General features: G+C 42.7%; 3 protein-coding genes across 4 annotated transcripts in view; 1 reads left to right on the top strand and 2 right to left on the bottom strand.

Annotated features, from left to right (window-relative positions):
• Window positions 1-51291: 51291 nt before the first annotated feature.
• BEND4 (BEN domain containing 4) lies at window positions 51292-76856 on the top strand. Its single transcript, XM_088131195.1, has 5 exons — window positions 51292-51832; window positions 64811-65374; window positions 67862-67953; window positions 72572-72812; window positions 76639-76856. Exons 1-5 carry the CDS (start codon window positions 51292-51294, stop codon window positions 76854-76856), a joined length of 1656 nt encoding a protein of 551 aa, XP_087987321.1.
• Window positions 76857-91104: 14248 nt separating this feature from the next.
• SLC30A9 (solute carrier family 30 member 9) lies at window positions 91105-117263 on the bottom strand. The gene is made up of 18 exons (XM_088131102.1): window positions 117013-117263; window positions 115200-115373; window positions 113557-113610; window positions 112268-112367; window positions 110450-110542; window positions 109474-109556; window positions 106777-106835; window positions 105578-105645; window positions 104580-104682; window positions 103637-103692; window positions 102563-102698; window positions 101059-101098; window positions 99320-99391; window positions 98898-99005; window positions 96966-97131; window positions 96373-96502; window positions 94253-94366; window positions 91105-92687 (listed from the first exon to the last, which is right to left on the bottom strand). The coding sequence occupies exons 1-18, from the start codon at window positions 117107-117109 to the stop codon at window positions 92643-92645; spliced, it is 1698 nt and encodes a 565-aa protein (XP_087987228.1). The 5' UTR covers window positions 117110-117263; the 3' UTR covers window positions 91105-92642.
• An 8253-nt stretch (window positions 117264-125516) lies between these two features.
• Window positions 125517-132880, bottom strand: part of TMEM33 (transmembrane protein 33) — a 10087-nt gene continuing 2723 nt past the window's right edge. The window contains exons 4-8 of one of the 2 annotated variants that reach the window (XM_025169495.2): window positions 132274-132341; window positions 131481-131614; window positions 130045-130128; window positions 127940-128087; window positions 125517-126536 (exon numbers count right to left, since the gene is read on the bottom strand). In XM_025169495.2, coding sequence (XP_025025263.1) covers window positions 127958-128087; window positions 130045-130128; window positions 131481-131614; window positions 132274-132341 — 416 coding nt within the window. In that variant the 3' untranslated portion in view covers window positions 125517-126536; window positions 127940-127957. Of the gene's footprint in view, window positions 128088-130044; window positions 130129-131480; window positions 131615-132273; window positions 132342-132880 lie in introns of both variants that reach the window. The other variant, XM_007432773.4, reaches the window with a different exon arrangement.

Genomic DNA, 132880 nt, shown 5'->3' with positions numbered 1-132880 from the left:
GGAGCTGGCCTCTGTTCCTAAGTCGTTCTCTGTTTGGCTGTCAGAGCGATTATTACCTACAGCCGTCATACAAAGAGCAGCGTTGTTAACTGGACAGACTCCCAGTCACTTTCTATTTGCAATGCTCTGGTGCTTGTATTGCCCTGGACTCCCATCATGGAGTCCACAGATAAGCCTTTTGTAACAGTGACTTAAGGGCTGCCTGTGTTCTTCCAGGGCTCATGATCCTGTTAAAGAACCGAGAAGAGACTTGCAACGCTAACGAAGTGATTTATGATATATTTGGATCAGTCACATCCCCGCTCTCCATCCATCTTTTCAACAAGACATCTTTCCTGCTTCTGCTGGGCTCATCTGCGCAACATAGAAACAGAATTCTGGGAGAGTAAAACCAATGACATTTCAGTCGCTGGAAATTCAGTGAAATTTATCAGCCTGTGCTTAGGAGCCTAAGGCTGGGGTGAGGGTAAGGAACGGGGTTTATATATAACATGTTGCTTAACGCTGATTCACCTTCAGGAAATACTTAGATCGCTTGATATACGACCATGGCAGATGTTATTTAAATAAGCTGTGCAGTTTGGGAGGAAGGAAGAACTGGCAGAATGGAAGATTTAGTTATTTAATGGAATTCTCTCTCTCTCTCTTTTTTTTTCAACGTGATTCACGGACTGTTCAGAGTACTTTCAGTGGAAATCATTGGAACTTAACTACCTAGAATGCCCCAATGATTTTACTGCGCCTAAATCTGGAGTCACCCAAAGTGATGTGGACTCTCAAAATAAAATAACCAGCCTTCCTGGCTCTGTTTGCCCCCTTCTTGCCTGTTCCTCCTCACAGGGCAGTTGAAAGCATTTCATCCTGGGAGTGGGGATAAAGCCAGGGTGAATATACAGGAATCAGTCTTCAATATATCCAAAAGTATGTCTTCAGACCTGGCTGTGAAACCCTGTATATGCTGCGGTCTCTTCTCCGCACACCCCCTCTTTGATACCTGTGCAACTCCGTAGAAAACTTGGAGTTGTCTCCTTTGCACCTACGGGAGCTGCCAACGTGGCATTGCAGAAAATATGCCCTGGCCCAAATCAGTCCTGGAAGAAAGAAAAATCGCTTCAGAAATTCAGGATCGCAGCCCCGAATGTCAGTAGCCTGTCGGTGTTTGGGAAACAGGCAAAATTATGCTGTTGGTGTAGCATAAGATGACCCTGCATTAAACAAAGGAAGAGTTCTGGCCCCTTCTCTGAAAAAAGAGCCATGTTTAAAAAGTAGGGAGAAAATCCAAAGAATATTTATTTTTAGAGTCTCTTAAATTTCTTCCCAGCATGTCCTAATGGAAGTGTGAATACAGATATCTCAGTTCGACCATACAGTATGTCAGTTTTTTCACCCATCGGAGCCACCATTGGGGTGAGAGAAACTAAACAGCCTGTGTGCAGTGCACCAGCATTAAACATCAACTGAGTAGCTGGTTCACTTTGATTCTTCTCCACGGAAGTCCCTTATATGTGGGGTCTTCTCCCCCCCCCCCCCGACAAATAAGCAGTTAACTTTTCCCCTCAAATATCTTTGTAGCCGGCCAAAGAGGTGTTACGAGGTCTTTTTGCCATCATTTTACTATGCAAAGATTAGTGGGTGACAATGAATTTCTAAGTCACAAATAGCTTGGACAGAAAAAGGCAATCTTATGATAATTAAAGCTTAATGCATTCCTGAGCCCCTTGGGCATTCATTAAGTTTGATATAGAAATCCCTTGTGGGAAATTTTGCAAGTCTGGTTGGATCTCTGCTTATCTCACTTGACGTTCTCAAGAAACTTTTTTAGGCCAATGGAGGAATATTCAGATTTGTCTTGAAATTTCATTTTGGGTTAACATGGTGGCATTTGTAAAATTGGATTTAAGTTGCTTGAAATCATAAATGATTCAAAAGTATCCTTTGTGGTTGTTAATAAATAATAACAAGAATCACAGAGCAGGAACAAGGTGGTTTATTCCGTTTATTGTTCTGCAAAATCAGCGCAAACCATTTTTGTTAAGCTAAAAACAAATCCCTTTCTCTTCTTCATCTGGTCTTGAAAATTGGGGTACAATGAGCTAAAAATGTGACCTTCAGATTCTTTGGTTCAAATCTCACTTCAGTCAAAAATGCATTTCAGCACACAGAGAGAATTGGATCCTGTTAACCAAGTAACAGCAATAATTGCTGACGTAGAACATGATCCAGATAAAGTTAAGCATCTTTCCATGCCACTGATTTCAGCTGGAAGAGAGGCCTTATATTTAGTGGAACAAAATACTTTTGGCTGAATCAGCCTTGCACAAATCATTTTGAGTGCTGTGGACTGATATACAAGTGGTCCTCATTTAACGACCACTTGTTCAGCAACCATTTTAAGTTACGATGGTGCTGAACAAGTGGTACTTACAACCAGTCCTCAAAGTTTTGGCTGTCACAGTGTCCTCCTGGTCATGTGACTGTGATCCGGGTGCTTGGCACCCAGCTTGCAATTATGACATCACAGTGTCCTGTGGTCATGTGATCACTATTTGCGACCTTTGCTGGCTTCCTACAAGTGAAATCAAGGGGGAAGCTGGTAGGAGTTCACAAATGGCGACTCTGTGACATCTTTGCTTAATGGCCCACAGAGATTCGCTTAATGATGGCAACTGGAAGTGCCAGAATTTCCGTCGCTAAGCGGTGCAGTCATGTGATATCACACTTTACAACCATGTTGCTTAGCGATGGAAATTCCGATCTCAGTTACCATTGTTAAGTGAGGACTACCTGTCAATGTTATGTATTAACAGAGCTTTGACGTGAGAGGAGGTGGGCGCAGTTTGTGTATAAAAAGTTCAAACTCTGGTTTTAAACGGTGCTTTCCTGTCAGAGCTAAAATGGCTCAGATCAGTATTTGGACCATCAGCTCTTACCTGAGTCTTTTGTGAAATTTTCCAAGAGGCTGCTGGCTCATGGGCCGGTTGTAGATTTCAGTCGCAGAGGGTCTCCACTGATCCTACCCATTTGGATGATAAGGAACGGTCCAACGTGTCCTGAAGAAAGTTGGACCATTTCTGCTGGTTTTTGAGCGAGCATGTTTCGGCCTGAGTCAAGAGCAGCATTTCAAATGGGCTCGTAAGTGGCAGACTAGAGTTGCAGATGGGGCGATGAGCTGGGATGCCTTTGCTGCTCCCCCCTGCTATATGAAAAGCTTTTAAGGCCCAAAGGGGTTCTTGTGCCTGCCCTCCTGAACGGCAGGAGTTCAGGATCCAGGCTCTTCTGGGTGCCAGGAAGCAGCTGGGAAAGCTTACGCTCTCAAATGCAGCGGATGGGCCAGCGAAGGCCTTGGGTCAGCCGGACCACACTGCAGGGGACAAAGGAGAGCCCCCTGAAATCCCGGTCACCTTTCCAATACGGAAGGTTGTTCTAGAAACCTTGGAAGATACATAGTTATATAGCAAATAGGTGGATTATCTTTTGCTGAAGCATTTTTGAGTGGGGGGAATATTAGCTGCTTGGAAGTAGCTGGCCCCGTCATTTGTTAACGTCTTGGGGTTGATGGTTCAGCATTTCTGAGAGAACAAGTTGCAATAATAGTCCAAGCATAACCAAAGACCTTAGTTTCCTTCTTCATCAGGGATAGTCAGTCCACAAGCCACGTGCAGTTCCCTGGAGACTTTGGTGTTGCCCCTGAAAGACCCCGGAATTTCACAGAGCGGTGTAGTTTGAAATCCGGTTGGAAGAAATCTCTCCCATGGTTAAGGTGGTGAGTGAAAAAGATCTAGGAGGACATCTAAAAAGTGTGGTTGAACTTTATATAAAATTAAACTTCGAAATGTTTTGGAGTTGACCTGTTTTACATTTTAAATCGCATCTTTTTCTTTCTCTTGTCCCACACAGGAATACGTCAGACCACTTTTAAAGAAAAGCAGAAATAGCAAAGGAAAAAAGAAAAAGGCTATGTGAGACTTTCCTATCTTCTAAAATGTTCGTGCCGATTTCCAGATCTCCTGGAAGCATCTGGCTATTAACTACCAGAAGCAAAATATTTATTGCTTACTTGTATATTAAATTAAATTAATACACTTAATAAATGTGTTGATTTATAGATAACTTGATTATCTTGCTGGAAGTTTGTTCTAGTTTTCCTGGTCCCCCCTACTTTTGGAGCATGACCTGCACCGTACCACGTAGGATGGAATCAGGCAGAACAGATTTGAGCTCACTGCTTTGCCTGCTTCTGGAAGAGACTGGAATCAATGTCTGCACCTGGTTTTAACTCAATCACATCTTTGACACTGCAACTGGAGTGCTTTAAAACCTATGGTCTCCAGACATGTTTGTTTGTAGACATAGTTTATGGTTTGTTCACTAACCACAGGTTAAAAGAGATTGGGGCTGTAAATCTATTCCCTGGCCTTCTGGTGGGCCACACGGGCCATGATCATCTTGCTGGAAGAAGTGGAACTGCTTTCAACCCTCTTTTTTCCATTTTTAAAGGGTAGAAATGAAAGAAACTTGCCACCCAGAGACCTTTCATTTCCATTTCTGTCCTTAATTGGAGTGGAGTAGGAATTTAAAATGTTGCTGCTGAAAATGGGCCATTTTTGCTGCTGAAATTCAATGGCACGATCTCATCCCATAGTTTGCCTATCCCAAGTTTAAATCTGGATTTAAAGGGAAGCTGTACCTATCTAAAGTCAGAAGTTGCTCCTTCCAGCCTTCAGTGCATATAACAGGAGGGAAGCCCTTGAGCTTCAGGAGTCTTTGTAGGAAACCAGTGTACCCTGCCCCATCAAGTTTAGCAAAATAATCTCTAAAGACACCAACACTCATTGATGACATCCCTAGAACAGGACATTAGGCTACAATAATTTTAAAATAAAATATGCCCCAAATCTCATGTGATTATAGCGGTCTTGTGTAACATCTCAAATGAAGCTATCCAAATCTCACCGAATCATGGCATTCTCACATGAGACTAAGTGTCATTTTGGGGCCAGATCACTGAAATGTCTTGAGAGTTACTGACCTCTTAGATTTTGGGTATTTTTAAACTGTGTTACATCCAAATGTTAGATGTTGTATCCATGTTACATAAAAATTATCCCAAAAACTCCCTTGAGTTCTAGGATATCAGAGAGAACTTGGTATAATCTTTAAGTCCCAAGTCTTCATTTGAAGTTTGATCATGTCCTTCGTTGTTAGACCTGTTTGTGCTAACTAAATCATTGCAAAAGAAAGATGACAGCTATTCTGAAATGACTGGATGGAAGTGGGGAGACATATTTGGGCATCATTCTGTGACTCAAATTCAGGAACCATGTGAAGGGGCAAACATAACAGAATTTAACTTGTGCAAATTTCTTCCATTTTGGGAAACGGAAATCAAATGCACAGATTTAGCATACGCTGGTGCCATAATGATTTAAGATGTAATTATTTTAAGATTTAAAATAGACTAGGATCATAATGATACTAGTGAAAAAGACTTGGCAGTAATAGCTGGCTGCAAACTCAGTAGAAGCCAGCTGTTGAATGTGGCTGCAAAAAGAGCAAATGGAGTTTTAGGCTGCATCAACAGAAGTGTAATTTCCAAACCCTGGGAAGGAAGTATATTACCTTACCCGGCTTTTGTCAGGCCCCAGTCTGAGAACTGTACTCAATTCTGGACATTACACATGAAGCCTGATTCAGAAAAATTGGAACAGGTTCAGAGAAGGGCAGTGAAGATGATCAGAGACTTAGACCTAGGAAAAGAAACTAAAGGAACAAGGTCAGTCAGACCTTGAGAAAAACAACCGAGGACGAATGTGAGAGCCGTCTTCAGATACCTCACAGGAAAGGGAGTCAACAGAAAGGTGTTCTGCTCATTCCAGGATAGAACAATGGGTTTAAATTACAGGAAGGTGCAAAAGTGTCCAGCATATGGGGACACCCCTGGAAAGGCAGATTTTGGTGGACTGTTAGGAAAGCCACTCAGCAACAAGAGCGCTTCAACGGTGGAACCAGCTGGTCAGAGAGGTGATAAGCTGGACATGTTCAAGTAGAAGCTGGATGGCCTTTTGCCAGAGATGCTTGGACACTAATGCTTTGCAGGTGGATGGACTTGATGGTTTCGATGGCCCTGCCCGACTCAAGAGTTGTGTGAAAGGCCAAAACTATTCGGTCTGATAGGCCGCAGGATTGCTGGGTCTCCGTTAGTTTCAGGCAACCCAAGACTTATTCATTGCAGGCGGCCAGGCCTGAGAAAGCAATTCTGGGAGTTGATGGCCACGCATCTTAAAGTTGCCAAGGTTGAGAAAAGTGAGAGCCAGTTTGATGTGGTTGTCAAGGCACCAGTCTAGAAACCAAGAGACCCTCTGAGGCATGAAGCCAGCTGGGTGACCTTGGGCCAGTCATTCTCTCTCGGCCCTAGGAAGGAGGCAATGGCAAGCCACTTCCGAAAAGTCTTGCCAAGAAAAGTGAAGTCTAAAAGTAAGCTAGCAAACAAAATGGCCAAATGCTGCCACTGGTGCCTAGTCTGTGACTCAGTGTCACCCGGTGATGGAGGAGCTATTCTTTTATAGCTCTGTGTGCGTGGGTGTCTTTGAGGACAAGTGTGAGACAGAGACAATGGAGGCTTTCTGTTTCTTTTACTATGTACAGGTATATTAACCAGAATTAAATATTTTAAAGGAAATTAAAACTGACCTTGGGAAGGGTATGAAAAGGATATTAAGGGGGGAAGGAAGAAGCTATGAAGGAAGACTTGGACAAAGACTACACAGTCCAGAAATAGAAGAAAGTGTGAGACACTGAAAATAATCTGCCTTGGTTTTGTTTAGTGTAAGATAGGACAGAGAGAAACTTGAATGGGCTTTCAGGATTCCCTGATTATGCATTATACCACAATAAAGTAGCATTCCTGACTTCTTGCGGTATCAGTTTCTTGACCTGGGCACCTCAAAGGGCTGACATCATTCATATCATGGTAGAGATGGGCCTATTGGCGTAATTCTTCATGTTGGCGGGAGGGTCAAGGGAGGTGTGAGAAACACGCTCACAGAATAAACTTGGCGAAGTTTATTAGAGATATCCAAGGTTACGGACAGGCTCAGATCAGACACCACTGCACAATGAAGCAGGAGAACTTCATTTAACATTCTTGCAAGAGCTAACAGTAGGCACACCCATTCACAAAGCATTCAGCCTTTTATTCCCTATTCCCGGCCGCTGGTACCTTCCCTTGCTTCCCCATTGGTTGGGTGCCGCAAGGTTTACAGCCTATCCGAAGTGCCTAAACTACTCACGTGAATCTCCGCCCCTGTTTACCTCTCCCATTACTCTATTTGAAGAGCCCCGGCCCATATTCATTTATTCCCTTTTATGCATCAAATACCAGGGTCTGCGTCTAAGCTTCCATCTAACGCTTCCTGTCTCCCCTGGTTAAGCTATTTGCTTCCTGTTCGCCTTACCGCAAGCCTATTTCCTACAGAAAACCTTATGCTAGGCATTTGTCTATGCAAGAGTTATCGACTTAAGTAGGCCAACAAAGGCTTCTGCTTTGACCGCAAAGTCATCCTGTTTGAATATAATATTTGAGCTAGCTTGACTGCAAAAACAACACCTTATCATTTCTCACAGAGGGTTGAGGTCTGGATTTTAATTGTTAGTGAGAAAACAGTGAAGGCTTATTGATGAAGCTCACTGATCCTGGATCTCCCCCCCCCAACACACGCACACACACACACAACCCCTATCTCTTTTTGTCCATCCATGGATTAGTTGAGAGCATGTTGGTGCTGATCTTTTGGGTGTACAGCAACCCTCTATTATTTGAAAGACAGGATTGCAATTTATGTTTGTGTGTACTCAGCTCATCATTGCAGCCAAGATCCGTGAGTTTGTTGGAGACCAGTCAGGCTCCGGCTGCAATTCAAGAGAAAGTTGATTCCCGAGAACGGGGGCTGAATGAGAAAAGCCCACCGGAGCTCTCCGGAACCAAGTCCTCCTTGAGTTTCAGCTCGAGTCCCATTTCCAGGTCCTTTAAAAAGGCCCCTCTTCACAGGACCTTTATGAAGCCTGGGTCACTGTAGATTTCCACTAACATTGCGCTAGTATTAGGATTTATTTATATTGTTAATGTATCTGTACATATCTTAGATTGATCATTATATATTTGTGGTACTGGTTTGTATCGTATATAATTTTGATTTATTTGTACTGCCGTTAGTTATAGTGCACAGTAAATAACACTATTAATCCCAGTTCAGTATTCTTTCCACTTCATTATGGTCTCAAACTTTGGCCTTTTTCTCTGGTTGGTAAACAAACAATAAACCTAGATTTCATCAGTCTAGTTGAAAAACAAGCTGGCAAAGGTGGCTGAATATTGCCACCTAGTGCTGAGTCAATGGCATAGCTGTGCTTCGTAAAAATGGCCCTGGGAAATTCCCTGCTAAAGGCTTCTTGCACCTGTGAGGCAGCTAACTTGAAGCCCATTGAGATTCTGCACCGCTTTGAATATCGCTAAATGATGTAGGAATGCCTTTTGCCATGCGTAAGATTGTTCCAAAACGCTTACTCGGATCTTAGTCCTGTTCAACAAATGTTCCTTTTGATGTAAGCCAGAAGTTTCTTCCCGGCACATTCAGCCCATTTTATGGCTTCCTGTTAAGTGTGGAGGTTTGGCCTTACTTCTGAGCAGATACAGAAGGACTCATTTTATTCACGTGGGGCTTTTTTTTGCTTGTTTGTTTAGCCACACGTACTCTGCTTTTCCCAGCGGCATGCCTTCGATGAACAATTTACAATATCAAACTGGCACCGGTAAAATTCAGAACAATAGAAATTCATCATAACCACAAGCCTTATGAGAAAGCAGCTTTTTAAAGCAGGAGATCAAGGCTGTGAAATGGAAATTCTTCCAGTGATTTCCAAAACACACGAGGGGCGAGGGAAGATTGAAAATTCTTCCTGGCAAGTGAGTCCCGTAATCGGAAGCCTCTTCTGCCTCTTAGGACCTTTCGCCATGACTGAGCTGAAGGGCTAACTGCCCACAGCCTTTTCTCCAACTCACTGCCAAATGCTGTTGCCCTGATTTGGTGAGCGTGCCAGTCTTTCTGGGCAAGGTTGCTGACTTTACACTCCGTCTTGGCTCCGTCTGTTTCAGCACATCCCCAACCCGCACGGAAAACATCCACCAGTTAGGGCAGGACTCTCCCTGTTCTTGTCCAGGCTGGTTTGTCTGTCCCTCCTCCCACGCCTCATTTGAGTATTCCCACGTTAAATAAAGATGATAGATAGATAGATAGATAGATAGATAGATAGATAGATAGATAGATAGATAGATAGATAGATAGATAGATAGATAGAAGGAAACACTAGGGTAGAAGGAGCCCCAGAGAGGAGAGGGGCAAATTCATCCATGATTGTGCAATCACTAGGTCTTGTAGTACTGCAGAACTGAAAGAGACTACTAACATGAGCAATCATACTGACTTTAAATCTTGAAGACTCTTACTTAAAGTCAGAGGGCAGTGGAGGAATGACTTAAGGTGACTAATTCAAGAAACTGGCAAATAAGCACCGCCATAGCCCCTCTTCTTCCCCAAATGAAATAGTGAAGGTCTGATCTCCTCTACCTTCTTGAAAGCCTAGAATGAGGGCAGTGACAACAACAGAAAGGGTTTTGGGAGAGAATCAAGAAGGAGAGAACAGAGGCTGGGAAAGGCCCGGATGCCACAGAGGCTGTCCCGTGACGAAAGGGAAGGAGCGTGCCTGGGCCTCTCAGCACTTGTGAAACACACTTTGATCAGACCCACAACAGGGCACCTGACTTTGCCTCCGCAGTAATGGGTGGTGAAGTGGAACAGATTGTCTGCCCTTGGATAGTGTTGAAATTGGGGGAAAATATTACTTTCACTCAAGTTCAGCTAAGGATGAGTTCAGCTTGCCTTGCTCATCTCCTGGGAATGAGATGGAGGCCGTGTCAGGAAACAGGGCAGAAGATTGTTGTTGCCTGAGTCGGCTGGGAGTGGGCCTTAGTGCCTGGTAGCCGGGCTTTAGGTAATAAGAAGGATAAGGAATGAGATGCTGGTCTCAGGCCTCAGATCGGTTCACACAGAGGCATCCAAACTCTGAAGAACGGGCAGAACTTGCATGGCAACCCTGTGGACCTCAGTCTGAGCCCACTTCCTCCCCCACCTGCCCCTTGCAGACACCACCGGGCACATGTGGGTGCACATAACTGTTGAGAGAAGAGGAACTTACCTCAATCCCTCGCTTTTCCATGATTGGCCGCTTTCAAGCACTACATTGGAATAAAACTCTTAGTGTGGTGGTGAAGATGCTGGATTGGGATCAAGGAGACCCAGGTTCATCCCAATGGTTCCAGCCTCTGCCATTGCATAACTTTGGGCCAATCGCTCTTTCCCAACCCACCCAGTTTAAAGGGTTATTGTACTGTAATTCACACCGTTTGCTTCAGGGTGTCTTGAAACACAGATGTCATTTTGACGTCACAGTTTCTACGAGATGCCTGTGCAAGAATGCAAATCCTTTTGGCAGCCAAGGAGAAGAGAGACAGATAGACAGATAGTTGATAGACAGATGAGAGAGGGGGGCAGATATTCTGGGGGGAGGGTCATGGCTATGGACCCATAGTGTTTAACACAAAGGTGGCCTAAAAAGGAAAACTTTATTTGAGCTGCCCAGAGTCACTGTTGTTGTTGTTTAGTCGTTAAGTCGTGTCCGACTCTTCGTGACCCCATGAACCATATTGTGCCAGGCCTTCCTGTCCTTCACTGCCTCCCTGAGTTTGCTCAGTTTCATGCTCATTGCTTCAGTGATGCTATCTAACCATCTCATCCTCTGCCGTCCTCTTCTCCTTTTGCCTTCAATCTTTCCCAGCATCAGGGTCTTCTCCAAAGAGATCTCTCTTCGCATTAGGTGGCCAAAATATCTGAGCTTGAGCTTCATTATCGATCCTTCCAATGAGCAATCAGGGTTGATTTCCTTTAAGATTGACTGGTTTGACCTCCTAGCAGTCCAGGGGACTCTCAAGAGTCTTCTCCAGCACCACAGTTCAAAGGCATCAATTCTTCGGCGCTCAGCCTTTTTATGGTCCAGCTCTCACAGCCATACATTACTACTGGAAAAACCATAGCTTTGACTATGCGGATCTTTGTCGGCAAGGTGACGTCTCTGCTTTTAATATGCTATCTAGGCTTGCCATAGCTTTCCTCCCAAGGAGCAAGCGTCTTTTAATTTCATGGCTGCAGTCTCCATCTGCGGTGATCTTGAGGCCCAAATAAATGAAGTCTGTTACTGCTTCCATTTCTACCCCTTCTATTTGCCAGGAATTGATGGGTCCAGATGCCATGATCTTAGTTTTTTTAATGTTGAGTTTCAAGCCAGCTTTTGCACTCTCCTCTTTCACCCTCATCAAAGAGGCTCTTTAGTTCTTCTTCACTTTCTGCCATTAGGGTGGTATCGTCCGCATATCTGAGGTTGTTGATGATTCTCCCTGCAATCTTAATTCCGGCTTGTGATTCTTCCAGCCTGGCATTTCTCATGATGTACTCTGCATATAGGTTAAATAAGCAGGGTGACAGTATACAGCCTTGTCGTACACCTTTCCCTATTTTGAACCAATCAGTTGTTCCATGACCGGTTCTAACTGTTGCTTCTTGGCCCGCATACAGATTTCTCAGGAGACAGGTAAGGTGGTCTGGAATTCCCATCTCTTTAAGAATTTGCCACAGTTTGTTGTGATCCACACAATCAAAGGCTTTTGCATAGTCAATGAAGCAGAAGTAGATATTTTTCTGGAACTCTCGTGCTTTCTCCATGATCCAGCGAATGTTGGCGATTTGATCTCTAGTTCCTCTGCCTCTTCGAAACCCAGCTTGTACATCCGGTAGTTCTCGGTTCATGTATTGCTGAAGCCTAGCTTGTAGGATTTTGAGCATAACCTTGCTAACATGTGAAATGAGTGCAATTGTGCGATAGTTTGAGCATTCTTTGGCGTTGCCCTTCTTTGGAATTGGAACGTAAACTGACCTTTTCCAATCCCGTGGCCACTGTTGCGTTTTCCAAACTTGCTGGCATATTGAGTGCAGCACTTTAACACCATCATCTTTTAGTATTTTAAATAACTCAGCTGGAATACTGTCATCTCCACTAGCTTTGTTGTTAGCAATGCTTCCTAAGGCCCACTTGACTTCACTCTCTAGGATGTCTGGCTCAAGGTCATTGATCACACCAGCGTGGACATCAGGGACATTAAGATCTTTCTTGTATAGTTCTTCTGTGTATTCTTGCCACCTCTTCTTAATCTCTTCTGCTTCTGTTAGGTCCCTGCCTTTTTTGTCCTTTATCATGCCCATCTTTGCACTAAACGTTCCTTTCATATCTCCAATTTTCTTGTAGAGATCTCTAGTCTTCCCCATTCTATTGTTTTCCTCAATTTCTTTGCATTGTTCATTTAAGAAGGCCTTCTTATCTCTCCTGGCTATTCTCTGGAAATCTGCATTCAGTTGCTTATATCTTTCCCTTTCACCCTTGCTTTTTGCATTCCTTCTTTCCACAGCTATTTGTAAAGCCTCATCAGACAGCCATTTTGCTTTCTTGCATTTCTTTTTCTTTGGGATGGTTTTAGTTGCTGCCTCCTGTACAATGTTACGGACCTCCGTCCATAGTTCTTCAGGCACTCTGTCTACCAAATCTAATCCTCTAAATCTATTCATCACCTTCACTGTGTACTCACAAGGAATATGATCTAAGTCATACCTGAGTGGTCTAGTGGTTTTCCCTACATTCTTCAATTTAAGCCTAAATTTTGCAGTAAGAAGCTCATGATCTGAGCCACAGTCAGCTCCTGGTCTTGTTTTTGCTGTCTGTATAGAGCTTCTCCATCTTTGGCTGCAAAGTATATAATCAATCTGGTTTCGGTATTGACCATCTGGTGATGTCCATGTGTAGAGTCGTCTCTTGTGTTGTTGGAAAAGAGTGTTTGCTATGACTAGCTTGTTCTCTTGACAGAACTCTATTAGCCTTTGCCCTGCTTCATTTTGTACTCCAAGGCCAAACTTGCCTGTTATTCCGATTACTCCTTGACTTCCTACTTTAGCATTCCAATCCCCTATGATGAAAAGGACATCTTTTTTTGGTGCCAGTTCTAGAAGGTGTTGTAAGTCTTCATAGAAGTGGTCAACTTCAGCTTCTTCAGCATCAGTGGTTGGGGCATAGACTTGGATGACTGTGATATTGAATGGTTTGCCTTGGATACGCACTGAGATCATTCTGTCGTTTTTGAGGTTGTACCCCATTACTACCTTTCCACTCTCTTATTGACTATGAGTGCAACTCCATTTCTTCTAAGGGTTTCTTGCCCACAGTAGTAGATATAATGGTCACCCGAATTAAATTCACCCATGCCCGTCCATTTCAGTTCGCTGATTCCCAAGATGTCGATGTTCAATCTTGTCATCTCATGTTTGACCACATCCAGCTTGCCTTGGTTCATAGATCTTACATTCCAGGTACCTATACAATATTGTTCTTTACAGCATCGGACCTTCTTTTCGCTTCCAGATACATCCACAGCTGAACGTCCTTTCGGCTTTGGCCCAGCCGCTTCACTCTTTCTGGAGCTACTTGGAATTGCCCTCCGCTCTTCCCCAGTAGCATATTGGACACCTTCCGACCTGAGGGGCTCATCTTCCGGCGTCATATCTTTTAGCCTTTTGACATTGTCCATGGGGTTTTCTTGGCAAGGATACTGGAGTGGGTTGCCATTTCCTTCTCCAGTGGACCACATTTTGTCAGAACTCTCTGTCATGACCTGTCCGTCTTGGGTGGCCCTGCACGGTATAGCTCATGGCTTCACTGAGTTACGCAAGCCCCTTCGCCACGACAAGGCAGTGATCCATGAAGGGGCAGAGTCACTGACCGGTGTATAAATCTGATTTATAAATAAATAAGTAAGTTTGGATTTTCAGCTCAATTCCCCATTTTGTTTCTTTGTAAAGTATGTTGCCCTGAGGTTTATTGATTATTTGCTTCTTTGTTTCTCAGCTGAAAGTGGTTGACTGTGGCTGAATTTCAGCAGTTTGCTCTATGGTGGCTAAAAACAAGTTCAAGGATTCAGTAGCATCCACGGATCCAAAACTATCCAGGTCAGCTGCACACAAGGATGACAAGGTTCAGGAGAGTTATGGCAACAGAAAGGTGGGTGTTCTATTCAAGCTTATTTGCCTGAACCTAAGAGCTGATATTCAGTGTCCCCCAGCTGCAGAGGGGTTTGTATGCACAACAGGACATCGCTTGCATCATTGGCATGAAGACAGCAAGATTTCCAGACCAAGTTCTTAGAGAAGTCCTGGTCAACGTGTCCTAACAGTAGCAACACTAAGCTTTTTATTATTATTATTATTATTATTATTATTATTATTATTATTATTATTTATCCTACCTTTATTATCTTTGTTTATAAATAACTCAAGGTGGTGAACACACCTAATACTCCTTCCTCCACCTATTTTCCCCAGAACAACAGCCCTGTGAGGTGAGATGGGCTGAGAGAGAGAGACTGGCCCAAGGTCACCCAGCCGGCTTTCATGCCTAAGGTGGGACTAGAACTCACCGTCTCCTGCTTTCTAGCCTGGTACCTTCACCACTAGGCTATAGAAAATGGTAGGTGTTGCACGGGGACCTCTCTAAAGTCAATGTAACAATATTGACAAATAGTTAACTCACCATCTAACCATTTCTCCATCCACTAATTGATACACCATAGCTTGCCATGCAGTAAAGTCTTAGGACAATACTACTGGCTGGCTTTGTTATCAAGATAGAGTAGAAACCAGCTAAAAAGCAAATTTAAGCTGGCATTCACCCCTATTAAACCAGTGTGCTTTAAGATTGCTGGCTCAATCTGCTGTTCATAAACATTACAAGGTTTTTTTTTTAAAGCCTCCATATCCACCTCTGTCATATTTTTCTTTGAGTTTATAATTTCTCAGTTCTGCTGTTCCTCACTTTTAATGCCGACCCTTAATATTGGTTATCCTTTTCATCAGATCTTTATGCTGTTGCTGCTGGCCAAATGTAGAGATTTGCGTTAGAATTCATGGCATATAGTCATTCAGTTGGGAACCCCGTGAGAGCTCCATGCTGTTAGTGCAGTGGTCCTCAACCTCAGCAACGTTAAGATGTGTGGACTTCAACTCCCAGAATTACCCAGCCAGCCATGCTGGCTGGGGAATTCTGGGAGTTGAAGTCCACACATCTTAACGTTGCTGAGGTTGAGGACCACTGCATTAGCGACTATGGATGAACATCATGCTTCTATTTAAAAACCAAGAACATCCCCAAACCTGAAATTTGTGCATCACTGCTTTAGCAAACTTATATTATGCTACTGTATACTTTAAAAAAAAAAAAAAGCAGAACTTTCTTTATCCTTCCCATGTTTTTTGGGTGCCACTGATGAAGAGACTGAGAGCTGGCATCTGTTATTAAATGCAGTTTCCCTATCTGTCAACGCTAACAACCCAATTCTTCAGCTGAGCTTCTGTTAATCAGTATTTAGTTCAGCAAACAGTAACCGTTCATTTCCACTGATGTGTTTTGTTTTACCTTGCAATCAAAGCTTCGGTGGTGCTTGCTCTCCAAGCCAATTACAAGCTAACGAGAAGCCCTTGCAAATTATTTTACTGTCAGAAACAATTTGGTTTTATTTTGACACCAAACCTTATTTGAGGTCATCGCCTACATCACTCAAGCTCTCATAATTGGCTGGCAGTAATAGGAAATGTACAGCACAATAGCGTTATCCTGTGCATTATTTATTGATTTGGCTTGTTAGATGCTACTTATCAAAACCTCGCAGCAATTTTATATTACCTTGTAATAAATATTAAATTGATACAAGAGATATGGAAATGGTGGCAGTGTTGAGTATCTTCCGTCTTAATTTTAGCAGAAAAAGGTTGACTTAAATCTGCTTGGTTCATTTTCTTTCTTTCTTTTTTTTAAGGACCGTATGAATACTTCTCCTATTTGGTTGCTCAGATGAAAAATAAACAACTTCTTCAAAAATACCAGTGTTGTTTAAAAGCCCAGCAATAGCCCAATTAAGTGTGTGCATCTCAGTTTCCATCCTATTTATTAATGCTAAACATGTCAGCCCTTCGAGGTACTCCAGACAAGAAGCACCAACCATGAGTCCTAACGCTACCTTTATTGTAAGGTTACAGTCACAGAATCTTGCAAGTCTGAAAGCCCTTCTCTCCTCCTTTACTGCTCCTTCCCAGAAAACTAGGAAGGGTCCCTTCTGAGATGCTTCCCGCACCCCTTTCGCTTCTGTGAGCTGAGATACCTTGTGCACGGCTGTGGTCTAGTCTGCGGCTCTTCCTCCTGTCTCCCAAGGTTGTTCCCACATACTATTACAAATTAATGTGCAATGAAGTTTTGCAGGACGGCCAAACAGCAAATGCTGAAAAAGATGGCTGCTTAAAATGAATATGCTTTCATTAATAGCTTCAATTTAAAAGATGCTGTCAAGTCAAGCACAACTTGTATTGGATTATTTACTTATTTAAATTCATTTACACGGCCACCTGTCTCGCTAATTTGGACACATTGTGCAAAGACCCAGCTCTCTGGAGAAGGCGTATTGCTGGGAAAGGTGGAAGGAAAGAGAAGAAGAGGACGACCAGCAGGAAGGTGGATGCACCATGGGAAGACCTGAAGAACCAAGTTAGGGCAGATCATCATAGAGAAAATCTGTGTGGTCACTAAGAGTCGACAATGACTTGATAGCACGTAATCCATCAATCTCACTAAGGCAGCTAACAAAGATATTTTAAAATACAATGTAAATACAATATTTAAAAAAATATATCAGGAATAAAGAAATACAAAGTGGCTGCTGAAGATACCACAGACCAACAATTTGGGCTCAAGTACTCTCCTGACCTCTGTACCTAGGAAAACAGCCCAGTCCTCAAGGCTTTTCAAAAGGTGAGCAGATCGTTTGCCATCATTGGCGTTTTCTTAATCCCTGGTTTAGCCTTGGAATTCCCTCATAATCTCACATCCAGAAACTAACTAGGCTTGATGCTCCTCAGCTTCTGATAGGTAATGCCACCTGCTGAGATGATTATGGGCCATCAAATTGGTATCAGCTCTTCGTGACCACATTGATGGATTTTCTCCATGACGATCTGTCCCTGACCTGGTCTTTCAGGTCTTCTCATGGTGCACCCTCGCCACTGTAATGTTGAAATGGGGATTTAGCCACAACGCTTCCCCTGAGCCATAACGTTGGCTTACAGAATCCACGAAATAACCATCTGTGCCTAGACCTAGCCCAGTTCCTTAGCTGGAAAAATGTGTCTTAGTGGAGGATTAAATCTGTGGGTCGTCCTGCTCCTTTCAGAAGCCTACAGCATGGACTCTTTTTATATATATATCTCAGACTCTATGATTCTGCAAATCATTCCAATAGTCTTTTTTCCATCTTCATCTCCAAAGTTTCCCCAAATACTTTAGGTTTAAAAATAGAGTTGTATAAAATGCAACGCAGGCGCTTCATAGATTTAACAAACCTGCTGAAGTCCAAACCCTTTTTAGAAAGTGATTTAGTACTTTCTTTTAGAAGAATGTGTCCTGTATCGGTTCAGCTACCGTTCACTATATTGACAGAGTCCTGTGCTTCTTAAACAAGCAGGAAATGTTGGGGGGCATTTCCTCCCCCAAAACGATTTTATCCACTCACCACAGGAAAGAGAACAACAAATTTGAACAATCCAGTTTGGGCTGGGTGGAACAGCCGTACTTACGCTTGTTGCTCGCAAACAGCTTGAAATTCAGTGGGTGACTTTAGCCCATGATAAGGAAGCCCTTCCTTAATCAGACCCTTCGCAAAAATAAATTTATAATTACAATTCAGCCACAGTTAAGCACTCTGAAATTGCCTGAATTCAAATGGGAGAACCGAGCACATTCTAAAGATCTCCCATCAAAATTAATGACATTTAACCGGGTTTAACTTTGGCTTTAATGTGCTGAACTCAGCCATGCTGGTCAGATAGTGTTTGTGTGTGTTGGAGGAAAGAAGAAATCTCACCCTGCCTGGGAAATCAGCTTTCCGGCTAGAAAAACCAAGACTGTCCTCACTTTAAAAAAAAAGAGAGAAAAAAACCCAGTGCCATCTACAAGGTAGCCCCCAAAAAACAATAAAACCTAATCAAAATTTAATTTGATCCATCCAGTTCCCCTCCTTCCAATTCTCCCATTTTAATTTCTCAAAGGACTTTTCCAGTGTAATACCTGTGTATTGTAGATACCTTGTGATCTATTTTTTGTGGGGGGGGGATATCTTTTTAACTGCCCGCATCCTCCTGGCATCTAAGAGCCTTACAGTCTTTTCCATTCAGAGAGAAGTTTAATCACCGCAAGCAGAGACTCATTGATTAAAAATGTCACAAGTGATGAGAATGTAAAAAATTGCTTCCTCGCTTGATGAATTACACATGCAAGTTCGCATACGCTGCAAAATGAATAAAAAATGAAATGAATTAGAATCTTGTGATGAAATGAATGAGCCCATATTTGCATGCAACATTTATTAGGTGGGTGAGATGTGCTTATGTTAAGGAGAAATAGCATCTGCAAATTTTGGAATTTACAAAAACGACCTGCACTTATAGCTCATTAGAGCATACTGTCACTGTATGCAAACAATCCCAACTTGTGTTTTGAGAAAATGAATCTGCTCTGACAAGATTCAAATATACATTACTTCCTTTTCCAAATTAATTTCTATCGTTTTTGATGCAGGCTTCGCAAAAGATTGCTCCATCCGGGAAAAAACTGATGCTGCAGCAAAGTTGCTCAGACATGCCTTTAAACTGTACTTGATAGTTCCAATTGTCTATGTACTTTTACTATTTCTTAAAAAGAATAACCCCTGGAAAACTAGCATGGCCGCTAAGCCGCTGCTGAGCCGCAGCCCGTGTGGTGGTCTGAATGCCAGCCAGTCCCCGAGCATCGGTAGACGAAATAGCCAGCCTTGAAGTGCACCGTCTGATGGGCTGTTTCAAGCACCACCCAGTCACCCATACTGAGACCTCTTCTTTTCCTATTGTGCTTGATTTGGAACTGGGTCTAGGTAGCGTCTTGTCTGCAATACCGCGGCTCTGCTGAGTTTCTGGCAGTCCATTTCCCCAGGTGCACGAAGACTTGGCTCGCTCCTCCTTCCGGCTTCTGGTTTCCCCACCTCCCGCCCACAGAGCCCCCATCTCTTTCATTCCACCCACTGAAGAAACGGGCAACCATGGTTACAGCTGCTGGAAAAAACTCCTGTTTGTGAAGTTGCTGTCTTCTCACCATCACAGCTTTCAAAAGATTTTTAAATGCAGGAAGCAAATGTTGGCTTTGCAGACAGAACGCTTCCTCTCATATCAAGTGCTCAGATGATTATTATTTTATTTTTTGCAAATGATGAGACAGATGCACACAGCCTGAATGAACAATGTGAATGGGCGAGAGGCACTAGCCGTGTATTTCACTGCCTTTTTGTATGCAGTAAGAGGTGAGGGGATTTTTGTTATTCCAAGCTAGGCAGCAGCACTAATTCAGTGACATTCTTTGGACTCATTTATTGAGCAGCTGAAAGGAGCATTGATCGGCTCATGGTCTAAGGTCAACAGAAGTGAAGTGATTGCAAGTCAGTTTTAAACTGCTTAGGAAGGGTTGGGGAATGGAAAGGGTAGCAGTGTAGAAATGCTTTTTTTCCCAGGGGCTAAACAATTTCACTGTTTAAAGCTCTCTCACTCAAGGTTTTGAACTGAATTGCATTAGCGCTGGGGTCTCTATTCATGGTTAGTGGCACTTCCCACATTCACCAACTTCCTACCCCAAATTTTCAGCAGCATTTTCTCACTGTCCCACAAGGGTCCTGCCTGTTGCTATCCTAATAACGCTCACGGGCTGCTGAATGCGCCACCAATGGAGGAGGCACAAAATCAGGATCCAGCCAACATTTCTCCCCCATCCCACCCTTGTTGTTCCTCAACTGCCTTCACTTTCATGGGGTGGAGGGAAGTCACCGTGAAGAGGAACTGCAAAGCCATCCTTGTTAGTAAATATACGGTTATTAATTAAAACAGCAGGATCTACTAGAAAATACCACAACATAGAATGAGCTCCTGTTCAAGGCTCCAGCCAGTCCGCCATGCTGCTGTCGGGTTATTCCACTCCATGCCTCCTTCGCCTTGGCGCCTTGTCCTTGTCCCCAGACTCAAAAGGAAGTTAGTAGCATTCAAGGTTTATTGAATACGTCCCTGTTGGATTATTGGAGGCACAAGGTGTGTCTCCTTGCTTTATTTCTACCCAAGTTTTCCTTGAGCATTACCTGATGATGATGACAATGACGACGACTATGCTGATAATTTTCTCTGCTGTGAGTGCTGGTGTTTTGCTTACATAAGAATGCTAGGCAAATTCTTGGCTTTGCTCTTAGATGATGTTTCTACAGTATTCCTCAAAAAACCAGTTTGCGCTCTTTATATGCATATGTCGTTCTTCGCAGCAGCAGCATGACAAGGCAGTCTTAGAGGTTTAAAAAAAAAATCTGAAAGGAGCTAATTTTCTACTGCCTCCAGTATCTTGGATGCCCAGTGAGCACAGAGTCGCTTCGAAAATCAATCTTTAAGAGCCCAAAAGGAAAGAATGTTTTCTAGCTATTCTTCATGCTGCTTGAAGAGCCTCCTTTTCAGAAAGCCAGAGTCAGATAAATAGCTTGTTTGAAGGGGGTAGGTAGTATTAGATGATCTTCTGCCTCATATTTGCATAAGCCACTTTTCCGAAATCCTGTTTTGATTAAAGCAAATACTGATGAATTGCTGCAGAATATACTCTCAATAGAACAAATAAACCGAGAATCCCTGTTTTGTAATCTCAACCAGCAATGTTTACCCATGTAAAAATATTCTGCAGATCAACTCCATCCCTCACAAGAATCCTCTCTGCCTGGGTTAGTTTAAATTAGTTGAATTTACAATTCAGTAGATAAATTAAAACTTAATTTCAAGCAGATACTAGAAATGCACATCCTCACAAGCATTCACTCTGTATGGAGCCACCTTCTTTTGACCGGGGGAGATGTATTTGATGACCCTCCCTCTCTCCTTTGTTTGATCTGAGATATAAAAAAATACAATGCAGACGTCATAGTCTTCCAGCATGCAATGGCCATTACCTCATCCTATGGACTCCTGGGAATTATGGGGGGGACTGAGAGGTCAAACGCAATTCTTCTAGCATTCCCATCAAATTCCAGGTCATGGAACTCCTTGAAGAGGACAGTATCAGTCAAACTGACACCAGGCTAATATAAGCTTAGAGATTAGGTATTTCCACACAGATAGATCTGAAGGTAGTCAAAGTACCAGTCACCTCCCAGAATTACGTCCAGAGAACGCACTGTGTTACTGACAGTTTTTCAGAAGCAAGCTTAAAAGGGGCCATTTTTTCCCCAAAGAAATTGATTTTGATTTAGAATGGTTTTCCCAATTTGGATCGAAGGTCCTCATCGGTTTCCAGTTGAAAATGAGGCACTTGCTTCATACTGCTTTTTCTGTCCTAGGCTTAACAAATAGATTACAGATAAATATCTAAAGGTAGATATTTCTTATAGATAAACATAATTTTCATCCCATAATTGGAACAGACACCCAGGTCCAGATTGGTACATATAAACAACTATTATCATTTTTTTAAAGCTAAAAGAAGCCATATGCTTTGTACAACAGCATTAAGAAGGTAGCATGTTATTTGCCTCTAAGAAATAGAGATGAGTAATCTATTTCCGGAGAGTTGTAAGGATTTTTGCAGGAGATACGCCAAAGTAGCAATAGCAACGGTAAACCTTAGAAGCAGCATCCGTAATAAGCAGTTCTTCATATGTTCTTAAGCTGCCAATACTTCTGTATCTCTACTAATTGAAGAATATTACTGCATACACATTTGGTATTTTGCATTTTTTATCAGTCTTAGAGATTCTTTGTCAGTGATTTCAAAATAGATAAATAATCAGTTAAGAATCTTTGAAAGAAAATATTACGGCGTGCATCCTTGTTAGTAAAATCACTATCACCCAACGCAAGATGCAGTAAGAAATCAATAAAAACACAAATTGCTCCATCAATACGTGCATTCATTTATACTCTTCAAGGTTATCTTTGCAGCAGCGCTAGTGAAGAGGCGCATTTTCTCTGTCATGCATATTAAATCAAGCAGAGTTACGGAAAGGGAGCTCCATCTATCAGAACAAATCTAGTCAGACTCTAGTAGGCATGGCAGAGAGGTGCTGTGGTTTTATTTTTCCATTCATTTATCCGTGAATACCCTCTATTTGGAGAGAGTTGCATTTTGAAATATGCATAGCTTCTATGACCAATACCTCTAGCCCTCTTTCTTCTGCATACATAAGCAAGATGCCTCAAGGTTGACATAATATTAGCATGGAACAGGTCCATAAAGTAAGAAACTCTTAACCTCTGGTACCATATTTTAAAGGGAGAAATGATGTCAAGGTTTCACCCATTCATAAAAAATTAATGATTGGAGCCTTTCCTATCTGATGTCCTTCAGATGTGTTAGTCTACCATCTTCATGATCTTCAATCAACATGGCAATTTCATGTACCAAGGCCACCAAGCTAATAGTTTTGAGGCAGAAACCTAGAAGTGCTCTTTGGGGGGTGGGGAGCTCCCCTTATTTTAAAACAAATGAAAAACACATGAATATTAAGGCCATGCATTTAATTATTCATTATTAAACACATTGAGATTAACATTTATTTCAAAATGATAGAAATAATCGTAGGAGAGAAGAAGATCTCTACGGGATGTACAGATCTGTGAGTATTTATACTGAGATACATGTATAGCCCTGAAGCATCCATTATCTGAAAAGACGTGTTTGGAAGACAGTACCCATGCATTACAATCAGCTGGGGAAGGCCTCTTCGTGCCTCCCCCAGAGGGTTCAGTTCACAGTTCAGTGGCCAGGAATAGACCTTTTCCATGGCAGCGCTCCAGCTATCCAGCTTTCTTCTGGTAGAGTCTGGCTGACCCCTTTGTTCAGAAAACAATATCCAATGTCTTCTCTTTATTTCCTCTGAACCTCTGGCAAAATATGAAAACGCATTAATTCTGACTTCTGAAAATTAGTGTGTAGATAGACCTGAGACTCGTTCAGCATCTATCAGTTCCTTTTTTAATGCCTCGGCTGCTTTAACATGAGTAAAAGATTGTCAGCCTACACATTTCATAAATATAACTCTTCCCTACCTTTTTCTAGTCTTGTTCTGTTTTAATGGGTGCCATAGCTGCAGTGAACAGAAATGGAAATAGTGGACATGCTTGACTTGGATTATAATGAAGAAAGTGCAACAGAATGTGAATTCAAATTATTATTCCTATTATTACTCTAAATTGCTCATATAACAGATCAGTCTCTCAAGCTGTGTGAGAAATTGATATTTCTTTCAAGTTCCTTTTTAAAAAGTCCAGTCTAGTGAATCAAATGCTTTAAATATAGTCAGTTGGGGACAGCCTTACATTTCCTATTCAATATGATATTAAGTACTTACAAACTGAGAGTGCAAAACTACACTTAGGAACAAAACTGACTTGACCTATATGTACTATAGCCACAGTTTTAACCCTATTTGCAATAAAAGTACTAAATGTCTTAGAATATAATTAAAACATGAAAATGGATAGTAAAAGTAACTATCAAAGTCTTCTTTTGAGAATCAAAAATGATTCTCTCTACATTTTTGAAAAAATACCCCAATATTATTTTGATATGTTTGATACAGTGGGGTTAAGAAAATCTCATTGTAGAATTTATATAATTCTGCATTAAAACCATCTAATTCCTTCATCTCTATTGTGCTATTAAGTCTTATGAAAAAAAAATCAGCTGTATTTTTGCCAGTTCTTTTTTAGACATGTTTATTTTGGAACAGTATATAATAAAAAACTAATGAATTCTACATTTATTTGAGCTGGATCTCTAAGAGTTTCCCCGTGGTAATTTTGGAGGGCCAGTATAATGTTTTCCTAACTCTTAGTTTTAACCTGTGATCCAGCAGTTTTGAATTTTTGTTTGTAAATCCATAATATTTTTTCTTTTAAGTATACTGAAGTCAGTAGATTTACCCATTTCTATTAGTCCTTTTCTTTTTCTGTCCTACTTCAGTCACTGCTACTTTATCAGTTCTTTAGGGTTTTTTAAAAAATATAATACATAAAATTTGGCTGGATCATGAGCAAGTTCACTCAATGCCCTAGGATGCAATTTAAGAGATAAGAGATCTGATAAGCTTATAAAGAAATTGTTGAACTTGTCTCATTTGGAGCTAGACTGAAACACAACCATTTATTCTGCAAAATATAGTTAGCAATGATTAGTTTTCCATCTATAATCAAATCTCTGATCTTGTGAAGTCTTCTGTATCTTCATTCTTTATATTGGCCATATTTATCTTCAGGTTTAAATTTTGGGTGATCAGGGAATGGCAAAGAGGAGAAGAACCTGGTGTCACTTTTTCCAATCCTGTAAGGGTAAGATTTAGATATTGGTATCTAATAATAGATATGAATTTCTTAGTGAAGAACGATATTTCCCTGCATAGACCGAGACTTGAACAAATACAGATGAAAGGAAATTATCACAATCTTGTGGATCGTCCTGAACTGTGGGCATAAGATCACAAAAATGGCATTTGTGTGCAATGCCTGCTCTGACACAAGCGAAGTAGCACTCTCAAAGATTACAAAAGCTGGTGTTTGTAGCCCGCAGCTTACCGGGTATTACAAACCAAGTAAAAAGAGTCAAGCATTTGATTAATGTCAAATTGTCTGTTTGTCTCGTGTAAGTAGATCTCAGTGTTTAAAATATATATACTGAAGCTGAAGGAAAATAGAACTTCATTTTTGAAAAATGAATCCCAGCCCCAGCCTTCGCCTTCTAGTTTAAACCTAATCACCAGTCTATACAAACTAAAGCTACTCATGGACTATTTGAAAATCTTCATATTTGTATCATTACTGGATAGACCGAGAGCTACTTTCTGAGACTGTCCACTGTTTGAACCATGTCTAAATATGGAGGGTACCACCAGTCAGCCTTAGGCTCGTGAGGATAGATGGTCTTTATATTGGGTTGAAATGTGGCCATTGTCAAGAGCTGGATACGTTGCAGAGCAAACCCATATCACTGGGATTTACGGTTGAATGAGTGCCAGTTGGGGCCCTTTAATCATTACAGTCCAGAATCCTTTTCTGGAATCAGATGACAAAATAAGCCAATCCTATTTCTGCCCTGTGAGAAAGGTTCATATTCTTCCTTCCTTCAATCTTATTATTTGGAAAAGTCAGGGTTTTTAAAAATTTATTTAAAATTCCCCCAAACCAGTAACCGAGTTTTGAAAGCTCCAACAAGGCAATGTAAGATCCATCTGGCCCCCTGCTGATCTACCAGTCTTAACTAATGTCAAAATATCTTCCTGTCTTCTCCCAAGTACTTGCTTGATTTGACCAGAAAGCGCTGGTGTTTAGAGATCACGAGCCACGACGTAAATTGGAACTCAAGTGGAAGCCACTAGTATAGTACAATCCTAGAAACACAGAGCCGTGAGATGACTAACCAGCTTTTGGTCTGTCTATGCAAAAAAACACAAAGCTAAGTTGGATGCAAGAACCGTATCACTGTAAGTCACAAGAGTGTTTTCGTAGCTTATTTCTGTACCCTGAACACAGAATTTGGTGATACTTGCCTCGCTGAAAGGGATTTACTAAAACAGTCATTTTGGAGGCATTATGGAAACTGTGGACTTGCAATTTTTGTAATCATGTGTCATCCCCACCACCACCACCACTTGAATTCCAAATTTTAAGCAGACAGGCTCCATAAAGCAGTGTTAACAACTCTGATTGTAAAACTCTTCCATATAACAATGATATAAATTATCGATTGTCTTGACAACTGGAATTGCTTTCAGTAGCAGATCAGAATGTCTCTCTTTCTCTTTTTACCATTTATACACTAATATTCGTCTGGTCTATTATGCCCAACAGTAATGTTATGTTCTTCCTTTTTGACCTTAGAAGTGGGCATTCTTCCACTGCTAGCCTGATTTTACAAGCTTTTATATGCTACTTATCTTGAATCGGTTAATAGATGTTACATCGAGACGTGCAACCAGGGCATTGTTGTTATTCCTGCAAAGACTGAAAACTCCAGTGCTGAAGAGTTAAGTCAGTTTCGAAACCAAAATTGTCTTGCGTCTTTGGAAATAGGGATGGCTACCACAACAACGATCCAATTGCAGTTGCTTTGTAAGGTCGTATTTTAAGCTCTCTCTCTTAAAAAATATCATGAAAAGAGGTACAAATTTGACAAAGTCCTCTCTTTATTTGGATATCCGTCTTTCAATTATCTTCTTCATTTTTATTTATTTATAGAATTGTTGTACCATTTAAGTTATTACCCACTTCCCAAAAATTGTGTTAAAAAAAAAAAAGCAATCTGATGCTATTTTAAAGACATACTGATTGTTTTTAGTGATTCATTATAATGTTTATTTGGGGGGTATAGGGAGTTATTGTGCTTTAATTGTTATGGGGTTGTAGGCTGCTTAGAGTCAACTGAAGTGGCTTATAAACCTGAGAATTAATTAATCCTGTGTTGTCGATTTTATTAAAGTTATCATGGTGAAAGCTTACACTACAATAAATGTATTCATCTTTAAAATGCCACAAAACCTTTTTCTTCTCAGCATTTAAATGCACATCTCAAGTGCAATAATATAATAAAACAATAATTAAAGCAAGAAGAAAGATCACCAATAATAAACAATATAAAAATCTCCAGAGTTTTTTTTTTTTAATCAACTTAGATGTTGTTTCAGAAATCTAGGAGAATGAGATAGATATACCAGAGTTTGGGATATCATCAGTACGGAGAAGCCTTTTAAGAAATTGAGGATAACTCAAGAAAGCTTATTATTATAGTCAAAATAATATAACATAAACTACAATCTTCATTCAGAATAGTAGCAAAATAAAAAGGAGAGGAGATCTTACCTAAGCCCTTAAAATTAAAAATATAGGTCACAACACATGAGAAGTCTAGGCAATGTTCCTCCTTGAAACTTCATAAATATACCACTTCCATAGGACTCACATCACTCCATATGTTACTGTGTTATAATCCAATATATGGAGATTCAGTAAGAGAGGTCAGTAATTATTTATTTTATGAAAGCCCTCTCCTTCGTTTTGCTAAAACGGTATTCAAGGCAGCCAACGTTAACAATGTCTGTGCCTCGAGAGAGAACTCTGTTTTTGTTTGATCATCCATTTTCTTGTTTCCTTGGCTATCCATGATATTCTTAGGAGTCTTTTCCTACCCGAGAGTTCAAAAACATTAATATTTTTTCTATGCTGGATGATCAAAAGCATTATTTTGCTAGCATGTGAAATTAAGAATATGAATTATAGTTTGCACACTCTGTTAAGTCTCCTTTCTCTGGTATTCGTATGTAGGCGGATCTCTTCCAATCTGCATTGTGCTCCAGAGTTGCCGGGATAGTTTAGTTGGGACTTTTGTGGATTCTTCTTCTGTTGCTTTCCATATTTTGATAGATATCCCACCAATTCCTATAGCCTTCTGACCTGGTAATGGTCAGAGTGCTGAACTAACTTTATCTTCTAGTATTAGAGGTTCTTGTAAACAATATCTTCTAAGCTATTTAGATGTTGACATCTCTGCTGTAGAGTATTTCAATATACTCCTTCCATCTTTCTTTGGTCTTCTTGGAATCAGTTACTCTCTATCCACTGGCATTCTTCAGCATACCTTCTAAGTTCAGAAGACCTCTTGGATGTCTTGTGTCTGTTTCTGCCTCACTGATGTCATTGCAATACTGCTTCTGGTCTTTTCTAACAGCTCTGAAATTCTTTCTTAAATTCTATCCTGAGATCTTTGTCTTTCTTGGCTTTGGCTTCTCTTTTTAGCAGTTTCCACCATTTGTTCTGACATCCAGTTTACTGTCTTCTGCTGGATCTTTGGCAATCCCTTTCACATTCATCCAGGTTCTTTAATATCATTCCACAGTTCCTCTGTCTCCTGTCAATGAGGTTTTAGGACTGTGAAGCAGTTCCTGTGTTCTCCTTGAAAATGGTGCGTATATGCTTAAGATCCTACTGGGAAACTGGTAGGATTTCTTTTTATGCTTCAGCCTAATTTGGAACTTTAGTTATTTATTTAAAACCTTGCACCTGAGCAGTTTGTGATCTGTTCCACAATCACTCCATGGCCACGTCTTTGCCGTTATAACTGAGTTCTTCCATCTCCTTGTTCCAACAATACAGTCAATTTGATTTCTGTATACTTCATCTGTATGGAGCAGTATTTCTCAACGTTAGGAACTTTGAGATGTGTAGACCTCGACTCCCAGAATTCCCCAGCCAGCAAGGAAGGTTGCCAAGGTTGAGAAACACTGGTATTAGCAATCTCAAAAATAAAGACCAGGAGAGTGATAGACAAAGAGGGGACATAGAGTAAATCCTTAGCTTTCTGTGCTCCCTTACAGTCAGTAGATCATGAGGTGCTGAAGAGTCAGGGTCATTGAATTTGTGTCTCTACACCTTCAGACACAGAATCTGGGACATCTGATCAGAGGTATAGCATCACCATTGCCCACTGCACCTATATGATTCCAGGTGGACAATGCTGGGAGATATTTACTTCCCCAGTGTCATCCAACCCTACTCTCGTGTTACTAAGGGAAGGACTAAGGCTGCAAGATATTGACTTGGCCCCAAACTCCTAAGCTGAAACTTAAAACTTAATTAAGAGCATGCTGCAATTTGCACAGGGAGACACGCTTGCAAGCAAAAATGCTAAGGAGGAAGCTGATAATTCTTGACACAGGCAAGCTTCAAACGGGGTTGTCGATTTGTATGTCTGTCTCTTATGCAAAAGAGTATACCAGGTCGCTAGATATACCATAAAGTAATAAGCAGCCTTGAGGCCGGAATGAAGTACAATATTAAACAGAAAGGTCAAATTGCAGTGCTCATATTGAATCTTGTACCTCTTACTGAATTCGTATCGCTATCCCTTCGGTGCCCACAATTTAGCATAGTTGTTCTGCTACACTAACCAAGTGATCTGTATCATGCTGCATTTTATCTCAGCACAGAAACTCTTGTCTCCAGTACTCTTTACTTGAATATTATGTTGGATTTGATTTGATGGTTACTGAATTTACTAAGACTAAGGCAGAAGTTAAACGCCCAGGCTGAACCAGGATTCTGCGGCTTGTAGTTACCATGCACTCCTGTGTACATCAATTTAGACATAAGTTGCATTGATTTCAGCTGGATTTACTCTGAAGCGTGCGTAAGATTGAAGCTTCCTGCTCCCCAGCCAAGAGCCCCGTGTGCTCTGCTCACAGGTGCACCGCTCCGTTCAACTCCCCAATGTACTCGTTCGAAGGTGGCCCTGAGGGTCAAAGGGGGGCTTCACATCTCACCCAAGTCGCGCTCAGATTTGCCTTCAGTGTAATAGCTGTGAATGGATTCCCAGGAAGCAGTTATATTACATCTTTATCTTTTGTGTCAGTTCATTTATCATCATTTACATGGATCCATGCAAGTGAAGATGCACAATACCGGGAATTATAATTTGGTGGCAGGCTGGATATTAGAGATCTGTAGCAGAGTAGCTGGAGATTGTTTAATTTATAACCTGTGTACACGGTCCCTGAGTTAACATGAGTGACAGATAAATATATCAGCACTGTGGATTTTGGAAGAGGTAGTAGAAGGATTTGAAAGAGCGACGTGGCTCTTTCTTTGCCTTTCTTCCATAGTATCAAGCTTCTTCCCGATTGACTTTAAAAAAATGACATTTCAGAGGCAGTGAATAACCCAGTCGATCTGTTTCCAAGGACGTTTCCAAAGTATCCATTTCTTTCCCTTGATACTGCACCAGAAATGCCAATGAAATAGGGCTGCTGATGATCAAGGGAGACAGGAGGCATCAATCTCCACACGTGGATTTGCACAACATTTCAGACATTTTCCAACAAGGCTGTCTGGTTGGGATTCTCAGCCAAGCTCAATATGAAGAACAGGATTAAGCAGTTGTATAGAACAGCCTTTCCCGGTGTAAGTTCTTCGTGATGCATTGCATCTCAGTTCACATGGTACTCAGGCAACATGATATAACAACAGTGCTCACTAAGCACATTTCCCACATTCCAAGGACTTTGCACGCATGAGCTGAGTAATCCTCATTGTTGGCTGGCTGGCTGATGGTAAGATGAAAGGAATTTATTTGGACCTCTAATAGTAATTAATGTTTTTAATTACTATGGATCCCTGGTTGTTTTTGTTTTATTACTCGTAGCTGCTCAGAGTCGCTGCTGCAAGATGGACAGCCAAGTAAACTGTTTAAATAAATAAATCCTTCCAGCAGCCCCATAATTTGTCGGCTATCTTTCTCTCAATTCAGTTTGTGCATTTGTGTATGCCTTCTAACAAAAACAGTGTGCAAATCTGCAACACACATCTGGGATGCGCATTTGTCATTTGTGAGATGGTGCTTCACAATCTGAGGCTGCCCAACTATGTGGGACTTCAATTCCCATGATAGATGAGAATTCGGGAAGGGTAGTGACAAGACATCCAGAATTCATGAGGTTGGGGAGAGGCTGGCCTAATACATTCTTGACTGAATTCCTCCTTAACAGCAGTCGCAGACAATACAAATGGGATTCTGGTTGTACTTTTTCATGATGTCAGAAAAGAACCCAACAACAAGACTGGGGGATGAAGATTGGGCAGGATTGGGGGTCCTCTCTTAAAAAGATGTTTTCCAGTTGTTCTAGGTCCTTTACCAGCCTAACAGGATGTCATCATTAGCAAGCTTCTCTGATATACAGCTTAATCTCCAGGACCAACTTTTCTCTTGCAGGGTGAAAACATTAGTTCTCATAGCAATAGTAAGCTCCAAGGGGTTTGGGTAGGGCTTTGTGCTCATGATTCAAATCCTCTTCTTCCTCCTGATGCCCTCCAGATGTCTTGAACTCTAATCATCTAAAAAATATCAGGTCAAAGGGAATCATCTCAGAACAGGAACAGGAAACCTGTGCTCTCAGCATTCCTGACAGTTAGCCATGCTGTCCATGAGGCTGCCATCTGTACTTTAGAACAGGGCTCCTCAACCTTGGCAACTTTAAGACGGGTGGACTTCAACTCCCAGAATTCCCCAGCCAGCCTTGCTGGCTGGGGAATTCTGGGAGTTGAAGTCCACCCGTCTTAAAGTTGCCAAGGTTGAGGAGCCCTGCTTTAGAACATGCACCCATATTCTATGCAAAATGCAGGATGTTCCACAGCAAACAGAGTTTTCTCAGTAGGCAAATGAGCGTGCAACACATTTTTTGGGATATAAACCATATATACATCCAAGTCCTCCTGTATGAACTTCTGTGGTGCATGGAGCCTTCTCCTCTTCTGTTACAGGACCTGATTAAGATCAATCAGGGGATTTCAGTGTTCAGGGGACTCTGTAACCTAAGAAATCAGAATCTTGGGGTATTAATTTTAACATCTACCTGGAAAACTAATAGTAGAGTAATTTTGATAATACTGAGGTAATTATTATACCTTCTTCGAAGTTAGTATACCACTCTTAGTTTTTTAATGAAATTATTCTTACTAATAGTAGTACTTCTTTCCTCTATTACTTTTTCCTGTTATAACCTTATTCCTTTTCTTTCTGTTCTCTCTCTTTAACTACATTTATACTGCAGCATGCTTCCCCAGCAAAATCAACAATTAGTGCTTTCTCCCGGTATCACTTTCTTTTCCATCACAATCAGTTTAGAATTTTTCACTTTTGGGCAGTTCCAACCCAAAGCATCATTTTTATCTTCTCAAGGCCAAACCAATAAAAGGAAAGTCGGAGAACAGGGTCACAGGGATTCCTCAGTACATTGTCAATTCCCAAGAAGCTTGGGTCAGGTTGATGCCTCCCCAGTAATTCCTAATTTTTAACAACTGACTCTGCATTGGGTCCCTCCACCTCCAGTTCTGCACTGGTGAGAGGACCAAGATCCCTCCTAGACCCATTTGTAGAAAGTTCAGGGATCAGTTTACATGGCCCCGATAGCTGCATCATTTAAGACTGCATTTATTAGTTCTGCCCAAGCAGTGCTCAGGAGGGTAGTGAACTCACATCCATTAAAAAAAAAAAAATGTCCTGTGAGATGTTTGTGGTGTGCGAGATGAAATTATGACATCAAATTTCAACCCCTGGTTGGCTTTGCAGTCGTTGGAGAGGGTATTTAAAAGTGCAAAAAAAATGCATGACTTGAAAATAAAGGATTTGCTGCCAGACTTGATCAATATCATCAGGAATGCAAAATGAGGGCTGGAAGCTAGAAAGAGGATGAATTTACAGCTTAAGCCATTCTGCCAGGAAATACGGTAAAAGCAACTGAATTAGTCTCAGCTGCATTTTCAGTTGCTTTAGCTGGAGTGACATTTGGAAGGGTACCGCTGGAAAATCAATGGCGTTCCATTGTGATCTTTTCCCATTTCTTCCTCTTGTGATCTTACCAAGGCAAGCACAAAATATGTTTCCAAACACAGCTATGAATTCATTTACAGCAAGTTATAACAGTCAAGAGATGCAACAAGTGAAACCCCCATTTTTATGCAGCTACATATGTTTGGTCTGAAGCTTCCTGATGATCACCAGGTGAATTCTGTGCATGATGTCAAGACAGGCAAAGCTCGGTGCATAAAGAGCCATTTTCTACAATGAAATCAGGAAGATTTTATTACTATAGAGAAAACTCAAGATTATGAATGCATTTTCTCTATATACGCCGATTTATGTTGAAAATCGCCAATAAAATCAGAATGCAGCTATCAACAAAATGTTTATTTCCAGCTTAATGTTCTCGGAAAGTTGCAAATAAATATTTAGTACATTACACAAACGGAGCATTTTTAAGAGGCTACAACATGATTGCATTTGGCACTGAGGATTCTTGCTGCTTTAATTATTTCACATTTTGCATCTCTGCATAGAGAACCTGCATTTATTTCATTATCATGTACATGTTTTATAATGGCTCTGTTTCCACAATACACACATCTGGAAGAGGGGTGAGTTGACCTGTCATCTAATCCTAAAGGGGTTATATTCATCCCCAAATAGACCCAAATCTTGCACACGTGAAGCTAACTTCACCCAAAACTGGGTTATAGAAACATCAAAATCCAGTCGGTTGTCCCTCACCCTCATCCAGGACAGCCTTCACCATCAACGTCTGCCAGCACAGAAAACACTGCCAGAACGCCGACTGACCCAAGTCAGACCGACTGCCCCGGTTGGCAAATAGATCCAGGGGCTCTGTATCCCCCAAACAGCAGGCTTTGATCCAGTTAGCATGATTGTGTATTGTCAGGACCACATTAACAACATTTGACAAGCTTAAGGATGTTGTGCAAACAAAATCCATGTGCCCTTGTTTGATCATCCTGGCTGGGAAATGCAGCAGGCACTAAGTTGAGGGAAGTTGTCCTCAAAGTTGCGTCAGCTGTTTCTCACCCTTCCTTCTTCTCGTGGAGGTCTGAGGAAACCTGCTCATGGATCTTTTGCATCACAGGCAAAACTTCTTTTCCTTCCTGAAAGTCCTGCCCTACGTTTTAATTTGCTCTGCACCACAGTTGTGTGATTATTTTTAAAAACATGGCAACTACATCTGGGTGCTTTCCAGGTGTAGATTTGTATGCTTAGCAAAGTCTCACACTTCATTTGTTCCTTTATTCCCTCTTCAAGATTGTATCTGGTGACTTGTTTATGAGAAGGAAAGGATGCTTGAACCAGCTTTGCTGGAGGATTCTTGGTATCTATCGCATCATATTTCATAAAGATTTCAAAGAATGTCAGTTTTTTATCTTCCCTTTAAATTACCGTGGGGTTCTCAGTTGTGAAAAGCTGCCACATATTGGTAAATAAATATAATTCATTCCAGGCTTGAACTTGTGTGCAATTTAGCAAAAACGGTAACAAATTGAACCCTTGGAATAGTGTAAACAAAAGTAAGGGAGAATAACAGAAGGAGAAATAGAGGTGTTTGTTTGGAAGGATCAGGTAGGAAGAAAAGAGAAACCAACGTGTTCCCTGGAGAACTGATGAATGGTTGAATGAATTATTTAAAAATACTGTAGTCAAAAGGGTACGCAGGGAGAAATAATGGCTTTGACACCAGATGTGGGGGAAAGTATGAATATTTCAAGGGATCCAATTGTGAACATATGGGAATGCTCATTTTATTTCAGGACAGCAAATAAAATTCACTCTGGAATTCTGCAGGTTCGAGTCCATTAAACTATAACAAGGGTAGCCAGCTGTGCTTTCACACTGGGCTCCTCGCAAGTCACGGATAATTCAGGTTAATGCAGGACCATCAGAGAGGGAAGGAAGGCGCAGACGCTTTCCTGATGGCTTCAGAGGCAGAGGCATCTCTTCTACGAGATGAGTGACACGACCTGCCAACAAATTTGCCTGCACCCATCGTACGGACTTAGGGCCCATAACTCAACAGAAAAGGACAGGCTTTTGTTACAGGACTTGGAAGCTTAAAATGTTGCCCCAGGCAGACCAGCGATCGCATTTGCCAGGATCTGGAATTGCCTGTTCATTCTGATGCTGCTTTATGCAGAAGATCTCGCTAATAGGAGTTGCGCAATATGTCATTCTTCACTGTTTATCTTCTTGATGGCAAAATGATCTCCCTCCTTAGATCTTATTTCAAATCAGACGTATACCAGGAAGACTTCTCTTTGATCACGAACTCATGAGTCATCTTCAAACAAGACATACTGGGGAACCTACTCATACTAATAGTTTCACCCAATTAAAGAAAGGGTATAATTTGACCTTGTGGCTTGAATCCTTTCCATAAGGACAGAGGTATTACGAAAGGTTGTTTGAACTACATTTTCAGGCAAACTGACTTAGGTAGCCCTTGCCAAGCTCTCCTCTGCATTGTATCCTTTTCAGAACATTTACAAGGCAATTCTTGGCTTTAAGAATGCAAGTGTGTATGTGTGTTCGTGTGTATGTGTGTCTATGAACCAAAAACCAAAAGATTGGAGGAAGTGTGTATAAACACATATTATAGGAGAAAATATGTTCGTATGAACTGTAAATATTCATATTCTCAATTCATAGTGGATGGGCAAAAGGGATTGAAAATACAACATCAATTGATTGATTTGATCTGATTTTTATCCCATCTGCCCTGTAGGAACTCAAGGAAGATACACACACACACACACACTTTGTCATCGGCATAGCAGATGAAGGACAATATTATTGAATATCCTACAAAACCAAAGGATGTCTGCATTGTTCTGCATCCTGCCCTCCAGATTTGTTTGGATTGCAGATCGGAGTGTGGCCCCAATAGGTCATGTATCTGAAGATGTAAGACTGGGGAAAGTGATGGCCCTGCTGGAATTGTTGTGTTGATGGAATTGTATTCCAACACAATTGGACATCAAAGAATCAAAGCTGAAACTAGAAACAGATGAGTGGGACCTTCCTTTTAGAAGCTGTCATTCTGTCTCATAAAAATATTGTCCGACCATTCTGCTTACGTGTGATCTCTCTTCTTTATCTAAAACAGTGTTTTTCAAACTTGGCAACTTTAAGATGAGTGGACTTCAACTCCCAGAATTCTTGTTGAAGTCCACCCATCCTAAAGTTGCCCAGTTTGAAAAAACACTGATCTAAAATAATCTGGGATGAAAAGGTGATGAATGATCCCAGGATCATTTCACTCTGCAGCCCAAGGGTTGGACACAATGTGGGCTAGAGAGGGGACTGAAGGTAAAGATGAAATTGGCAGGTATTGCCCATATTCTTATCTGAACAGAAGAGCACGTTAGGATCTAACCCCTTCCCTCAAAGTAAGCACATTACTGAGAATATTTTGGAAGAGTCAACATTTCTAAAAAAAGTTCAACAAATCAAATTACTGAATGAATAATAATGAAAATGTAACAGGTGATGGAAAAAACGGTAGATAAAAATTCCCATTGTTGCTGCAACTGTTTGGTAGTTCAAAACTACATCCAATCATATTACTTAGTCTAAATTTGCCATTATAGTAATACTAGTCTAATTTCTGTTAACGTAGCTGATAAGACATAAGAAGGTCACCATCACAAGAGCGAAGGATTATCTGCAGAGATTACAGGACCCTGCTTATATGTGAACATTTCTGCTTTATAACGCATTGCATTTTCTTTATTATACTGGATTTCTAGTCAATGACCATAATACAGTTTTGATTTGATTTGGCAGTCTGAGGCTACAGTATATCGGATTACATTACTTAGCCTAAGTTTGCCATTTGCGGTACTATTCGTCTAATTTCTATTAGCTCAGCTGGTCAAGCCTTGAAATAGAGAATGAGAGATGATTGCTCGGCGTTTCCGCAAGGAGTGAGGGTTTAACTATTTAGATTTGTTACACAGAGTATTTGGTTCGTCTCAAGGTTCCTGATGGCAGGCATGAACGATGCGTATTAGAAAAAAAAATGTTTACATGTTTTTAGCATTAAAAAAACATTGCAAAAGCAAGGAATAAAATTGAATAATACGTGAAAACTTGTGGCTGATACCAACCACAAGTATACACACCCCTAGCTTAACTTCTTTAATTTTGGGCTAGTTTAGTACAGTGAAATTCAATTCAATTTCAAAACAATAAAATAAATTTTGCATGTATCATGAGTTGGGGGGGTGCGTGTGCCTTTGAGTCGGTGTTCACACCTGCCTGGACAAGTCCCTAAAGCAGGACTAGAACTCATGGTCTCTCCGTTTCTAGCCTGGTGCCTTTAACCACAACACCAAACTGGCTGTCTGAGGCATGAAGCCAGCTGGGTGACCTTGGGCCAGTCCCTCTCTCTCAGCCCTAGGAAGGAGGAGGCAAGGGCAAACCACTTCCGAAATCTGGCCAAGAAAACTGCCGGGACTTGTCCAGGCAGTCGCCAGGAGACAACAAAAACATAAAATGAAAAATCATGATTCTAGAACATGGGACAAGTGGGCTTGGCTCAGATCACACAGTCAATATTCAATGCTTAGGGCCACAGTGAAGGTGGCAGTGTCACTGGAATAGGTCACGCCTGGACAACTGCCCTGGGAGGGTCTCTCTCCCTGACTCCCAAGGAAGTGGCAGTACACAAATATACAGAGGAGCTACAATCCACGCTTCATTCAGTAAGGCGAGTCAAGATAATTAGAGAGCACGGGGAGATTGATTAATGGCCATCAGATACATCAAGTTAATCTGTCGCGCAAAACGGCTACGTTGCATTTAAGCAGCCGTTCTACTTACTGAAATCGCAACTGGAGAAGTGAAGCGTTACAGTTCCTTTTTCAATACTTACCGCATTTCATCCAGGAATGTATAGACTGAGTCACTTCTGAATACCATTATTGGTCACTCAAGTCTGACAAGTATCTACAGTCATCAGCGGTCTAAGAGCACAAATGGTAAACTTGGCACTCCCTTTCCCTCCGGCTTGTCACTCTCCACCCTGGGCACAACCACCAATGAGCAAATATCCATGAATCACAAACGGGGCTGGTCAGACATCCCTGTCCAATTCTGGGACTCTTCATCTTCCCTGGGCTAATTAAATACTATGAAATGAAGAAACGGGTACAGGAAGATACTCCTGTCATAAACGTGGGGTTGTTGCATCTACCCTGACGCTATTTCACAGTTGTGCAAATCTGCCCTTGCTTCTCCTCTACCGGACCCCATCTCCACAATAATGCAGCAAAACACTGTAGATTTTAAGCTTTGGAGCAGTGATGGGACGGATCAGATCATGGGGCGAGAGGGAGGAATGAATTTTCTTCCAGTAGGCAAAGCGATGATGTAAAACTCATTCATTATGGGTTGGAGGGAGGAGATACGAAGCTACCATTATGTAACCAAGGAGGCAGAAAATTGGAGTTGCCAGAGAATTTGGTGCCACTCTGAAAGGGTTTCAGAGGTCTCCATCAGCGATATATCCAGGAAGAGAAGGCAGTTTCAGGACTACTATGCAAGAACCAGGCCTCTGAATTAAGAAAGGGAATGGCCCAGCTTTTTGAATCATTGAATTCCCCTCCTCCCTGCCAAGGCTCCATATTATGCAGGAACTGAAGAGCCATCCTAGAATCTAGATAGGACATACTTTACATCTGAATGTGGATGTCCATGGGCGGAATTTGTGAGTTCTTTTTCTTTTTTTTTGCAATGGACATTCTCTTGGCATCTTGAAGTGTTGCTAGGAACAAGAAAAGGAGAACAGCACAGAAGCCAGTGCCTTCTTGCTTACACATCCCTCCACTGATTAAGGAAATCTATGTACTTCTTCCACTGATAAGATGAAAGAGTCCGAGCGATGCCAAGACACGACTCTGTGTTTGGTTGCTAGTAAGATGGAAGATCCAAATGGAAAGCTATAAGAAGGTCAGTCTAAAACAATGGTGGGGGAAAGTATAACAACCCTGTAGTGTTACTGTTAAGAAAACCCAAGTATCATCTCTTCAGTTCCACTAGGAGGTTCAGAATATCTAAGCAGCGGAGAACATCTTGATCTTTTTTTCCTTTCACGCCAATGGGATATATTGTTATGACCATCTGGAACAGATTTCCAAATCCACTGGACTTCTCATACTTTTATCTAGAACTATCTTAACCATCTTCAATAGTTAATAATCCTGACAGCAGTCCTCTTTGCTTTGGGACAAGGCACCTAGTATACTGGTTGGCTTCTTCAGCATTAAGAGTCAGTCAAGGCTTTGCTTTATCTTCACAGTTTCCGACATGACTATTCAGGTAAAAAAACACCTGTGAACAAGTTTCAGAAGGATCTCTTTAAGCTGGGTGAATGATCAACAAAATAGCAAATGCTATTCAATTACGTTTAAGCAAGAGTAAGTTGTACAGTACAGCAAAAACCCCTAATTTCATATACAGATGGATGGGGTCTGAGCTGTCTGTAGCTATCCAGGAGAAGGATCTAGGATCATACTAGATAGCTCAGAGATCTCTACTCAACATGCAATAGCTGTGAAAAAGGCAAATTCCATGCAGAGGATCATTAGCAATGGGATTGAATATCAAAATGCAAACTTTGTAATGCTCTTATACAAATTCATGCACATCCATGTCTGTAATGGGCTTAGAGGATAACCTCGAGGAACAGGAGGAAGAGCCGCAGCCAAGGCAACAGAAATGTGAGAGAAATCTGAGTCCAAAGCAAGAATCGAATTTGAGAAAGTGTCTCAGACTTGACCCTCCCTGGTTCTCTTTAGGATAAAGGGAAGGGGAGAACATGTTCAGAGTTGCAAGATTCTGTTACTGTAACCCTCTAATAAAAGTAGTTTTAGTATTCATGACTTTGGTGTTCAAGTCTGGTCTACCTCAAAAGGCTGACAACATCTGGAATACCGTGGACTATTCTGGCTGCCACGCTTGAATACAGATATAAAAGAACTCTATTATATAGGATATATACAAAATGCAAAAGACAGCAAAGAGTGAAACACCTTTCCTATGAGAAAGGCTAGATAGTTTGGGACCCTTTAGCGTGGAAAGAAGGCAACTGAGGATGGACATGATTGAGGTGTACAAAATCACGTACATCGTGGAGAAAGCGGACCGTGAGTAGTTCTAAAATATTGGGATGAGAGGCCATCCATTGAAGAGGTTGGAAGGAGAGTTAAAACAGATGAATGGAAACACATCTCCCTACAGCACATAATTAATTTCTCCCTACAGCGTGTAATTCCGAGGGTGAGTTCTTTGATTTTTATCCCACCGCAGTTGATCGCTTGGTGGTTACAATGTCCTAACAACAGAATTACAACAACATACAATTCAAATTGCAAAGCCAAAACTGAAGTAGGGGAGAAAAATAATAGTGAGGGGCTGGTGATGTTAAGGAAAGGCTCTCAGAAAAAGCTCAGTTTTTCATAACTTCCTAAAAGCTACCAGAGATGGAGAGCCCGTTCCATAGCACTGATGCTGCTATGGAGATGCATCTTCTAACTGTGGCTGTCCTGACATCCTGGAAACATGGGACAACAAAGAGCCCCCTTAACAAGCTAGGCTGATTCCAGTCAGAGGAGGTGGCCCTATAGGTCAGTGTTTCTCAACCTCAGCAACTTCAAGATGTGTGGACTTCAACTCCCAGAATTCCCCAGCCAGCATGCTGGCTAGGGAATTCTGGGAGTTCAAGTCCACACATCTTGAAGTTGCTGAGGTTGAGAAACACTGCTATAGGTACCCAGGTGCCAAGCCATAAGGGCCTTGATAAGTTCACACGAACACATTAAATTAAACCCTCCCCAGTTTCTTGGACTGTAAAGACAAGGGGGGACAGATGCACTTTCAGACTTGCAAGATTCTGTTACTGTAACCCTACAATAAAGTCAGAGCTAGTCCTTCAGGGTGTGCTTCTTGTCGGGACTACCTCGCAAGGCTTACAGACTGTAATTTCCTAGTAGACTTTAAAGGCAGCCCCATGTAAAGTGCATTGCGGTAGTCATGCAGGTGGTGATAAGAGCACGGGTCACTATCACTGGGTCCTCCTGCACCAGATAAGGCCTCAATTGGCACACCAGCCAAAGTTGGGCAAAGGTCCCCTCATCATGGCCTCCATTTGCTGTTCAAGCTGGAGCCAGGATTCCTGAAGGACCCCCAAATCCCAAACCTGCTTCTGGAAAGGTTGCCTGTCCAACCTGGCACCAAAGGAGAACCCTGATGTACGAACACCAACTTTGTCTTCCTTGATTTCAACTTCTGCCTGTTCTCTCTCATCTAGACTCTCACTGGGACAGAACATCAACAGCATCTCCTCACAGCCTGGGGTAGCAACGTAGAGTTGGATATCATGATTTTTTCCCCTTTTTCTTTCATTTAAATTCAATTTTGAGGCCACCCAACTCTTCAGCAGCTTACAAAATGATACCGATGACACCATACCTGTCAGCCCCACTATGTAGACCAGACCGAGAAATCAACTCCACAGGAAGGCTAAAACTACTTTTATTAAGTGTGGCTGTAGTAACAAAATCTTGCAAGTCCTACAGATTAGAGACAATATACCTCCAATACTTGCAGGGGAACAACAGCGCAGTTGCTGCTGGTCCTCTTTTACTGAAGCAGGTTATGATAAGAGTTTGCTCTTTTCTTTCTTCTTCTCTAGAAATTAAGAAATTTGTCCCCGTTGCATACCTGTATCCTGCCACTTCCACGCTCCTTCCACTGGCAAATCCTAATTTCCCCTCTGTCTCAGTCTTTGGACTGTTAGAAGAGTAACAAATTTATATGCTAAGAGATGGGTTTATTACTGAAGCAAGATATAACCCCCACCATGCCCCATTTTACAACATGAGCACTTACTTTTGTATCTGTAGATATTAAATATAAGCCTATACTCTTGAACTTAAACTAATATTTGGACTAATTACTTACTGTTTTAAAGTTAGAACTAGCAGGACTCCAATTCAGCGAAGCAAGTAGACAAAAATCTGGGCCATACTGCAGTAAAAGATCCTTATTATAGCTGTCTATATGTACTGCCCACACTTGAGTGTGTGTGTGTGAGAGAGCGAGAGCGAGAGAACAAGTGTGTGCGCGCACAGAGGATGGCCAGCCACCAAAGCACATTATAGCTTTTTAAAAAGGAAAACGTGGAATTGCATTTTCACGTAGCCCATGCCTTTAGCACTGATATTTCTACAGAATACGTGTGTGTACTTGCATCACATTTGATATTTTATCAAAATCTGAGGTTTAAAAGGAGCCTGGACTAGACACTTAATTTTTCGCATTATTTCCTGCCCAGAGTCTGTGCTCCTCATCTTTTATGTGTCCAATCTTCTCAAGAGGTTTCTCGGCAAAGGTTGAGACAGCATCTTCTCACAGCAATCGTCTGGCTGTGGAATCCCATCTCCTCCCCAGGAGAAAGGTGATGCTATGTCCATCATTACAGCATTTAGATGCCTGGTTGGAAAAGAAAAAGAAAAAAAGCAACCGCTATATTTTTTTTTCAACTGGTGGCAGTATCAGGGTGAACTTTTCCGTCCTCAGGAACTAAGCAAGGTTGGTCTCAGCTAGTATCCTGGAGGCCACAGAGTCACAGAAACTGAGGTCAACCTGGAGGATATCGCACCTTATTTTAAAAACGATGCTGTCCTACCAAGCTTAAGCTGTGTTACGTATTTTAGCAGACTGCAGTTACTCTTTCAATTATTGATTGATTAGATTTATATCCCCCCATTATTTTGCACAGCACAAAGCAGCTTACATAATGCTCCCTTCTCCTGTTTTCCCCACAACAATCCTGTGAAGTGAGCCAGACTGAGAGAGAATGACTGGCCCAAAGCCACGTAGCCCGCTCAGAATGGTTTTATCAACTGCTTTGAGCATTTTTTGAATGTTTCAACGTTCTGAGTTGAAGACTGATAAAACAAATTGCAGAAGACGTATCAAACAAGGACACATTCCAAATGACAAAGTAAGAAACAATCTTGAAGAAAAAACAAAGCTTTTCTACTTGTGCCTGCAAATTATGCCAAGAAAACTGTGTTTAATGTTTTGACAACTTCAGAGTGTTTCAAGGCCACACATGGCTTCAGGCCTCCCTCCATCCCACCCTGTTCTTTTTTTCTGAGAGCAGATGAAATTCTAGATTGGGCATGATTAATGATCACAAGAAGATGCTACTCTTCCTCCCTCTAGGTCTTTGTGCCCTACAGTGTATTTGTTCCCAGGCTGTTGTATCTGGGGCAGCTTTCCTCAAACCAAGGATTGTCCTTTGTTCGCAGAATGCCCAACCAGTAGGACTAATGCTATTTGGTCATTGTGGGATTCGTAATCACACTGCCTGTGCAGGACACCAGGCTGTGGAAGCTGATCCCTACTCCATGCCGTTTTATTTTGATAGTATTTTTAATTGAGCATGAAGCATTACCTTATATTGTGGGTTTACACTGTACCACAATTGTAATTGTGTATACTTGTGTGTAATTGCTACTGTATATAGCAAACCCCACACCCACTCACACTGATGTTACTTAGTTGGGTCATGAAACGTCTGCAAGCCAACAGCCAAGCTCAGAGAGCACCAAGACCCCACGGTTCAACCCCGAGCTATAGATATCCTCTTCTATTGGAAGAAGAATAGAGGTTAGCAGCCAAACTTTTAAAGGTCAGCCATTTCCGATCCCAACTCCCTGAACCCCAAAGTCACCCAACTGATCCAGTCTTCGCAAGGTAGCTTCACAGCTAAAATCTCCAGTGGGGTTATGAACAGAAACAAACACAGAGTAATTTGTAATCTTAGGGGACTTGACAAAGAAAACAGCATTGCTGCATCCGTCTCGTTTCTTTCCTAGGCTCATTATCATAATTGAAGGCCTACCTACCATTCAGAAAACCGATCTTGAATACCCCACCCCACCCCTCAATCCATCAAAAGCTGTTGAAATAGTCGAATCCTTTTCATTGGATCCCCTGTTTTGTTTTTTCCCCATTCTTCATCAACAAGGACGGTTTGGTTAGCCATCTAATGTTAAACATTAGAGGAAGAGGAAGATGGCCAATCTGTTAGTTCAAAAAGCAGTTTGCACTGGAGGGGGCAGGAGCTGCTGATTACAGCAGTCATAAGATGGGCCAAACGTAAACCCCTGCGCGCCGGCCGTCTGTTGTTCTGTTGGCAGCGCAAGGGGAGAATTAACCGTTGCTCGCAAGATTGAGATAAATTGCTTTTGTTCTTGGGGTATATTTGCTTTGTTCTTCCCGTACTGCACCTCCAGACACTGACACGTTCCATGATTGATAGCCCATGTCTAGACTGAACATTTTTCGATCTGCTACAATTATGTTCATTACACCACAATGTTTTCTAGAAAGAGGAGAGAATATAAAGTCATGACTTTCTGGATCTTTTTCTTTCCTTTGCTACTCTCTGCCTTTATTTTTATTTGAAAGCATCACTCAACACCTTTCAAAAATGCTCTTCTCATGTTATACAAGCATCCCCTCCATAGAATATCAGATTCTGTTTCATGGTTTCTTCTAGACATGAAAGGGGCGAGTCCCTAATTCCAGTTTGGCTCCTGAAAGAGATATGGACACACACACCCATCGAAATTTCTTGCAAACAGTACAGAAATATTTTGCCATTGTTTTCTTCCAGGATTTTTATGAACTTCTCAGTCTAGTTTAAATCGTTGAGATCTCCTTGTAGTCTCCCATCCAAATACTAACCAGGCCTGACTTTGCTTAGTTTTTTGAGATCACCCAACTCTGGCTAGGTGCTATTCCCTGCTATGACCTCCTAGGTGTGGCTGTTCTTTATACTGTGTTGCAAAATGCAAGTAAGCATTTATTACTGACAATGCATTCCCCAAAGAATAAAATGGGAAATATAAGGGTTAGTGTAATATTAAAGGGAAGAACAAGTTACGGTGCTTTTTGACGTCTTCTTTACTTTTGAAGGTACGTGCTTGATAGCCATGACAGTTTCCCTGAAAACCACCACTCTGCTCTTTGTATTCCTGAGGCGCTCTCTTGCCATCTGGTTTAAATAATTAAAACTTCTTATTCTTCTCTTTGCTATATTCTAACTACTAAAGCAGTTTATTTCATTAGCCCAGTGTTTCTCAACCTTGGCAACTTTAAGATGCGTGGACTTCAACTCTCAGAATTCCCCAGCCAGCCATGCTGGCTGGGGAATTCTGGGGGTTGAAGTCCATGCATCTTAAATGGCCAAGGTTGAGAAACATGCGTTAACCTCCACTCTCTCCACTTTGTAATCCAGTATTAAGAATATATATGAGGTCTTAGCAAGTCACAGCAACTAACCAAACTAGGATGATCTCAAAAAGCTAACCAGAGTCAGACCTGGTTTGTATTTGGAAGGGGGACAACCAGGAAGCCTCAAAGATTTAGAGGGGATTGACAAGTTGAGAAAATCCTGGAAGGCTATATTAGCTGTCCCATTCTGTGTCCTCAGCAAATTTGATAAGCATTCCTTCCACCTCTTAGTCCAAATCATTAAGGAAAACGTTGAAGGGTATGGAGTCCAAGTCTAAGTGCTGTAGCATTCGCTTGAAATCTTCCTGGTTTAATGAGAAGCTGTTATGAGCACTGAATAGAGCTTGCAAGCCAACTGTGGATGCACCACAGGCATGCTATCCAGACCCTATTTTATATTGATGCCTATTTATCAAACTGTTGTGGGACACTTTCTCAAAGGCTTCCCTGAAGAAAAGATATATGACATCCACAGCATTCCCACAATCTATTAAGGAAGCTACCCAATCAAAAAATGAATTAAGGTAAATTTCTACCTTATTAAATTTTGCGACGGGGTTGTTCTTCAGACATTCATCCTGGCTTTGAATACTTACTAAAACCATTAATCATTGCCTTGTTTTCAAGTTGTGTACATATCATCACTTTATCGTCTGGTCTAGAATCTGTCCTGATATCTAAGTCATACTGACTGGTCTGTAGTTCCATGGACTTTCCGTCCATCTGGTCCTGGAGTTTTGAACACAGTAAAGATTATATGGTTGCCGAGAGTCATGTACGGGCAGCCATATGAATTGAATAAATAATGTTCAGCTATTTGCATACAAGCAGATTTGCTGGAAATTGGCACTGGTTTGCGAGTAGGATCAGCACATTTCTGCCCATATGACATCACCCCGACAAGCACTATTTTTGCTAGCAAGTCATGATCCTCCAGCAATAGCAGCTATGATTCAGCTTGCTGGTAAATTGTGAGTCAGGAGCACAAAGGAATAACTGCACTTCTCGTTTTAATCTTACACAGTGTCAGTGGGCCTCCCCAAATCTAGGATCTTCCAGAACCACTGGGGTTGGCTGGAAACTCTGAGAACTGAAATCTTGATGGACTGGGGGAGCATCAGGTGGGAAAAGCTGGTATGGACCGTTCAGTCCTCCTTGGCCACATAATTTTGAATGGCTGGGAGCCGCCCTTCCCACATACTTCACATTTCCAGGACTTAGCCAATGCCTCCGTTCTTCCATTACTTGGGAAAATGAGTGAAGCCACTGCAGATTGTAGTATAGAACTTCTCAATTGCAGCACTGCTGGCTCTTAGACATGATTACCATGGTTAAAGTATGCTAAACCATCGTTTGTTAACCACATTTAATGGAACAAGCCTTAACTGGCCGAGTTCACACGATGCTAAGTTAAAATTAAGCAAGTCCCATTTTGACTTAGCACAATTGTACGGACCCAGACACTGATCTAGGAAGGCCTCACAAAACTTTTGAGCTTCTGCCTCGCTGGTGTAGAGAACACAGACTTTCACTGCCGGTAGATTAGTTTTTCTCAACCTCCCATCCTCCAGGCCTGTTGGGAGTGTACCTCCCAGAATCCCCATCAGCAAAGCCAAAACTGAGAATTCTGGGAGTTGCAGCCTGAGCCTCTTTGGACGTTTGGGTCCAACTATGGGTAGAGCCAGCAAAATAGCTCACCCTTCCAATTCCTTTTGGCCACACCGCTTCATAGGAGCATATCAAATCCTGGGTTTTCTGCTCCACTCCTCCCTTCCTGCTCACCTTGCCTTCTTTCCGCAAGTGTAACTTTCTCAGGACCACAGGAAGCCTTTCAGAGTCCAGCACCAAATCCCTTCCCTGCTCATTTCACTGACAATTCGGAGCTCTCCTGTCACTGTGGAGTTTGTCAATTGTTTTCTATGCCACTGTTAAGTATTTCTAGCTTCCCGTCGTTTGGGGAAGGCTGCTGTTGACATGGCATATTGAAAATGTGCCTTTGTACCAGTGCTTCTCAACCTCAGCAACTTTAAAATGTGTGGACTTCAACTCCCAGAATTCCCCAGCCAGCATGCTGGCTGGGGAATTCTGGGAGTTGAAGGCCACACATCTTAAAAGTTGCCAAGTTTGAAAAGCTAACCGCGTGTTTTCTGTACTGTTTGTCTTCTGTACTTCAAGGGATAACTGTGCTGTAGGACTGCTCCAGCCCTGAGTTTAAATAATTGAAATGAAATAAACAGGAAAGCTTTACCCGTTCATTTCTGCAGGTCAAGCTGTTGTTAACAGCCAAGTGCATGAGATGAACCAGGAGGCAGAGAAGCCAATCCGTATCCCGGGATCTCTTCCGCCGGATGTGCTCCCGAGTGAACAAGTGCAAGACCCCGTCCAACTGTGCTGAATTCAGCAGAACCTCATATGGTGGATCTCGCATGGATCAGAAGAATTGCTCGGGCCTGACTGGTGGACTAGCTGATGAGACTACATTGTTCAGAATGGTAAAAACAATGGTCTCTTCTCATCCTACCCGATCCAGCAGGAGGGGCGTGCTCTAAGGACCGGTGGGGCCCGGGAGGAAAGCCTGTTCTGCCATGGCACCCGCCCCTTGGAATATCATTTTTATTTTTATTTTATTTTACTTATCCAATTTGTCACTGCCCATCTCGTGAAATGACTCTGGGCGGTTTACAAAAGAGTTACAATCAATTAAAATGACCAAATTACAATCATAAACGCAAAATAAAAAGATCCAAAATAATTTCTGGGGGGAGAATGTTCCAAAGGGTGGGGGCAACGGCAGAGAAGGGTCTCCTCCTGGGCTCCGCCAACTGATATTCTCTCGCTGACGGGACCTGCAACATGCCCTCTCTGCCTGACCGGGTGGGACGGGTTGATATGACAGGGGTGAGATGGTCCCTCAGGTCACCTGGACCCATGCCATGTAGGGCTTTAAAGGTGATGACCAACACTTTGAATCGGACCCAGAAGCAGACTGGGACCCAATGCAGCTCGTATAGTAAAGGTGTTATATGCACCGTTCTTGGGGCACTTAAAATTATACGCGCAGCCGGATTTTGGACCAGCTGTAGCTTCCGGATACTCTTCAAAGGTAGCCCCATGTAGACCGCATTGCAATAGTCTAGCCGAGAGATGACCAGGGCGTGAGTGACTGACCGGAGAGCCTCCTGATCCAGGAAGGGGTGTAACTGGCACACCACAAGGAGGTGGGCAAAGGCTCTCCTGGCCACGACTGCCACCTGCTCCTCAAGCAGAAGTCGTGAGTCCAGGAGGAGGCCCAGATTACGCACCGGGTCTGTTCGGGGCAGTGCAACCCTGTCCAGAACCAAAGTCGGTAAATCAGTGTTGTCCAAACTTGGCCACTTTAACTCATGAAGTCCACTCATCTTAAAGTGGCCAAGTTTGGACAACACGGCGGTAAATCCTTGGATACAGACAGGCCTCCAATCCACAGCCACTCTGTCTTACCAGGGTTCAGCTGAAGCCTGTTGCACCCCATCCAGACCCCCACAGCCTCCAGCACCGCAAAAGGGTATCACTCAAATCACCCGGGATGGAGATGTATAACTGGGTGTCATCAGCATACTGACGATACCTCACCCCATGGTGACAGTTGATCTCTCCCAGTGGTTTCATGTAGATGTTACAAAGTAGCGGAGAGAGTACTGAACCCTGGGGCACCCCACATAGGAGGGGCTCCGAGCGGGACCTCTCGCCCCCAATCAACACTGATTGGGATCGACCTTGGAGGAAGGAAGAGAACCAGCGCAAAACGGTGCCGCCCACTCCCAATTCGGCCCAAAAGGATACCATGGTCAATGGTATCGAAAGCCCCTGAGATTAGATTGACCCCACCCCGGCTGGCTTCCATAAGGCCTTGGACTTGGTTTCGTGCCTGAGCCTGGGGAGGGCCTTGGGCGTGGGATAGATCCCATCTCCTGGCTGTGTGGATAATTGGTTACTATATGTTTTCTTTATTTACACTGCCTATTTTATGTATTTTATTTATTTTATTATAAGTCGCCTAGTCATGTAAAAGTGAGACGGGCAGCTATGTAAATCAAATAAATAAATAAGGGTCTGCGGAGCACTCCAAAGGGATCTCTGCACGTTAGGGGAGTGGGCATCAAAATGGCAGATGTCGTGCCACGTGAGCAAGTGCAAAGTGATGCACACGGGTGTCCAAAATCCTAACTACAAACTAAGGGGTTCAGAGCTAGCAGTGACCGATGAGGGAAGAGATCTTGGGGTAATGGTAAACCATTCAATGAACCCAGCATGCATTCACTGTAAAATAGGCCAACCGCATGTTAGGGGTGATAAGACAGTACTGAAAATAGAGATGCCAACATCATAATGCCCTTATAGCAGTCCGTGGTTTGGAGTATTACTGGTTGCCACACCTTAAACGGATATGGTGGAGCTAGAGAAGGTCCAGAGGAGGACAACTCAGATGGTCCAGGGGCTGGAGCAGCTCCCTCAGAGGAAAGGCTGCAACATTTGGGGCTTTTTCGGCTAGAAAGGAGGCGGAGAGGGGACATGGTTGAGATGTGCAAAATCATGCATGGCGTGGATCAAGTGGACAAGGAGAAGCTCTTTTCCCCTTCCCAAAATACTAGAAGCAGAGGTCGCCCAGTGAAATTGAATCGGGACAGACAAAGGGATTTTTTTTTACCCAGCACCGAATTCAACTTTGGAATCTGCTGCCCCGACGGGTGCTGCTGGCTGCCAGCTGGGCTGGCTTCAGAAAGCGTTGGGCCAGCTCCCGGGAGTCCCGGGGACCCGCCGCTGTCAGCCTTGGGGGCAGGTCGGCGGCCTCCGAGTCACCCGCGGGGCTTCCTGGGGCAGGCGCTCGGCCGCGGACGGAGGCCCCCGCCTGCCGGGCCAGGCGTCCGCTCCAGCAGGCCACGGAACAGCCGCCGGGCATCGATTCGGAAGGGGCGGGAGGGCTCCGGCGCATCCGAGGAACGCCCGTCTGCGGAGGCAGGCAGGCAGGGAGCCGCGGGGCGGAGGTTCGCTGGGCTCCCGCGTCTCCTCGGCCCCGTCCCCCCGGCGGAGCCGCGCCGCCTCCCCACTCACCCTCCTTCCCGAGCCGCGCCGCGCCGCCGCCTCCCGGCTGTCCGCGGCCCTCGGCGCCCCTTCCCGGACACCAGCCCCGGCAGCGAGGGGCAGGCCGGCTCGCCCGCCACGTGCCCGGCTCATTAAAGGAGTTTGAGGAGGGACCCTCGCGCCGCCGAGCGCCCCCACCCACTTTTTGCAAATCCCGTCGAAAGGGGCGACGAGTCCCTCGCTTTCCCGGCGATCCGGCGCGCCCAAGTTGCGCGAAGCGGCCCCGCTACTTTGACCGACCGGCGCTCCCGCTTCCAGGGCGAGGGTCTCCGGGGGAGCGGCGGCGCGGCGCGTGCCTGTGGCGGCGAGACCTCCGGCTCCTTGCAGGCGGGAGCGGCGAGGCGGCGAAGCGGGGCGAAGGGGCGCAGGGCAACGAGGGAGGCTGCGAGGGCCGGGCTGGTCCCTGCCCCAAGGCAAGGGGTGCCGCCATCGACTTTCCTCCCCCCCCCGCCCCGCGGCACAGTCGTCGGAAGCGACCGCGAAGGACAAAGCGCTGCCCAACTTAAGCGCGCGACCCTCCGTGAGCTGAGTGCCCAGGAGAGCGCGCAGGATCGCGCCCGTCCGCTCCCCGGGGGCAGAGAAGGGCGCCTCCGAGGGGTCCGCGATTTCGCGCCGCGCCCTGCAGGCACCGGGCTACGTTGGGTGAGGCCCCGGGCTCCGCTTCCGCGTAAAGGCGCCAACCGACGGGAGGCGCGCCCGGGGCTCCGGCTCCCCATCGCTGCGGCGCGACCCTCACCCTCGGGCGGCGAAGACGCCCCGGAGCTCGACGTGCCCGGCGATGCTCCGGGGAGCCGCCGGCCGGCAGCGCGACTGCCCAGGAAGCCGACCCGGCTGCCCCCGCTGCCCGCGCCGGGCGCCTGCCCCGGGCGCCGCGCGGGCAGGGGCGGGGGGGCGTGCTCGGCGGCGCCTCTGGCGCACTCCGCGCCGCCCCCCGCCCGGCGCGCCCGCCGCTCCCCCCCGGCCCGCTCCGATTAGCGGCTGGGGCGGGGGGGCTCCCTCGCCCGCTCCTCACCGCCCTTCTCCCTCCAGGCATTGGCGAGGCCGCCTGTCAATCACGCGCCAGCCTCCCCCAGCGCCGCGCGACGGGACCCGGGCGCGCGGTGCCACCATCCAGCCCAGCCGCGGCGACAGACGGCGCCGGGAGAGCCGCGGGCGCGGCGGGGAGCGAGGCGCGCGAGCGGGATGCTGATGGAGGACGCCATGCAGCAGGCGGCGGAGGAGGGCCCCAGCGGGGCCAAGATCTACCGGCAGCAGCGCAGCCCCTTCAGCGTCCTCAAGACCTTCCCCAGCAGCCGCAGACCGGCGCTGAGCAGGCGCTACGAGCGGCCCACCATGGTGGAGATCCCGCAGGTCCGCGCGGGCGTCGGGCAGCCGCCGCCGCCGCCGCCGCCGCCGCCGCCGCAGCCGCCCCACTTCCAGCCGCAGCCGCTCCCCGCGGTCGCCTCCTCCTCCTCGGCGCTGGGCGAGCCCCCGCCGCCTTACCCGGCGCACGGCTCCTTCGCCGGCGGCCGCGCCTCCCACGGCCCCGCGCCCCGGGGCTCGGCCGCGCAGCTGGGACACCCGGCGCCGGCCGCCGCCGCCGCCGCCGCCTCGTCCTCCTCTTCGTCCTCCTCCTCCTCCTCCTCCTCGGCCAGGTACGGCCACAGCCACCAGGGGGCGGCCAGCAGCAGCAGCGAAGGCGGCGGCGGCGGCGGCGGCGGCGGCGGCCTGGAGCTGAGCGCAGGTATTAACTTTCGCGCGGCGGCGGCGGCGGCGGGCGGGCGCAGCGGGGCCGGAGCGGGGCCTTTCTGCGAACAAAAGCCGAGCCCCCGCTCCCGGGTGCCCCCGGGGCGCCGCGCGGCTCCCGGCCAGGAGAAAGCCGAAGGGCACCTGAGCGTGTGCAGAGGGCGTAGCGGTGATGCAGAACACGCTTGGCATGCTCGCGGCGCCGCGCGGCAGCCCCGCAGGGTTTAACCACCCCCGGACGGGAACGGGGGGGGGGGTTGTTCACGGCTTGGGAGACCCTCCCGGCTTCCCACCGTGGCCAGCTGGGCTCCCGTGCGCGGCGCAGCTGCTTCCCGGCATCTCCAAGAGCCGCTCCGGGGCTGGCAGTGAAACGCCGACAAACCCGGGTTGCGCCGGCCGGAGGAGCGCCCGTTCCCAGGATGTCAGGGTCGAGCTTTGGGCTTTGAGTTCCCCCTCACCTGGCGCGGGGGGCCGTGGTGTGGGCGGCCACGCTGGACCTGTGGCGGAAGTTTCAGAAAACCCGAGTGGGTTAGCGTGAGTATCCCGCAGGAGCCCTTTCTGTAACATCCAAGCAACCTGTGAAGATCTCGCATCTTCTTGTAGGTCTCCAGGCCTGCAGCGGTTGCTGGTATCCCTTCCCAGGTACAGCAGTGTTTCTCAAGCTCAGCGACTTTAAGATGCATGGACTTCAACTCCCAGAATTCCCCAGCCAGCATGCTGGCTGGGGAATTCTGGGAGTTGAAGTCCATGCGTCTTAAAGTCGCTGAGCTTGAGAAACAGTGATGGAGAGGATTCATTCCCAAGGTGGGCTTTGGAGACCAGGACACAACCCAAGGCTGTCTGCTCAACTGGAAGACATTCAACATCTCAGAGGGCTCTAGCAAGCCATGTCTTGAACGGTTGCTGGTTCTAGAAAAAGGGCGGCCGTATAAAATCCTTTGAATCAAACAGTTTGGATGACTGCATAAAACCTCTGCGGTTGAGCTTGGCTCAGGAGACTGAACTTTCTTTCCCAACAGCCTCCCTTTTCTCCATGTTTTTTTCCCTGCCATAAAAATCTTGGTGAGGTAGATTGGGCAAAGAGAAAATGGCAGGCAGAAGATCCTCCAGGGAGTCTTCCTGGCTGAGGGTGCATTTGAACCCGGGCCTGGTCCAGCCCTGTAACAATTATGCTACAGTGGCAAACATAAGCCCGGCGTCTCTTACCTAGCAGTGAAGCAACCAAATCAGGATAGAGGTGTGCTCAGGTAAGTTTGGGTGGCTTCAAGTTCACCATGGAAGGAATCTTATCTAGAGAAACCACCTGAGTGATCACTAGATGGCAGCAGAGTATTCAGGTTTTTGCTATCCTTTTCCTGACATCTGGGGGTCACCTGGATGTTTGCAGCTCAGATAGGGTGTGCCTAATTTTGCCTTTGTTGGAATCTATGCCTGGAGGGCCCAGATCTAGTCTCTAGAGGGTCACCATCTTCAGCCTTGCTTGTAAGGGACAAGGAAGGTTTGTGGAAGGAGTACTGGCTGTAAGAAAAGGACGTTGTGTAGGTCTGGATTAGACCACCCTTTCAGGCTTTCCCACAAACCAGAGTTTTGCTCTTGGCTTTTCATTGTCAGGCAGGCCTGGTCTCGATGTAGGCATTGTGAAAGAACCATCTGAAGGCAGGAGATAGTAAAGAACATGGGATGGGTCAAAGCTGGTCTTTGCCACTTAGCTGTGTCCACTGATGGACGCTCTCCTGTCGCCACAGTACCGATCTGGCCTTACTTTATTCTTGGGCGCTGTCTTGTTGATGTCATTGGCTGTCAAGCAATGACATCGTCTTGGCCTTTGTCTCAGGGCTGTTTCTCCTGAGGAGGTTTGGAAGGTACCCTGCAGCTGTTCTCAAACTTTCTAAACCCAGCCCTTCCTTTTCATCTAAGCCCACCACACCTCTCCAGTGGCAGCCAACTTTTCAGCCTCACCTTCATGTAAGAGGTGGTAGACACACTCATAGTCCTTTTGGAAGACCAAGGATATCTCTGATTCCCAGGAAAGAAAGCCGGCAGAAGAGGAGAACCAGGTGGTGTGGCCAGATGTTCCCACATGTTACTGCCACTGCAACTACTATGCTTAGCCCAGCAGTTTTGGGGATGGCCACCACACTGGACGTCTTTTGAAGGCAAGACGTTATATCTGGAGAAGGACCCTTCCCTTCACGCCATCAAAAGAGCCGATGCCAAGGGAGGCCTTCCCCACATGTTTTGTTGTAGGAGGCATGTAGGCACACATCCCTCTTGCTATTAAAATTCCAACCCCCTCGTAGGAGATGTTGAATTTAAATAAAGCTTCCGCTACCACTCAAGGAAGTGCGCAACTCACCATCTCGGGGACAGAGTGTTCTGGGGACATTAGAACAGCCTGTTCTTCAGCAGTGTGCCAGTCCAGCTGATTCGGGAGGGTTTCTGTACTTTCCCAGAACTAACATTTCTGGAAGCATCTTGCAGCTTCACTTCCCTGTTCCTGGTACCCACTCATATTTGCTTGGATCTGTACCTCGTCTGGACATCTTTTGCTGCTGACCTTCCTCGTAATAACATTTCAGTGTTCCAGCATCTGAAAGGATCTTGTTTGCTATAGCACACGCTTACCAGCATCCTCCCCCTTCCCTCTGTTCAGGAATTTCACTTTTAAGAACTGGACCACCTTTCCTCCCTTCCAGATTTTATGGCTACATCTGTGCTTTTCAAATTTCGGAGGGTCCAGAGTCCAAACCCTGCCATGACTACCCTTCTCACCCGAAAGGGCTTTGAGGTAACCAAATTGGAAAGGTCTTGAGAACGTCTCCTAGGTGGAAATATGTCAAGAGACAACATTGAACTTAAAAAAAAAAAAAAGCAAAAAAAAATGAGTAGTCCATTCTGTGCAAGACATCCTTCCAGGCTGGGCTTTTGGGGGCCCACAGGACATCTGACCCCAAGAGGAACACCTCTTCTCATCCAGCAGCTCTCTTGAGATAGATTGAGAGCCAAACAAAAACCCACCTTTAGTCTTTTTGTTGAGAACAGATAGCAATAGCTAATTTCCCCTCTTCTTCATGCCCTGCCTTCTTGTGATCGAGATTATTGCTTTTCCTCTTTTCTTCTGCAACCCGATCTTTTTTTCGGAAGAGAGCAGGAAGCTGTTTTTCCCGCGAGCTGAGAAAAAAAAGAAAGGAAGGAACTTCAGAACGACAGCCCTCTCCCCAGTGACTTGTTTCCATGACATAGAGAGAACCTCAGTACAGAACAATTGTAGAAAACAGACTTAAAAAAAATAATAAATCCCCAAGCATAGCTGTGCGCATTGATTTGGGTGTCTTTAATACCACAGTAAATGTCTTTGAGGCTTGGGGGAGTTAATTGCGATGTGAGATGTTCAAAACATTTCTCTCTTTTAAGACAGAACCTTCTAGGATGTTAAATGCATCTTTCTTTCTTTCTTTCTTTCTTTCTTTCTTTCTTTCTTTCTTTCTTTCTTTTTCTTTGCTACCAACGGATTGGTGTTAGAGCTCACTTAGTTTTGATATGCAGCCTAAATTTGGCACCAGGAAATTGGAAATTGCATCTTTAAGCAGGCTACAATCAAAAATGAATTACAATAAATCCTATATAATTGCATAGGTCATTCTCTTTAATGAGATTTTATTAACCTGACTGTCAAGCTTTTGAGTCAGGCAGATATTTTATCTTCTTCAACTGATAAAAGTGTCAGCTATAAACCACCATATAAATATTCATAAATCTACACATCTGTGACAGCCTATCAGCATCATTCTTCTGGACATTAAAAGCATTCTAATTACTTTCTGTCTGGCAGAGCTGAAAGGCTGCCTGTTATAATATGCGCTTGGCAGGCATGATTGCTTTTGTTTGCCATCAAAATAACACCAACCCCCTTTGACAAGCCGAGGGTCCAAGAAAGCGGTCCAGCGTTGACTAAACCGGCTGAACACGGGAGGCGACCATCTCAGCCGGGTTGCATCCGGTCGCCCGACTCTTCTTGTCGAGACGTCCCTCGCTTATCTGGTTATTTAGCAGGAGGGGGAAGAGGAGCCGAAAGCAATTTTGTTCGCCTGGAGATCTCCCTTTTCTGTTTGAGCAAATGGGTTTTTCAAATGGCAGTTTTCGTTGAATTCCTGACGCCCCCCTCTGCGTGCACGTGGCATGTGCAGGGAGAAAGGGGTCTCTTTTGATTCCACCCCCACAGGGTTGGGACCTGCAGCGTAGTGAGGCGCTAGTGGAGGGTGAGACCACGGTGTGTGACTTGCCCACCCGGGTGGAGTCATTCGCACATGCAGAATGGCCTCGAGGAAAGGTGTGTCCTCCCTTCTGCTGCAGGTGTACATGGACCCCTGGATGTCTTTGCTTCTGTATCTGATGAAAGGCACATGAAGGGCCAAGACCCCGTCGTTTAAAGCGTCTTGAGCCAACCGCTTCATTCATTCTAGCTCTGTAAGGGGAGGCAACCCACAGGGGGTACCCCACACCTTGTTTGCGGGCACCTGCGGGTCTCATTTGCGGCTTCCCTGCTTCTTCTGGAGATATCACGGCTGCTCTTCTGCAGCCCTTTGGCAGGTCAGAAGACCACCTTGTGCCATAGATCGGTCCCTGCGCGCTCCCTCTCAAGATCTCTCCCACAGCGCTGTAGTCCTGTGGGCAGTTCAAGGCAGGCCCTTCTGCAGCTGGCCAGCAATCCACCAGCGTCAGAAAGCGTGAAATACATCTATTGCATTTCTGAGGGTAGACGGGCATTCAGATTCCGTGCAAGTTTCAACATCTATTTGCATACAGTTTGTTCTTGTTCTCTTTGACAATTTGGAGTTTTTATCAGTGGCTGCTGCTCTAAAAAATAGTTTTCATTTACATAATGGAACATGAGAGTACAAAATGAGCCATTCCAATGTTGATTTCCCCCTCCCAGCCCTATAAATTCTCAGATACCTACTGTCAGTGTTGTTCTTTTGCCCCTATGAATAATATAAGCAAACTTGCAATTATGTGAATTTCACTTTGACATCCTCAAGCAAATTCTGATCATTTAGGCGGAAAGGAGAGATTATGAGATTGTTTCATTATCGAGCAACGGTGCTGTAAAAATAAAGCCCTTCAGAAGACATTTAGCCGCGTAGGATGGATGATTGGATGAAGGTTATCGGGGTGCAGCTGCCTCGGTCTGATGCCCTCTGTGGTACTACAACTCCCATCGCTGGCGTGTTGCACCAGCCAGATGTCGCTGGAGGGCACAGTGCTGAGAAAAGTAGATTTAATATAATGAAAAATGTGTGGCAAGAAATGCGCAGGGGGGGGGTTGGAAGACAGTGGCAAAATAGCACTGCTCCAGCTGAATGTTGAAATTACCATTGTTATTAAAATGCCTTTCGCACTTCTGGGTATGAGAGAGAGCATCGCAGAGGACAGAAATGTTTCTGTATTACAGTGTTCTCCTTCAGGTAAAATCAGATGGATATAGGTGGGATGTAAGAAATAAAATGCAGATGGCTTAGTCCAGTGTTGTCCAAACTTGGCCACTTTAAGATGAGTGGACATGCTGGCTGGGGAATTCTGGGAGTTGAAGTCCACTCATCTTAAAGTGGCCAAGTTTGGACAACACTGGCTTAGGCAGTCTTGGAGGGTAATTGTTTAATCACATGAAATTGTTGGTGGCACCAGAAAATGGGCCTGCGGGGAGAATGTGGTTTGTTTTTCAGACCAAAGGAAAGTGCAGCTATTGGCTATAGCAATGGGCAGAGTTGCACCATGTAGGTGACCCCGCTGGGCCACAGAAAGTCCTTTGGAGTTAAGGCTCAATGTTCATTCCACAAGGTATACCTCCTCTACCTTGTCATAACTACCTGGGAGGAAAGTGAAGTGGTGGCTGGTGTCTGCCGAGCCTGGTTGAACAAAGGATGGACAATAGGTGAAACCAGAAGTAACAAGAGAAAGGATTAGCGGCACATAGGACCAGGGCCAGGGCCTTATGACACAAGCTTCCTCACTGAATTCTTTTTCAGCTCTAGCGGGGTGCCATTTCTTTATAACTCAGAGACAAAGTCATCTGGAGTACAGACCCAATACCCCGAGCTCATTTTTGTGAACCTTCTTTTGCAACCTAGAAGGCCTTTTCAGTTAGTGAAAGAAGCGGTCAAAACTCTTGTTAGTATGCTGTTCAGTCAAAATCCTGCCTTCTGATGGGTTCCACATAGCCAGTCAGAGCAAAACTGGGAGAACAAGGCAGAATGATCCTCCCTTAGTTCCAAGAGTGCAGGCGTAGGAGAGAGTTACACCATGAGTTGGAAGGAAGGTGGGCTTCCAGAAGGAGCATGAAGAACAGAGAAGAGCCAGGAGAATGGGCTTAGCAAGGCCAACTGTGATGGCATGGAATTATGGAGGCCAGGCTCAGGGAGATAAGCGTTTTCTTAGCTCCCCAGAGGACTGTGGGAGGAACAAGAGGATGAGACTGGCACCTCCCTGAGGAATTCACACTGTTGTGGCTGGAGGGCTTTGGGAGCTGGGGTTTCAGTCTGGGAAGATTCTTGCTAGAGGTTGTAGCTAATAAACATAGCTGGACTGAATTGGCATGGTCTCTTGGAGTTCCTTGGGCTAGGCCTGACACCAACTGAAGGAGCAAAAACAGTGCAGTGGCAGTGCAAGTGATGGAGCGAGGATTTGCGGGACCAGCAGATTAACTCCTTACCTGTGTTCTTGTATGGATAGAAAGGTGGGATGGAACCATCTCTCCTGCTTGTGTAACAGCCTCGCATGCACTCCCAGACAGTTCTGTGTTGATATGGAGACACAGGCACAAAACTAGACATGTCGCAAGCACAAGATAGTTGCTAGATACCTACTTCTTTGGGGAGCTTGATTTGTGGCAATTAATTGCAGCCCCTCCCTGGTTGTGCAGCTGAAATTTGGCAAAAAAAGGCTGATTATCAACAGCACATGTTTTGCTACGCTTGCCATATGGAAATGGAAGAGCCAGGTTTCTGAATAGGAAACCCTAACCCTTAAAAACAGCCCAGGATCGTGCCATTGAAATTTGTGATTTTGGAGGGGGTTTAAGGGTAGGAATGGAACCGGTCTGATTCGGATTTCCATCACCTTTACCTCCACCAGGCCCTAACATAATTTGAATCCCACCCCTACATCATAGTCCCCTGCAGCCTTTCGAAGGTTGGGGAATTGAGTTGTGGCTCGAGCCCCTCAAACATCCATCCCAGCAGACTGTGCTATTAAGCTATTAATCTAAAGTCGTAAATTGCATTGTTGATTTAATTATATACACCCTATACAGTTTCCTCATATTCGTTTCCTCTGTCTGTGACCTAAGACAAGAAGCAAGTGTGCAGTATTGATTGTTACATGCGACCAGGGTAGCTATACATTCTAAATATTTCAGTTTAAAAGGATGTTGTATCAATAAAAGAGCCATTCCAGGCAAAGTGTGATCTAGTTGCCCCCTCCTATGGCCTGTAGGATGGAGAAAAGCCAAAAATATATTTTGCCCTGGACGTAAGAATTCTCAATAGATAAGAATAAATGGGGTGACTTTTTTCTTTATTGCTGCATTCACTTTCTGCGTGGAGATACCAGTTTGAAACATTGAATCTTGCATTTCAGTGATAATGCTTAGCATTTTTATCAGTCTTGCAAATCAGACCTTAAAAAAAAACAAAACAGCCCACCTCCTCCAGGATATCAGTAGTGATCTAAGTCACTTGTGACAATTCAAATTTACTGCATTGTCATCTAGGTTGCCTGCCTGGAGACAGGGGAAGGGCTGGAGCGCAAAGAAAAACGCGATCTGCTTAGTGGTTGAGTCACGCTTTGCATGCAAAGCATCCCGTATTCAGATCTGGTGCAAAGAAAAGCCGGTGCAGACAAATGCTGAGAACCAACGGCTTGGCTCTGGGCAAAGCAGTTTACTCTAAGAGCTCAGGGTAGCCTACAACCCCGTGAGGTAGGTTAGGCTGAGAGATCGCGACAGGCCCAAAATCCTCTAGTGAACTTCTGCGGCCGAATTTGGGTTCGTACCTGGGCGTTCCAGTACTTCTCCAACAACCACATCACACTAGCCCTCTTGATTTCAAGTATTCCTTACAATTACTCCAGAAATAGATCAAAATTATTTCTATTCCCTGTCTACAGGGGAGGGAGGAGGCTCTGAAGTTGAGAATTAGCGACTTGCTAAAGAAAACCACATGGCTGGACAACAGAGGAGGAAATGAGTTGAGACAGGATGAGATCTCTGCCTTTGACCTTCACTCTTTGAGGCAGGATGAGGGTCCACTTCAAGGGACTGTTTGTCACAGAGTTTGCCCTTGCATGGTTGACTTTAAATTAACAGAGGAATTGAGACCTTTGGGGAGGGGAGAGAGGAGTTTCAACCCTTACTCTTCCGCCATTGCTCCAAATGTTTGGTGTTCCTACTGTTTGTAGGAGGAGGAAAGCTTCCTTTGACACCAGTGGGAGCTTTTTTCCCACTGTGAATGGTAAATAGGATGAGGACCATGTTGATTGGGACCCCACTGGGTGGGGGGATGTGTTAAACTCCTGCCCTCATACATGCCAGAATAGGAGCTTTTCTTAGAGGCAGTTAGCCTGATACCAGTCTGAAGGCAGCTTTGTGTGTTTAAGAAGCACAAGTGAATCACACTTCCCTTTGTGTTCCTAGGACAAACACATGCATGGAAATGCGTCAAGTCTTCTCTTCAAGTGCTGGGGGGGATATTTGTAAGTTCGCGATTTGCAAAGTGCTCCTAAAAAGCAGAAACAGGAAATGCAACTTCCTCTGAGTTACGGTGCAAAGCCAACTTGGCCAACTGACCTTACGGCCTGAGTGAGGGGTTCTTTGGTGGGTTGCCCCACTTTGGAATCTCACCACAGAAGTGCCTATTGCCTACCCGAAGCCTTCATGGTTAGAAGCACAATACAATCTCTGTACAGGTGGGAAATTAAGGAGTTGTATAACAACATTTGAGTCTAATTGAACGACATTTTGGTCTAATTTAACTGATACTTTAACTTTCCATCCACAATTAAAGTTTCTTTGGTTACCATGTGGCATGGTACAGTCAAAGGACTGTCTTTTGCTTTTCCTTGGCCTGTCGATCCTTTCATTCACATCTTCTTCAGTATTGTAAAAGACCTGATTTCAGTAAAGGGAAAGGCTGACTCTGAAGACTTTCTGCTCTAAAGCGTCCTCCTCTGTCCTCCATCAGAGAACTTTATGGTCTTATTTATACTCTTGGCAAATTGCTTTTGAACCAGAACAAGGTAGCTGGGCGTGTAACACAGTACTGCATCCCCTTTGCTTTTGTTTGAGAACTTCTACACCAACACAAGTTCCTGGAAGACAGGGAACATTTACGCAGCAGCTAATTGAAGCAAATATCTAAAGGATTCAGGTCTGCAAATAAGTAATGTCATTGCCAAAGCTGCTTTTGTTTCTACTATGCGGGTCCTTTGTTGTACAAACTAGTATTATTCCTTCAGTAGAAGAAAAATCTTCCTAACAAACTAGTCTTGTTGGATAGTTGCAGTTGTGGACTGGCTTCTAAGAAGTTGAGCAAATGCAGAATTCTCCAATGGCTTACGGTGAATGCTCGTCCACAGAGATAAACATTTGCAGCTCTCAGCAAAACCCTGCTGAAGGTGCAACGATTATTTAAGGCTCTAGTCCGTATTCTTTTGGAGCCACAAGGGAAACTGTAAAACATTATATTTAGATGCTCAAAAAAAAAAAAAGAAAAATCAGCATATCGCTTGATTCTAGCTAATGATTGCAAAGGTATCAACCTATTTATATTAAAATATGTGCTTATTATTGTTTTGATCAGTCTCTCATTCTGTCCTACAGCACATATGGTTTATGCAAATTGTACCACAATATAAACTATGAATTGGATCAATAACAAATGTCTTCCCTTTCTCCTGCCTCGTTTTGTGGGTCCATTTGGATAGGATCAGTCTGCCCCTCTCAGTCATATCATTATCATCAATAACAGATACATAATGGAGAAAAAGAAAAGCCAGTCCACATGGCAACAGCTTCATTTCTGATTTGATGTTTGTCTTTTCCTGATTTTTGAATGTGTAATAGGCTATTTCTATCTTTATTTGCAGTGCCAGAAGAGATCTTTCACAGGGAAATCATAATGCTCGGCAGAGTGCGTACAATATTTCAAGTCTCTGTTCATATCTTGCTTCATTAATGGATGGAGGAGATAACAACAGGAGACAAAAGGAGGACGCATTTCTGCAAACTTAGGATAATCCTGATTAAAATGCAGAGGGTAAATACAGCTTCAGGTCTAGAATCTGATTATAGGATTAAAACGAATGAAAAACCGCTGTGTATTTGAATTACAAAGTTCCAATCAATATCATCCTTTGGTATTTTTCAAAAGGAAAATAGAGTGAGTGAATAATGAGGGAAAGGCAACGTTATATCAAAGCTTCCATTGCCATTTAAATTTTCATGACTCTCTTATCATCTAATCAGAATGTTAGCAGAGTCCTCTGTGTGTGTGTGTGTGTCCACTGTTTTGGTTTTTTTCTAGTGCTGTGACTTCCACAGAAGCCTGCTTTCTTCATAATGTGTTCAGTCTTTGGATTTCAATCTGTTGTTTATCTGATGAGCGTTCACTGATTTGGCCACCCAGCCGCTCAGATAGTTTCTAGTAGAGCAGGATAGAGGCTGGGAGTTGCTGGGCTGTCATGGCAAGAACATGCCCTGTGAGTATTATACCCCACCATCTTTCTGTTGTGACCCACCCCTTCTGTTGGGGACTTTCCTGATCATTTGGAGCTTGGATCATTTGCCTGAGCAAAGAGGCTCTACAGCTTTAGATTCCAACAGATCTAGAATCATTAAAGAACTCCATATAGACTTCTTCGATAAGGCTTAGGGTAATTGGTCCATCTTGAGTCATTTAAGGATTGGTCCATCTTGAGTCATCGAAATGGTTCAGAAAAACCTGGAGGGTACGTGTTGAAACATTTGAGATATTTGTTCTGCTAAAGGCCCACTTTGGGGGGGGGGGAAGAAGCCCCATATAGACTTTTGATAAGAATGGTAATTTACTCTGCTATAGCCATCCAAACATTTTAGAAGAAACTTGAAGCAACCTACTGAAACATTAGAGTTATTTGTTCTCCTGAAGCTCCACACTGAAAAAGCCAGAACAAATCTTGAGTTCTTTTGTGGTGGCCACAATGCCACCCAAAAAAGACTGCAAGAGATAGTCATATAAGTATCATAATTGTTAAAGTCTAGAATCATATATTATTACAATTTTCATTGGCATCTCAGGGCTAATGTTGACCTTATCTCCCATTGATTTCCAGTGTGAAGTATAAAAGATATGTCAAGGAATAAGAATCTTAGCAGTGGAGTTACAGTTTTCCTTTTTTATTAAAATGTTCTGCTCTGACCCTAACTTCCTGGAGATCAGTGTTCTCCAGATCTATTGGATTTCAATTCCCATTACCACCAGCTAAATGTGAAGAATGTCAAATTGAAGAAGACTGTTCTTCCTGCTTTTAAGAATACAGGATGAGGGGTGAGTCGGGCACATTTTCTGCAATTCTTTGGCGCTCTCCATGGTCCTGCAGCTTCCTAACAGGACGGCTTAGCGTTATGCACTGCACTGCTTAATGATGTGGGGTTTTGTCGTATTGAGGAAAAATAGTCATTGGAGAGTCATTTTTTTAAGGGCAGGTGAGGAGGCCTACCAGCTCTTTTTTGTGTTATGTGCCCACTGTTGCTCTCAGCAGATTTTAATCCAGTTTCAAACATGTCTGTGCTGGAGGGTAAATAGGATTCTCCCAGCTCTTCAAGTCATGCTTTTTTTAAGTTGTCCAGGAAAAAACAAGCTTTATGCAATTGCATTTTCTCCACCTCTAAGTGCTGTGTCATACTGATGATCAGCAAAGGTGTCATGAAATGCAGGCAGGTTGAGGAATGTCCAAGCAAATATTCCTTAGAGGTAGAGATGTGCTTCAGGTCACACAACCAGCCCACAGGAATGCTTTCACTTGTATCTCTCTCGTTTATGCTCTACCTTTCCATCAAGTAGCTCAAGGTGATCTCATGTAGCTTCTGTCCCACCAACTCTCAAACAAGCCAGTCAGTTGAGCCAAGAGACAGCGGTTTGCGCCGAATCAGCCACTGAGCTTTAAAGATGAAAGAGGGTGTTAAGCATAAATGTTCCTGATCCAACAAAAACTTTCTGTCTGATATGTGAGGTGGGAAGATTGGCGGGAAGGCCCAGGCCAACAAATAGTCTTCTCTGCACAGCATCCCCTGAATGTGACAAAGTGATTGCCCAACAGAAGCCTTGTCTGGAAGTATCTCAAGACAGGTTTGTGTCTTGCTGCCAGTTTGGGGATTTTGTGGGATAGTTTAACTATTAACTATTTTAATATCTGCTTGACGTGTAAGGCTTGCTGACGACCCAACTAACTCATACCTGCAGAAAAGAGAATATGCCTTTGGAAACAAGAGGAAGACATGCCATTGGGGTTGTGTGATACGGGGCTGGAGAAAAATTAATCCACAACTTTTAGATGTTACTTCTATAATATTTATCCTTTTGAAATAAGTATTGTAGGTAATGTTTCTCTCTTTTAGAACAACTTATAATTAATATCACATGCAATGGTTAATGTGGCATAGAGTGAAAAGTCAGGCTATCCTCCCTGGTTTTCCCCAACCTGGCATCTGCCAGATGAACAATGACAACTCCCATTACCCCCTATCATCATGACCATTGACATCAGTTTGAGAAAAGTGGTAATAATACCAAAGAAAATAAGTGAAAGGACAGGCCCATCTCATGTCTAATATACCTTGCCTTTTATCCAATGTAAACAGAGTTTTGAATGTGTTTCCTTGACTTTGCAACTAGTAGGTGAGTCTGTTTTAGACACTGGCAATTAATGTCCTTTTCTGTTTCAGAGAGCCGCATGATTTTGGACGCTTTTGCTCAGCAGTGCAGCCGGGTTCTTAGTCTTTTAAATTGTGGAGGAAAACTTCTGGACAACAATCGCACTCAGCCACTGACTTCCTGTGTGAAACAAGAAAGCATGGCTTTTAATGAAAGACCAGAGCAATGCCAGCTTGGGAAAATGGTCCACAGTCAGACCTCCGACAACTTAGATCTAGAATTGCAGTACATGCATAAGAAGCAGCAGACCTCAGCTTTTCTGAGGGTATTTACTGATTCTCTTCAAAACTATTTGCTTTCTGGAAGCTTTTCCTCTCAGAATGCTTCCTCAGCTAGTGATTTTGGCCATTTGGCAGACATGGACCCACTTTCCACCTCTCCAGTTCATACTCTAGGAGGATGGACTTCTCCAGCAACTTCTGAGTCCCACGGCCACCCATCTTCTTCTACACTTCCGGAGGAGGAAGAGGAGGAGGAAGAAGGCTACTGTCCTCGTTGCCAAGAGTTGGAGCAGGAGGTTATTTCATTGCAACAAGAAAATGAAGAACTCCGAAGAAAATTGGAGAGCATTCCAGGTAACGTAACACAGTTGAATGCGGTGTGCAGGATGAGCAGCCTTCTAGTGCTCAGGGACACCACTTCACATCTTCTGATCAAAGACAGGAGTAGCAAGGGTGATTATATGAAGTAATGCAGCTACGTGATGCACATGGCCACCAACAGATTATTTTTTCTGCACTGGGGGAGGATTTCTGTTTTATAACTACATTTTTTATGGCTGGCCCAGGTGTTGCCATGTATTTTCTACCTCTTCAGAACATCAGAAAAGCTCTACTGTGTCAGGCCAAGGCCCCTCTTAGTTCAGCATTTTATTTCTCACAGTGGTCAGCCAAAGTCCTGTGAGGTGCTTGTAAGCAGGGGATTATCTCCCCCCCGACATAGTTGCCCTGCAACTAGTATTTGAAGGCACTGAGTTCAAGAGTCAACCTGTCCTCCATAAATATATCCAACCTCCTTTTAAATCATACAAGTTGGTAGCCATCACCATGTAATGAATTAATGGAATTTGTAAGTAAAATTCATCAGTACAGTGAGAAATTGTGTGGGGGAGGAGCTCCAATGATTGTCAAAACAGACTGAGGCCTTAGGTTGCTCATCTCTGTTTTAGAGGCATGAAGGGTCAGGCCCAGTGATTGACACACACAGAGATTTTTGGTCTTCTTTACTAAAACCACCCACATCATTGAACCTTCTGTTAGTGAATTTACATGTAAGAGTCAACATCACCACAGTTGTGTGATCTGTTTCAGCGGGTTTAAAGAATTAACTCACACTTACCCAACCTGTGGTCCTCCAGTGGTGTTGAGACTACAGTTTGTAGAAAGAGCTTGGCACATCTCAGCTCATTTGGACAACAAGAGATTGTGGATGATTGAAGGGCTTCTGATGAAGCAACGTCTAATCCATGGAAGGTTATGGATTAATGGTAGCTTTTAAGATGCCGTAAGACACTATAATATGCATTTTAAAATATTCTTTAAGCTTAGTGTCTCATGTTCATACATGATAAGAGAAAAGTGGTATTCAGAATCAAATGGTCCAGTCCAATCTCCTTTCTCCCCTGTTCCTCTGCAAGGATTTGAATAGTACAGTCATAATTAACTGTACACTGCATTTTCCATAGATAGATTGTGCATGCAGCAGACAGTTTGGCTCACACAATAAATTTAAATAAAGTCACCACTTGATCTAAACAGTCAAATACAAGAGTGCAAGACAAAATTTGCAGTCTCAATATTACAATCACGGAATGATTCATACCCTTCTGAGAGATACAAACACAAGTTCCCTTGCCCATATCCAAGCAAGAAAAGAAGAAGAGTGAAGCAGAATAATTTAAAGGCACTTGAGGTAGCCAACTCTCATACAACAAGAGTAACTCTTCTGCAACAGGTTCTCATACCTGAACGAGCAGCAGCTTAGCCTCAACTTTTTCAAATAAATCCCACCTGGATTGTATCTAGCTAGGCAAAGACTCAGAAGAGAGAAGGAATAGAGAAAACCCCACCCTTTGCCAAAAATGGGGCAAGACAAATGGAAATACTCAAACCCAAGTGACAAACCGAGTCTCATCCCTCCCCCGGGGCAATCTCTCTTCAGTGCTTCATTGTCTTTTCTCCCTCTAGTTTTCTCTTTAGATCTTTATTTCCTGGATCATAGACTCTCCATCCCATCAACCTCTTCTCAGTATCTGAGCTTTTCTAAAGGAGCAGTAGGGAGCATTCACACATCTTAAAGGTGACAAGGTTGAAAAACACTGGATTAGACAAATTGAGAAAGGGCAGGTCCAGTCATGTTCAAGGATGGCTGACATCTGTTAAGCAGGGGCTGGGGTCAATAAGCTCCTTTCGTAAGACGAACGATCACTCTTTCCCAGAGAGTTCTGGTTCATCCCTCTCCAGAGAAAACGTGCTGAACTAAATGGATTAAAATATGGAAGGTGCTTTCATCTGAATGTCTGAAAGGGTTCGGGCTTGACTGCCTAGTTGGCTTCTTCCAACTCTATGTTTCTTAGCCTTTTCATTCTAATGGCTGTAAGAGCTTGTTCTGAAAATGGGACCTGTGCTAAGCCCACAGGAATGAGCACATAGTTCAGCAATCCAGGCGTGGATACCCACAAGGCAAGTACAAGGGATGACCCATGAGTAATAATGCAATTACACCCAGGCAACAGCTTCCATACTTGCATCTGATACATAATTGTGGCATTTGCGATATTGCATCATCGCACACATGTCATCACTTTGGCATCATTGCAGTTTCCAGCAGATGCTGCTGATCCTGGTTTGTAAATTGAAACCTCCCTTTTCCAAGGAGGATGGAGTACAGTTGGAGCTTGGATACTTCTTCCTTCTTCCCCTCTGTACATGATTTCCCTCTACTTCTTGGTCTCCACTAATCTGTGGTATTTGAAGGACTAAAGGCTGGTACTTCATTCTCTAACAGGTTTTGTTCTTAATCTAATAAGCAAGGCATGATCGTGGGAACTGTCTTTTTTACAGTGCCCTGCCAAACTGTTCTAGATTACTTGAAGACGGTCCTTCAGCATCATAATCAGCTGATGATTCCGCAGACAGTGGAGCAGCCAGCAGAGGTAGGACATGATGGTGATAAGTGTCATAAATGGAAAGATTTGATAAATATGAATTCTCAGAGGAATAAGTCAGTACATGATGGTTGAATATGCTTTTCACTTCTTTAAAAAATGTGAGTTTTTAAAATCAAGGTTCTTATTTCTCACGTGCAACACATTAGATTTATGGGGTCCTGTGGACCAACAGAGGTTCTGTCCAAGAGGTCTTCATCAAGTTTATATGCCCTGTCCCTATCGAATAGATGGCTTTATGGAACTGCTGTATTGTTGCATGCGTAAGTGTGCAGAAATATTTAAGTTGGCCTCATTCAGTCAGTCAGTGCATAGGATGGATTCTGGGGGAAAGTCTACTTATATAGGCATCACTACTGATAAGGATGGATACCTGACTAATGCAGAGCACCCATTGTTACAGCTCGCTACCAATTTAATTATAATGCATAGTCTCTTTCAGCCTGGGCATTTCTGTAATATATAGAATTTGGTGCGCTCGGTTAATTGCTTCGTATTTGCTAGGAATCCGCACAGGTGCAGTGTAGTAAATTCTGATTTTTACTCTGGTGCTTGTCTGTTGATTATCTATTTCTATTATTTGTATCCTATACAATTATAAAACTTTAAGTGGTTCACAAGACTTAACAAATCCTGGCTATGCCAGAAGGCCCGGGGGCCGGATGGGGGCTCGCATCAGTGGAAGTGGCTTGTGGGGTAATTGATTTTTTAAAAAACCCCATCTTGAATATCTTTAGTATTTATGTATAGGGTTTGTTTTTATAGTGGATTTTTACGGATTGAGTAATTTAATTATTTATGGGGTATTTTCATTGTTTCTGGGCTTTTGATTTTTAATTGTGAGCCGCCCAGAGTCACCCGTTGGGGGAGATGGGCAGCATACAAATTTAATGATAAAATAAAATAAATAATTAAAAATAACATAAAAGGTCCTACAAAAGAGGAGACTGTGTCAATAACTAATATGAAACCAAATTGGCCAAATTAAAAGAGCCCATTAATGAGCAAGTTGTGGGCAAAGGGCGGATGTCAATCTCTGAAGGGTTGATGGAAGAGCTCTGTTTTAACAGCTTTCTTGAAGAAACTAATGTGGTGGCCATCTAGAACTCTATGCGCCAGAGGGCCCGAGGAATGATGGAGAATCAGTGCTTCCAAGCCCCACCCGCTTCATCTCCCGGATCTCCCTCCTATGCAGAATAAACAAGCTACTCAAAGTCAACCTGAAGAAGACAATCCCACAAACATCCTTGGTGCACGCCCTGTAGGGCTTTATAGATTAAAACCAGCACTTTGAATTGGCTTGGAAACCAAGGCAGTGACTGTAACACTGTGTTTTGCTGTTGAACCGGTTGTGGCTGGCCTCTGTATGGATTGCTGTGTTGTGCACCAGCTGCAGTTTCCACGTCATCTTCAAGGGCCCTGCTGTTTGTCCACCTAGCCACTACTGTTTGCTGAATGAAAAGCCATTCCATCTTGCCAATATTCAATCTCAGTTTATTCTGTCTCATTCAGAACTTTTCAGCTACTAGGTTTTGGGTAAGGGCATCCACAGCCTCTTCTATTCAGCCCAGGGTGATGTTTAACTAGGTATCATTAACACATTGAACTTCACCCCAGACCAGTGGATGACCTCCCCAAGTGGCTTCATGTAGGTATTAAATAGCATGGGGGACAAAGAGATCATGGGCTTAATCACTCATCTCCCAATGCTCTTAACTAGATTATGAAGGCATGCTCAGGCTACAGACATACAACCGTTTGGCCATTATTCTTGCTCCCCTGCCAGTTATAACCTGGGTTCTTTCCAAGGAGGAAGATGTTGCCTTCAAGCATCCGTAACAGAGAATACTTAGCATCTCACCAAACTTTAACTCCAGCCATTCCTTCGTGGAAGCCATAACTGTGACTATATCACTATAAATGTATGTGTTGAGCCTCTTAGTAGTGTTAGAAAGCCCATGGAAGAATTGCTTGGCAGTTCTCCCCATTAAGTAGTGCATGTGCTATGTTAAAACCCCTCGTATTCTGTTTTGTAAGCCTTTGTCTCTACAGCTGGCATCATGATCCTGGTGCTAAGAGTGGCTCACTGCATGTGTGCTAAGAATACAAGCATAGTGTTACAAAATGTGATCGCGTCCAAAGGAAGTCGCTTACAGAAATTTGTGCTGTTCTCTCTGAAGTGCAATGTAGTAAGTGTTAATGAGATTGCTGTGCATATATTAAACAGTAATTGAGGGGAGGGGAGTTCAAGGACGGGGGGGAGGGAAAGAGAGAGAGATCTGAATCAAGTCATTTGTAATTAGGTCAGATTTATTATCTTCTGTCAAGAAATATGGGGTAAGGTCTTCATCTTGCACCCCTCCAAAGCTGTTTGAACAATAAAATTTATATTACTCCTAGACTTACATCTCTGTTAACAAATTGACCTAAATCTTGTGCTAACCTTAAGACCAATTTTCTGCACACTAATTTCAGGAAGAATTTAAGTGGACTTTTATGAGCCAGGCTTCCCAAGCATGATGTGGGCAGGACAGCCTTTATAGATAAACCTGCAATTCTAGGCACATGTGAATTGAATAGAGTTTTAATGAACCCAGGAAGGCTTGTTTCCAAGCAGACATTCACAGGTTAAGGCAATATGTGTACAGAGACAAAGCTCAGGCTGTATCATTTTTAACTTTATAAATCAATGAATGGGATATACAGATAAATATACAAGTAATATCAGATCCCTCTCTGTTATCACAATCCCAGCCTGGATTTTCAGTAGATGAGTATAGAGGTAGTCCTTGGCTTAAGACCACAACTGGGACCAGAACTTCCATCGCTAAGCACTGCAGTTGCTAAGTGAGTTGCACCCAATTTTATGACCTTTTTCGTCACGGTCAATAAGCAAATCACTGCAGACGTTAAGCAAAACATGCAGTCATTAAGCAAATCCTGCTTCTCCCATTGACTTTGCTTGTCAGAAGCCCCCTGGAAAGGTTGCAAATGGTGATTACATGACCCCAGGACACTGCAACCATCGTAAATACATGCTGGTTGCCAAGTGCCCAAATTTTGATCACATGACTGTGGGGATGCTGCAACAGTCGTAAGTGCGAGGACGGTCATAAGTCACTTTTTCAGCACTGTCATAACTTTGAACTGTTAAGCAAATGGTCATAAGTCGAGGACAACCTGTAGTCACTTTTGTTTAAGGGTTCTAGTCAGTTCTAAGCATAATGGATTGGTCTGTCATTTTATCTACAGGTGGGAATAGAGACATACATATATGGTGATACCTAGTTTTATAGAACTATTAAATACGGAAGTTTGTCATCCCTGCAATTTGGGTCATTTGTGTAACAATGTCATTATGCAAATGATGTAGATTGATGCAAATGTCACCATTTGTGTTGTCTGTGTAATAATTATGCAAATGACCTAAACTGCCATGGGTGTCAAAAAATTAAAATAAAATTAGAATAAATTAAATGGCCTCATGTGGACAACTTCGGATGCACTGTCTGAAGTTTTGTCTTGTTTTGATGGGAATTGGTGGAATGGTCAGATAGAAATGTGGTCCAGTCATCTAAGGTTTGCTAAATGGGAATTTGTTAATTTCATAGTGTAGGTGCCTACGTATGTATATACGCCTAGACGTGCACACAGAGAGATACAGATACCCTCTCTAAACATCAGAGTGAATGTCAGAATCCACTTTCCTTTTTATATAAAACCATAAGGACAGATGTCAGGAAGAACACAGCTGGATCCGGCCAGTGGCCCACGTGGGCCAACATTCTGTGGCCACCAGGATGCTTTCGGTGAAGCTCACGAACCAAGCAGGAGACCAGAAATCCTTCTCTGCCGTTGCATCTTAGCAGCTGGTAGTCAAGATAACCCTTCTATAATTCCCGAGACAACATCAAGAGGAATACTCATTGAATAGGTTTTTTTAGAGTTGGGCAGCTGTGGTAATACTGACCAGTAAAGTTTGTGGAAGCAATTGTCCCAGACAGATGTGATAACATTCACCAAGGTAATCATATGCATACATGCAAAATTCATTAGTAACCATGCTGTTAATCTTACCCTTTCAACTCTGTTTACTGGTTTTAGCAGTTTCCCCTGTAATGTAACTGCTGTAGTTCTAAGTGCGCAAAATGAAAGGTGTTACATTAATTTGTGTAAATAGGTTTATTAAAGAATAAATTCTGGAGTATCTATTTTCCATTTGCATGAAAAAGCCTGTTTGATTCACACTGTTCCAAAGGTGTTTTTTACACCTTTTAATAAAAGAATAGAAAAGATTATACTTAACTAGCTTTCTCAATCACTGGATCTTGGCACTTTTTAGCTCACCTGTAAAAGCACATTATAAATAGCTTTTTCTGTTCTCAAGGTGTTCATTATACCTCACTTTTCTCGTTTTGCAAAATGCAAGTGCAACTTTTTTTACATTGTCCTCAAGATGAATAATTTCTTGCTCTGGGCAGAGTAAGTTTTGTTTACCAGCATTTTACAATTGCCTTGTTTTTACTTTCCTGTATTTGGCATCTGACTCCACCTTCTTTCTCTCTCTCGGTTTGACCAACTGGGAACGCCGGCTGCTTCCTCTTAGGGGAGCAAGCAGTTGCTGAACAATTACCCCGTCTTCATCACTAGCAAACAGTGGGACGAGGCCGTCAACTCTTCCAAGAAAGATGGACGACGGCTCCTTCGGTACCTCATCAGATTTGTCTTCACAACCGATGAGCTTAAGTACTCGTGCGGCCTTGGAAAAAGAAAAAGGTCAGTGCAGTCAGGAGACACTGGTCCTGAAAGACGCCCTCTGGATCCAGTGAAAGTAACATGTCTCAGAGGTACTGCATCTTTTCACTCAATGTCCACCATGCACAATCTCATTTCACCACATTAGCTGTACTAGGAGAAGGGAGGGTCCTTCGGGGAAATACGAGAAGTCCTGGGGCTTAGATGGAGCTGCCCTTTAAAGAGAAAGCGACTGATCTGTCACCTCCCTTTGGATCCTTTCCTCCAGGGCTCTCTGCCTGAGGATTGAGGAAATCCTCAGGAGAACAGTGATGGGTGGTGGGAATCTTCTCTCCCTGTAATGTGAAGCCCCTGTGATAGGTTCTCATGGGCTGCTGCTGCTAGGCCCTAATGAGGTCCTACTGGACCAATCAATGACACCTCGCACCTTCATTCCCCACTGAGCATGAATTGAGCATATCCCCCCCAACACACCCTAAGAACTACTGCAGCCTGCTAAAAGGTAAAGCCTCCTTCAAGCCAGTCTGACTCTTTACGGCTTCATGGACACATCCATATTGTTTTCTTGGCAGTTGGTACAGAAGTGGTTTGCCAATCTCTTCTTCAATTTTCTTTCTCTTTTCTTTCTTCCAAGTCTCTTCTATAGCTCTGGAGGTCTCCCATCTGAGTACTGCCCAAGCCCAACCCTGCTTACCTTTGTAGCCCAAACAAGGTTGGCTAGCCTGCCAATCTTCCTTAATGGGCAAAATAATGCATGAAATATTCATGAAGATAGAATGTTTGAAAATCATTTAAGTAATAGAACATTATTTCACAAACTCAATAGTTATTAATGTTTTGGAAGTTTTCACTTGGTTCAGTAATTTGCAGTATAATAAATGCACATAGCCACCCATTAGATGGAGAGACCATTTTCTAAAGTTGCCCTTTTCATTATAGCAGAATATTATGGTTCAGATAGCTTTGACAGAAATAGAGGAGCTCTTAGTCCAAACTCAGTTGATCAAAGTCCTCTCTAATGGATTAAAATTAGCCCTATTTAATTAACTATTTTTTAAAAGCAGAACTAAAACTTTGCTTTAAAATGGATTGAACATACTTACCTGCTTTTCATGAGTTATGTTATAACGTATTTCAGCAAGCCAGATGATAGCCAATGAATAAATAAAATCTCAAAGCCTCAATCCAGGCATAGTTGCACAAAGCCAGTCATCCCCCTCACTGAGCACCATCTGCTTGACAGATGCACCTGAGAATATTGATGCAGGGTGGAGCAACAGTGTGAAATTGGTGCAAAGGCACGGTTTCTTCTCTCCCTGAACCTCTTCCACGCAGAAGTGTTAAACTGCAATGGTGTGGTCACTTCATCTTTGGTTGGTCTGAATGTTTTGTATCGAAGTTGTGAGATGTGAAACGCTAACAATCCATAAAGCAGCAGGACGAAAAGCAGATGCTTCCCTGGGCTGTGGCTTTGATACTGTATACCAGCTTTGGTTTAGTGAGATGCAATAGCATTTAGACCCAGAAGTTGACTTTCGCCCATCTGGATGTGACCATTGTGCAAATAGCTCTGGTGGGCTGATGCCCTTGAAACACGATCAGGCAGATCCCCTGACTGCCCCCTCCATCCCCAGCAGCTGTGCAACCACCATAGCCATTAGCTTCCCTTTCACTCTGGTCACAAATTGGCTTTGCTAGCAGTTAACCACAATACTGCAGCCCTGCAGGGGCTGGGGAGATGAACGGGCCTCTGTGGTCCATCCCCTTCCCATTACAGGGTCACTGTGCCTGCCTGATAAGCCCACGCATGATCCAGAAGCTGGCAGTTAACTTCCCACTCTGGAATTTATCCCGCAGGAGAAAGAAAGGGGCAGGCGCTAAGCCGATGGCTGGCTCCCCAACTTACTCAAAGATTATCACTGTTTGCGGACAAGCCCTGGCACAGTTTGTTATTTCTGTTGAGATGGATGCATTTTATTAAGCCTTGGTTCTCCCGCCACAGCGATCACGAGTAGTCGGGCCATGTCCAGCTGCTGAGATCTTTAGGCATTGTTAAGAAATACAATAAAAATAAAAATGTCAGCATAAGGCACGCATGCACACCCAGAGAGAGTGTTAAATACATGCATACTGTTAAGTGGAAAAAATAATAAGGATCTAAAATTTGAGCATGAAACCTAGGCCAAATCACACTCTTGGCCCACTCTTTGTTATGCAGATGTGACCAGGCAGTAAAGATAATAAATGGACTTTTCTTGCCCAACTGGGACAATATTATGCAGGCAAGAAGAAAATCAGTATCTCCATTGGGCCGGGCACTCCATATCATATGCCCACTTCTTGGTCTTGGCAACTAAGTCCATTTCCAATCATAGCTCAGCTTTTTCTTTTGGCAGGGTGGGAACCATCTCCCCATACTTCTCACATTATAGAAGATATTTGTCCTCCCAACCTCATTTGGTTGAGAAATCTGATTGTAGGAATCCGTTTGTTCATTGCTGGATGTGAGAAATCTGCTGGACTAACCTAAATATTTTTGAGCAGTTGTGTCCAACCCAACTATAAATGTTTTGGCATTGAATTCTTTTTTCCCCGAGAAGGACTCTGTAGGCCACTAACCCTTTCCCCATATTTTGATCTCCAAAACTGTTGGGCTTCAACTTAAAGAGCCGTATTGGCTGAGGAGTATGGGAGTTGCAGTGCAACAGATCTGGAGGCCACCAGGTAGAGGAAGGGTGCCTTGGTCTTCCAAAGCAATCGCCCGTTTAAACAACAGTAACAAAAAATGGTAAGAGTCTCATGACATCTGAAAGACAAAATTACTGTTGTTTAAATTTCCAGAGATGACATGGGTCTGTCCCATCAAAGCTTGCAAAAGCTTAACTCTTTGTATTGCCACAGAACTCTCGTTGTGTTAGATCCTCACACAATTCTGATTAAATGCTAAGGAGGAAAGGAAGCATTTCCTTTCTGCTGCCCAGCTTTCAAAAAGCTTTCAAAACATGACATTTTTGCCAAATAGATTGAGTCCAATTGTATGACACGACTGATATTCTGGAAATTTGAGCTTTCAGTTAAAAGAGAAATGAATTTGTCATGGTAGTTTTTTCACAGTGCTTAAAAATCAAACTTCTCTCCAAGACCATTTCCTGTGTTAAAAAGCGAGGCTGCCTTCACGCTGCAAATTTGTAGTATAGGAAAAGTACAACATGCGAAATAGAAAGGCAGAATTTAGCTGCCAAGGGGCCTTTTCTTATTCCTTTTTTAAAAGGATTCTTCTGGTTGCTGTGATTTCAACCAAGCACTTGCAGGTAGCTGGGCCAGGCCTGGAGCCATCTCAAAAGCATTTTTGAGGCGTTAAGTTTCTCGGGTAGCATATTTTCTCCATTCCCCCGCCTCAGAAAAAACCCCACCAGGATAAATTGCATGAAACGCATGAGCTGATGAGCCAGTTTTACAAAACAAGAAAAGCTATATTGGGTTGTCCTACCTCCTTTTGGGGTGCTGAGATTTATTTTTACTTTGTAACGTAAGATAAACACCGTCCTACTCAGTAATTCATACCTAAGTTTCAAAACACTTCTCCTACTCCTGTCTTGGCTCCGTGGCTGTTGTTGTTCCTCCACATCCCATGCATTACATCCCGTCATTCCTCTCCCTCCAACAACCCATTTGCTAAGCAAAGATGCCCAAACCATCTGGAAATTGTTCAGCCATCTTACACAATTTGCTCTGTTTTGGGTATTGTATTACAATCCCCCCTAAAGGCCGCCAGCTGAAAGTCAAATGTGTAGGTGGTATCTGCAGGGGTATCTACCAGCTAAGAGCTGTGCGACCACTGTGTGTCCTTCTGTCCCTGGCCCAGGTAGCAAGATACCGTTCTATGCCCTCGGAGCTAATTTGCTAATTTCCCTGCAGAATTCATTAGGATGCACTGTACCACTAATCCAGACTGGTGGATGCCTTCCGAAGAACAGATCAACAAGGTGTTCAGTGATGCTGTGGGACACGCTCGGCAAGGGCGGGCAGTGGGGACTTTCCTCCACAACGGGAACTCGTACTATGACGGGATTGATCCACATAGTTCGCACGATGACCTCTTCAGTAGAGGTATCCATGATGGCTCTGGAGACTGATGGCAGGAAGGAAGGAGACCCACCCAGATACGCAAGTGAGAGACCGAGACGGTGTGTTCAGTGTTCCGTTTTAATGTGACTTAAGAATCCAAAGCATGTTGAAGGTTCAGTTTTGTCCAAGGCGGTGTGTGTAAAGTAGCCTTCCCTAGCCACATGTGCTGAGCTACAATTCCCATCATCTTCCAGAGAGTGTGGTTTTGCTGTCGTGGACACCAGATTGTGGAAATCTGGTCTGAAATCTAGTCTTGCAAGCAAATAAGGAGGTAACCTGTTTATGAGCATTTTTTACTGTATTCCCACCTCCCACTTTTTTTCTTTTTCTTTTTTAACATGGTAGAATCTATTCTTTACTTTTCTCAGTTGTTCGTATCGTTGGTTCTGCAAGCCTGCAGCAATTCCTTCAGGGGCACTGCGTCTCACTTGCCGCTTGGATGAACTAGCCTGAATGTCGAAAACCGACTTCTCATTGAAAACCCTCTCTCATTTCATCACAAGAACAGCCAAACCTGCAATCTTTCTCCTTTTCCATTTATTTTGAGTTATGCGCATTTCTGAAACCGAACCACAGAAGCTCTTTATAATTGACTAGAAATGTGTAGTATTAGCATTTCATTGTAACCGAAAGATATCAAAATCAGGAGTATAGATCCATGGGGGGGGGGGCAGGGGGATCTGTTTTGTTTTGAGAGAGTTGTTTACTTATCCATAGTCAACATTTGTGTTTATTTTTGACTTTGAAAATAGCTTGAATTTCCCCCGATTCCAGTAGGCTTGCATTAGTAAATCAAAGCACTGTTAAGAGAGGGTGTGCATCATGCTGCAGGCTTCCTGTCCTGATTTCATTATGTGCAATCATGGTTTTGCGTGTGCCATCCCTTTCTCATTCTTTTTCCTTTGCACAAACACCACTGCACGCAGTTGTGCGGAGAGCCCCGGGAGACAACTGATTTAGTGAGTAAAGAAGGTCATTGACTCTGTCTCATTGACCAAGAGCCAAGCAAAGACCTCTTGAGTGGATAGCAACAGTAAAAAAAAAAAGAAGGGATTTTTACTTGCTTCAATCACTCATTCTTGTTTTCTTGTCAACTGAAACTAAAAGACCGGAGCTTTTAGGAAATAAGATCCCAGTGATATTAACTGACTCCATTTAAAGACCATCTGTATAAATTAAAGGTAAAAGGCTAAATGTAGGTGCCACATTTACCCACAAGGAAGACAACCCTGAATATGACCTTATAAAGAAACATTAGACGGGGGGGAAAATCATCTATTTCCATTACTGTATTCTCTTTGAATCTAAGATGACCACCTATTTGAAAGATGAATTATTGGCAGGATGGGGGGATCTTGTCCTTTTGAATAAATAGATTAGAATATCTTTAAATAGATTAGGTCAAAAAGGGGCTGATTCTTTTTCTTTAATTATCACATTAAAAACTAGACTAATCTCCTTACTCTTGAGAGAAGCATTCTTCAGGTTCTTCCTCTTCCATAACGATTTGGATCCCAATGTGGGCCGGTGTGCAGAGAAAGGTCATTCTTCTGCTGGACCCTTAACTCCCACTGACTTTTTCCTTGCCCCGTCACCATTCCTAAGGGTCTTCTGGACCTTCAGTGCAACTTTCTGGTGGAGGTTGTGAACGGCAGTGGGAAAGAGAGAATGGAAAAGGCCGCCTCTTTGACTCCTAAGCAAGGTCCAGCAGCTCAAGTCTTCCCCATCTGTTGTGAAAAACACAACATTGGAAAAATGTTTCCTTTGCCACGTTGCACTGTTTTATTTACTCCACCTGTTCGTGCTCTCTTCCAAGGCAAAAAAATAAATAAATTTAAAAATCCACTAAATATGTGAGGTCTAATTATATAGTGCCTGTAAGGATTTGGAATTAGGATGCTGCCACCCTCAAGGCATTTTGTCCATCTCACAGCCATGTGCTAACATCAGCACGAGAGTAGGGAAACGCAAATAGACCAAATTGCTCTGTCACTCTTGGGAGCACAAAAGGAGTATTTCCTTGGCCTGTCCCAACATCACAACCAGCCTGTGATGAGAAGTTAGACTAACTTGGAGAAACAGTGTGGTCTAGGGGTTAAGGTGTTGGATTAAAACCAGAGACACCCAGGTTTAGTCCATCCTAAGCCATGGAAATTTACTGGATGATTTTGGGTCACAGGAGCTCTTTCAGCCCCACTGGTTGGCTGTTACAGGAATAAAATACAGGAGATCCCCATAGGGCGGCCTTGAACTCTTGGAGAAGAGGCAGGGTAGAAGTTTAATAAACAGTAAAAAATGGTCTGTGTGGATCAGTACAATTTCATATCCTATTAGCTTCCAAGCCACTGGAGTATTGCACGAGTTTCTTCTAGACTCTGCAATATTTTAACTACAGCCATCTTGGCAAATTGGCAGACCCAGAGACAGCTCACGTTCGAGAGAGTACATACAGTAGATCCCTTTTATGACACGATCAAGTCTGAACAAGAAGCAAGGCAAGATTCAAAGCCCATTCACACAGGTAAAGTGGCCAAGCCCTTGGGATATAATCATCTGGGACTGTTAGCTTCACCCCTTGATTTGGGGGAAGAAAGTGCTATGACTGAGAGAAACAATAGGCAGGGTACCATTATCACTCTTGACTATGAAGACCACCTTTTAGTATGTTTGGAAGCCTGTGGCCTTCCAGGAGTTGCTAAGTGCGATTCTCAGTCTCCCTCCTCTTTGGCCATGTTGGCTAGAACAACAGCAGCAACAGCTACAGACACTCTGCATTCTAGTCTTCTGCAGATGTGCCTAAATGGGGAAAATTTGCTTTATGCCCATTATCTTTGTGTGCATGTGTGTGTCTGTGCGTGCCTTTGAGTTAGTGTTGATTCCTTGTAACTGCCTGGACTAGTCCCAGCAGTTTTCTTGGCAAGATTTTTCGGAAGTGGTTTACCATTGCCTCCTTCCTAGGGCTGAGAGAGAGTGGCTGGCCCAAGGTCACCCAGCTGGCTTTATGCCTAAGGTGGGACTAGAACTCACCGTCTCCCAGTTTCTAGCCTGGTGCCTTGACCACTACACCACACTGACTCTCCCTTACACCCACTGTAGCAGTCCTTTTCTAGCTGTAAATAATACATAATTAAAATATCTATTTTTTAAAAGTGTGTTTTGGATTTTTTTTTTAAGTTGGAACAGCATGATCCAAAACAGGAAAAAAAAAAAAGGTAGATATTTTCACAGTGCAACCCTCTGGATGTCTCTGGATGTCAGGCCCATTGAATATAGTGACACTCATATAGAAGAGGTTAGGTTTGTGGTTGGAAGCCTGGCTGATTGCAACTTCCTGCCCGCTCATTTTCATTTAAATCAATAGGAATAGAAGGAGCTTAACTTTTAATCTCTCCATTCTTTAAAACCTTATTTGGAACAACTGTCATCTTCACATCTTAATATAATTTGAGGGGTTTTTTTCCCCCTCATGTGTTTCTAAATCGAATCTGCTAATAATCAGTAGAACATCAAGGCCACAAGAAAGCCGATACAAAAAAATAAACATATCTATTCTTCCAAAACTGCAGCATTTCTGTTCTAGCTGTTTCTTGTTGTATGTGACAAATACCTCAAATACCACATTACTTCTGTGGTGTAGACCTTGGTGGTGTACATTTCCTGTGATGACACCTGCCCATCTATTTGGTGAAATGTGTCTGATAGAATGCACGATTCCACATTTATCCACTGTATAATGTCATTATAATGCATTTTTGTATTAACTGTGTGAAATCCAATGTTTGTATATAGTGTGAAGTACATTCCATTTGAATTAAGCACATCAAGCTTCATAGAGAAGACCTCACTAAAGCAATACCAGATGGGATTTGCTAAAGCCATGGTTAAGCCTGGCTCTCATTTAATAGGAAGTTATCTTCCAATTCCTATCTTGGCTCCAATGATACGTTATAAAGTACAGCCGGGATATAGCTTCTATGGTTCTAGCCTTATCGCCAGCTTTATAAAGAACACCCACATGGCTCCAAGCCAAAGGGAAGGACTATCAGCCACTAGCAAATTGCTTCTTCCTTGAGGGCAAGGAACACTAGCGTGGGAAGCAACCACCTACTTTACACAATCCTGGTGGGATAGCTTGACCATTTGATTATTGGTATGACTAAGGGTTGACCTTATTTCCAGGCAAAACAGATAAGGTAAAGGTAAAATTGACCCTTATATTCGAGTCTTGCCTAGCATCATGGGCCTCCACCCTGGCTTGAGCAATGTGGGGGGGGGGGGGAATAGATTCTTTTTCATCTTTTCCTGGAAACTGGAGATGTGGCTCAATATGGAACACGGATCTTCTAATCTTGCCAGTACGGCACTAGGGAAACTATGCTACAGTAGCTTTTATGCCCCTAGTTTGGACCCACTAGAATGCTGTTACTCCCAGTATTGTAGGCAGTTACAAATTTTGAGCAATACCCTTGTATGCATTTACATTGTATATAAAATTGCTAAATGATGAAGAACTACCATAGGAAAAAGACCACGGAATCCTACCAAATAAACCAAAACCTGCCTGGGATTCCAGAAAGTTTGAAACTTTTGCCTTTGTTGCGGGAGAACCTCAGATTTAGAACCTGTCGTTTCAGACCTGGTCATGAAAGGCAGTTCCTGTTACATCTCAATCCACTTAATTTCAGCTCTTCACAAATACAGTAGTAGAAATTGATCTGTTATCTAATTTTTAATATTTAAATATACAGTGGGGCAAAAAAGTATTTAGTCACCCACCAATTGTGCAAGTTCTCCCACTAAAAAAGATGAGAGAGGCCTGTAATTTTCAGCATAGGTATACCTCAACTATGAGAGACAAAATGGGGAAAAAAAATCCAGAAAATCACATTGTCTGATTTTTAAAGAATTTATTTGCAAATCATGGTGGAAAATAAGTATTTGGTCAATATCAAAAGTTCATCTCAATACTTTGTTATATATCCTTTGTTGGCAATGACAGAGGTCAAACGTTTTCTGTAAGTCTTCACAAGGTTTTCACACACTGTTGCTGGTATTTTGGCCCATTCCTCCATGCAGATCCTTAGAGCAGTGATGTTTTGGGGCTGTCACTGGGTAACACGGACTTTCAACGCCCTCCAAAGGTTTTCCGTGGGGTTGAGATCTGGAGACTGGCTAGGCCACTCCAGGACCTTGAAATGCTTCTTACGAAGCCACTCCTTCGTTGCCCGGGCAGTGTGTTTGGGATCATTGTCATGCTGAAAGACCCAGCCACGTTTCATCTTCAATGCCCTTGCTGATGGAAGGAGGTGTTCACTCAAAATCTCACGATACATGGCCCCATTCATTCTTTCCTTTACACGGATCAGTCGTCCTGGTCCCTTTGCAGAAAAACAGCCCCAAAGCATGATGTTTCCACCCCCATGCTTCACAGTAGGTATGGTGTTCTTTGGATGCAACTCAGCATTCTCTCTCCTCCAAACACGACGAGTTGAGTTTAGACCAAAACGTTCTACTTTGGTTTCATCTGACCATATGACATTCTCCCAGTCTTCTTCTGGATCATCCAAATGCTCTCTAGCAAACTTCAGATGGCCCCAGACATGTACTGGCTTAAGCAGGGGGACACGTCTGGCACTGCAGGATTTGAGTCCCTGGCGGCGTGGTGTGTTACTGATGGTAGCCTTTGTTACTTTGGTCCCAGCTCTCTGCAGGTCATTCACTAGGTCCCCCCATGTGGTTCTGGGATTTTTGCTCACCATTCTTGTGATCATTTTGACCCCACGGGGTGAGATCTTGCGTGGAGCCCCAGATCGAGGGAGATTATCAGTGGTCTTGTATGTCTTCCATTTTCTAATTATTGCTCCCACAGTTGATTTCTTCACACCAAGCTGCTTGCCTATTGCAGATTCAGTCTTCCCAGCCTGGTGCAGGTCTACAATTTTGTTTCTGGTGTCCTTCGACAGCTCTTTGGTCTTGGCCATAGTGGAGTTTGGAGTGTGACTGTTTGAGGTTGTGGACAGGTGTCTTTTATACTGATAACAAGGTCAAACAGGTGCCATTACTACAGGTAACGAGTGGAGGACAGAGGAGCCTTTTAGTTACAGGTCTGTGAGAGCCAGACATCTTGCTTGTTTGTAGGTGACCAAATACTTATTTTCCACCATGATTTGCAAATAAATTCTTTAAAAATCAGACAATGTGATTTTCTGGATTTTTTTCCCATTTTGTCTCTCATAGTTGAGGTATACCTATGATGAAAATTACAGGCCTCTCTCATCTTGTTAAGTGGGAGAACTTGCACAACTGGTAGCTGACTAAATACTTTTTTGCCCCACTGTATCAGCTGCTCTTTTAGAGCTTCTCTAAACCTGTTTCAGGCCAGATTGTGATACGGCTGGTTGATCTGGTGTGAAGCCTCTGCTACGCCAAGGTGTAAATTCTTGCTCCAAATTTAAATTGCTTCCCAAGCCCATAAGCTGTAGGGAGGCATATGAAATCAATACTTATGTCTACTTGCCAGATTTTCTTTTTAGTCTGTGGTATTACTCTGGCTTCAATCTCATGCCTACACACCAGATGAAATCAGTGGGGCTTGCTCTTGAACAAACCAATACAGTATTGCTCTGTTAAGGACTTAAGGCAACATTACAACTAAGTTACTACTATAACTAATCATACTTTTCAATTTTTTATAATTTACCACACAGCCTCTTGTAATCATAGCTGACTTGAAAAACAGTTATTTGGAGCCAGAGAAAACTCAGAGCAGAGGTGTCTACAGAGTGCGGTCAAGAAAAATCAAATGGCAGCCGTGACCATGTGATCAAAGCTGTGCCCACTTTTATGTGTAGTACAGATGCTGCCATGCACCTTTTTAAAAAAGTGGAGTTTTGACTGCAGTGTCATGGCCGCTATCTTGACATTTTTGACCACAGCCTGTGGACACCCCTGACTCAACGAATGGCTGTTTAAACATGGCATGTGTTAATGAGGCATAACAAGGGAAGGAGAAGCTGTGACCTTCAGAGGACAAACATGGCTGAATACTTTCCTTGAAAAAGAGTTTAGTGTGCATGTAAAATGAACATACAACAGGAGAAGAAAGGCTAGATGTTTTCTTCCACCATCTCAGATTCTCCAAGAGCAGGGAATTGGTAATGGAGAGAAATGCTCTAGGTTCTCCCCCTGCTTCCAGTTCAAATGCCAAAGCCGCTCATCTGCAGTGTGTGTGAAGATCTTCACGACTCAGCCAAATGGTGTTACAAGGATTGAGCACCTTGCTTGTGTTTGTGTGTTTAAATGTTACTGATAGTAAGTTTACCTCAACTGGGCCAGATGCTGCCTTCTCTTCAGGGTGCCACATCCTCCTTGGGCTGTCTCACTAGAACCTTAACAGCACAAGCAGCTCAGAAGCAACCCAGCTACCACCACCATGTCCCCCAACCAAGTTGGGTGAGGGCCCAAGCATTATCTTGCAGGTTCCTTCAGAATGGCAGGTACAGTCCAGCTTCCCTGAGCTCTCACAATCAGAGAGATACAGATGTTATATTACGCCCCTCCGTATGGGGTTTTACATAATCTCTGCCACCACCACGCCTTGGAGGGGGAAAATTTCTCTGTTTTTCTACAGTGTATATCCAGTGTGGTATTTATAATTACATTGAGCACCTGAGGCAGGCCCTACGTGACCAGTTTCACCCTATTTGGGACTCATTAGATGTAGGAAGATATTATTTGATGGGGTTCAACTGCTGAGCACCAGGACCTGGATAGCTCCTAAATGCATTGCATGCAGTCCTCTAAAGTGCAAAAGTCCATGAGTGCCATTCCCATCGAGGGTTTGAAACCCAGAAAATAACATGGTGGTCAGTGTAATTGCAGGTTCTAGTGCACTTATAGCCAACTACAATGAAATCTACAGATCCAATGCCCTTTTAGAAAGGACACCGCTGCCTTATTCTCTCCGATCACAGAATCTTCCTCTCATTTTTGTAGCAATTTTTTTCAACACGTACCATTACTGCACACGCATCAGTGCCAACATGCCTTCATTCCATTTTCTAGGATGAAATATTTGTGGATACTGTGACCAAGGACTCATTCCTCCCAATATTTTTTATTGTTAAAGTGTAAGTTAATTATATTAACAGTTTGTCTGGTGTAAGGTATATCACAACTTAGGGATAGGCAAAAACCTGATTCTGTACAAAGTGAATAATGTAATATAGCCTAGGATGTTTTGGTGAAAATTTCTATAGCATATGTGAATTGTTTCCTAATGACTTCAAGCCACGCTTTTCTTTTCAAGAAGTAAACATAGAAAGTTTAAGCAAATTTTTTAAAACAGTGATATTTTTTAATTATAAAGAAACCTTTGTTACTAGAATTTACTATTTTGGGTGGTGGTGTTGATTTAAATAGTGGGTTTTGATTAGTACATGCTTTCAATCCATTTGTTCTGTTGCAAAACAATGCACAATAAAAAGTTAGTCTCTGCTGCAATGCCTGTCTGGTATATGTTTGCATACAAAATATTATGTATCAAGAAATCGTTGTATGTTGCTAAGCTGAATTTTTATAAGCAGTGAGTAGCGGACATCTGGGCTGTTGTGCTTTGAAAATACACAGCTAGTTGCTGAGTTGGTGGGGTGGGAGGGGATGTCACCCAATGACCTGTTTGAAAAGGTCTGCTGATTCTCCAGGAGATTCCTAGTTGTCTTGGATGGTTCTGCAGTTGGTTGTACGTATAATTTTGTTGATGCCCTGGTGGGTACCCAGACCAGAGATTTTTCCTGGATACATACTCCTCCTAAACATTCTCTCAAAATCAGCTTCATGGTCTGTAGAAAATCCATGAGAGCTCAAGGTACAAAGTAGAGGTGGAGTGCAAATAGTGAACATCTCCATATGACATCATACATTTGAAAGCCTACATTACTCTGGCAATATCACAAAAAAGTGATTTTGTTCTGCATTTATTGAATTAACAAGTTCACATCCAGCAAACTTTTCCTGGGTCTACTTCAGTTTTCTTCCAGTGCAAGCTTGTTCCCAGAAATGATGATTGATGGTGTTTGCAAATAATATATTCAGTGTTCAAGCGGACATGGGCCTCCACTATTTCTGCAGCATCTGCTAGAAGAGATGATATCAATATCAAGAAATTTCACTTGTAGGATTGCATTGGATCACTTTCAGTTTGCAACTACTGCCCAACACATGCAAAGAATAAGGAAGATGATAGGTCAGATCCTTTACCAAAGTTATGCGAAAAACATAGCTTAAGTCCAAACAAGCAGAAAATATGTGTAGGAGGCTCAAAGAGACATCTCCCTACTTCATATGTGTATAAGAAGGGGAGGAGGCCCAGCACAATCAGACTTGCAAGATTCTGGTATTATGGCCACTCAATAAAAGTAGTCTTAGCTTTCCTGTGGAGTTCTTGGTGTGTTCTCCCTGGTGGGGCTGACAACATGGCTGGTGCAAAGAGATTTTTGAAACTGGCCTAGTTAATTTCATTAATGTCTCACAGAGGGTGGGTTGTCTCCTTGTTCTTAAGAGGCCTACCCTGGCTCTTTTAGTGAGGATAATTATAAGCCAGTCTCTCAGCTCCTATGGTAAAGAAAGATGATAAGGTAGTGACTGATCAGCTTCGAGCTAAAATGGACTAGCTAGACTCTCTTTCAAACTGGCTGTCATTGAGTTGAGATGTCCTTCATGGATCTGAACAATGACCTTCCCCAAAGATATGTCAGACTCCGACTACTTTTGGTGGTGGTTTTTAATCTTTTGGGTGGCTTTTTACACTATTGATTATAATTTTGTTCTGGATCGCCTGAGGAATTTGACAACAGAGGGCACAAGTTCCATTCTATTTCTTGGGTATGGATCAGGTGGTGGTGCTTGCGGGTGGCTGCTCCATAAGGCAGAAGCTGTTAGGTGAAGTCTGTTGGAGCTCGATTCAATCACCAATGCTTTTTAACCTTTTCATGACACTGTGGGGTGAAGTCTTGGGAAGTTATCAGTGTACTGGTGGCACTCAGATCTGTTTCTTCATGTCATAGTTCCCAGGTAATAGCAACCTGCCTAAATGCCTATCCACAGGCAGGAATGGACTGAAGAAGATTTAATAAGTAGAAATTGAATCCAGGCAAGACAAAGAGGCTGATTGTATGGGGTTACAATCTGGAGGATTCTCCTGGTCTGGTTGGGGTTGCACTCCTCCAGAAAGAGCAAGTCTGCAGTATCGGAGTACTCTTGGATCTCAGTTTCATGCTGGTGTCTCAGGTTGAGGCTATGGCCAGAAGAATATTTCATCAGCTTAATACCGCCCTATCCTTTTCTTGGGAAGTATTGCCTCAAAACAATGGTGCATCATGTGGTATTCTCCAGATTAGACTATTCCAATGCATTCTATGTAGGGCTGTCTTTGTAAGTAGTTCAGAAACTTAATTCAAAATGGAGCAGCCAGATCTTACATTGTTCCTAAATAGTTATACTAGTAGCTCATATTTTTCCAGGCAAAATAGAAAGTCCTGGTTAACACGTTTAATGTCCTCCATAGCTGACAAAGAATGATTTCCTCTGCACATTCCCCATAGCTCATTATAACTATTAGGAGAGGCCCATCCTTGGGTGCATCAGCTCATCTGGTGGAAACTTGGGACTGAGTCTTTTCAATAATCACCCTTCAGTCGTCAACATGTTCCTTGTAGATTGGCAAAGATCTACTATGTTTAGAGGCCTTCAAGAGAGCCTTCAAGACTCATCTTTTCAGCCTGGTTTTAAAAATATGGGGGAGCTTTAAAAAGTTTAAGAGCATTTGTTGATTGAAATCTATTACTGGAATATTTAAATGATTCACATTTTAATGTAAACTGGTTTGAGCCGTTTAAGCAATAATGAATTAAAAGAATATGACCGCTCCATTCAGTTATACGTTTAATAATTTTTCTCTCCTGACACTCTGAAATTACAACTCAGCAGTGGCCTTAGGGCAGAAAAGAAAACTGCAAGAGCTTATGAAGTGAAATAAACAAAACATAAAAACACGGAGGGTTCCTAAATATTGAGGTGACAACAACAAAAGATCATAGAGGCAAATATTTAAACATGTGAAGTTGAAAAATGTCGGTTGGCTCTGATATTTTATAAACAACTACAATGAAGGACCTTCACATTTTAGAAGGGAAAGAAAAGACCCTATTTATTCAGCCTTCCATAAATGTTTCTATGCTTTAGGCTGAGGATTAGTATCTGGCGCCCTCCACTTCAGCTTGAATCCAACGTAGGCAGCCTGGCCCAACAATCAGAGACCCTAGTACAGTGTTTCTCAACCTCTGCAACTTTAAGACGTGTGGACTTCAGCTCCCAGAATTCTCCAGCCAGCGTTGAAGTCCACACGTCTTAAAGTTGCAGAGGTTGAGAAACACTGCCCTAGTAGCTGGATTTAACATTGCTTCCATCTCTTCAAGCCAGATTCCCAAGTCAGGCATAGAGCATCTCTGTTTGTAGTATAATAATTTTGTACAAGACAAGGAGATAGAAAGATGGGACCCAAAGAGCTGTACGAGATAAGGAGGCTCATACTTAACACTACATTATCGAACGATAGCATCGCTTCTATCCTGAAGTCAGCTAAAGCAAATTGGGTTTATGCTCGAAGATAAACATATCTGAAAGATATTTCTCCAGTAGAAATGCCTGGAGAGTGGACTTCTGCAAAAACAGATGTCAAACACACTGGGCTGCCACTCAGCTTGTTTTCTAAAAGAAATCTGAAAATCAACCGCTTTATTTTAAGAAAAACAATGTGCATTCATTTAGTACAGCAACTGAAGTTTGGCTAAAGCAGAACTGCGTATTGTAAAATTTGACTCAACTGCCTTATTTTGGTATAGAAAAAGAGACAAAGAGAGATTAGATCGTTAAGGGGGGTCCACAGAAAGATGTCTCCACCATTTGAAACTCTAAAGAAATAAATCAGAACTATAACACTTATCTGTCTGGTTTTGATTGCAATCACACAATACTTCAGAATTAAGCTAGAGGAATACAGTCTTTCACAACTCAAGGATTTGGTTTAAATCACTGTTGCTTGAAAGAAGGAAGTATGTAAATACACAATGGCTTTTACATGACCACAGTCACCTGCAACTGGTTTCCAAAGATTCTAGTACTGCACACACTTGCATTCTAAACGTCAGTTCAAAAGTTCATGACGTTTAGACAAGATTCATGCATTTAGCCAAAGTTTTCCAAAGTGTGATTTCTGCAGTCATAACAAAAAAATGTGGGGACATACTCCGAGTCCAGCTCCAATCATGAATGGCTTAATCTTAACCAAAGCAGCTCCCGAGTAACTCTTTCTTTTTAAAGCAAGTTTCCAACCTTGTGCACCAACATGTCATTACCCTGTTGACTTCTAGCTCTTATTAAGGATGCTTCACTTTCACACACTTCTTCTGGGCGGAATGGTTTTTGCACTGCCATGTGCCTATCCCCACACCTGTTTAAATTGAATCCAGATGTAAATGCTGATTTTAAAGCCTTAAAATTACAGGTACATGTCAAAGGAGTGATGAACAGGAAAAAAGCCAGCCATATTACACTTAAACCGGTGTCTGACAAACTTTTCGTTAAAGTCCTTCTAAGCTAGCATCAGCCGTATTTCCCAGTAAATAAAAATTTTCTGTAAAAATTCTCAAGTACAGCTGCACGCAAACTGCTGCCGTGAGATCTGTGGGTCAGAGCGTTTACCCAACTGAGCAAAGGCCAATGACAGGCCTTTCAGACAAAGCTCTTCTTCCCGGGTTGGGGTGATACAACAAATCTAACATGGACCAGGGAGGGGGTTCTTTCACAAGATGGTAAAACTACTGATCACTTGGCTAGGCTCGAACAGTCTGAATCCCTCCCTAGCATTCCTGTAGATCAGCCTTCAGGCGTGCCCCTGCCCCGGAAGGAAAACTTCTCCCAGCGTTTTAGAGCCACCTGAGTTAAATTTCACAGTTTAGGAGAAAGGGAATCATTTAGAAAAATACAGTTCTGATTCCAGGACGGAATTCCTGACCTATCGAAGTTGTGACTTTATACAGTTATTTCCTTCTCGCTTTTAACGTCTAGCCCTTTAGTACACATTTGTAATAACTGGGTTTGCAGCTGTACTATCAATCCAAGATAAAGTCAAAGCAAGCTGTACATAAAAGGTCCCCAAAATTATAACTCCCTAGAATTCCTACTAATCTGCCTATGCTTACCTACCTATATACCCTAATTTGGGATCCCAAAGGGCTTTCTTATTCATTTGAGAAAAGGAAACTTCATACCGGTCATTTGGAAGCTTGCAGTCCTGTTTATGTAGTAGTCTCACTTAAAACGACCATTCTAGTCCTGCTCTTCAGACAGAGCTCTGCAAGGGCGCTTAATGGCACGCACAGCTTCAGCACGATCAAGCAGACTTTCTACTCTCTACCAAGGATGGACAGGAGCCACATAACCAAGCCCACCGAAACGTCTTCTCAGTCCACTGAGCATGTGCACAAACATGCCTGGTTGAGGGAAGCGGAATTAAGAGAAAGATACTTATAACATGGTTGTGGGAACCCAGCTGCAATTAAACACTGAAATTTTTCCCACCAAGGCTAAAAACAAGGAGACACTCTTTTAGTTCTAAATGTACAGAACAAAGTTTATCGGTAGACGCTAATTACATTATGTACAATTTGTTTTCCTGAAACTTAAAAAAATAGCATCATTACATTCGATCATGCATAGAAATGTCAAAACGCTATTAATTCAGGAAGTGATTTTTTTCATACTAAGCCAACGCTGACACATTTTGGTCTCCACACATGATTTGTGCCACTGCTTTTTATCACAGGGTTGAAAATCTATGTTCACAGAGCCAAATGCACTTTGCATCACTAAGAAGTCTTTGCTTCAGGCCAAAGACTTCTCAGGAAGAAACTCCAGTATATTGATAAAAGTGCATAAAATATTTAAGCTTCTTTTGCAAGCTTACCACTGATGTTTCGATTACAGGGAACTGCCCTGCATGTGTACATCTGTCACATGGCTACAGCCCTCTGGTTGTGATTTCCTTCTACTGAGGTTTATAGTTTCAATGCTGCACAAAAGCACCACCTCACCCTATCAGGCGCCTGTTCATACATCAAGTATGGAGCACGTAGTGTGAATCCATGTGTAAACTAGCCCCATTTATCCATTTAGCTTTAGAGTACATCTTCTTCTGACTTCTATTTCGGGGGGGGGGGGAGCCCTTTTAAGCCAATTAGCTTGAGGCCTGCCAAGTTGAAGCATCTGCAGTTTGGATCTCAACTTCTTCAAACCTCCCACAGTGCACTACATTTAATGCCTAGACTATGACTTCTCTTCTTCAGATTACCCAAAACAGCTGCTGCATTCAGTATAATCGTGATATTCCCCAGGAGGAGGAAATTTCATACCGTCAGGCTGCATCTGCCATTTGCAAGCTGTACCAATTATAAATGTATTCAACATTCAAGATGAGATCCAAACTGTTACTTGAGATGCTGTTTGGTGCCATTTTTGTATTATTTAAATCTTTTTTTAAACACTGGATGTGTTCAGTTATCAGGCACTACTTTCAACATACCACTCAGTTTCAAACCCAATGCAATATTGTGAGAAGTGCAAGTCCAAAGTCATCCCGAGGGTGTGGAACTAGCATTTATTACATACCTTTATATAGAATAACGTTCCTCAATCTAGTGTTCTCCAGATGTGCTACACAAATCCCACCCTGGCTGGGAATCCTTGGACTGGAAGTCCAACACACTTGGAGGGCACCCAATTGGGGGAAGGATGCTGTACAGTCTCAACGTGAGCTAGAACACGTGGAAAGTTCTTCCCCATGTTCCTTCTGGCATCTCTCAAAAAATAATATCCAGCATAACACGAAAGAAAATACAATGGGGATTTAGAACAAGCTAAGCCACGCAACAAATGATTTACACATTTCAGCTTTTGGTATCACAAAGTTAACAGTTGGAAGACTGGCGTGCAGGTAAAGACACATGACTGGGATCCTTGAGAGGGAGACCCCAAATCTTCAGCCCACCCATTAAATTAACCCAAGTGCTGGCGCCCAACCCATCATTCTGGCACGGTTCCAGTACCTGCAGCTTCTATGCACATGGTTAGGGGGATCTCCAAAATCTGTCCTGATCATCTGGGTGAAAGCTATAGGCTTTGTGAGCACAGCTCCAAGATCATAATGCTAATGTAAAACATGAGCCACAGGTTGGGAGTGATCATCTCAAACCATCTGGAGGACACTAGAATGGGAAACGTTGCAGTCACCAAGTTCAGACAAGGAAAAAAACAGATAAAAGGCTACAGAACCTGAATTCCTCAATTTGACTCTAGGGGCAATGCAGTCTTCAAAGGAACACAGGGGGATCTCTTAAGGAATCCTTATTAATAGGAACGATTGTGCAAACCAGATTAAAAACACTTGAAATAGGGCAGCAAATATATAGGATGTATTTTCAAAAACAGACATTTCAATAACTTATTTAAAGTGTCTAGTTGCAAATGTTCTACAGATTCATATGTTAAGAGGCAGTAAGCAATTGTCCTAGGTAGCCAGTTCCAAGAAAGCCATCAATGGTCTGGGAAAAACCAATCAACATGAAAATCAGGGAACTTAAAAGGTGTGATGTTTTGAGATCTCTGAAGTTTCAGATGCTGCTCCATCCTCAAAGAAGCTGATCCAGAGAAGAGATCTGAAGAAGTTGATTCCATGAAGACTACAATATTTCCAGATCTACATGCCGTACTTCAGGATTCAGTTTCTGAAATGAAATTAATTATGTTCTACTGTTTATTTTACTTAAAAAATATTGTACATTTATTACAAGCAATGAAGTTTACAATTAAGCCAAGGGCTGAATATGGTCTCAGGAAATCCTGACTCGAGAGGTTTGCTCAGAACTTTTCTTGCTCATTTGGCTTAGCCATGATCAACCCCTTCACAAAGTTAAATGGTATAACCACAGGTAGTCTTCGCTTAATGACCATTTAACTGTGATGGAATGGTGTTATGAAGGCCACGCTCGGGAAGATAAGCGTTTCCTCAGCCCCCAGGAGGAGCGTGGGAAGTTTCAGAAGATGAGACTGGCACCACCCTAAGGAATTCACGGTGTTGTGGCTTGCTGGCTTGGGAACTTAGATTCAGTCTGGAGAGATTCTGTCTTGAGGTGGAAGCTAATAAACGCAACAGAACTGTATCTGCACTGTCTCGTGGAGTTCTTTGGGCTGAACCTGACATCAATCTCTCCAGACTGAATCTAAGTTCCCAAGCCAGCAAGCCACAACACCATGAATTCCTTAGGTGCCAGTTTCATCTTCTTAACCTTCCCATGCTCCTGCTGGGGACTGAGGAAACACTTATCTCCCCGAGCGTGGCCTTCATAACACCATTCCATCACATTAACAATGGTTCAAAGTTATGACAGCCTTGGAAAAAGTGCTTAATGACTTATACTCGCACTAATGACTGTCACAAACCATCGCTTCACCCCTGCAGCCATGTGATCGTGATTTGTGACTTTTTACAATGATCATTAAGCGAATCACGTGGTCGGTAAGCAAATTCTGGCAAAAAGCATCCATTGGGGAAGCTGAATTCACTTAACAACCACGTGATTTGCTTAACGACCATCATAAAAATGGTAGTAAAATTGAGTCTGGTCACATGGTGACTCATTTAACAACCACCATGCTTAACAACCAATTTTCCGGTCCCTATTGTGATCATTAAGTGAAGACTACCTGTACATACACTATTGAGAGCATTTTGGAGAAAGGATCAATTATATACCAATACAAAATGCATTCATTATTTTTTATACTCTCCCCTTCATCCATCCTCCAAGGAGCTCACAGTAGCGCACATATTCCATGCACAACTGTTATACTTTCTACAACTGTAAGGTCTATTAGCCTGAGAGGCTAGAACTGACCCAACAACACAGAATGAGCTTCATAGCTGACAACATCTAAACCCAGTTCTAGTACAATAATCCATTCACTGTTCCTTGTGAGCCCTCATCTAGCGATCCAGAGAAGTAGATACAGACACAAAGAGGTACGAAAGTATATGATATTCTTTGTAATACATCGCAGGAACGGTACAAGACAATTTCCCAATACATTATACCACAAAGCATGCATGCCATCTGGCGACAAGATAAAGCAAACTAGTTCATAGCTTAACACAAAATTTTGCCTTCTTTTTTTTCCTAAAATATGCCTACTGTCTTATTGGAGCCCCAAAAGAGATTTCTCAGTCCAACGTGACTATCAAACATGCATTTATCTACTCATACATTTGTTTGGCCAGCCAGCCAATACTTACCTTGAGATCCTTTTCAAGCCGGTCTACTTCCGCTCCTAAAGTATCAATTATATTTTCCCCATGTTTAAGCATGAAAGCCTCTAAATCTTCAAGAGTTTTCACCTGCTGGATCTCCTGCCGCAAGATAAAGTGTAAAAGGTTAGAAAGAAGGAACTATAAAACCCAATTATTGCCTAGCAAAGAAAATTTTTATTTCTTAACTATTTAAACTACTCTCCAGTCTTTCTCTCATATGAGCTACTGAAGCAACGTTAGTTGGTATGATAATACACTGGGATTGATACGATGTGCAAATCTATGGGGCTGAACGCAATCTAGACACCTTATCTACAAAATTAATATCTAGAACCCCAAACACTTTTCCCCCCTTTTTCAAGTAAAGTGCAAAGATCAACTTTTATTTTGGCAGGCAATGCCTGCTATAGACTTTAGAATCTGTACAGATTTGGGTTTTAAATACAAGTTACAAAGACTCCTGGTCATATTATGGAAATCAACTCTTAGATGTTACCATGTCTTCTTCTAAAGTTCAAATATGGCAACTGTAAACAACATATGATAGCAAGAGCTGAAGTCACATGCCAGAACTAAATATACAACGCCTGATTCTGCTGAAGGCTCCCATTTTTATAGCTTATTTTGAGACGAAAATTAGGTATACAATTAGCTATCCCCTCATGGAAATCAGATGTGCTTAATTTTTGATAGAGTATGCTCTAGAGAGCCAGTCTGGTATAGTGGTTAAGGCATCAGGCTAGAAACCAGGAGACCCTGAGTTCTAGTCCCGCCTTAGGCACGAAGCCAGCTGGGTGACTTTGGTCCGGTCACTCTCTCCCAGCCCTGGGAAGGAGGCAAGGACAAACCACTTCTGAAATCTTGCCAAAAAGACTGCAGGGACATGTCCAAGCAGTCGCCAGGAGTCAACAATGACTCAAAGGTGCAAGCAACAACATGCTCTGGATGCTGGGGATCCTGAGCATCCAAAATGTGTAACTACTATAGACTCATACACTGGGAGTAACACCCATTGAGCTCTGCTGGGCTCCACTCTAGGTCAAAGAGACCAGTGACCCACAGTGGATGCTATGGTTTTAAAAAAAGTTTTATTTGCTATTCTAACAGGGCATGGCACAGACCAAGGACAATAACTATTTCTGAAACAGAAAAGCAGTTCTGAAGGATACCCAAGCTATAACTTGGGGTCATTATTTGTCATACTAGCTCCTAAAATAAAAATGCTGAAATCTGGTAAGAATTATTCATTTATGGTATCAGATCATCACAGCACTGAGTTTCTATAATACTACATAAATGTATAGGTGATTCTATAATGCAGCAGTGTCAAACCTGTAGATATTATTTTACCAGACTTCTGGAAAGAAAGTAAAAAGTTCAGGTTGTAGTAATATATACCATAACTTTTGCATTTGTTTTGTGACAACAGAAATGGTCCTGAACCCTGGAAGTCTGCTCCATAAGCTGTAAACTGACAGCTGCGCTACTATATCTAAGCATCTGCCAGAAAAACTAGAATTTAAGAGTTATACAGTCATCAGAATTAAGTAATAATGTTTTATGTCATCTACTGCACAAAGGTGAGGGATGTGTTTCTCCATGAGTAAGAAAAACCTTTTCATGTAGACTGGGGAAAGGGATAAGCGGAACCCTTCTTTACTGGCATGGTAGCTTCCTATGGAAAGTTCTGTTCACTGATATAGCCCAACGTGCAGTTCCCATTATAGCCTGAATTTGTGCAGCTGAAGAAAAGATTGACCACTTGAAAATCTTCTCAAAACTGCCCACCTGTTTTCTGTTCTTTGATTTCATTTTTTTTCACCACTAAGAATGTTTATGAACATTCTAAGGCAAGACAGTAGTTAACCTTTCATGCTCACGTTGAGATGAACTCTAAAGAAACATTGCCATTTCAAGCTTCTTTGTCCTTTTACTTGCTTATAAAAAACACTCTCTATCCCACTATTCAGTTTGAAGATCCACCAGCCTAATTTATAGAAACATGAGAGGAACTGCACATATAATGTGTGACTACAGAAAAAAAAAGTCAGTGCACTTGAATGCAAGAAACACACTGTCGAAAGCAACGCATTGACTTAACATACTTGTAGCAGCTGCTCAATGTCTTGCTTTTCCAGGTAAGACCGAGTAACTACCCGTCCATCAAAGTCTACTTCTGCTTTGAATCTCACTTTGTTCATTCCCATATCTGTAGCTTTAACATCATGGATTGCTCTAAGAGAAATATTAGGAGGGTGAGAGGAAGCAAAAAGACAACTGGCCATTAGGAGTTTTCAATCCAAAAAAGAAAACGTTGGCAGGATAAGAATTCTCCCTTCTCCCCCTTAAAACCTCCCCTCCACGTTTTCAACGTGCTGCTCCAGCTGTATCTGGTCTTGTGATGGAATGTTGTTATGAAGGCCACGCTCAGGGAGATAAGCATTTCCTTAGCACCCAGAAGGAGCGTGGAAAGTTTAAAAAGGATGAGACTGGCACCACCCTAAGGAATTCACGGTGTTGTGGCTTGCTGGCTTGGGAACTTAAGTTCAGTCTGGAGATTTCTGTCTTGAGGTAGAAGCTAATAAACACAACATAACTGTATTGCACTGTCTCCTGGAGTTCTTTGGGCTGGACCCGACAGGTCTGTTATTACTATCCCACAGTTGGGCAACCTAGGTCTTCAACCAAGTCCTCTTACCGCACAACAGGGTCACACTCCAGTAACTCAGTCAGCCTCTGAAGTCGGTCAGGCTGGATGGATCGGCCCAAGAGGGCTTCTGTGTTAGTGTAGATGAGGAACGCCGATACAGCTCCCAACAAAGTCCCCACGCCCAGAGAGCCCAAACTGTCATAGTAGGGGTTACCTAGAAAGAACAGGCACCCAATGAACATCCCAAGCGGAAATTCTTCAGTATCTCTTTCATATTCTGCTATTGGGAGATACACTGCTAAGGAATCCCATGCCTTGTTTTTCCTAAAAAACCCTGCAAGCATATCCAGGAAAAAAAATGACATCAGCGTAATTGTGTGCCATTTTACTGACTAATGCATTTATTTATTAAGCTGTGTGCTTTCTGGACTAGAATCTTCTTTGGTGAAGCTGGAAACACTACCCTGAGAAAGTGCAAGGATTTACCATGCATGGAGACAAACACCTGCATCCTGATTTGGGGCTTGGAATTGCAACTCTCAGAACCCCCAGCCAGCCCCATCTTGGCAGCCCCAAACATCTGGAGAGCACCAAGCTGGGGAATGCCAGCCTAAGACATCCTCCAGGGAGCGAGGGGATGGAACAGTGCTCAAAGCCAAAAGAAATATTGTTACAGTTGGGTTTTGAGACATTATTTCACAATTATCTGGAGATTTCATTTAGTCCAAAGACCTTCTCAAGGAGGAAGCCAGCTTGGAGAAGGCAGACAGGCAAACCTCGTAGTGGAGGCATTAGAAAGGATTTTATAAACAGTGAGTCAGATGGAATTGACATGGAGAAAGTGATGATGAAGGCAGACCAATATAAGCTCCAAAGTGGAGGAGCTTTTGGGGACCAGCCTTTCAGTATGGCCAATAAAGGGGCTCTCCTTCCATTGCTTTTACCTGAAGGCAAGGTTGCTGCCAGGCCAAGGAAACCCTCTGGGCATAAGGTTCCCAACAGAATCAGTATCCCAGCATTGCTGGAAGGAACATTCCTGCTTCTCTGACTCAACTGTCTCCACTTCCTGCATAACAGGGCACATGCGGAGACTGCTACTAATAGTGTCCAGGGAAAACTTCCAAGAACCCTATTAAAAAAATCACCTGATATAACTGACTGAAGCGTAATGAAAAAAACCCTTCCAGCTGCTGTGTTTACAGGGGTTTTATAAGATTTCATGGAGCAGCATTCAGACATGCAAAATGAAACTTTCAGAGCAGGATCCTAGTTCAAGTCAAGAGTTAGCTTCGTCCCAGAATACCCTACTTTCCTTGGTACATACATTTGCCACAGACTCGGATTCTTTCATCCGCACTGTGAAATGGTACCCAGAAAAAGGGATTGACTGGATCTCTGTATACCACTGAGTTCATTTTAAGCGCTCAACAAAACAGGAACTATAAATGGCCAAACTGACTTGTCTGATCAGGGAAGGAACAATAACTACTTTTACAAAAGACTGGAAACCCTTTATGGAAGGGTTTTTGCTGAAAAGGGACAACAATCAATTGATGATCTCAGGATTTACTGATTAAAAAAGGTTGTTTATGGGAAGAAGGGAACCATGATATGTAACTTGGGAGGGCAGAGATGGTAATAATGATGTTTGTAACTGCTGCAAAGAAGTTTGGAAGTTGCTTCTTTAGATATTTTATTTTTCTTTCTCCTTTTTTCTTCTCTTTCCTTGATTTTCACTGTTTCTCCCTTTTTCTTTTATCTTTTCATATCTTTTTCTTTTTTCTAATCTTTTCTTTACATTTCTGTAGTTTTTAATCCTGCATAACACTTTTTCTCAATAAAAATTATATATTAAAAAAAAAACTAAACAGAAACTATAATTGATTCTGCTAACCACCGAAACTGATTCCAGTTTATTACCATATAAGAAAATTCAGCCTGGCTTATTCATACCACCTTTCCTTTAATACAAGCACTCACCTGTTATGGAGGTCAGCCCCATACAAGTAGCAGCTAGCATCACGCCTAGAACTGCTGCTGTGTCTTCTAACAACACAACATTTGTACTGGGATCACAGGCCTGAATAACTGAACATTAAGAAGAAATTATCACATTGATACAATTTCAGAGAGCTGTATGCAGGCTAATATAGTTATATAAATGCCAACTCTCACAGTTTATTAATGCTGAATTGTAATTTTCATAATAATCATTTCCTTCTTAGCAATACATTTCAAGAAACAGTAGAGAAAAATTAGGGATGATATTATTATTATTATTGTTGTTATTATTATTACTACTACTACTACTACTAGTATCATTATTATTCAAATGCATAAAAAATTGTTGTGGCTGCCCTGTGACAGATGAGCCAATTCATGCCATATTAAAACATACATACCATAGTGGTAGAATGATAATCCTTTGGCCCGAGCACTCCTTCGAATTTCGTTGATAGCTACAAGAAGAGTAGCTGGAACAGTATCAACAGAATTATTTCACCACACAGATTAAAAAAAAAATACAGAAAAGTTACCAATTAAAATGGGAATTCTGGAATTCTTATCAACCATAAAGTATATTAATAGACACTAGGTACAAGCTCTGAAATGATTAAAATATTGTTATTTCACTGAAAGGGAGGTTCTTCTCTTTTCCCCAAACAACTTGATTTTAAAATGAGATGTCTGTCTTAAATTTTCTAAAATTATAGTAAAGGAAGCACAATAGTTTTTCCGCCTAATCATCCCTTCACTCCTTGGAGTGGTGGGGACTAGTCTCAATCCAAGGTCAATAAAATATTCATTAATAAAGAACCAGAACTCCTTATTCTACAGGGCTTCCGTGCAGATGTATAGGAATCCAAAGTCCAGCTCAGACGCATCCTGATGACCTGCACCCAAGACTATTAAACTGACATCTACAAGGATTGAATATCTTCCAATGGGACTCTTGGTGAAACTGAAGGTGGCAATGAAGGTTGCCCATGAATTTGGGCTTCTTTCTTTCTCACGCCATTCCCAGGAACTGCTGTTTGCTGCTGAAATCTATGTCTTTCAAGTGATGTTTGCTGATTTCAGATAAACTAAAACTGGCTGGGCATTTCTTTGCATCAACAGGTGACTTTTTCTTTCATCCACAGCCCCAACTGCCAAATCACAGGCTCTTTCTGTTTTGTTCCTAATTTACCCAGTTTCAAAAGCAGCTTGTTATACAAGCCTGCAAAGCTACACTGGAGAACTCAAGCTGGAAGTGTACTGCAACTCATAAAATTAGCTGGATTAGATCCCAGCGAATCCTTTTTCTTGCCAATGTCTTGCTTTATAAATCAAGCTTAGCGCAGTTATAAGCACTGTATTTAGATGCCGCCTGGCAAAATAAACCTCTAGTGGATGAACCACACTGACTTTGTTAGTAGTTTCACACAGCAGACTTCAACTAGACCAAGTACTGCAGCATGATGCTGCGTAGGACTTAAGCCGCTCGGCTCCATTTCTCCTCCTCGGACTTCCATCATTCCACGACCACTTATTATTCTCAAGCTTTCAATGGCCTGCTTGGAGGCTAATTCTAAGGATTTTCTCACTATCGTTTTCTCTACTGGTATAAGCCTTGGATTTCTCCAAGGTTGCCAATTCCATTTTGGCCTCATAAGAAATTCCCCTCGCAGCTTAAACCTGGAAAAACAAGGGGGCCAATATCTCACATGTATGTACCAACTGACCATAACCTGGACTGGTAAAGCTTTTTGGTCCTGAGAGCTGCCCAAGTCATGGGCTGGGGTCAAGGGGTTCATGAGCCTCCTTCACACACAGTCATCCACCTCACCCCTTTCTTTTCCAGAAATTCACTGGCTTCCCTGACATCAACAGTCCATTTCCTACCGGCCAACAGATTATGCTAATCAACCAGCCTATGAGAAAAGTGATTTCATGAGTCTGCTTTCTTGAATCAGATCAATGATCAGTTGGAAGACACTGGAATATATTCTCATACAACCTTTTAATCCTTCTGGTTAGTTTTTTTGTTCATTCTTAGACATTAATCAATAGTATTCTGACAACCCATAAGGGCTGAATTCATCTAGAAAACAACTGCATACTGGAAAGGAATGACATATTTTTCTGCTAGGTAACATACCTCCTTCAGACACCAAAGATCCTGCTAAAATACAGTAAGCCTGAAAGTGACAGATAGGAGAAAGAAGTAAGGAAATTAGCTGGGTATAATAATAAGCTGCATAGGTCATACAGGTAACTTTCTGCATCTTGAGACTGGATTAAACTCTTTCCGCATATTTTTACATTCTGGCCAGCAAGCTTCAGAAATCTAAAGAGGCACTCTGCTCTCCAACAAGAATTATTCTCCAACAAGAATTATTTTGGGGGAAATAGTTAATAATGGCTTCCAAGTTCTGATGGTCAGTCGTAACATTACAAACACAAACATTATTATATTACATTCAAGATCAAGAAGAACTTTAGTATTTTCCCTCTCTTCTTCTGAAAGAAATTGAGTCTGCCTTAGATTACAATCTCTTCATGGATCTGGCCCAAAGATTTAATCTGGGATTCTGGGGGAGAAACAAGGGAGAACAAATGACAACATGCGCAGGCTGATGCTATCACACAAATGCTGCAACTCACACACTAGCTAATGGGGCTGCTGAGGGCCACCCCTCGCTTTCCTTCAAACTACAGTAAGGTGCTGAACCTCAATGAGAGAAAGGTAAGGGTACTACATCAATGCCCCAGCCTTTATATTTCCCCACAGAATAAAACATTCAGCTATTCCTTGTATATTTACACGCTAACAGTGAAAAAGTGAAAATGTGTTTTACATACATGGAAAATGTTAACATGTTTTGCTGTTCTACAACATAAGGACTTTATTTATTTGCTAGATTTACACACTACCAAACAGAATGTGTGTGTGTGCACACACACACGCACACCTAAATATGCATATATGAAAACAGATCTGAAAGGTATTGCAGTGGTTAAGGTGCTGGACTAGGAGCAGGGACACTTAAGACAAGGAAGTCGGTTAGGTGATTTTGGGCCAGTCTCTCTCTTTAAGCTCTAAACTGGGAAGCTGAAAATCACTATCTCCCTTCCTGTGCTGGATCAGAACGGTAGTTTATGGTCCATAACCTTTAATAAAGAGGTCTTTATCCCACAGCAGCTTGATTCAGGCTGACAATGAATGGATGAATGAATGTGTGTGTGTGTCTATCTAATTGTGTGTGTGTGTGTGTGTGTGTGTGTGTGTGAGAGAGAGAGAGAGAGAGAGAGAGAGAAAGACTTAATGATATAATACATTTGTTTATCATTATGCAAAATGCCATCAATTAAAAATAACGTCCATAATGAGAAATCACTGGCAAAACCTGTGACCTCTAGGTTTTGCCAGATTATAAACATTCCTCACCAATGAATATGGTGTTTGAGGAATGTTGGAGCCTGAAAGATCAAAATCTCTTCTGTGTATAAAATGTTGAGCATTCATCTATAAACAGAGAAAAAGCTCCACAGACTTCCTTGCCTTATTATAGTCTTTGAGATTAAAAAAAAAAAAATCAGACAATTTCATGACTATCACACATTACCATCCAGCTAGAACCACCGGTTACAATTCAACTTACCCAAAGAAGAGATTCTATTGGCTGAGGATTGAGTAAACCTATAATCCCATGATACCACGATAGCCCTGCTCCCATCATGAAAATCCCAACGCCGCTAATCAGGGACGCAATGTAGCGCATGTTTGTGAAGCCATACCTGGAGGGAGGGAGAGGAAAAAAAACATCGCTTTGACACAGGAAGGAGAATGGAATCTCAGAAAGCAGAGTCTGAGAACCCCTTCTGGCTGGGGAGCTGCGCCTTTCCTCTGTATCCTGGCCACTCAGGTGACCCACAGCCCTCGGGCAGGGCGCCGAGGAAGGATTCTCAAGATTGGCTATGCAAGATTCAGCGGAGCAGAAGACAGCACAACTGGCGTCTCGTTTGGAAGTCAATTGGACTGAACAAGGGACAGGCATTAAAAGCAAATCTGGTCTCAGAAAATGGGTTCTTTATTCATGCAATTTTACACACAGCAAAGCTTTCCTAATCCTGCTTTAGCTTCATCAGATTAGGCATCTGCCTATAATTTACACCACACTTTGAGATGATGTTTTCACTCCTGCATGGATTTAATGAGCAGCAGTACCATAAATGGTACATAAACGGAAAGCTCCAATAAATGAATTCTTTTTATGCAGAGATGGGGAATATTCCAGGGAGCCAAGCGAGAGGACAGTGCTACAGACCCTCATATATCCCCAAACGTATCCATGAAACTTTGCTTTACAGCTTGGGATTCTAAACAGGCATCACAGCATGTGGGGAAGGAAAGTTAATCTTCCATCTTCAGTTATGATTATCTTTGGATAAGTGTCCAGAAGGGTCCATTTTAAAAAGTAACTATTATTGTAGGGAAAAGATCATGGTGAGGAGAGGATTGAGAACTTGCTGTTTGCCACAGATTGTCTTAAAGCACCAAGAACCGCCCACTTTACTTTCTCGAACTGCTAGTTATTTTATTGAATCTGAGCTTCAGCTAAATGTCCACAAGATAAACACAGAAGGCAGATTTGGGCTTTTAAAAGGTGATGGCCAATTGAACAAAACAACAATTTCAGAATGAGAGGAAAAAGAAAAGGGTTCAAACTTCTTACGGATGGCTTTGATCTGGTATCCTCACAGACTGACTGATTCCCAATGCAAGCAAGGCCTGTATGTGAAAAGAAAATGGGGCAGAGACCTCCAAATTATTCAGCGTCTTGTATTTCAGTTTGCTGCAAACAAAAATATGTCAATTCAATGTTTAATTTTAGAAAGTTTCACTGAAGCAAAGCAATTGCATTAATGTCTGCCAATTTCTAGCAGTCATGCAGATGCCATACCCACATCGCACCTTATTTTGAAAAACAGTCAAAATCTCAAAAAAATCACCAAATTACCATACGATTTGGGGCAGGAATACTAAGTTAGCCATAATATCACAAGACTCTGGGCAAAGATTTAATTTTAAGGTCCTCAAGATAGCATCAGGGAGGATTGTGGGTGCTATCATTCTTCCTGATGCAGGGTTACCAAAGCATTTTGTGACACGCTGCCATTTCAGACTCCGATCTCCCAAAATTACATACTTCCTCTTGCTTTTTTTCCCTGCTTCATCAGCACATCATACCACTTTGCCTACCAATGAAACTTAGAGGCAAATCTCAAGCCAGCATATCTGCTGTCTATAAATACAATAAAGAATATCGTGTGGAACGTAGAATAGAGCTGCAGTCCAAAGATGCAGTTCTACCTTTGCTGGACCCTCGTAAGTGATCTATATACATCTTTGCCTCACACTTTTCAGTTTATACCATGCCAAGCTCAGCTGGTGTAAAAATGAAAAGTCCTGGTGATGAAGATGAAGGTGATGATACCTAGTTGGGTCATGAAACGTCTGAAAGCAGGCAACCAAGCTCAGAGAGCACCAAGGACTCCACAGTGCAACCCTGAGCTACAGAGATTCTCTTCTATTGAAAAGTCCAAAAGTCTGGAAGTAAATCACTCACTGCATCATATCAACTATCTGAGAAATACAAAATTGCAACTCATACTTACTTGATTGCAAGTATCTGCTAAGGAATGTATGGCTTCAGAGAACATGCTTGCAGAACCTGTGTAAACCCAAGCAAGAAGCTTGAAGAAAAAATTCAAGCCATTTCTGTGGAAGGAGGGGGAAAAAATCATCACAAGGAGACAACAACACACTCACAATTTTTTCAAGATTCCACAAAACTTAAATACACATTGCAATCCTCGCTCTCAGATTTACAAATGATGAATCGGATTGACGAGCTATCCAAGATATTCAGAAGGCCGTGCAGATGGGGGGTGGGGACAAGTGTGAGAAGCACCAGGATCTTGATTGGGTCCAGTGGTCCAAAGCCTCCGAACCAGAATTAGAGACTGGAAATATGCTGCAGCTTCCATTTCCCTCCCCAGTGCAAATTCCCTTCTATTTTCCATAGTTTATCCAAGTTTGGCATTACGTCTGCATCAGTCTGAACCAGATAACCACAAGACTGGTTTCAAAATCAGGTCAAAAGAAAAGAAATCTGGGCAGCATTGTGACAACACTATGTGTGGGAAAGAACAAAATTGTATGTGAGAAGGAAACACAAAATGCGCTAGCCAACAGCTGTTCCTGATTTCCAAAATTCTTGTGTTCAGAAATTGGGAAGCCTCTGTCTGCACTGGATCTTTCTCTGATTTATAATCATAAGATATCAAGCATGTGTGGACTGTACCCTGAGAGCACCGTCTTAATTAATAACATGAAAGTTATTAATGGTCCAATAATAGCAAATGGTCCAATAATTTGCAGAAAATACACCTGTCCTCAATTCTTTGGTGCTTTCTGGTCCCTTTTACTTACATATAAATATTGCCTTAGGATCTTGCTTCTAGGCTTTGTTTGTAAAGTAAAATTCTGCTTTCCAATACAGAATTACACAATATGTCACAACACAATAAAAACAGTCTGAACCTATATAGGATTACGCTTTTCCGTATCTATGTTTAAGAGGCATACACCTGAAGAAAAAAAGAAAACTTACATGCAAATAGCAACCATCACCACTTTTCCTGGTCCACTCAGAAATATAGCTGATGCGCGGGAGCGTGGCTGAATTAAAGACATAAGCATGTAGTTTAAAATAAACTACATGCTTCTCTGTATGTATTTTACAAACAATGCAATGTTATACAAATATGATTTCAGATATTGCCTATTTTAAGCAAGAGTGGGTGAACAAGTGTGTATTGATTAGCAATTAAAATAAAATCCACCAGATCTATATCTGAAAAAAAATGGTTCTGAAGAAGCAGCAGCCAACATCTTAGAAGAGGCATTCTTTCTTACAAGGAACAGATCTTCTAAGACAGATCCTGCCAACTCAACCAAACAAAGATGGAGAATCTATGATTCTCCCTGACCGCCAACAATGAATTCTCCGTGCCTATACTGCTATCAGGTTTTTAATAAATCAGACTAGAAGATGAATTGGTTAACAGGCATAGTAGCGGTGATTTATAATGGGCGAGGTCCAGCTATTTACAACCCTGGAAGGAAACTCTGCTAGATCTTTCTTTCCACCACACACAAGCTTATCATTCCACGCAAAACAAAGGGAAAGGAACCACAGCAAATGGAGAAATGTCCATAATGAATAACTGTACTTCTGCTGAAAGAGGATGAGAGCTGAACTCAAGATCAGTCCAAAAGACTGGGCACTACACACTCAGTTGGAAAAAGAGATCAAATAAAACACTGCTTAATTTGGATAAGACTACATGTGGTCCTACTTGCAAAACCCCGAGAAGTCCTCCCTGCTTTTCCCTGCAGCCCAGATAGTCAATCATCTACATGCAGATCATGATCTCACACAGGCATGTGTGGCCACTGCCTTGCATCAAATGCAGCAAAAGCTGAAAAGGCTGCCCGTCTGATACACACCCTCAATTCAGAGCCCAGACCTGCATTTAGCAATTGAGATCATTTCAACTGAAAGTAATCCACCTTGCCCTCAGCTAGAGAGATAATTATTCTGGGAATTTTGAAACTAGAACTGCGGGAGATGACTTTTGCCAAGCAGGGAAAGAAAAAGCAGGGGTGATTATTTGGACACAGAAAATAAATTTCACACTAATTCTCAGTAGAAACAAAAATAATCCAGGGTGCACACATCATTGCTTGCACTTAGAAATGGGCCATAAATAGGCTCTAACAACCAATGTATAAAAATATTTTTTTCACCTTAGTTTCTCCTTGGAAATTTCTGTATTCCTTCAACAACTTCTGGCTTCTAAATAATTCTGTAAAAACCACAGAAATATGGAAGAATTAATAACAACAACTGCTGCTCCTTTGGTCAAGTAAACTGGAAATCAAAATCTTTGCTGAAGTGAAAAGCGACCATCCAGTCAAAGCATAAACATCTTCAATGAAGGAGAACCAAGCATTTGTGTAGCAGAGTTCTACAGTTCTTACAGTGTTTAATCAAATCCCCTGCATCCTTCCGCCTGCGGCTTTAGACTTGGGGTTATAAGAGCAAGTCTGGCATCAAAAAAATTGAAGAAAGTTGTCATGACTCCCTTGAATCTGTTCCAAACTAAATATTCCTAATTGTTTAAGGCTTTCCTTCTTTGTGTTACAGCCCTGTGTCCACCCGAGGCTCTTTGTTCTGGATGCACTCTACTATATTACGGTCCCTTTTGAACTTTTTGGCACAGAATAGCTCACAATCCTTCAGATGTAGCCAGACCAGGGCAGAATACAAAAGAACTATTATTTCTACTTGGATATCACCCAACTGATTCTAAGAGGCCTATAGTTAATGACATGAAATACAAATTCAGGACACTCATAATTACCTAACATCATCTTAATCCAACCCAACCCAACCCGCCCCCCCAAAAGCAATTGTTTCCAATTAAGTGGCATCTTCTGCACTAAAGGCTCTTTGGAAGAGCACTGTTTTTATAGTCTTCTGAAGACAGGGAGGGGCCAACCTGGCTTTTGGGGAGAGGCTATTCCAGAGGGTGCATGCTATGGCCAAGGAAGCTTGCTGTTGAGTTCCCACCCACTTTATCTTCTGATCTATAGCATGCACTCTTGGCCTGAACATACTAAACAGGCAGATTGTACCTGGAACAGCTGGTACTTAAGGTAACAAGGTTCCAAGTCACTGAGAGCTTTCTAGATAATAGCCAGCACCTTAAATTGGATCTGAAAGCCTACTGGTAACCAGTGCAGCTGCTGCAAAATACTGATATTCCACTAAACCAGTTCTTTCTGGTCAGGACATGGGTCACTGCATTCTGTGCCAGCTGCGGTTCTGAATCACCGTCAAGGATAGTCCTATAGCAGCAATCTGAGAGATAAGGGTATGAGATAGGGTAGCTGGTGCCTGCTAATCCAGGAAAGGCTGCAACTGGTACACCGGGCAAAGCTGGACAAAAGCTTTCCTGGCTTGGCCTACACTTGCTGAGCTAGCAGGAGCAGTGAGTCCATACCTGTTCCTTCAGGGGGTACCTTTTCCAGAGCTGAAGATGGAATTATCTTAAAACTAAAAAACTTCTCAATCGACAGTAGTTCCATTTTGGGATTTGTCCTGAACCTGTTCCATCCCATGCAGTCCCTCACAGCCTTCAAGCACCAGATCAAGACCTCCACAGCACTTCCAATATGGCCCAGGGTAGAAATGTAAAAATTGGTATCCTCAGCATACTAATGATACCACACCCCAAACTGGATATTATTTTCTCCTAATGCAACTTACAATTGCCTTGATGGCTCTGAACTTCTGATCTCGGACAACCTGATCTTTTTTCACATGTACTATTGCCAATAAAACTTCACCAATTCTTATAGTTATGCCTTAGTTATTTTACATCAATGCAAAATGTTGCATTTATCTCCACTGAGTTTCATCTTGTTGGTTGAGGCTCCATATGCCAACCTGCTAAGATCATTTTGAGCAACCTTTCCTAACCGAGATCCCCTCCAAATCTGTGGACTTCCAGAAGTCTCCAACCAGCATGATCATCTGGGGGCAGTGCCCATATTGAGGAAAGCAGCTTTTCAATCTTGATTCTGTCTTTCATGGATCTAGTTATCCTCCCCAGCTTCATATCATCTACAGATTTGGTAAGCAATCTCTTTACAACCTCCTTCAAGCTGTTCATCTAAAAATAAAGTGATTCTTTCCACAAGAAATACATTTGGTAAATAGTTCACAGTCAAAATCAGTATCAGGTTTTCTGCATCCTACAACACATAGAAACATGTTTTAAAACCATACATGTTACATTCTTCATGATGGCAACACAAGACTAATTTCAGTCCAAGAGACAGAATCATAATAAAAACACAATTAAATATACTACAGTGGTACCTCGGGTCACGAACGCTTCTGTTCACGACCAATTCAGGTCACGAACAGCACCGTTCGCAAAATGTTGCCTCCGTTCGCGAACGCTGGATCGGGTGACGAACAGGATCCACGGCCATTTTCCCTCCCGTGACACGTGGTTGTGGCTTCCTGTAGGGAGGGGGACTCTCCCTCCAAGCAATAACCGCCTCCCCACCCGCCTTCCTGTCCTCCACGCCAGAAATCGCGTCAAGCAAGGTTAGCGTTCTCTCTCTTCGTACTGTACTTTGTGTCATATTTTTGTGGTTTAAAAAAAAAAATACATATGGTTCGGAACGGATTAACCATAATTACATTGAACCTTATGAGGAAGTTTGATTCGGGACGCAATCAAAATCGGTTGACGACCAGATTCGGAGGGGTCAGAACGGATTAACCATATTTACATTGAACCTTATGGGAAAATTTGATTTGGGTCGCGACCAGTCGCGGAACGAATTAAGTTCGTGAACCAGGGTACCACTGTACTAGATTTCCCTCACAATCAAAATTTTTAAGCACTTCCAGAAGCATCCACTTACTTTCCATGTATTCTCTTTCAGCTTCTTTGCGCCTTTTTCTCTCTCGAGCAAGAGCCTCTGGACTTCCCCAGACTTCGAGAGACCTGTTTTACGTAGTGGAGGGGAAAAAAGCCAAATAAATATTTATTTTCATGGATACAGCAGATGCTTTATGAAATAATATACTGGTCAATAATAGACTTGCCAACACTTTAGACTATGAAAAATGGGGATATGTGACATGCTCTCTGGAAATTTCAAATACCTGGATGTGGAAATATGACATTAACCAAGCTAATGAAAAGGGAAGAGCCTGCTAATCCTGAAAGAAAAATGTAGTCTGTCTGTCTGTCTTTTACAGTCGTAGACCAGTATAAGAAATTTTTAGTCTTTCTGAATCAAGCTTATTATGATTAAAGCAAGCCTTCTCCAACTATCCAGACGTCTTAAATGGTATCTCTCAGAATGTTGGGAGTTGTAAGGCAATGTATCTGGATCACAGCAGATTTAACACAATTAATCCTTCATCATTCCCCCTTGGATACCTTAATCAACAAAGCAAGAATGTACCTATCCACTACAACAAATGCACAATCTGCTGTGTCACAACATGAGCCGTGCTTTCTCGTAATTGCGCCACTTTGAAAAAAAAAGCAAGAAAAGCATTGCTTATATGGCTTATCTGAAGTTTCTGGCAATTTTTTTGTTTCCTCTCTATAGTATTCTTGCCTAACCTGGTGACTGGTTAGAGGATTGGGAAAACACAAATTAAACACTGCCCCATTCCCACTAAGCCACAAGTGAAAACAACAGGTCAACACCCTGGATTCCAAACTCTGGTTTCATTGCCTGAAGAAACCGCAATTAACTGACCGTGTTTGTATATCATACTAAGTCAGATCCAATTAACCATTTGGTTAGCAAAATGTGTGAAATCTACAGGAAAGCATTAGAAATTAAATCTCTATTTAAGATAACCTTTCAAAGATGCTCTTACTTAGCTTCCACCTCTGATCTCAAAAACACAGTGAAAGCTTCTGAATCATCATGAGGGCTTCGCCGTTTGATTTTTCTAAGCTGGTCAAGATCACTGTTGAAGGACAGAAAAGAATTCTTGAAAGGAGAAAAACAAAGATATTTACTGAAAATAAAGATGGTCAAAGTTCATCACCTGGGATGTGCATCCATTTTACAGGATCCCAATTACGACAAGCCGGTTACTATTCTATTACGAAAGGGCCGTTGTCCAAGTACTTTGCAATTTATTGGGACATTTTAAAAAATATTTTGACCAAACCATGAAGAGTGCAGTAATGCTCATGGTGTCGCTTTAGAGAGAGAGGTTAAAATATAATTGTACTTATAGCTGCTGTGAAGAACATCGGAAGCCACTTCTTTATGTCTTTATATCTTTCTTTATATCTTGCTCTTTTTTCTCTTTTTTCTATTTTCTTTCTTTACTGTACCTTTAGCTTTTTGTTTTTTTTGTTTTCACTTTTTCTGTTCCAATTTAGTTTGTTGTAATTCTTATTACTGTTCTTAATTTTACACACACACACACACATATATATGTATGTATGTATGTATGTATGAAAGAAATCCTGCTCAACTTGCCAAATTGCATTACCCAGTTCACTTCTTTAACACTGATGTTTCTACGCTACTCTACTCCAAATGGCTCTGAACAGTGTTAAATGGAAAACGAGGGTTAAAAACAACTCAGCAGTGATAACTAATATACATTACAATAGCACTAACTAGTAGAGACAGAACCTAAAAAAACTGACATCCCCCAAATCCTCTCTCCCCGAGTCTAGTTTTTTACTTCTTTACAGACACTCACTAGGGAGGAAACAACATACGAGGGCAACTTTTTTCTGAGAAGGCCCCGCTACAGAACCTCTGTAGCTGGAACTTCATCGGAAATGGGAGTCTCTCCCCCAAATCTTACATACTGGACAGATTCACCTGGCAGCACTAATAACTCTTCAGTTCCCACCCAGATTTCCTTTCCACCCTCACCACATCAGGTTTTAGCACTTGGTTCCTCCCTCCTCCTTTCACAATCTTGAAAAGAGCAGGCATATGCTGAGAAAACTGCAGCCAAGCCCAGACGTTCATTATTCCCCAAGGCCTCTAGGCCAACCAGAGTTGCGGAAATGAAGATGAAGTCAAAATTGTAGTTTTGCTCTGCAACGCATGCCCAATTTCTTCTACAAACTAAGTGCATGAAAGGAAAAGCTACACTAATGTCTACTACGACTAAAAGAAACAACCTTGGAGCATGGGACTGGGGAGAGAAAGAGAAAAAGAAATGGGAATCAAGCGATTTCAGAAAACTTTTTGTCTAAGGCCTTCTGAGCCCTTTCAGCACCACTGGTACTGTATCAGGAAACTACTGCATTATACAAATGAAGCATTGATGGGATCAGGACAGACCGGTGCCAGGATATTAGGCAACAAGAAGACGTCCGTATACAAGTTCTAAATTATGATTACCTGTCGCAGGTCTGAAAGCTCCAGGAAGACAGTAGCTTGTTAAACAAATATGGGTTTTCAGGAAACCCCGTTTAGATTTTCTATGTCAGGATTACATCTGAACAATGTTCTCTTTTAGTGGTGCAGCTCTTTATACTTGGCAACTTCAGTCTGGCAACTTCCTGAACTGACAAATAATAGCAACCCTGAGATGAAAATCTGGTCATCTCTTGTTTGTGGTGTTTTTCATCATCCATTGGTACTTGTAAAGCTGTGACTTTGAGAAACACATCAGGAAGAATTTCATTCAAATTTAAAAACTGACAGATGATCATACCTGGACTTAAGGCAAAATTCACTTATTGCTCTGACGCCAGTGATGAAGTTATTCTTTGTGTACTTTGGTCCATATTCCCTCTTTTTAAGCACAGCTTTCACTTGAAAAGAGAGGGGGGAAAGCATTACATTCACTTTCTGAAGTCATTAAAGGGTCTCTGTAGCTTGGAAGACACCAATGCAAAAGAGCTGTACATATTTACCTACTGGACTGAACCCACCAAAATTTATTCTAATTTGTCACAGAAATTAAATGTGACCAAGCTGTTGCTTGAAAAGTGAATGACAAACCAAAAGCATACTCTCAGTCAGTAGAGAAGCGGGAATGATAGGTTATTATCAATTGAGAATGGAATTGATTTAAGAATAAATGGAATTTATTAAGAGAATGGAATTATTTAAGAATAAGTAGGATTCTAGTCTGACCCTTGTTGGTAAATACAGATAATTCTGCTGTTTGGATCCTCCCACGGGTAGCTAAGCATACCAGAAATGATTTGCTTAACATGTCTTCTGAACCAAAACATCCTGGTTTTTTACTCCCAATCAAGCCATGCTTTATAAGAGTAAGCCCTTACATATACTCATGGCTTGTTTGCAAGTTATATGTCAGAACCCTAGGTTCAGATGACACAACGTATTTCAGCAATGCTATCTCTGGTTTGTTTAGTAAGAACTGTCCAACAAAAACAGAAAGTTTGCATTAGTCCATAGTTTGCTTACTAAGCCAGGACTTTTCAGAATCTTTGTTTATTTTCTTGTACACTCACAGCTATAGGCTGCACTGTTCTGAAATTAATTCACCTTTATCAAGTTTAAGGTTTTTACAATGTATTGATTCTTTTTTCTTTTAATTAAATACATACAATGTTTCCATGTAGACTGTTGAAGGAATGGGTATTTAAACTGAATAGCCTGGCAAAATAAATTACACCCAAAATAAAAACCATCATATTCCGTTATAATTCAATGGCACATGCAAGTTATTTGAAGACATTGCCCTATCCAACAAAAAGCTTTATATAGCAAGTCTTCTGAAGAGGAATGTTTAACTGATACACCAAAGGATTTAAGCAGACATGCCTCCACAAATGAAAGCCAATGAATCTGAGCAGGAGTGACAATGGGGTAGCACATTTTCCCCTTAAGCATAACAGGAGACAATCCCAAAACAAGCTTGCTGTTTTGAGCAGCAACTATGCTTTTGCTAGGCGTCTTCGGTAGTTTTATCAAAAATATTCTAAGACAAGCTTAAACACTTGTGCATGTTCACGGGAGGACGTCAATTACCTTTAACTTGAATTGGCTGCTGTGGGAAAGGAATTTGATTGATAGCATCTCGGACTGGAAAAATAAAAGAAATATTCATAATGTTGTGCTTGCGTCATTATAAGAATAAAACAGAAAGACACGGGGATAACATTATTTGGTAAATGGAGTGGACAAGGCAGAAGGCAATTTCAAATCTTCTACATAAATCTTCCAATGATGTCTTTTCCCCCCACAGCCTCTCTATTCCACAATTCCAATTTTTACTGGTTCTCACCATTTCCCACCAAAGAATCCCTTTATATTGTAAGGACACAACAAAAGAAACTAGGATCTCCCCTCTTATGAATAGATTGTGCTATTCTGCCCATATATGCAACGGCCATCAGTCTTAGCATCAGAAAGAAATGAAATGAGAATTTTTCCAGCTCTGAAATATTCTGCTGCATTTTAGGGCACTATTCACCCCAAGCTAAGCACTAGAGAGCACCACTGATTTCACTACACTAGGAGTAAAGCGAATCACAGATACATGGTCATACATCTTTAATTACCACATCACAGCAATGTATTAAGTTAGGACCTCAATAACTAAGTTGATATACTGTTGTTTTATGCACTAGAGTTGGACACCTGCCATATGTCTGCTACCAGTAAATTGAAATTAATTCTACTGAAACCAAAGGCATTAGGATTTGTCTTCTGAATGCAAGAGCGTGGCAAGAAAATCTGTCTTTGTTAATAACAAGCATGATCCATGGCATGAATTAGTTAAAATCAAACAATCTCTCTCTCTCTTTTAAGGCAAGAATTAATTTCTCCTTGAATTTACAGAAAATAGAATAGACAGGACAAAAATATCACAATAATGGCTTTCCATTAAATAAGCTAAACAGAATAGACCTATAAATGTAGGAGTTTTTATTTGTCCCAATACAGAGTAGGAACTTTTTGGGCTAAACTTTGGAATGGAGAAGCACGTAATTCCCCTAAATCAGTGTTTTTCAAACTTGGCAACTTTAAGATGTTGGACTTCAACTCCCAGAATTCCCCAGACAGAATTCTGGGAGTTGAAGTCCATACATTTTAAAGTTGCCAAGTTTGAAAAACACTGCCCCAATAGAAAACCAGCACTTTCCAGCAAGCTGTCCTTGAAACTTGTTTGTAACCGCCTTGGTTACAAACAAGTTTCTTCTTTCCTTGAGGATCCCTTCAAATCAATGCACAACATAAGAATACTCAAACAGGTATGTAACAGCCAGTTGCTTTTTCATGAAAAATCAACCGATTTCATGAAAACAGCACATATACAAGCTATGTCACGCAATACTGTTTTTTAGATCTCCCCAATAAGACACTTAACCTTCAGAAACATAACTTAGGATTTAGTTGTGGCATTATCAATTTTATTTAAAGAGCAAAATAAAGATCTGATCTGAGCAAACTGTTCACTAGAAAACATAAGGGACCCAGAGAAATTCTGAAACAGCAGTGCCATCTCCCATCAAGGTAGGATGATTCAGTCACAATAAGAGAAATCTCTGGGTTTAAAGCTGGTAATTCTAAGCACTTCACTACAGCACTGCCATCAAAGAAATCTCTGGAGTGAATATTGACAACTATACTGACCCCTGAAATGCAGGATCTAAATGAAATGAACATACCAGTTGCTGTTTTCTGTGTACTACCTTCTGAGGCTGAAGAAATTGCATCTTGTGTTCTTGTGCTGTTCTTCTGATCAGTAGAGGAATAAACTCTTACTTGACTTGAGGGATGAGGCAGACGGCTACCTGGTAGAATGGCCAAGAGACTTCCAGGTTTAAGGGGTACTTGCCACCCTGATGGAAACAGGAAAGTTGACAATAGTTTTAGAAGGCAGCAAAACACCTTGGGGAATACTAAAAACTGGGCGAGAAGACATCACACTGCTATGATTATTGAAATGTTTACTATATGGGTTTACCAAAGGACAATGGGAATGTTGTGGAGAACAGCTAAACAGTGGGAAAATAATTTACAAGAGATACAGAATTTTCCCCAAATGGGGCATTGGTCATCATTAAAACTGATACAGCACAAACAAAGCAGCAGTCCTGGACAAAGGAAATAAAGAGAAAGCTGGAGAGATACTGAAACCTTATGAAAAAGGGCTCCCAGTTTCTCTCATCTTTATTTCCTTACATTTGAAAACCAAAGGGATAACAAGGAAACTGATGTTCATGAACCTTCACACATTTCCCTCATTTCTGTTATGTTGAAAGGCTTTAGGCAGACATCCTGTCTCCCAAAGTGTCGAGGCCATAAAAGATATGGGAGAAAGTGACCCCAATCTGCATTCTAGGAAACAATAAAATTCAGAAGATCAAAGGGGGGTGCCCCGAACTCTGACTAGTAACCAACAGGTCATCAGGAAGATAAGTTTCCCCCAATAATAAGGAGGATCCAAAACTTATGCCAATTTCAGCCAATCATTTCTTAATTTCTGTACCTCTTTGTAAGAAACATGCATAAAATCTTCTTCTTTGGGTGTGACCGGGGCTCTTCTCTGTCTTAAGGGGAGACCCCAGCTGACTCTATTGGCCGGCTTTTAATAAAACTTTAAAATCTCAGCTGGTGTTTTCATGTCTGATCTTCTGCTGGACTGAATCCTAACTGGGGAGAGTCAGAAACTCTCAAATTTTGCTAACAGTACCAGGTAACATAGTTTTGGATCTTACACATAATTAGGAAATAAATGTTAACATTGCTGAACCATTCTGCAGCGTAACAAAACATTTCTCCAAAACTAGGTTTATTCGCTTCATTCTCACACTCCCCGAATCCCACTCCTCGTAAACAGTTCCTTTATTATGCTCGCTAACGGGATGCAGTAAAAGTAGCTTCCGTTTCAGAGAAAGGTTTGTGAATAACGAGTCATTAAGGCAGGACGTGTTCCTCAGCCGGGCACAGACGTCTTTAAAGAGAGCCCTCTCCTCTCCTCTCCTCTCCTCTCCTCTCCTCTCCTCTCCTCTCCTCTCCTTCCCTTTGCAGCTGCTGATGTACAAAAAAACGACCCGAAGCGGCTGTACTCGCAGGCTGAAATAAATCTGCGCCTGCAAAGCGCCGCGCCCCCGCTCTTCCCACAAAGCTCCGGAGCTGCAGCCCCGCCAGCAGCAAAACAGGAGCCGGATCGGACACCGGCCAAAATCCGTATTGACGCTGACGGGACACCGGAGCGCCGACCGACGGCGCCCCTCGGCGCCACGCCGCAACACGCGCGGCGAGGAAGACGCGCGGGGCCGAACTGACGCCTGCGGGGCTGGGCCCGGAGGCACGGCCCACCGCCGGGCCGCAGCCTGGCCACGAGGGGCCCCACTGATGGCCCCGGCGTCGGTCGCCGCGTCCTCCCGCTCCCCGGGGCCCTCCGGGCTCAGAGCGCCCCCCGGACCGACCGGGCCCCCGGGATCTGGGCTGGAGGGGAAGCAAAGCTGGACTCACCGGGGCAGGCCGGCAGGAACCGGCCGCGCCGCCGCAGCAGGCGGAGCTGGTACACGCAGCGCCACCCCCTCCGCTGGGCGGCCAGAGCCGGCAGCATCCTCCCGCGCTCGGGCTACCGGCGACAGAAAGGAGGGCGGCGGCGGCGAGCGCGGCTCACGGGCGACTCCGGGCCCGGCCGGCCCGCGGCAGCCGAGCGGCCGCCATCGTGCGAAGGCGGGGCCTCGGAAGCCGGATGTGGAGGAGCACGGGCCGCTCTGCCCTCTACCTATCTATGGTCTGCCTCGAGGGCGGCGAGCGCAGGGCGCCGGCGGCGAAGGGGGGACGTTCTCCTCCCGCGTCCGTCACTTCCCGTTCGCTGAGCGGAGGGCGGCAGTGACGTCACGGGAGAAACCATCCCCCGCGCTCTCGCCTCGCGGGAGCGCCCTTCCCCCCGCCCGCCGCCTGAAGTGGGGCGGCCCGTGTCACCTGCGTCCAGGTGGGAGCAGCTCGGCTCGGGCCCCGGCCCCGGCCCCGGGGACGAGGCGGGGCTGCAGCCCTGACGGGGAGAAGCCCCTGCGGAAGGCGGCGGGAAGCGCTCTCCGCGTTGCTGCGCGGAGCCGCCGGCTGAGCTCAGCCGGAGTCCCCGCGAACCAGCGCTGGCCCGGGGCGCCCGAGTGGGCGGGCCTCCCTCCGGCCCGTCCTAAGCGCGGGGTGCTCAGGCTGGCCTGGAGGCCGCCTGGAGTAGGTAACCTACTGGCAGGTAACCCTGCAGGCCTGCCTGGAAGCAGGCTGCCCCCGCAGTTTCTTGGCTCCCTCAAGCCGGGCCGGCCCAGGCCCAGGCCCAGGCCCGCCCGGCCCCTCAGCTCAGCGGGACCGTCGAGTGAAGCGTCCAGCCTCGGCAGCTGAAGCCCAGCCACACTCCTCCGGCAGCGGCAGGCACGAGGCTCGGCTCGGCTCCTCAAAAAGAGCATCATCCTGGGAGATCCCAGAGTTAGCCGAAGGCTCAGAGGCTGGATTTGGCGTTTTGTCCGCCTGCGGAGTCCCTGCCAAGGGCCTGGGAGAGGCGGCGGTGGCCTGACAACGTTAAAGGCATCGTCGCAGGATGGGAGCTGTTCCAAGTAAAGCTGCCTCTTGCAGTGGTGGTGTCGCCAATGCCGGTGGTGCCCAAGCCGGGCTCCAGACGTTTTGGGACCGCACCCAAGGCGCCTGTTACTGCTGGTACTACATATTGCCGAAGGCTTTCACGGCCGGAATACGATGGCTGATGTGGGTCTCCCGGGCTGTGTGGCCGTGTTCTCAAAGTTTTGGTTCCAACATTGGAACCAAAACTTCCAGAACACACAGCCCGAAAGACCCACTTCAGCTGTTGGTACTACTACCTCCGCTTTCTCTTGCCACAGTTGTTCTATTTCTATTTGCAGGTCTTTGTATTTTGTGATTTTCTCCAGTTCCTTCTCTTCTATTCTGCCGTCTCCGGGCATTGCGCCGTCCGCTATCCAGACTTTTTTGTCTGTCTGATCAACACTTGTTAAGCCTGGCGTGTTGTGTGGCGGGGGCTCGTCTTTGTTGTTGTTGTTATTTTGAATCGATTGGCCAAATTCCAATGGTGTAGTTTGTTCCCGGGAATGTTGATTTTCCTCCTGGAACACACCTCTTCAAGAAGCAAAAGTACAGTACAAAAAGTCATTTATGGTGTTTCGGAAACCACCCCAGATTCACCAAATCAATGCTCTGCAAAGCGTTCCAGGGAAGACCAGAATGCGCTCAGCACAGATGGTGTGGTTTTCTATTCTAAGTCCATTTCTATTCACTAGATGTATGCATTTGGTTTGTTTTTAATTATATCATAATAATCATCAACCTATGATCATTTCTATTCTTTCTTATCTGTATTGGATCAACTCTGTACGTTCAACTGCTATTAATTAGTATTAAGCAGACATGTAACATTGTAAGGGTTCATTCAACTTTGTTGAACTCGGTTGTACTGAGTGGCTTGCATTCCTATCAGTGTTTAAATTACACCATGTTTAAAATGATGGTGGATAAATGAAAATACAAATGTTCTATTTATCTGGGAAATATATTTACTACTACTATCTTCTTTTAGCATTGCTAAACATCCAAGATGGAGTCATGTAACCTCTAGAGGTTCCATGTTAGGTTATTCCAAATAGGAAGATAATTTCTCAGTTTCCAGTAAAACCATCCTCTGATGATTAGTTAGCCCAGAATTCTTTCCTCTGGGAGACTGATTGTGTAGGCATAAGAAGTTATTTTTAATAGTGGGGTGGGGCTATTCATAAACTCTTCTTTCCTTGCTTAGAGTCTGAAGTGATACGGTTATAGTTTCATAAATTTATTACTAAACTCAAAAATTTCCTGGAACAATAAATATAATTTAATTAACATTTAATTCTGGTTTTCCCATGTTTATAAGTACAAGATGCTGCATAGGTGACAGATGATATATACAGCATGGTGAAGCAGATAGTATTGAGGGTGTACTTGCGTTTACAATTTGCCCCGGATGAGCTCAGCAGCTGAATTTACTCAATTATGCCAGATTAAAAAGTGGTTGGCTAGTTTGATTTAGTGACTTGTACAAACCCACCCAACTGGGTTAATTTAAAAGCCTTAAGTCAAACACAGATTTTGGTTAAACACAAACAGAATTAGAGCATGCATGTCTATTTTCAAGGAAAATAGAGTTTTGCTCCACAAATTATAGAGGTCATGCAGTGCTCTGCTTTAAATAGTCATGAAAGTGTTGAAAGACTGATGTTGTGGGAAGCAACATTCAAATTATAAAAAGGGATATTACAGAACTATAAAATCTTTTACCATCATCAAAAAATATATAACTTGATGCAATAAACTGGCAGAAATCCAAACATCATCGCATAACTAGGCTGCCAACTGGACTCTCAGGAGTCGGTGATAACTTTCAACATGCATTCATCAAGTTGTCCGCTGGGCACTGAATGAATGCATTGCTAATAGTGCAGCAGGTGCTTCTACATTAAGTGGCAGCTGAACGTTCATGGATTCAAGCACTAAATTAGCTGTGGGTGACCTTAAAAGAGGTACCACAGAATGCTTCTTCCCTATTTAGGTTGTCAGTTCAAACAGATGAGATTAAGTCCATGCAGACTGAAAACAATAAGGGGTTTAAGAGGTGGAATATAAAAAGAATGCTTGCGTACATGCGAACACTATCTGACAGAACAGGAATCTCTGCACAGTATTTTATACCAACTTGTCCAATTCCATTGGAGAATTTCCCACTAGACCATTTGAAGCATCTTAGCCCACAGCTGATTTTGAGAAATGTCTTAAATAGCAACTGCTACCATTCTGTACAATTAGTATCATAAATGCAACCACTGTGCATTTCTTGTTCTTCTCAGAGTCAAACTTAATTGTGATGGCTGCACAAGGCCAGCTGCAACCAGGCCGAATCCCGATAAAAAAAAGGGGGAAAGAAAAAAAAGGAATGCTACTCCTCAACAGTCTTTCTTCTTTTAAAGAGTTTCTCAACTGCTTTTGCCATGTCTGAGTTAGCTTTTGCTCCATGAGACTCATTTAGAATTATCTTCGAATTAAGCTGTTTGAGACTTGCCATTTAATTCCCACTCCCTGTGACAAACAGGAGGACTTTTGATCATGCTCAGAAATATTACCAAATTGTAGAGAACCACATTTTGCAACATGACCATGGGAAGTTCCATTATGTGTGGCACCTCCGTAAGTTTTATTGCACATATACACATTTTTAAAGCATCAAAATGTGACGCCCCACACTGCACCTGTCTCTTAATTTTTAAATATCAAACACTACTTCAGTCACGTTTGAGCTGGATCCCCAAAGGATGTGCTGAAAAATTTCAATGCTATGCTTATTACAACATGTAACAAGTAAAAGTGATAAGCCTAAAAGCCAAATCTTTTCCTTCTACCATTTTCATCTGCTCTAAAATAAGATGCAGTTTATCAAAACAAGTATAGAACCTTTTAAGATGGAATATCCCAAAGCATGGCATTTGTTGAACATGGATAATATCAGATACCATCTTCCATGTTGAGACCCATCACTGTATGACAGATAGACAGAGGGTGATGTGTCGTAAAATCACACACACATCTCACAGAGGGAGAATTACATATAATATTCCACCAGAGGGCAGCATTTCAGAAGGAAAACGCAAACAGAATGCCAATCCATGTTCTCTCTTACCCTGAATTAATTTGATATTCAGGTCTGCTTGAGAATAGAGTACCTGAACCGACAAAGTTTAACGAAGTTCAGTACTTTATTTGTTTTGCTGTTAAGGCGAAGGTCCAGCGGAACATGGAATGCATTATGCTGCTTGATGCTCCAGTGCACATTGCAACACTATTTGCAACCACTGAACACGTGTAAAAATGGATGAGAAGTCAAGAGGAATATAGCTGAGTATCTAATGCGACGTCCTGCAAAATAGTGAAAGCACAACAGATATACACAGAACTTCCAATCTACCATTGTAGCAAAAATGGCATTCAAATGAGCCATTGAAATGAGAACTCAGATAAAAAGCTGAAATGATAGTGTAACATAAAAGTGTCTGCCTTATGCATCTGCAAAAACAGTGCCTAATAGGGTGGGTGGATGCATGCATGTGCACCTAGCAGGGCAGGCCTGAAGGCCGTGACAAGTTTTGGAACTCTAAAATTGTATGGGGCATGTATGTGTGTGCATGAGTGTGGGCGCCAAACCACCATTAACTATCCATTCCAGGCAAAGCAGTGGTAAAAATAGGGGGGTGGGGGGTTGTGGAAATGTCCAGTAAAAGCATGAAGAAATCTTCTAAAATGAAATGATTACAAAATATGGGATGAGATCTATCTACATACTGAACCGTAATAAATATCAGTTCTACATGTATCATCTTAACGTTCAGATGCCGGGTTGTGTCTATACCTACAAAGATCAGAATCATGCAGGCAATGGTTTTCTCTGTGACATTCTATGGAAGTGAAAGTTGGACTTTGAAGAAGCAGGATAGAAAGGATATTGACGCTTTTGACCTTTGGTGTTGGAAACGACTCCTGAGAATACCACGGATTGCCAAATGGAGCATCAAACAAATCAGTGCAGAGTTCTCATTGAGGCTCAAATGACCAGGCTCAAATTATCATATTTAGGACACATTATGCAAAATCTTACCAATCTTGAGAAATCTATAATACTGGGGAAGGTAAAAGAGAAGACAACAACCACCACCGAGGTGGATGGACTCAATTACAGCAATGATGAGTGTTGGAAAGACCTGAAGAATTGGAAGACCTGAAGAACCATGTTGGAAAAAGATCCTCCTGGAAAAAATCTACTTGTGTGGTTGCTAAGAGTTAGCACCAACCTGTTGGCACAAAATCAATCAACTTATCTCATCAAAGTTGTTTTGCTTAATAAATTTCACAGTATCATTTTAAAAAGCCACCACAAAGATTCCCGTGTCTTGAAAGCAAAAGTAACAGCTATCTCTTTGCAGTATAAACTGGTGTGACTGTAGCCCTTTCGAATCCAAGGGAACGGGGCAGAAGAAGGGACTGCAATTGGATTTTGACAACATCAATAAAATCAGAGATGCGACAATCTAGGAGGGAGCAATTTAATTTGTGTTGAAATAAATATTAGATATACAAAGTGTCTAGAATGAAAGAGGGTCACAATAAATTACAAGAGGAGACATTTTGCTCAATCATTGCAGAAAGCCCTTGGTATTTCCAATTTCAGACCATCAGATTTATCATTTTTGCTGATTTAAGCAGAACTCCAAACAAATATGGATCTCAGCACTTACTTTCACAGGTACTGGCATGGATAATTTACTGTTGTGATCCAATTTGTAAATCAGTAGGGGCCACTAAATTGCAGCATAAAAAAGAAAGAGCGAATGAGGCCCTATTTCCTTCGTGTCAGCAGGCTGTGATGATTATGTTTATTAGATTTCTTTGAAAGGGTTTCACATTTTCTCAAATATGCAGGAGGACTATTTCCCCTCTGAGGCCAGCATTAGCATTTTGCGCTCCAGTCCTTGAAGACAGGGAAAATGATGAATTTTTCAATTTATTTTTTCTAATTTATGTTCAGCCCATGGCACCTGAGATGCAGCAACAATCTGCTACCTAAAAACGACTCTGTTACTAAGGGAGGACAAGCCTCTCTGCACAAAAAAGAAGAAGAAAAAGAAAGGAATATATAATGTATACCCATGAAGCTAGGCTAACTCACAATGGAAGCCAAGTTTGCAAGGACAAAGTCATCTGGAACAATTCTCCCCTCCAATTCAAGAGAAGAGGCCTTTATCAAAGCCACATTCCTGCCCATCTTCTGAAATGGGGGTCTCCTTTCTGAGCCCAATATTCCCTGTTCTTTGCCCAACAAATGGAAAGTGAGACTTTTAATCAGGATTTCCCTAGTTATTCCTGGATGTTCTTCATGTGTTAAAAAAATCAGATCCATATGCATGAGCGGCTTACTGGACAAGTCTCCATGGTATTTTAATCGTGGTCTGCTAGCAAATCCTGTGCTTCCTACAACCACATGCCTCACCCAGAAAAGCAACACATATGCACTTCTTGGCGTTCGTTACTTTTTCCTAAGACTCCTCTGTTCAATGGTTGTATCATAGGTAATTGAATAGGCTTCTTGGGGCAAGAACAGGTTTTTCTCTTATAACACACTGTAAAGTACAGTACTACGTGCCCTGATGTGACTATCCTAGAGACATTTCTGCATTCATCTAGTAACTTTCGAGCACGGAAGGATAAATGCCCCATTCCTTGGGTGGCAGGGCAGTTTGAGAGCCCATTTCTGGGCACAGTTAAAGCAGCGGCGTAAGGCACTTTCACCCATTAGATACCCCCTCTCCCCAAAACATCACGGCTTTTTTCTCCTTCCTCTGTTAGTTTTCAAGGGCAAAATGAGCACTTTAACTTTTTGCACAGCTAAGACACCCGTTTTGGCTTTTAAAGCTCATTGATACTGGCCCCGCCCACTCTCGCGCCAATGGATCAATCACAACATCAGTAACATCACCCCTCAAAAACCATTTTAAAAAGTGTGGCATCTGATTGAGAAATTTCAGCTGGGCGCTCATAGGTAGAAAATTAATGGAAATAGGTCGCCATTAGCATCCTCTATAGCAACCAGGCCTAGCATCAGATGTTACATCCGGATTCGTGTGCTACAGAACTATGAATCAAAATGCAGCTGCCCCTATCTCTGGGTAAAAACCTCAGATCTAGCCAAATCTAAGAACATCTAAATTGGGATGTTTTCTTACAGGAAATCTCTTCGACAAATGCGCATGAACGTACTGAAGCCGTATGTACAACATGATGCATTATGAACAGTTGTCAGGAGGATGGGACTGACTCACTTTGTGGAACTATCAACGACTCCTGGTGATCCCTTATTCAGCCCTTGCTACTCATCTGCCTACCTTTTCTGAAGCCTAGAGCCACACTCGGCCTTTAATGTCAGTGTGCATGTTGGTCTTGGGCCACAGACAGGGCATCTTTGCTGCAGATCCATTTTTCCAGTCTAAATTCATCTACTGTAAATGGAGGCTTATGGCATTTCAATCAGGAATCTCTCGATTTCTCACCTGAGATACCAGTGGCATATCACAGATTAGATTGAAGGGATTTCCTCCAGGAAATACAACTTAAATTAAAATAAGCAAATGATCTTAAAAACACATACAAACACGCATATACACATGATAGAATTTACCTTCCTGAACGTCTCCTATCTGCTTTTAAGCAAGCATCTAAGTATTATGATTGCAATAATAGGGCTACTGAAATTTCAGAAGGCAGAGGGATTTCTAAAGAGGGCATTATATGGTGGGGAGTTACATTCCATTATTAGTGCAGCCAAAAGAAATCATAGAATTCTGCAAATATGCAAATGTATTCATTTATCTCAGCCATACTACACTAAATATTCAGATTCCTTAATGCAGAACTTTGGGTGCGAGCCAATCATCCATGGTTGCTTTAAGAAAAAGAAATCCCAGGATCTCTCAGAAGCAAAGCTGCAAAGTGTATGAAGCTTAGTCCCCGAATAAAGTTTTTTCTCTAGCAAAGGTATGCAAGCATTGTGAGTGAGGACTGAATGCTTAAGTAGCACCCACGCAGTGCTAGATTCCTTTCATCCTTTAATGCTCTGCTTCAGAATTCTAGAATCACAAAATTCAGCTTATATAGATGCAAATCAGGTTGAAATAGGCTCAGACCTTCCATGCCAGCCGATTGCTAAAACATCCACTTTATTGCTGTAGCCATTTTAGTTTTTACAAAAGTCGAAACAGGATAGAGAGCACAGAAGGACATCTCAGCATTCATGCACACTTCTAAGCAGCATCTCTATAAATCAGTGAGGAAGACCTCAAGTAGAATGATCTCAGCCTCATTTAGAACTTAAGAGTATTTTACCAGAACAGGAAGATGAATAAACAGTGCACTAAGTTGGCTATGACAAGCTAATGAATGAGTTTAATCAAAATGGCATTCACATTATACTCCCAAAAAACATATAAACAGAAACATCTGTTTTAAAACAAGTGCATCAAATGTAATTATTTAGTGCATCAATTAATGCAAAGTTAAGACACTGAATTATGAAACAGCCCACAAGAATCAGTGTATAGGTAGTACCTAAGCAAATAATTCCTCAATCCTAAAATGCAGATCCGCAGGAAGAGGGAGGGATTTGGACTTCGGAAACGACAGTCAGCAGATAGCTCAGTGCCATCCCGGTGACAAATGTGAAATAATGAGCATTTATGGCCCTGTTCCCTTTAAGAAACCATAGTAGAAGACAGGACAAGACTAGCCCCTCATTCAGACCTCTCCACTCCTTTAGATCATGAATGAGCTCTGGCTCACTGAACAGCCAAGTTCAAAACGAAGCGATTCCTTAAACAGCTAACATGATTGTCCTTATGTATTAAAAAATTTACCTTTTCTATCACATTAAAATTGCAACATGGCAGCATTTTTTTGAGAAGCACTGGAGGCTGTGGCTAAGGGCTGGGGTTTGCACAACATTCTGTTGGCCCTTCTGCAAACGCCCTGCTTTCACCTGGGTATTTTTCTTTCTGGGTAGGGTTACCCATACACTCACTTGGGAATACACTCCATAAACTCAGTGATCCCCAAGAAAAAACACATCAGGCTGTGTCGAATCCCAATCGGTAAACCATCAGCTTAGACAAATTCAGGCCTAGAATATACACCTGGGAGAAATGCCCTATCGAAATCATCCCAGAGATTTACATGAAACACGCAGCACACCGAAAAAGTGTATCAAGTCGAGTTCTAAAGTGAGAACCTAAGAGCAGTGCTGGGACAGTATTTAATTTCTACAGTCGTCAAATAGATGCCTGTGAAGAACTCACAAACAGGATGTGCAATGGCCGCACGGATACTAGCGCAGAGTGGTTGGTTGAGGCAGTACAGAGCTAGACTTTATGGCGTTATGTCACCTCTACCTGGAAGAAAACAGACACTGTTCAGCAATTTCAGCATTACTCCCATGGGGTAGGGGGAGCAATTTTTTTCTTAATGACGGGTGGGGAGCCTGTGAACCTTCCCGTGTTGATGCACGGATACTCTCAGCATCCCTCAGTACTGACCACATCTACTGAGACTCCTAAGAAGTATGGGCCTATAACACCTGGATGGCCACTGGCTCTCCACCTATGTCCTAGGTGGAAACTTGCTACTAAGTTATTTTAAACTATAGCATGCACACACACTGTGGCCATCCCAACGTATAGCTACAGCAGCCGTGCGGAGAGAAGTCCTTCAGGTCTCCACACCTGATGGTTTGATTAAGGTGAAGTGGCCAGCATGGAAAGACTCATCCCCGGACCCAGTTCCTTGGAGTTCTAGCCCAGTGACTGCCAACACAAACAGGCCCAAAGGCTGAAGGGAAAGGAGGGGTGCCCTTTATACCTTAAAGACCACCTCTGCTTCTGCCTTATAGGGAAGCCTTTCCTCACCACCCAGAAATGAATTTCACAGTATAATCAACACCTACAGATCAGATTTCTATTGTGGGTTAGATCGCTTCACATATTGTTAGAGGTTGAATGGAAGCAGTCTAGTTGAACGATGTTTACCCCAAAAGGGCACAAACACCATGAGTTTTCTTGGGAATAAACATAACATCCATCTTTATTATTCAAACGTTTCACAGATTGGCATTTTAAGAATCCCAGTTTCAGAAGACAGCAAAAGTAATAGGGCAGTCAGAGAGCATAAAGAAATATGGATAAAAAAAGATAGAGCTGGAGAAGGATGGAGGGCTTTCCATTTCAAAAGCATTAAATAAATCAGAACAACAAAATTAGATGTTTAGACCTACTGTTCATATTCAGACAGATGCCGACTGATTTGTGTTAATTATGATGATTTAATTGATTGAGTTTCTTTCATTTGCTCACTGACAGAATACTGACTCAAATGTACCGCATAGGAAGGTATTTCAGATGCGAACCCCCAAGAACTACCAAGTACACTACAGCAACATCTGATGGCTTGCTAGACACCACCCAGCTAGTATTGCCTGGCATTGTTTCTTGGTTTGAAGAAGTATTTTGCATTCAGTATTAATGAAATCACGACAATACATAAACCATATTGTACAACACAGATAAATGTTTGCCTAAAAAGTATTTTGCCTAAGATGACAGGCATTCATCTTCCACAAAACACAGAAACATCAGCTTGGAAAGAAAAACAGACCTTAAAAAAAAAAAAAACCATAGATACAATCCACAAAACAGACTCTTGGAAGGAAACGTTTCTATACAACCTTGACTGAGATCCTGAATTTATAAATCACCAGCAGAAATACCAGCTGCTCAAAATGTTCATTAGGGAGACGTACGCAGGTTTCCAGTGTTGGCTACGCAACCGTTGGTGCCAGTCTGCTTATAAAAGAAATGCTGCTGATGCAGAGTCTTCGTACAAATACAGGGCATGAAGGCTTCATTATGAGATGCTCAACAACAATCCTCAATTCCGTGAAGAGAGTCCTGAAAATAAAATGCATTCTCAAATCTATGTGAAACAGAAGCTTCCTTATCTGTCTTAAAATTAACCTTGATTTAAAAAAAAAAAAAAACACCTCTTAAAGAGAGTAAGGCTGTGATCCCATCTACACTAACTGATGAGTAAATTTCACTGGATTTAATGAGTGTGTGTAAGGCTATGTTGTCAATCACATGCGGGAAAGCATGTTGGAGAGCAGCCAATCCTCAGTTCTAACAGGAAGCTAAGATTGCAAGTGCTAATAGAATTGGAGCCAGAATGAGGTACATGAAGTATAAAAAGGTGTTGCAATGTTCAAGACAATCTTAAGAGGAAAAGAAAAAAAAAACCTTAAGCATACTCAACAGTCATGAAATATTCAGTATCAAATATGTGAAGGGAGGGAGCGAATGAAGGAGAGGGAGATGAAAAGAGATACATGTACGAACAGATCCCTAAATCCAAGTATCATCGTGAGCATCAATCTTTATTACAGTCGTTAACCAGCACAAAGCAAATCATGAAGCAAATATAACTATAGATCTAGAGGCTAGACCGGTGGGATTAAAATAATTAAAAGGGGTAGAAACAAGGAGTTTTAACTAAAAAGGATATTAGAAAACCTTAAGATTAATGAGTCAGAATAATATAAGAATAATGTTAAAAATGAAGCTAAGAAATTTCAGATAAGTGCCACTAAATAAAGCAGTAGAATCAATGAAAAAGATTTAAGGATTGTAGACTTCAATTACAGAAAAGCCTCTAACACAGGTATTCTCAACCTATTTTTGCTCATGGCTCCTTCCTAAGCCTCATTTACCTCTGTGACACACACCCTCCCGTTGATGTTAAGCTGGAAAAAAGGGACGTTACCATCTGCACTGTTTATTAATCTAAACTGTATCATTAGTATAACTGTTTTTACAGTTAGTCCTCACTTAACAAACACAACAGGGACCGGAAAATTCATCGTTAAGCAGTACAGTCGTTAAGCAAAGCATCACATGATCGCACCCAATTTTACATTTTTTGCAGTGGTCGTTAAGTGAATCACATGGTCATTAAGCAAATCACACGGTTCCCCATTAATTTTGCTTGCCGGAAGCCAGCTGGAAAGGTTGCAAATGGCGATCACGTGACTGTTGGATGATGCAACCATCATAAGTGCGAGCTGGTTGCCAAGCGCCCTGATCGCGATCATGTGACCGTGGGGGCATTGCAATGGTCATAAGTGTGAGGACCAGTCATAAGTAGCTTTAGTGCCATTGTAACTTTGAACAATCGCTAACCAAATGGTCATTAAGTGAGGACTGCCTCTATATAACAAAATCAAAGTATTTGTAGTAGCGAACAAAAACAATTAATTCTAAGCAGACGTAACTGCGTAATAGCAAACCAAATTCTTAAAGACACAAAATGTCTAGCAGCAGCAGCAGCAGCAGGCCTCCTAGAAATATTGCATGGCCCCCTGAGGGAGCACATGGCCCACACTGAGAACCACTCTCTAACAGACCCAGCAAAAATGTTACAGAATAAGTACAAAACAAATTTCATCTACCAAACACAGGAGTACGTTTCTATTAGGAGGCGAGGTTTCCAAGTTCTAAAATATGTGAGTAGGAATGTAAAGTCTGTGATTTGAGAGATTCAAAAGGCACCCCTCCTTTGCTCAGTAGCACAGTTTTGATCTTGAAGTCTGATTACTGGTCCACAAAACCCAGTTAGCTAGAAAGTGACAGGAGATTCAACTTTGGACCTTTGACCTTCAAAGCATAAATGCTGTCACTGAGACCTGGACCTCCTTCCCATAATTTGTAACGCTTCTGGCAGAAAAGGTGGAAGCTTTTTGTGAAAAAATGTAATTATAGCCATGGGAGAGGGAGGGAGAGAAGCCCCAGCAGCCAGCTGCTTAAGCGCTGCCACAGTAATCGTACGTGTGAGTAGTCTTAACTGGCTTCTTACCGGCAGTAAGGATTTCTGCGGGAGGAGTAACGGAGCGTGAGAAATCTGTAGTAAATAAAAGGCTGCAACAAGCTTCCCTGCCCACTGAAAAGGACAAAAGAAATAAAGGATGGTGGGTGGGGAAAAAAAAAAACCGTTTATTTCTTAATCAAGATATAATTACAGGATTTACAGTAAAACGTTATTATGCACTACATTTTGAACTAAAAATCTTATATATAAATGTTTTAACATCGTATATATACACATAGGCAAATAGATCTATAGCTCATTAAGTAACATGCTTTCAGTTGCCAAAACACTTGAAATATAAAAAAACGGAGCGGTGATGACGATGATGATGATAAAAGGGGAGGAGGAAGAGCTGCCAACCCTGTGCAGCCTCACTGAGGAACAGGCCCCACTGTGTTCTACGGAACGTATTTTCTGTGCAGGCTTGTCTGAAAGCAGCTCCCTTACAGACTTGCTTACTTAAAAATAAGGCTCGGTGAGTTTAATTGGGCTCATTTCCAAGAAAGTGTGCCTAGGACAGCCTTCGGCAAAATGGTGCCATATGTTAGTCTGACTATAAATGCATTATCTCCAACCAGCACACATAATGACCTTAATTGCAACGATCCGATATTCTGAAGCAAAAAAGAATCATTTGCCTGCACCTCTTAAAAGAGCTGACCCCATTTGGAAACATATATGTCTACCACCTGAATCCCATTTAAAACAACAAAACACCATTTTATTCCATCCTTTCCAATACTTAACAGCAACTTATAAGGCCAGTATCTATCTGTTTCTTTGTTGTCTGTACATATGGCAAGAACTGCAAAAACCTCATGATATTAATTCACAACAGTAACGGTTATCCATTAATTAATAATTATGCATAATATTCAATAAAATATATTTACGCAACATCCACCTATTTACAATAATATTCTGTATACAAACCTTCTTCCCCTAGGAATCCACAGACTTACTGTTAACTTAAGCAACACTTAAGACTTATTATAATGACTGATATCCTGCTTTTCCTACAGGGGTCTGAAAGGCAGTTGAGATACAACATTAAGACCTTGCAGGAATTAAAAAAAAACAAACAGATGCTTGAAACAAAATTCAGTTTTGGTTTGGTTGATTTGAGGACTTTTTTATTAACTTGAAAATCAAATTCATCTAAAAATTAATAGTCAATAGAGATCCTCCACTAGATTTATACAGACTGAAATAATTCCAGACCAAACATTCTGCAGTCTGAACGCAGGGCTTTTAGGTCCTTATGGCAGTCAACCATAAGCCTTGAAATAAGTCACTACTCTGAGCCTTAAACTTCATCCAGTAAATCAGGTTCCTCTTAGAGACAGGAGATACAGCATTCCATTATTGGGTGCAGTTGAAATAGCTTGAGAAAAAAATAAAGGACTAAAACTGAAAATACATACCTGAAAAGCATAAACACAGTAGCTGGCATCAAGAAAATTTCATTGCAGGCTATAAATTTTAAGATGTTTTGTTGATTAGCGTTTAGCTTGTCCAACAGATTTCTTAGAAAAGGAAAACTATTTGACCCTCGTGCCTTAAAGGAAGTGAGAAAAACAAATAAATAGATGCCCCTGTAAATTATTTGCTTCGGTTTACAATAATTTACACAAGGTCAAACTATGAAGATATTTTCAGCTCTAATATTTATAAACCATGAAAGGCACCAATTAACTGCCTAAGATCTAAATCAGCTTCCCCAACATGCTGATCCCTGCAAATCTAAAGAATTAACTTTGAATACCACTAAAGAAATCTCTAAGCATGGAAAGCATATTTCATAGCCCCAAGAAGACAAAAATATCGCTAGCACGTATAACAGTATCTCACAACTGCTTTATCCGTTCCACGTTAACATATACATAGTATGTATCCCCACAACTGCCTGCTGACAAGTATGTTCATTAGAGCATGGCCAGTAATTTCTCGCCACTAGAAATAATTAAGATAATCTTCACAAAACAGGCCATAGAGATGCAGGAAATGAAAGTGACTGGCCTAAAAGAATTTCGTTGCCATCAGCAGAGGAGAGGGATTTATTGCTTCTCTAATGAGCACAAAAAGACAGCAGGCTGCAGAGGAAAGATGTAGGAATGTGCTCTTCTGTCCCCTTAATTGTAGAAGGAAAGCCTCTATAACCCGCATAGCTCTCAAACCAGGAAGACAGGGTTAGATAGATGTCAGCTTCGTACTTACATCAAGAACTTTCTTTGTGTAGGTCACAGCATGAAGCAACGAAAACAGCAAAACTGGGAAAATGCTCACTGAAGCGAAAATTAAGGAAAATGGTCACAGTAGTACACACTTACCCTCTAAACTGACTAATCAGAAATCTCTCCTCTGGTCAGAATACAACCATAGAAGTTGCAAAATAATCTCGCTGAGATTTATTGCCACATCCATATCCAATATTGACTAATTTTGGAAACTAAGCAGGGCTGAACCTGCTTAGTATTTGGATGGAAGGGTACCAGGAGTGTAGACTGGATTTGACAATTTTTTAAAAATCCCAGAATTGGGGAATGATAAACCACGGTTACATGGCTAAGAAAAGAACATGTATATATCCATGTCATTGCCAGGATTCAGATTAGCCCTGAGGAAAATTTTCATTTACATCATAAACTGGTATCAGTATAAAAACCCACCACTCACTCCTAGTATTAATATGAGCAGAACAGACTTGTGAATAGACATGGCTAATTTGGCAGTTAATTAAACATAATTAAGAACTCGTTGCATTTTTTAGAATTATAATCCTCCTCCAAAGGCTCAAGGCAACATAAAGAATTATTTTTCCCTT

Source organism: Python bivittatus, unplaced genomic scaffold (genome assembly GCF_059951505.1).
Source record: "Python bivittatus isolate LINGU-HERP-01145 unplaced genomic scaffold, Pbiv_v1 ctg000970_np1212, whole genome shotgun sequence".
Lineage (NCBI taxonomy): Eukaryota > Metazoa > Chordata > Lepidosauria > Squamata > Pythonidae > Python > Python bivittatus.
This window is presented reverse-complemented; position numbering and strand designations above follow the sequence as displayed.

Excerpts from the sequence above, each read along its gene's own strand:
- BEND4 (XM_088131195.1), top strand. The coding sequence starts at position 51,292 with ATGCTGATGGAGGACGCCATGCAGCAGGCGGCGGAGGAGGGCCCCAGC. Across the intron at positions 65,375-67,861 it reads AAAATTGGAGAGCATTCCAG|TGCCCTGCCAAACTGTTCTA; the intron begins GTAACGTAACAC and ends TCTTTTTTACAG. Across the intron at positions 67,954-72,571 it reads CAGTGGAGCAGCCAGCAGAG|GGGAGCAAGCAGTTGCTGAA; the intron begins GTAGGACATGAT and ends GCTTCCTCTTAG.
- SLC30A9 (XM_088131102.1), bottom strand. The coding sequence starts at position 117,109 with ATGCTGCCGGCTCTGGCCGCCCAGCGGAGGGGGTGGCGCTGCGTGTAC. Across the intron at positions 102,699-103,636 it reads ATACCAGATCAAAGCCATCC|GTATGGCTTCACAAACATGC; the intron begins GTAAGAAGTTTG and ends CCCTCCCTCCAG. Across the intron at positions 97,132-98,897 it reads GGGGCTGACCTCCATAACAG|GTAACCCCTACTATGACAGT; the intron begins GTGAGTGCTTGT and ends TGTTCTTTCTAG.